This window comes from Malaya genurostris, chromosome 1, assembly GCF_030247185.1.
Source record: "Malaya genurostris strain Urasoe2022 chromosome 1, Malgen_1.1, whole genome shotgun sequence".
Classification (NCBI taxonomy): domain Eukaryota; kingdom Metazoa; phylum Arthropoda; class Insecta; order Diptera; family Culicidae; genus Malaya; species Malaya genurostris.
Window position 1 is genome coordinate 9,954,199 of NC_080570.1, and position 104,948 is coordinate 10,059,146.

Below are 104,948 nucleotides of genomic sequence, written 5' to 3' on the forward strand. Positions count from 1 at the left end.
CAGTCGGAACAATTATATTTATGGTTTGGTTGGACCATAATTTTGATTCAAATCAAACAGAGATCATTGTTTTTGTTGAAGGGAGAAATTGGTTTGAAACAATCATATTCTAGCTTGAAATGAATGTAAATCAAATTTAAAAAACTACTAACTGTTTTGTTATTTTAAACATGCTCATTTTCTCTGCGTGAACTTCATTCGAAATGCATAGTTTTTACATTCATTTTATAGTATAAATAAAATTAATACCAATTCTATGTATATCACATATAGTCACAGTTTATGTGATTTTGTATCAGAGTAAGAGCAAACCGTTCAACCGATTTCTCGGTATTTATACCAGGCCGTTGGCAAGGATAAGGCGCTCAAGCAAGTGCTATCGTAGCCAACATCTGGGGCATTTGGTGGGCAATCAGAGCGCTCAGAGTATGGTAAACGAACATTCGAGCATTTTAAATCGAGTAAAATCTTAATTTCCTTATCGTAGTGATGATATTCTGATCGATAATTTGTGGGGAAGTTCGGCAAAGGGTACTGAATAAACAAGTAGTTTGTAATATCCAATTTTTTGTGAGCCATTATTCTTCATTGTTTTGGTTTTTGCAGAATGATGCTGGCCACAGTTACCTGACGTCATAGTGACATCTATACATTACTGATCATACAGACAAAAACAGACCTGGCAAAGCTGCAAACCGTTGTGAACTCTATCGTCACACGAAAAAAAGGCCTAACTAACTGCAAGTGACAGTTTCTCATTGGTTACTTTCTTTTTTACGAATTATCGGATTGATTTTATATTTGGTGCTTAAATCTTCGTATAATTTTCATGTCGAAACTACAAACTTCCGAATAATATTGGATACTGGCATCGTAATAATCGAAAGAGAAGGTAAACAAAGAGAGGCTCTCATTTGCAGTTAGGTCTTTTTGTCGCATGGCGCCCTCAGGCGATTCCACATCGAATCTCGTAGATACAAGCATGGTGTAACAAATGTCAATTCCGTGCACAGCTAAAATAGCACTGCACACCCGTACGCTTGACCGTTGTTTTTTGACAAGAAGGTCAAGTTCCACGAAAGGAATGTAATACCTAAAACAAGACGAGACAGGTGGCTTTTCACTCTTATTTTGTTTGCTCTCCATGGGCCCTGCTGAATTATTAATGATAGTCGGAGCCAAGCCTGTAACGCGAGCTGCCTTTTCTTGTCTTAGTGTAATACTAAGACATTTCTTTTACGTCCCTTCTCTGAGACACCGCAGCAACCCTGCGAGGCTTCCACCGGTAATCTTTGAAAGTGGAGTCCATTAGGTTGTAAGCAAAACCTAACTGGCGTTCCGACCGTTGAAATTTTGCCATCAATCGACTTTATCTCTAGTGCGGTGCCGAAACCGAGATGAAAGACTGAGAAACTGATATTCAAAGTTTAGTAAAGGTATAACTGTGTTAAGCTTTTGTTGATCAAATAACGTTTCGTTTCGATAACTTAAATTTAAAAGCATCGCATTCGATTATGTATCAAACAACCTCCTGCAGTTGTTTCGAGATAATCTTCCCCTTATTCGAACCAGATAAGATTAAATCATACGACAGAGCCATTAAGTATCGCATCGGATGATTGGTCGAATTACCCATTATTGACGTGGTGTTTTGCACTAAGCAATAACGCATTCTTTCAAAAACTTAATCTTTTGATTCGGTAACCAAAAACGCAGTAAACTATAATTAATCAATAATTAATCCATAATTCGCCAAACTTTTCCTGAAACATGTAAACATTCAATCTATTCCTAAGACATGGGAAACTCGAACGGGTTGTTTGCGTAGTTCGTTTCCAATCTGTTCCAGGTATCCATGCGGGCCTGGTTTGGATTGGTACCAGGTACCAAGTCCTCGTTGATTTCCAAGTATGCCATGTTTCCATTTTGTACCGGAGGCCAGTTAATGTTCTGTAGGTCCGATTCAGAGGTTGGCGTTGGATTTCCGTGTTCAGCAAAGTTGGCCCACATTCGAACCATCCTGTTCCGAACTGCAAGTGCGGGATTTCCTGGCAAGATCGGTGTAACCGGGAAGTTTGTCATAGACCACATGTACGGTAGCTCATCGGCATGAACGGCACCAGGATAATCATTCAACCGTAATAATCGCTTTACATGGTTAAGAGCGCCGTCGAAACTAAACTGATAGTAGTATGTTGGAAAAGTATTGTGCTGAGCAGTCAATCGAACAGTTTTATCAATGGCGTAGATAAATTGCTGATCCGTGTGGAACTTCGTCCATTCCAGCATTATGTCTGGTCCCAGAGGCTTATCTTCCCAGTAGAATTGGCGAATACCCTGGCTGACGGCAGTAGACGCATCTGTACCAACGGGTATGTTCCAGAAATGTGGTACAAAGAATTGAGGATTTCTTGTGAATTCATTCCAGACGGTAGAGTCAATCGTGTGCTCGAGAACCATAAACAATGATTCGGCATCGTTGTAACCAATTATGATTGGAACCTTATTGAAGGTACCAGCCTTAAGTATATCAATGGGTCTCTGCGTTAAAAAGGTCTCTTCGGGAGAGTCGGCAGGTTCAGCTGTTGGAACAAACTCAAATGGTCTAAATCCACGTGGGATGGGAATGTCGGTCCATCCTTCTTGTAGTCTGACAAAATCTCCCTTGGGCGTAAGACGTAAACGACGTAGCAAATCTTCGTTATCATTAGTTGGATAACCGAAAGCATTGGCAACTCTAAGAGCCATTTCACGTGGATTGTACTGGAATCCCCATGGTACCAAGGCAGTTCCAGATTGAGCAATTGCACGATGGAACAATCCGGTGGCCTTCGAAGACAACACCAAATAGTGTACAGCAGCTCCACCGGCACTCTCCCCGAAGATGGTCACGTTGTTCGGGTCACCTCCGAAGGCAGCAATATTATCACGAACCCATCGAAGCGCTTCCACGCAATCCTTCATACCCCAATTGCCCTGTGCATGCGAATCTCCAGTACTGAAGAAACCCAGAATTCCTAGACGATAGTTGATGGTAACAATTACTACATTTTCCGTTACCAAATGATCAGGCCCGTAAACCCACGAGTCTCCGGAACCTCCAGTAAACGATCCACCATGAATCCATACCAGAACCGGTCGCGATCCTATGATGTTTTGTGTGTACACGTTCAGGAACAAACAGTCCTCGTTTCCAGCATATCCATCACCAAATGATGATCCCGAAGGACACGAAGCTCGATGTTCACTGCCATCTTTCACACCTTCCCAACCGCTGTGCTTCACTGGATTACGGAAACGTAGCTCACCTACCGGAGGCTCAGCATAAGGAATTCCCATAAATGAGAAGTAACTACAGAAAGCCCCGCAACTAGATGTTATACCCTGTATTTCTCCTCCGGTGGTTTTAATTATTGGGTTGTTCTGCAAGTGAGCATCGTCAGCATAAATCATGAATCTTAGAAAAAAAGTACTTACCGCATCACCGTTGGCGCCGATCACCGCCAACGCCAGCAGTAATATGAGTTCGTACATCCTGTAGAGCGATATAGGAACCACTGCAGAGCCAAATCCATATGCTTGTTTTTATATAGCGATCAATGAATTCCCGAAAGGGCACTTGATAACTGCTTCATTACCTCTCGCACCTGAAGAAGGCGATAAGATTTGGATTCGGGGTGGACATATTCGAAGAGATAGCGTTGCTAGAGTGCGTCACTGCGCTACACGGGACTTTCCAAAAACAACTTAGTTGCCTGGTAGTTCGGTCATGGTTATCCTTCTCAACGATTATGGCCATAAACGCACTTTAAAAAATGGGCGTGGCTTTGAAATGCACGAATGTGGCTCGCTCGGGGTGTCGGATTTGTTTATTTATTCACTGTTCGATCATAGAAGTTATTCGAATCTAAGTAGGCTGCAAGCTAGACGATTATCTTTCCCATCGCACTATGGTTCTCCCAATTTTACCTATATGACCGTGTCTGATTATTTATGGGCCCTTCAAATTGGTTTATTTTATTGCGAAGTAATCTTGGCCGACATGAATAACATCAATAAAACACCATGTCAATAATTAAGTTGTCTATCAATTATGATTGACGATAAACGCACGATCTTATGATTCAAAAGCCAATTGAAGATGTCCGCGTTGTTGAGCGATTTACCGAGTGATCGGTAAAATGCTTTGTCAATCGATTATACCGTGCGTAGAGCAACAAAACGATTAGTTGTCTATCGAACCAGAAAATAGAAACCAATATACAACAGCTTTAACCTCCTGCAATGTGGTTGTTTCAAACCAAGATTTTTCAGAATCAAACCACAAAGCGATCTTTTAACGAGATTCTGTTTTAAACAAATGTTGGTTAACAAAAAAACTTTGGTAGAATCTGGCAATGTTTTGACACCATCTTCTTCCAGCGGTAAAAGTTTGCAGCAGAACCGACCTATGAGACACGAGCTCTAAAGTTATGAGGAGGGGGTCTTTACGAGGTCCGAATTCAGAATGCATATCGATGAATTACGAATTGTATGTACTGAAGAGCTTTGAACAGTTTCCCGTAAAAGAATGTTACATGGTCACATCCCAACATGTCTTATTGGTTTTCGCTGATGAGACAGATATCAAAAGTTTCTGTTTTCGATAGTAGTTTGCAACAGAGGATAAAAAAAAACTCGAACAACGTTTTTAGGGGGCGCAAAGCGATCCTTGAGAGCATTTTTTTGTTCGTCCTATGGAGCCCTCCGGTAAAGTTCAGCCTTTTTGTTTTGCTCACTAAACCAACGATGGGTACGGCAAATCTTATATTGCCACAGGCGCAAAATTTCCGCGGTACGCCACTGCATCATATAGTAATATGAGCTACAAACTGAAATAAATAACGGGTACAGTAAAACAAAAACCAGTTCATATGGCTATTCACACTAACATGACCAACAAATTGGAACAGTTTCGAGCACATCTTAGAAGATATTCTACGATTCTCTATGGCGGTTTGAAATTTTGAAAACTTATCACGTTGTTATGTTTGAACCGGAAGTCGGAAGCGAGTTTGATTATACGAAAATCTGATACGAATTTGTGGACCTACTACTCTCATCACATTACTGATGAAAAAAATACTCTCGATACTCCAGAATCGGAAGTTGGAAGTGAATAAAAATCGGGATATTCTTTCGGTATCTGAAAGTTTCTCAGTTGAATCTAATGTCGTTTTCGTTTTTAAACTGCAATACACCGGTACAGTGCTACACCATGGCATGAATAAACGAACAAAAATGATGAAAACATAAACAGTAACCCTTGACTACAATAAACGATTCCATTGCACAGAGCTACACCGAACTTTTGATGAGTGCTACACCAGTGGTATCGGTGCAGAAAAAGTGTGGCACTGGTGTAGTGCAATTGGTAAAAACGAACGGTTTCAGTGCAGCTTTCGTTACACCGGTGTAGTGCAATTTAAAAACGAAAACGACATAAGATGGTAAAAGTCGATTGAGCCATCTTCAAAATAAGCTACTGACATTATTTTCACTTTTGTTGGTACATATAAACCCTTTAATTCTAGAACCGGAAATCGGACCAGATGTTCAGGAACTTTGTTTTGGACCATAAGGACTTTTGAGTCTAGGTTTGAGAAAATTGGTTCAGCCATCTTCGAGAAAATTGAGTGAATATATCAACCCGTTATATAAACGACGACACCAAAAAAGGAAAGGAGCATACATTGACTCCATAAACTATTTCCGAGAGTCGCATTTTCTGAATTTAGGGAGTAAATTTGGAAAATATTGCGAAAAATAATCACTACTGGTCGCTCATTTTTAACTGACAGTCACAAAAGCGCCCAAATTTCAATCAACAGTAGCTCAGACTAAAAACTTTAGAGCGCCACCTAGCATCTAGGAACCCTGTGCTCACGAACGTCACCTATCGGAAAAATGAAGCATGACGTTTTTGCTAACATCGAAAAGCAGCATGTAAACAAGTGAAAGGACAGGTTGATGGTAATTACACCCGAAATCCCACCATTACAACACATAATGTTGCCAAAAGGGTCAGCGTTTCCCAAAGTTACATCCAGATCTTCTGGACAATAGCTGGATTACATGTATAGAAGGTTCATGACTTCCCGAAACGCAAACTGTTGCCAAGACAACCGAACCAAAATATGATGTGTAATCAAAGACTGAACATTCGTCAAAGCAGACCATCGTAAATGCCAGAACAAAAGCTTTACACCGTTATAAAAAGGATTGTCCCTAGTAAATGCTCAACAACAAAAATATTTTTAGATGTTTTCATTACGGCATCATCATGTGTAAAATAACTTAAACCAAAACAAAATTTAGCTTACGACAAAAACTCATCGCACAGGAAGTCTTTATTCGGGGAAGTTTGTGCTTCCGGTAAGGATATGATCTACTCACTGTTTGCTTCCCCAGCAGACACACGCCGCAGTCTCTTTCTCACACAAAAAGGTGATTACCTGAATTCTTAAATGGTGTTCACTCTTAAAGAGAGATGAAAAAATGAACGATTAGGTACAAAACCCTAACTTAAAATTATGATTCCAGTTTTGATGTGATTGGATGATTAGTGAAACGGTTACTGTTTCGTTAGGTAAGGATCATGCACACGTACACACGCACTCATTCGGACGAGCGACAATAATCTTGGAGGTAAACTGAAAGTAGAGCACCTCTTCGGGTCGCACAAGGAGCAGCATTATCCTATCTTAATGATCTCTCTCCTGCAATGCTAGTTTATTTCAACTGAGCACATGCAGCTCAATCGTCCGAACCAGCCGCCCGCTTTGTCTTTCGCTGTCGAGGACTTTGTTTTGGGGATACTTTGCCACCCTTGGGAGAATTTTCTGTGGAAATATGTAAAATCATTGTTATGATTACATTGTCGAGTAACGCTGTTTCATGGCAATACTTACGAATCTTTTTAAGTGTTTCGGCCGGAATCCACTCGTAATCAACATCTTTAGTATTACTAGTTCCAGTTTCCACAGTTTTCCTGACAGCCGGTGAACGCTTGCGTTTTCCGTACGATCCGAGGAATTGCTGTCCCAAGACCAACAAAAGAACCACAACTGCCGCGAGGAACACGTACAAGAAAAAGGTCTCCCCGTCCAGACCCTCATCAACTTCGGTAATTGATATGGTCTCGTTGAACACAGCTTCAGAAAATTGATTTCCGCTAGCATCCCGATAATTCAAGGCGATGTTCAAACCGAATGGTCGCCCGGCAAATGATTCCGACGGTAAGAACGAGTATGAAACAGTAGCTTCATGTCCGGGTTTAACTTCGCGATTATAAACAATAGCAGAAAAGTTCTGGATGAAGTAATTGAAATCCATCGGATATCGGAAGGAAGCTTCAACGGTTTCCACGATGAAATCGTCGCTTCCCTTGTTAGAGAATCCAACCAGAAATTCCACCGGATACCCAGCTGGAAGGTCAAGCTGAGAACCAGCTCCGGAGTACAGTGGACGCGTGAACAGTAGGAACGTATCAGCATCCGGAGACTTGGTTGTTTCTGGCTCATCTTCAGCCTCGGGTTCATCCGTATGCGTTACCGAAGCATCATCCGATTCGACCTCAACATCCAGTTCATCTTCCAATTCATCCTCGGTAGCATCAGTAGCAAAAGCCATTAGTCGGGAACCTGCAATAACAGGGGGTGTTACGACATGCCACGTATAAGCGTAAGTTTAATCTTTTCTCAGTCTCTTCCTAACAAACAACCCACTTACCACTTTCTACGGTCAGAAGAACCGCTGGTAGAACCAGCAAAGCAAAGATGAACAGTTTCTTCATTATATAGGAACGTCACCGGTTAAACTAGAAAACGTAATTCAGGCTACTTTCACGATTTACTTTTTCTCTGCGTAAACTCTGCTTTGAATAGGAGCGCGACAAACGGAAAAGTGAACAGCGAGCAAGCTCGCTAGACTGTACGAGGCACTACGAATGAAGAAAAAGCTGAAAACGTCAGTTCACGTGGAACCAAGTTGACAAACGTTGGTTATCTCTTGACAGCTAGCACGATGACAAAACATTCGCCGAGGGGTGATCAAAGTGCATTGATTACTTATCTTGAATAATTATTCCATCATTGTTTTACAGAAGGGCGATTCTTTCTACGACAACATGTTGAAACAGAAAACAACTGATGTGAGTTCCCGTATGTAAAAGTACCATTAGATCAGCATAATAATGTATTCCATGTATGATCCAGAGCATATTCTTGAACTTTTGACGGTTTCTAGTATAGTTAATTTATGGTATTCAATCTTTTATATTAAGAAATTATCGTATTTTCCATAGCATAAAGCCATAAATCAAATAAACATAGATTTCCCAGTGTAATACTAATGTAGTAGAGAAACCCGTGACAGCAAAAGCACCGTCTGGTGGAGAATGGGTGCGTAAATGCTCCTAAAATGCATGCATAAAGTTTCCTGCGCATTTAACAAAACCACAGTAGCTAATGGAAAAAAGTACACCCGTTTCTCACTAGAGGTGCAGTTAGTGTCACCGTACAGTCGGAAATCTATGTTTATTTGATTTATGATAAAGCACAGTTTTGTAGCTTAACGTGTTTACCAGCAACTGGTCTTTTTGCCGAGATCAGCAAATTGATTATATCAACCTACCGGAACCTCAATAAATAGCTTTCAGATAACCGAAATTCGGTTGTTCACAAAAGTAGTCATTTTTCATCAGTACAAAACTGAGTGATGTAAAAAAGTGCATGTGCTCATTTGTGGAATAGGTTGCAACTAAAAAATTAATTCGAATATAGCGATATGTTTCATTATACTAGAAACAAATTTGTCCAATGTTTAGCGATTATTCGTAACAAAAATTACCCCAGAGAATCCTGACGAAATCTGATTGCCTGATTTTCGCGTTAATTTTTAAAAGCCAATAAGCCATCGTTCATTATCCAGTTTTGGAAGAAATTGCAAACGATTAATTTTAACACCAGACGAAAGAGTAAACTTTTCTCTATCGTTCAATATTATGATTTATTCTCATTGAGTATCAAGTCTTTCGGAATTTCTCTCCATAGTGAATATTGATAGGTGGCTTATTGGTCGTTATCCTATGTGTTCATTTTCGGTTTTGTTTGTGTTCATTGCGTTCACTCTAATTTGAATATGTGTTAATAGATATGTAAACAAACCTGTGGGGCTCGTTCTTTCTTTAAAAAATACAGTTTAACCTTTGAGTTGCTACTACTATTTTAATTAACAAATTTTGCTTATATACTACAAGTTAGAACAGACTTACGTCTAATGTTAATTCTTAATTTATTCCGCGCTTGCGCATAAGCCTGAATTTCGTGTTTCTTACCTCCCTAGGCTTGTGCGCATGCGTGGTTATGCTATAAGGAAGAGAGAGAACACAGGCATTCAACGACCCCTTATTTCCTTCTTTTCCTTACATTGCCCAGCTTGCGATCCCAACTATGACAAGTTAAATCCAGCTGTTTCTCCTCCCTTCAAGGAGGTCATTCACTTGTCTCGAGGCATGTGTTTTATGCTATTCCTTCCTTCTTCGAGGAGGTCATAGCCTTGCTCGAGATAAGTGCTTACATTATTTTATTTTAGCCCTTTAAACGACGACATCGGTCGTTGCTCTTATTTCTAACGGATTTTATGATTCGATGTCGTAACCCGGGAGCTCGACGATGCGGGAGATTTCATTTCTCGCTAGCTTAAATTTAGAATCCTAGTATGGGATTTAAATCTAGGCACGCTGGTGAAACTGTCAGCCACATTTCCAACCCCCGTAAATCCACCACATCGATTTACAAATACCGTGGCTGATATTAATCGTTTCTCGTTAATGTAGGATATAATGGTGCAGTTCTTCTTTCCTCTATTTGAACGCTTTCACATTCGCCTGAGTTATTTATTTCGTTCCTATCTGCCTCTTGTTGAGACCTTCGCAACGAGTTTCTATGAGACAAGAAAGTAGTCAGTGAATCCCAAAATGAAGCAATTAACTGCCACCCTAATCCATAAATATCGTACAATATACGCCCATGCATTATTGTGTCTACCACAAACTTCAATATTCTCCCTATCATGTAAATTCCTAAGAATGTAGAAGTTAAATTTCCCAGCCATGTCGTCCAAGATATTAATTTTTCCCAATATCTATTCAGAGCGTTCTCTATCACTCTTTCCGATACTAAGGCGTCAAAATTATATCCTTGTAGGTTTGGTTGTTGACTCGCTAAAATTTTATGAAGTACATTTGAAGCGATTCTTTTTTCTCCTTGATCATAAATCATATTACGCATCTTTTCAATGCTATCGGCATCATAAACTCCGCTTTGCATTAGGCTTGGTAGCGGCGTATACGTCCACGTCGTGACTATGTCAGTAGTTAATTTATTTGGCGACGTCGTTTCTCTCAAACGACCATCTGTAGTATACCATCTTCCGCCAAACATATACTTCGCAGGAAGGATTGGTGTACAATCTATTTCGGTTCCCCTCATTTGAAGGATTCTTGAAACTGGAGCTAAATACATTTCAGTCCCGTTATACTTTACTGGGATTTCCTGATAACATCGCTCCGCTGTTCTATGCGTGACATAGACAGGTTTGCATTCCAGAATGTGTAAAACCTCTCCTGCTACAACAGCTGTGTATCCAGATCGCTTCACTATCCCTGAAACGAACTCCGTTGGATTGAGCCGAGCTAGAGTCAGTTTTGTCTCCATTATTGTCTTGTCAACCTTGCACATTTCTGTCATAATTGTATTATAGATTTCCTCAAACTTTTGCCCAATGTAGCTCTCTACTAGCGTGATTTTTGAGTTAAAGTAAGTAAACAAGTCATAATTTTTTCCATTCGGACGTCTTTTGAATGGCGATTTGAATTCTGTTTCTTCTAGGATCAATATTCTCGGATGATCGGTTTTGTAACCATTGTATCCACATATACGAGTTGGATCTCTGGTTCTGACGGAAAATACATGTGAGTCTGAAATAGCGCTATACACGGCTTGCGTATTTCTTTTCTTACCAGCATCCACAGTTTTATTTACCATTCCTTGATAAATTACTTCGAATTCATCGTCTTCGCAACGTTTATCGCCGTTTATATCCCATGTCATATATCCTTGTTCCCCGTCTAAACATTTCCCTTGGGAGTATGTACAAACTATTCCGTTGCGTAGTGTTATCTGATCATTTTCATAATCCACAGAACTTGTATAGTCGTACAATGAAATTGCATACTCATAGTAAACCAATGCGTCTACCCAGGTGTAAAATGGTGTTCGGTAAATTCCACCCTTACACGAGCTTCCTTGTACATGACCGATTATTAGTACTTCTCCATGAGTCGTTCCGTTTCTCTTGACCTCGTTAATTCTAGTCTCTTGAGTCAAACGTACTGAATTCAGTAAGTGAGTTATTCTGCACTCTTCATTCGTGAATTCCTTAACCGAATGAGAATAGCCATATTGATAGTCCGACGTGTGAGAATGCATCCCACAATGTCGTATAGATCTTTTCAAGATGACTTTACATTGATACGCATGAGCAGATCCTTTTGCATTTTTTTGTAAAACTTGTATTGGAACTTCTATTGTCGTTAAATTATTTGTCGGTGGAAAACATGGTGCTACGTCCAGCAACGAATATGTAGTTATATTTATCTCCGGATTCGCACAATCGTATGCAATCAATCCAGCAGCAATGGTTCCAAATGCTTGACATATTATCATCATCAAAGCTAAGGCTGCCAAACAAATATTTTTCAATTTTGTATTCTGTCTTCGGGTTGGTCTTTTGTTACTAGACTCGATGGCAATTTTCTGTTGGTTGTTTCCTTCCATTTGTGAGACCTCCACTTCATCTTGAGTGTCGGTACTTATTTTTGGTTCACTAGACTTTACGTCTAGCACCGATAATTTAACTGTAGGTTTTACTACTGTTCCTTTTTGTGTTTTTATGACGGCGGACCTAATTATACCGTCTTTAGCGCGTCGTACTTCAACCACGAGACCCTTTATCCATTTTCCTTTTCTCTCTTCATCCGGAAAAATTACTATGTCTCCTAGCTTTAGAGAGGTCGATGACTCTTGCCATTTTGGTCTCCTAGCGAGGTTTGGTAAATATTCTCTTACCCATCGGCACCAATATTCTTTCGTAATTTGCTGCACTCTTTTCCATTGCTGTCGAGTAGCTTCTGCCTTTGAGACGTCGTTTAAATTTGGTTCGGCCTCCCCTGAGCATCCCAATAAAAAATGATTTGGCGTCAACGCTTCATCATCTTCTGATTCGATAGGAATATGCGTTAACGGTCGGCTGTTGATGATAAACTCAATTTCTATTAACACACTTCGTAATATATCTTCAGGCATAGTTGTTTGAAGTGAAGGCATTATACTTTTAACTTCTTTTATCATTCTTTCCCATACTCCACCAAAATGCGGAGCGGATGGCGGGTTGAAAAACCATTCTATTCCATCACCTGCCAGCCTTTCTTGAATCTTTTTTAATTCGTTATTTGCACCTATGAAATTGGTACCATTGTCGCTGTAAAGTTGTGAAATTTTTCCTCTTCTGTGTATTACATTTTTCAGACACACAAAAAAGGCGTCAGTGCTTAAGTTATTCGCTACTTCAATATGAACAGCACGTGTTGATAAACAAGTAAACAACGCACCCCATCTTTTTTCCGTTCTTCTTCCAATCGAAACTGTCATTGGACCGAAGTAATCAACTCCGGTGAAGGTAAACGGTTTTACGTTCGCATTCAGCCGACATATTGGTAATGATGCCATTCTGGGTAGATTAGGTCGAGCTCTTTCGTTCCTGCACCTTTGACATGCACCTTTTGTCCTTTTCATCGAGGCTCGAATGTCAACTACCCAGTACCTTTGTCTAACTGCAGCAATTGCTGCGTCCATTTTTTTGTGAAAAAATTTCTCGTGATAAAATTGTAATATCAAATAAGTTGCATGATGCTTCTTCGGTAATATAATAGGATATCTAGTACCGTACGGAAGCATAGTTGCATTTTCGATCCTGCTTTTCGACTTCATTAATCCATCTGTATCTAAGAATGGCGTTAAGTTTATTATTTTACTTGATTTATCTATCGGAAAGTCCGAGTGTAATTTTCTCATTTCATCCGGATACGCTTCCCACTGTGCCTTTCGTAGTATAATATTTTCTGCTCGATCTAAAACTTCTTTTGTAACGATCCGTTCGTAAGATTCATTTTTAATTTTTGATCTCAATATGTCGACATAAATCAGGATTCTTCCTACGGCTCGTTTAGCACGTTTCCAGTTCGAACACCAATCGATGTTTATAAATTCAAATTTCGTGAAATTAGTTTCTTTGACTAAGTTCACTACTTTTATATCTTCCTTGGTATTCAACTTGATCGGTCTAAGAGGCCACAATTTTTCATCTTCTTTCAAAAATGTTGGACCATTCTTCCATATGGATTCTCTTTCTGTTGATTTTGTAGCTTCATCGGCTGGATTATTCTTCGAGTTCACCCATCTCCATTGCGTCATCGATGTGCATTCTAGAATCTCGCTAATTCTTAGGCCGACAAACTGCTTGTATTCTCTGGGATCAGATTGAATCCAGGACAAGACTACCGTCGAGTCTGTCCAATATATTACCTTTTCTACCTTAAGTCGCAGACTCTTTAAAACGGTTTCAGTTAACCTAGTTCCTAAGACCGCGGCCTGTAGTTCCAGTCTGGGAATTGATAAGAGTTTAGTTGGCGCGACTCTGGCCTTCGCAGCTATTATGGTTACGTCGACTCGGTCATCAAATATTGTTCGCATATAAACAACCGCTGCAAATGCTCTATCCGAAGCGTCAACAAACGTATGTATCTCTCTTTTTACTCCTTCTGAGAGATAAGAATAACATCTTGGAAATTTGATTCCTTTTAGACTGTCAATTCGCTTTTCCTATTTGCTCCATTCCATATACATTGGTTCGGGGATTTTATCGTCCCAGCCGATCCCTAATTTCCATAAGTCTTGGATCAATATTCGGCTTTTAATTGTTACATTAGATATCAAACCTAATGGGTCATAAACGCTCATGCTGGCGGATAGTAATTGTCTCTTAGTAGGCCATTCAGGTAAGTCTGACATCTTTACTCGATATCTTATGGTGTCATCGACGACGTTCCAATAGACACCTAAAACCTTTTCATAAGATTGCTCGTCATCGCCTAGCACGATTTCTTCCTTATGCATAATTTTGTCCTCAGACAATGAGTTTTTCAAATCTTTGGAATTTGTTACAAAATTCCTTATATTAAAATGTCCGTGTGCGTGAATCTTTATTACATTTCCCACAGTTTCCTTAGCCTCATCTATTGAATCGAAACTGTCGAGATAATCATCCACATAGTGGTTTTCAATTATCGCAGTTACCGCCTTTGGATAATCGATTTGGAATTTAATGGCATTTTGGTTTTTAACGTATTGTGCACACGACGGTGAGCACGTTGCACCAAAAGTCATTACTTGCACGACGTACACACACATATCCTCTTCTTCTGCAAATCTATACAGAAAACGTTGAGAGTTTTGATCGTCCTTTTTAATTTTAACTTGGTGAAACATTTCCTGAATATCACCAGTGACCGCAAGTTTCCCTTCCCTGAATCTAATTAAAATACTTAATAAAGACGTAGTTGCGTCAGGCCCTGAAAGTAGTTTGGAATTCAAGGATTGTCCTTTTATAATTGCGGCTGCGTCAAACACTAGCCTCGGTTTTCGAGGAATTTTATTTGGATTTGTAACTGAAAAATGCGGTATGTAGAATGTTCGTCTTGAATCTTGCATTAACTCTTCTCGGTTTAATTTTCTTACGTATGCCTTTGATTCATACTCCAATATTTTATCATTATACCACCTTCGCAACTCAGGATTTTCACGCATCCTTTTCTCTTGTCCCTTTAGTCTGCTTAAGGCAACTTGATAACTATCTGGGAGCGACACGTTATCTTCTTTCCATAATAGTCCTATTTCATATTGACCATTTGTATAATTAATCGTGTCTTTCATAATTTGTAAAGCTCTTTCGTCTTGCTTAGACATGAGAGGCTTACTCGGTACCATAACGCCAAATTCTTCAGTCGAGAAATAACTACGCATCATTTCCTTCATGGATTTTTCTTCGGAAGTCTCGTCATTATTAATCATCATTAAAAAGTTATTTTGTTTTCGATCGTCCATTTGTGTCCCGTATATTACCCATCCAATTTTAGTTTTCTGAGCTATCGGCTCATTAAATCTTCCTGAACGAGTATCGATAGCACGCATGATATTAGAATGCGGTAATCCTATCAGAAGTTTTGGTTTCTCGTTTCCGTAATCACTAAATTCAACATCTGAGAGGTAAGGATAACTTTTTACCAGTTGCTTCTTCCGAATGGATTGCGTAGGCAGAGACATTTCCTTTAATGTTCGTACCTTTTCTAACAGATACGTCTTCCCCTTGTAGCCCTTAATTCGAACTGATATTTCCTCGCTACCTTTGTCTACTTGCTCTTCGCCATTTGTCCAAGACAACGTTAACGGTTTCTGTTTTCCGCTTATTCCAAGCTGTCTGGCAACTTCCTCTAAAATTAATGTTGTTGACGAACCTGGGTCTAAAAACGCTAGTACGTCAACCTGTTTATCATTATTTTTCAATGTTACTGGTATAATCTGATACAAAACCTTTCCCTTCTCCTCATGATAATGAACTTTTTCGGCCTCCTTCTCTTTTTTCTCAGAGACCAGGATTGAGTTCTCTGAATTTTGATGTATCAGTGTATGATGTTTACCTGTACATCCTTTTACCTCACACCTTTTCTTGAAAAGGCACGTTTTCAATCGATGATTGGCATAGTTGCAGCAATTGAAGCATGCTTTATGCTTTATGAGTATGGCTTTTCTTTCTTCTACATTTGACTTCAAGAACGTAGGGCATTCTGTTGTTTTGTGTTGTTTATTACAGGCAAAACAAGATACCTTTCTTTTGTTAGTATCGAAACTTTGATGCGTATAAACCTTATCTTTAGGTTTCATTTGTTTATCAGTTCTCAATTTCGACTCTGTTAGTTCCTGTGCAATTCTTTGTTGAGGCCTCAACCATTGGAGAAGATCCTCTAGTGTTGGAATTTCATAAGGATGTGCTTCTGATGCAGTATCCTTACGATCAATTTCCTTTCGAGCCCAGTCTTGTCTTAGATTAAATGGCAATTTGTCTAAGATTTCATCTATCAGGGCTTGATCTTGCATATATCCTAAAGAGTTCGTTATCTTTATGTTTGTAACGAGATTATCAATCGTCGTTACAAACTCTATGACACTTTTTGGAACTTCCATTCTAGGATTCTTCAGTTCCTTTACTTCGTTTCTGAAAAGTTTATATATTTTCTGTTGGTTACCAAAGTTTTCCTTTAAGGTAGCCATTATCTTTGGAACATTTTTGCTATCTAGCAATAGAGGTTCCACAATTTTTAATGCATCACCCTTAAGATGCTTCTGGAGACGAGTCAAATTTTCTAAGTTAGAAAACTCGCCTTCTTTTGTTGTCTCCTTAAACGTGTTCTCGAATTTGGACCAAACTTTAAATGATCCATCGAAATAGGGCAACTCCATCAGAGATTGCCTTGCAAACATCCTTACCATTTTTGCGGTCGCGTCTTCGGAACCGCCCTTGGACACACCTGGCTTGGATGATGATGCACCTTTCATGTTATTTGCTAGATCGGCAAAAAACTCTCTTTGGCATCGAAACATCTCTTCTGACTGTCTCAGGAGACCCTTGCTCGATTCTTCTGATGATCGTCTTAAATTGGCGACCTCACCTTCAAGCGCTTTTATTTGCGCCTTTATTATCGTACATTTTGGGCAAGCCCAAAACTCAGCCTTAGTTGGAATATGATCCAACCGCACACAGACGATATGAAACCATCTGTCGCAGTCGTCACAACAGACCATATTGTCTGCTGAGTCGGGGTTATCGCACAGCTGGCAATGTCCCTTTTTATTCTGTTTGTATTTAATCCCTCCCGACGCCATGTTCTCTCTCTTACCTTGTTTTCTTTTAACAATTAAGATGATCTAGTAGTGCGATGGCTTCCGTTTTCCGGCTGCTCGGCGACTGCTTCTGAATCCGGGTGTGCGATTTTAGTGCGCCTGTCTTAGGCCGCACTACACTTTATACGCTAACTTGCGTATTGACTTGGAACAAATGTTCGATTTTAGTGCGCCTGACTTAGGCCGCACTACACTTTATACGCTAATTTGCGTATTGACTTGGAACAAATGTTCGCCTTTTAGTGCGCCTGACTTAGGCCGCACTACACTTTATACGCTAATTTGCGTATTGACTTGGAACAAATGTTCGATTTTAGTGCGCCTGACTTAGGCCGCACTACACTTTATACGCTAACTTGCGTATTCACTTGGAACAAATGTTCGCTTTTTAGTGCGCCTGGCTTAGGCCGCACTACACTTTATACGCTAACTTGCGTATTCACTTGGAACAAATGTTCGCTTTTTAGTGCGCCTGACTTAGGCCGCACTACACTTTATACGCTAACTTGCGTATTGACTTGGAACAAATGTTCGCTTTTTAGTGCGCCTGACTTAGGCCGCACTACACTTTATACGCTAACTTGCGTATCACTTAGAACAAATGTTCGCTTTTTAGTGCGCCTGACTTAGGCCGCACTACACTTTATACGCTAACTTGCGTATCACTTAGAACGAATGTTCGATTTTTAGTGCGCCTGACTTAGGCCGCACTACACTTTATACGCTAACTTGCGTATCACTTAGAACAAATGTTCGCTTTTTAGTGCGCCTGACTTAGGCCGCACTACACTTTATACGCTAACTTGCGTATTCACTTGGAACAAATGTTCGCTTTTTAGTGCGCCTGACTTAGGCCGCACTACACTTTATACGCTAACTTGCGTATCACTTAGAACGAATGTTCGATTTTTAGTGCGCCTGACTTAGGCCGCACTACACTTTATACGCTAACTTGCGTATCACTTAGAACAAATGTTCGCTTTTTAGTGCGCCTGACTTAGGCCGCACTACACTTTATACGCTAACTTGCGTATTCACTTGGAACAAATGTTCGCTTTTTAGTGCGCCTGACTTAGGCCGCACTACACTTTATACGCTAACTTGCGTATTCACTTGGAACAAATGTTCGCTTTTTTAGTGCGCCTGACTTAGGCCGCACTACACTTTATACGCTAACTTGCGTATCACTTAGAACGAATGTTCGATTTTTAGTGCGCCTGACTTAGGCCGCACTACACTTTATACGCTAACTTGCGTATCACTTAGAACAAATGTTCGTTCACTTTTCAGGTCTTAGAAGACCTGGGTAGCACTTTAACTGGTAAACTCTTTTTTTGGCTTGTCCTCTCTGGATGAAGCCACCAAACAATGTGGGGCTCGTTCTTTCTTTAAAAAATACAGTTTAACCTTTGAGTTGCTACTACTATTTTAATTAACAAATTTTGCTTATATACTACAAGTTAGAACAGACTTACGTCTAATGTTAATTCTTAATTTATTCCGCGCTTGCGCATAAGCCTGAATTTCGTGTTTCTTACCTCCCTAGGCTTGTGCGCATGCGTGGTTATGCTATAAGGAAGAGAGAGAACACAGGCATTCAACGACCCCTTATTTCCTTCTTTTCCTTACATTGCCCAGCTTGCGATCCCAACTATGACAAGTTAAATCCAGCTGTTTCTCCTCCCTTCAAGGAGGTCATTCACTTGTCTCGAGGCATGTGTTTTATGCTATTCCTTCCTTCTTCGAGGAGGTCATAGCCTTGCTCGAGATAAGTGCTTACATTATTTTATTTTAGCCCTTTAAACGACGACATCGGTCGTTGCTCTTATTTCTAACGGATTTTATGATTCGATGTCGTAACCCGGGAGCTCGACGATGCGGGAGATTTCATTTCTCGCTAGCTTAAATTTAGAATCCTAGTATGGGATTTAAATCTAGGCACGCTGGTGAAACTGTCAGCCACAAAACCACTGATAGCTGTCAAAAGGATGAACTTGATTCATCGGCAGTTCATTGGTAGTTCATTCGAGTGGTCATCATGCAAAACCTACTTGCTCTGTGAATGAATCATGAAGTTTCACTGTTGTTGGTTTCGCTTTCATACATCTAGGTGATAGTGAAAATGTTTAGATCATCATAAATTTCAAAATATTTTCTTTGTACTCCCCTTTTATGCATTTTGATCAAATTGGAATATTTCGATCGAATGTAAAAAATCCATTTGAATAAGCAGTTCAGTCAAGTTTGTAATGATAACTTGAATTCGATCGAAATAGAGAATGCAATGTTTTTTTTATGATAATTGTTCTCAGATTTTGCACAGACCTATTTCTGGTTCGATCACAGATTATTTTAAAAAATGACCTGGCAACTCTGGTCATAATATCGTTTTTCATTGGATCCTCTCGCTTGGTGCCAGTGTTTTGCACTTAGATTAGAGCATTCATACGGTTTGCTCGCTTTCTGTCCGTAAAAGAAAATGGGTGCTGAATAGTAGCCCGCGAATTGCCCCGAAACTGCATTTTTGTGCGGTGCAAATCAATGAAAACTCTGTAAGAAAATAGGAACGTCCAACGTCTTTTAAATCAATAAGGACCGGTCAACGGTTCATTGTTCAGCTATTTTCAATGTGACGAGCCCCGTTGGACTAGTTTTACTGGAGAATTTTGGAAGTTACAAAGTACTCAAATTTTAAATGTTTCAAATGCTGGACTGCACGAAAAGTGCCCGAATTGAGACGAACACCCCACGAGTGAATTCAATAAAAAACGACATATGTTTCGTGCACGATTGGACAGATTATTTGGAAAGAGCTAGGCAAAACTGTTTCGGAGGAGTATGGATCGAAAAACGCGGGAGTTGTTCTTGCTTCGGGATTTACTATTCGAAAATTGAACCGACAAAGCATTAGCTACCGTAATTCAATTTACCCAAAAATGAGTATCAGCTCACATCTTGTGCTGCATAGAGATTAACTTACGTTTTACGTGTAATAAAATTTTTCCGTGTAGCAGCAATTGTCAAATTGACGTCGAAAGCAGCATTTTTATAAAAAGAATAACGAAACTTTTCTTCAACATTCTCTTTCTTCTCTGTACGCTGATGGTATTTCGGAAAGCATAAATAGACCCATATCCGGAAAATAATATATCCCCTGTGCGGCACATCCAAAGAGTTTGTATATTTTCGTGTGATATTGTACCTGTTCCGAAAGGCACGCAGCGACATGTCCGCAATATCTGCCACCGAGAAGCCGCAGATGCAGCAGATCGATTTGAATACTCTTAACCTGCAGCAATTGACACAGTTAAAAAATCAACTCGATCAGGTAAAAATGTGAGTTCTAGCGTGGGTGGATCACATTCGAATATTGGCCTATCTTTCAGGAATTGACACTGTTCCAAGAATCGCTGCAGACACTCAAAATGGCTCGAGTGAAATATTCTGGTTCGAAGGAAGCACTGGAACAGTTCAAACCAGACTGGAACGAAAAACAGATTTTAGTGCCCCTGACAGGGTAAGATCCGCTCGTAGAATATGAATTCGAGGTAAAAGCGATTGTTTGATATGATTTTTTTTTTCACTCAGGAGTATGTATGTCCCAGGCACAATCAAAGATGCGAACAATGTGATCATTGATATCGGGACAGGATATTATGTAGAAAATGTAAGCTTTCTTTTGGAAATGTTTCACTGAATTTTTAATAATGTTGTTTCTTCTAGGATTTGGAAAGTGCGAAAGATCTCTTCAAACGACGAGTGGACTTCGTTCAGAAGCAAATGGAAAAAATTGAGGTTCTAGGCATGGAAAAATCTAAAATTAGAGATGCAATTCGTGAAGTGATGGAAATTAAACTGCTCCAGCTTGAGAAAGAATTGCAGAAACAACGGGAGGGAACGGAATGAACTAGTTCTACATGCTATGATTCCGTGCAACTTAACACGCAACAGTTAACTGTATTTGGCTCCTAATCTATTCGATCATACGGAATTAAGCTTCAGAATGCATTCTCCAAAAACGTTGGTGAAAGACAGCCGATGGTCCTTTTATCCCATTCACATTTCGTCATTTCCCGTCTGAAAATACACTGAGCATTTATTAATACGAATAACAAAAAAAAACAATTTTCAATCCTATTTTTATTCATCCCCCACTAGTTAGAAAGGAAGTTCTACTAAGATGCAGAAAACAGAAACAATTCGAAGACAAACATAGCTGCATCGTAGTGCGAGAAGATCTACTGTCTAGGCACTGAGAGTTGCATTCAACTCTCCGGCGGCTAGCAGCTCTTTGATGATGTCTAGGCCACCAATTAGTTCTCCCTTGACGTAGACCTGAGGGTACGTCGGCCAATCAGAATACGTCTTCAACCCTTGCCGTACCTCTTCATCGGTTAGAATGTCAAATGTTTCATACGTAACACTACAGAGGAAGAATACGAAATTAAGTTGTTAGAAATTCAAATTAGTATCAGATAACGCAAACCTACTGACCCTGTTTCGTTGATGATTGCTATCAGCTGTTTGGAAAAGCCGCACCGGGGAACATTGCGGTCACCCTTCATGAAAATCATTACATTGCATTGGTTGATCAACGATTTCAACCGATCCTCCAGGGTTCCCTCGGTAATATCGGAGTTAGATGCACCGGAAAACTTTCGACACTTGGTTGTAAGAGCAGCAATATCTACACCATCAATTCGATCTACTGCGGTGCCTGCTCGGAAAAAGATCACCGTTGGAACTGCTTCTATCTGATGTTTCAAAGCCACTTCGGATAAATCTTCCGCGGGTACGTCTAAGAACTGAATTCCTCCATACACGGACTGCTTTGCCAATTCCGACATGACTGAAAGGATTTGTTTACACTGTTCCGCCCATTCTGCCGAGAATAACGCCACGGACACTGCTGACGACCTGTAAATCGTACTTACCATGAAGAAGCGCGCTAAACTCAAAAACTCAGAAAAACTTACCCGATCAGCTTGTTATATTGCTCAACACTGGTCACGGTAATCACGCTCATGCTGGTGGTACTACTAGTGGTTCCTATTTTCACGAACAATCTTTCTTCTAAATAAATTCAAAACTAATACTTGTCAGTCCCTTCGACCCGATAAGGAACGCATAAAAACCTGCTAGAAAATTCGAGGTAGATGAGAACACCAAACAAAAAATATCGAGTATCTCTGGTCGTCTGAACGATAGTTTTCCCAATATCGATGAAAGGTTAAAAAGCAGCAGCTGTCATAATTCGACACATTAAAAACTCATTTGACAGATATTGCGGATCACTTCCCCTGTGCTAAACCACTGACGAGATTAACACACGATGTATACACGCTTCTAAAAAGTTGCTCAGAATTCGAGTACTAATAAAGACATCATATTGTCTAGATATCCTATCACTACTATCACCCACTTGTACGCGGTGGACAGATTTATCCCCAGACGGCTGGCTATGTTTGCCAGACATTTTTGCCGGAATTCTGCCAGAATTCCGGCAAAAGTCTGGCAACAATGCAACAACCGTTTCCGGGGGAGAATTTCGCCTAGCGGTTATTAACGGTTCTGTTTCTGTCGTATTTTTGCCATATAAGATTGGCAGAACCGGTTTGAATCGGTTTTAAATTATTAACGTCTTGGTTAATTATGGAAAATGTTAACATTACTTTCTCACTACCAAACATACATATTTCAATCTCATTTACCTCGTCTCAAGATTTGGTTTTTGTATGTGCATGCGGGATTGTCGAATATCAAATGAAGCCGAATAAGAAAAAGAAAAAAAAGAAGGAAGAGAGAAATAAACAAGACACATACGGCGAGATAATGACGCAATTTCGTCTGACAGTTGCCAGAATTCCTCACAAGCGGGCACTATCACTTTTCACGAACAATTCCCAAGCAACATACTTTTTTGCGAGCATGGTCCTCAAGCGAGTCCACATTGAATCTCGTACAAAGATATATGTTAAATTCTTTCGAGCCAAAATAGCAGCACTGCGCACCCATTCAATTGACATGATATGTTCAATGTGGCACCGTGCGATGGCGTTACTGAACTGAAATCACATCTGGATCTAAGCTGAGAGGGTCTTGATTTCAAATGGAAACGTCAAAAATTGAGAAGTTACCATCAATGATAATGAGTAACGTGAAGTTTAACGTAAGAACTCGTTTTCTTAGTTACTATTCGAGAAATAAATCTAAAACTCTTAATAAACATTTGTCGCAACAGCCGTACTTTTATTTCGTTCTTTAAATTTTACTAGAAGCAGAAAATATCGGAAGAACTGTACGATGAAACAACGAAGAAATTACATGGTTATGATTATTAAAATGCCATTTAGTTTTCAAAGTACATATTTCTACTTGTTTCACAATGTTTGGAGATTGTCTAGCGTGTGTCGTTTATAAATTGATAGTCACATAGTCGACGAGCAAGTGTAAATAAAGTGTTATAACAATAAATACAAAGCTAACCATACCATATGAAATAAAATCACAGACGAATAGACAGGACACTCAAATTGGATTCTCAAATCATTTTAACGGTAATTTCGAATATTCCATTAAATGGGATGATACTCGCATATGTCATGATGGCGACACGTTACCCACAAAAACATCCAGTCTGTCATATAGACTGTGTTTATTTTTTTTAAATTTACCAACAGAGTTGGCATGCATAAAGAATTATCTGTAATGTACTGATTTGTATACGTCCATAATGATTTCATGCAGGATACAGATTTAATACATATTGCCAAAACTAAATACAGAATTGTGCCTACTTTTCATCCTACAACGCAAAACAAAATCGAATCCACGTTATGTTACGATATTTGATTTTGGCTCGCCGCCACTTAATTTCGTGTGAAAATTACTAACACAATTAAAAATAGCCTAGATGACTACAAGTTCTAATGACCTTTTTTGACATTCTGTGCGAAAAACTAACTAAAAAAATAAATATTACAGCTATGTAAATACCACAAACCAATAATCGGTTTCATGCACTTGAGAGGTAATTTTTTTTAACAACGTTGAGAAAAATAAATTGTTGCCTTCAAATATCGCAAAAAAAATTAAATACATTATCAACATAATCCCTTGATTCATAGCGACGATTCACTTTTAAATATTATACAAAGAGTGATGAAATCCCGCATCTCTGCAAGCAGCTGATCTGTGTTGACAAACGGTGGGGGGAACCAACTAGTAAAAAAACTTCGACGTAATACAACGGGTGTACCGATAGGTAATAGTTCGCGCAGTTCAATATAGATGAAACTAGTGCCCCACGAAAATTTATTTTTAGAAGAACTTACTCATAGTGTCATGTCTGTTAGTCTGTGCCAAAATTTTGGCAAACCCGTTTGCTGGTTTCGGGATTGTTGTTAATCATCTCACAACAATGAACGAAAATGTTAATTAAACAAAGAGAAACTGCCACATGCTCATGCGGTCTCACCGAATATTAACAAATATGAAGACGAACATTAGAGAAGGTCCCAAGTGCAAATGACAGTTTCTCTTTTGAGTATTACGGTCCAATCAGCAATCCTTCCATCTAACACTTCACATGGGATAATAGCAAAAACCATAAACTTTCGACTTTCTCTGTAGAAGTAATTCGAAATTACTGGAATATGCCGCAATACTCAACAGAGAAGGTAAACAAAGATAAACGATTATTCACACTTGGGACCTTATCTAATGTTTATCGAGATATATCATTGAAGCAAATTTGTTACCTTGGACAAATTTTTCTTTGCGTGTGTGGTATTTTTTTCAGTGGGCTGCCAATGCCGGAAACCGTCATCATCAATGATGTCGTTTGAAGTTTATATCGAAGTCTAACGTCAGCTGTCAAAATTACCGATTTCTGTTTGCTGTCAATGCTTGCTCTTTTCTAGTGTTTTCAGACTTGAACCCGCACGTGTGTTCCGTAGTTCAGCTGCAAAATCATGGATAAATCTGTCGTTTTGGCTCGTGTGATCAAGGTTCTCGGTCGCACCGGTTCCCAGGGTCAGTGTACTCAAGTGAAAGTCGAATTCATCAGCGAACAGAATCGTCAGATCATCCGCAACGTGAAAGGTCCGGTACGTGAGGGTGACATCTTGACGCTACTCGAGTCTGAACGTGAAGCCAGAAGATTGAGATAAACAGCGGAACATGTTCCGAATTATTTTAAGGTCAACTTTAGCTTGATTCCACATTGTTCCGTATGGTCAATATCGGTAATATGATACTTTTCTTGTGTATAGAATAGGCTGATAATCTGTTTTGTTTTGTTTATTTACAGGTTATATTTTCAATTCAAGGAAATATCGTCAAATAAATTAATGTGAAATCATTTAATGTTTCTTAGTTAATAACACGATGACAAATATCTTTCAGAATGCATATGCTAGCATGGATTTATTCTGAACGGTTTGAATTTAATAGAATTAGTCTAATTCTATTTTTCAACGGTAGACAAGTTGAAATACTGTTCAACAAGTTTTTGGCATTGATCAAGGTTTGATGGTTTTAATTTGTTTACTTTGGCATTAAATCGAGAGCCTTTACCGGTTCCTTTTCCGTCAAGTATTTTGCAAATATCTTCTCCCAGTAGAGATATTTCCTCTGGTTTTCCATAAAGTAACAACTGTCCTTTTCCGCTTTCGTCACCATTGGTAAGAAAGAAAAAGCAGTCCGTCAGTTTGATGTTTCTCAAAAATACATTGATGAAATCGGAGTCAGCTCCATCCGTCCGGTGAATGGCGTAGAACTTTGGTTTAGGATCTAAAGAATTTATCTTTTCTGCCTCATGAACAGCCAGTTCGGTAGAAAGTTTTTTCGACGATTTTTGAATTGATTTGACCGTAACTTGCAGTTTTTTGATGAGGTCTATATGAGAGGATGGGCCTCCATTGAGTAGGTTGTTGAATTGAATTTCCCTGTCGTAACATTCTGTTAGTTTTCGAACAATACGATTACCAACTAGAAAGTGGACTAGGCACTTATTCTTACTCTTCTCTACGTTTAAAAATTTCATCGCTTGAAGTTGAGCCAGATTTTTCACGTGTGTTCCGCAGCACATATTTTTCTCAATTCCATCGATTGTGACCACTCGCAGAGGGCCACTGACATCGTCTGGAAGTCCTCGGGTTCGTGTATTACCAGATTTAAGTTCTGGATCGTTTGGCTGATAAACATCGACGGTCACTGGCGTGCAAGCTACGATCAGTTGATTACAAATTTTTTCCACTTCTTCCAACTGTTCTCGGGTGACATCCTTCGCATCTAAATCGACGTATGAATCTTCCGTTCCTAACCACCAGGATCGGGTACTGTAACCAAGTTCTTTATCGAATATCGCAGTAATCAAATGTTGACCGGAATGCTGCTGCATATGATCGAATCGTCGTTCCCAATTGATCCTTTGGTGGACTCTATCTCCGGCCAGGAACGGTGCCTGCTCACCCTCCACGAAATGGATTGCATCTGGTCCTTTGCGGGTGACGGATTTCACTTCGTAATCATTAAGCCAGCCATGATCCGACGGTTGGCCACCACCTTCGGGAAAAAGTACCGTATCTTCACAGATTACGTTGAACCCGTGGTCGGTTTTTTCGCAGGTGATGACTGTGGTACTGAATTCCTTGAGAAAACTATCTTCTTGACACTTGAATACCATGGTGACTAAATTTTTGTGGTAAAAAGTGTCAAATATGTACTCTTGCCGAGCAGAACCTTTTACTCTTTATCTAGGGAGTGAATATGTCTATTTGAGCGTTATCGTTTGGGCAGAAATTTATCTTCCTGAAAGATTTGAGCAATTTGTAGGTTACTGTTTATGAGAAAAATATATTTAAATTTGTTTTTTTTTCGGCGAATAAATAGGAAAACAGTGCTTAATCCACCTAATGGTGTGGTAATAAATATCTCTTATTCAAACAATCTAATTGTAACATATCAGTTTCATTGATCAGCTGATTTTAAACACAAATTCACTCAGATTGTTTACGTTAGTTACCAAAAGCGTGATTCAACGCATATGTCGCATATACGACAACATTCCCGAAACCAAAAATGTTGCCTGTTACGTCATTTATACCATTATATCTCTAAAAACAAGAGTGACAACCAATTGATCTGCGAACTTAATTCACAACGGCTATCAAACAACCCTAAACTTGTGAAAATCGGTGGAGCCATCTCTGAGAAAATTGATCGAAAAAATGTGTTCTGTCGGTTAAGTTGCTTATACAATCATATCTCCCAAACAAGAAGTGACAACCAACTCTGCATAAAATTTTAAAAACGACGAATGTAACATTTCAGCTGAACCGAGAAAAGCGATGTTGAAAAATAATCGCACAAATTAAAATCCTATTTAAAAATGAGTAATTGAAACAACTTCATCTCTTCACTACATCGTCCAATTTGTATGCGTGCAACGTATCATAGTGACTAATTCACAATTTTCAACTACAAAGATAACTTTTAGGCAAAAACGACAGTTACGTCGTTTTGTAATTTGATCATGTACATTGGACAGTATTGGCCCGTTTACACTTCTGCTGGCTGCCAGCATGCTGGTGTCAGTGTACTGCCCTCTTAGGAAAAAACGTTCAACGGTGGTCCAATGATTGAACGTATTGGACCAACGAAGGACCACCGTTGAACGTTTTTTTCCTAAGTGGGCAGTACACTGACACCAGCATGCTGGCAGCCAGCAGAAGTGTAAACGCTACATATGATAGGTCGTTTTTTTCCTGGTTGACTTGACACACAAGTCGTTTTGCTTCTATTAGTTACGTCGTTTTGCGAAAGTCACAGTGTTCATTCGTCGTTTTGTTACTCGCACTTGTGTAAAAGCCAGTTTTGCTCGGAAACATTAGTAAGAGCTAGTTTTGCATGTCAAGTGACAAAACATGACAGTCGACTCATTTTTAGGCTGTGAACCATTTCGCGGTTAATTTTAACATTTGGTTAAAATCTAACACTCGAGCGGTTAATTTGATGTTGTCAAAAATAACCCTGCTCGAGAGCATGGTTATTTTTGACAGATCGATAGTTATTTTCTGACACTGAAAAAAATCTTGCAATGAAAATTCTAATATTAATTCTTTAGTTGAAATTATTTCCAGTGGAAAATAAAACCGAATAATTTTCAGTCCGTCAAATTTTGAAATGGGCCGCAGTTTTAGTTAAATTTAACTACTCGACACAAAATAACCACTCAAGTGTCAGATTTTAACCAAAAGTTAAAATTAACCACGAAATGGTTCACAGCCTTAGTGTGTTTTGATAACTTTCGCTTTTGTTTGACGAAGGATTCATAACGGTTTCTAGGATTGGAAACAAATCAGTTTTTTTTTTCAAATTAATCTGCGTATTTTTCAACAAGCTTAATAGCAAATCGATCCCATTAAATATCTCAAACTCTACAGCAAGTCTCATTTTTATAATATCACACTAGATCTGGTTTTTCGTGAAAAACTATTTTGTCGTGAGTCCGCGCATACACTTTTGTTCATGCTTTGGTATAGCATTAATGATTATTTTTCATTGATTTCGACATACGTCAAATGTGTTGACAGACTTTTTAGTGATTCTATAGTGAATCGAGAAACGGTGTTCGGGTAGTGCGTGTATTAGGACATTCCTAACAAAATGCAATAAAAATCTCGGTTTGTTTACTTTTGTTACTTAGGTCGTAATTAACATTTTATACAAAACTGATCTTATAGATTTGCAATTCAAAACTAACTTTCATGCGAAATTGAATTGAGCAAAAATTTGTTGGTTACGTCACTTATACAATTGCATCTCTGGAACCGGAAATGACAGTCAACTATTCTTCAAACTTATTTCACAGCCCAGAAGTACCTTTAAGTTTATTAAATCGGTTTAGTCATCTTCAAAAAAGAAAGCAGATTTCTTTAGCAATTCTATTACCTTTCTTTAGAGAATAACAAAACAGTAATTCTAGATCCTTTGATGAAAGTGTCAAATTGCCAAAACAGTAGTGAACTTTCTTATACTTATTTAGTTCAGTGTAAGACTGTCATTTACTCCGACGAACTGTTTATACTGTGGAATAATGTTCATCCATCCAAGTAAACGTTAGTTTTGTGTTTGATTGCTAAAATAAATTGTTAGACAGAATGTCCAAACGACGAAACCTGCTGGATTCAGCAGAAAAGCGTAAGTTTGTCTGATTTACTAGAAATCTTTTCGTAAATTGCGCTTTATACAAAAAAAAACAGGACGCTCGCTGCAAAATGTTGCTATGGCGCGGGGTCGGCTCAAGGGAGCTCTGCAGGACATCGTAACCCAGAGCGAAGACGACGACGACGATGGGAATGAGTCCGATGGACAGCATGAGATTCGATATTCAAAACGACTGAAAAGTTCCGCACCCGAATCAATTCCCATTCCACATCAATCATACATCATGAAACTGTTTGACCGAAGTGTAGATCTAGCCCGGTTTGATGAGTCTACGCCGTTGTACCCGATATGCCGTTCTTGGATGCAAAATCAGCCGCGACTGAATCCAAATCGGTTCCCTCGACAATCTTCGCCAATCAAACGTGAGCGTAATGCCGATATTGCTGACCAATACCGAAGCCAGGAGCTGAAGGAGATTCGAGCGATGCCAGCACCGGGTCCGTCTACAGATTCAAAAAGACGATGTCCATCGCCATTCGAGCATTCCTCTTCTCGAGTGGATATCGATCTTCATGCTGAACCGATTCCCAAAGCGATCCTTATGGCTGAACACAAACAGCGTTGGGCTCGAGTTCGCCAAAAGTGGCAGCAGCACGGACGGCAGATGGACCAACGATATACGGCGAGCTTTGAGTTGTTGGATGCGTTGTTGAAAACGCAGTTGTGAAGTGTGCTTGTGAGATCTAAGAAAATAAGATTTTATAAAACTGACAAATTTATATTGTATTGCATGAATAAATATAATTGTAAACACAAATTCTATTCCGTCTGTCCTAAAAAACTCATAGATGTAATAAGTCATAGCAAAAGGCATTTTTGGCAATGCAATCATTCGATTCCACTATTTGAGATCACTGTAGCAATTTTGAGCGAAATGGACAGAGTCAAACTAGAGCATTAGCAAATCCCAATTCAATCGTTCAGACGTTTACAGCAAAGGGCGTCAAAGACATTTAATTCCTACCAACACAAACTTAAACTTGCGCTTGGAAATGGAATAATAATGTTGATGGTTTCAATTTGGTCCGTGTAAACCCAATTAAACTTGTATCGGCAGTGGCTCGTCAAAGCAAGAGACCATGTAACGGACGACGTTTGTTAACGAGGGAAACACTTTCCAAGCCTAAGTGGTCTTATATGGCACCGAAGTGGCGAATTTCAGTTCTTGGTGCATTTTCAGAGCTCCATGGAAAAGCCGATCATCTTGAGCAGAATAAGATGAATTTCTCAAATAATTATTTTATTAAGTGATTGAGGTAGTATGTTTTTCAAACAAATAAATGATCAAATCTAAAATATACTGATCTCTTTTACTAAAGTTATAAACAAGGCTAACCTAACTGAAAACAAGGCACATTAGGACAAGCGCTCTTCGATGCGGACTCTTTGCTTAACACTAATATCACACAGCGGTAGTCGTTCTCTTGCCTGTCGAATTCCTTCTGCCGAGCAGTCGTTCACGCTGGACAGGTGAAGCCGGTTCACCGTAGGTAAAAGCTCCAGTAGCTTCAACAGGCAGGTATCATTAATCTGTTGAGAGTTAAAGTAAGTTAAAACGCAGTCAGATCAAAATCTATTTACCTACCGACGGAACGTCTATTGATAAACTCCGTATAAAAACTAGGTTCGATTCGTATGTACAGATGTAATCGGTTAGACCTCGAAATTGCAGCCTTAACTCTCTTAACTGTGAGAGGGAGGCAAAGTAAAAGAACAGATCCAAATCTAGGAGTTTTTCCTAAAATGACGAAAAGCGTAAAAAAATCACTCATATACTCACAGTTTCGATCTTACCGATTCGTGTAAAACCAATCGCTGAAGATAGAGCAGATTCGAGCAGATAGCACTGTAAAATTTAAACATTGTCGCCTCATTCATACCACAGCAAAGATGCAAAAGCTCGAGTATAGCAAGGGCTGGACACAATGTGGATGCGAAAGTGTTAAATTTTTTCGGATCCCTGATATGTACCGAATATAGGGAAAGCATTTGAAGCTTCTTGAAAGGACTGCAATGCCCCGGATCGGGAGCATGAATTATCGCATCCTCAATTCTAAGACGCTAGAACATAAAAAACACATTTAGCAGCTACGGAAACAAATCAACTTATCATTTTGAAAACCTTCAAACATCGCAGCTCGCTGAGATATCGGAAACATTCTTCGGACAGCTCCTCTATGCTGATACATAAACACTGCAGATTACTACAAAACGGTGCTATTCTTCCCAGCACATGCTCATTGGCGTTACATCGCAGGGTTACGTCTTTCAGTTTGGCACATCGCTGGAAGAACCCCGCCAACGAATCGAGCGAACGACTGTCATCGAAACTGGAATCGACCGAGTAAAAATTTACCTTCTCCAACAGCGGAAAATTCATTCCGCAAACACTGGCGAAATGGTCCTCGGTGAGAAACCAAACCTCCAGCTCTTTCAAACGAGCACAAAAATGCTGCAGAAATTGTTGCGGCCGCTTGGAATAATAGCTGATTTGTAGGTGTAAGCCGGTGATGTTCGGTGTCACCTCTCGGAAGTCGATTTCCGGCAGATCCAACAGATTGTTCTCCAAGTACAAATCACACAAATTGTTAAGCGGGGGAAAATTTATTTCGGCATCAGTTTGATGCTGAAATGTGCAGGCATCAACGTGAAGACGTTTCAGATTTGAACAGAATTTCAACATATTCGCAAGAAACTCAATTTCTACCGGTACAAAATTGTTCGGCAAAAGTTTCAGTGTATCCATTGTTGAAGAAAATTTCTCCAAAATTTGCAACAACAGTTTACATTTGGCATAATCGTAGCCGAAATAAAGAACCAGATGTCTGTACGGCCTCGAACTGCATAGTAGAATGCGATGAATCGTATCCTCTTCACCAGGTCGACGAAAGTCGACCACCAGTTGCAGTTCTGTCCAACGAAGAGCCAACCTGGACCACCGATGACAAACAGCTGCTGTGGTTTTGCGATCTTCCAGCTCGAGATGGGTGAAGATTTTTACCAGCATCTGCGTAAGAGTTACATATGATTTAGATACATACAAAACAGCTGATTTCGGAATGGTACTTCTTCCGGTAAATCTTCGATAGACGTCGTCATGATTTGTTTTCATTTGTTTGGATTGTTTTTAACCTTTTTATTTAACACCGTTAACCAAATATACATTCCACCAGAGATGCCAGATATCTTCACAGAAAATCTTTATTAGGTTTTTTATCGTGACGACACAAATGAACAAGTATTCATCCTTGACAGTTCAGCGGTACTGTTTACAAACAAGCTTAAACAAAAATCGAAGAGCACATCTAAAACAATCATCTTTACACTTTGCAACTAGTCACTTTTGTTTAATAAATATCAAAAACGAACCGTATTCAATCGTGAACAAATGTTTTTAAACTTTATTTAGGCGATACGGATCGTAAATGGTCTGATCCAATTTGTCAATAAACAAACAAAAGAAATTTCTGTTTACAAACAGTACTGCTGAACTGTCAAAATATGTTCATCCGATTGAGGTTAGCAGTGACGGTAAAAAACCTAATTAGGTTTTGCACGAACATGACATAACCTCACAAAAATGAACAGAATGAACTTTTTTTGACAGTCGACGTGTACTTGTTTACAGTTTAAAAGTTCATCAGAAGTTCTTCGTTCAAATGTAAAAATTGCAAGTCGCCTCACACTCAACAGATTCATACATATATCGCTCCTTGATGCTGGAAACACATACAGGGCAATCTTTTTAGTTATTTTCACTGTGGAATACGTTTTTAACAGGCACTTTTTCGTCATTTTTTCAATGTTTAACTTGCAGTCGCAAAACAAAACAAGTACACGGCAACTGTCAAAGATGAACTTGATTCATCGGCAGTTCATTTGTGTCGTCATCGTGCAAAACCTAATTGCCTTGTATTAGGTTTTGCACGAACATGACATAACCTCGCAAAAATGAACAGAATGAACTTTTTTTGACAGTCGACGTGTACTTGTTTACGGTTTAAAAGTTCATCAGAAGTTCATCGTTTGAATGTAAAAATTGCAAGTCGCCTCAAACCCAACAGATTCATACATATATCGCTCCTTGATGCTGGAAACACATACAGGTCAATCTTTTTAGTTATTTTCACGGTGGAATACGTTTTTAACAAGCACTTTTTCGTCATTTGTTCAATTTTTAACTTGCAGTCGCTAAACAAAACAAGTACACGGCAACTGTCAAAGATGAACTTGATTCATCGGCAGTTCATTTGTGTCGTCATCGTGCAAAACCTAATTTTGGCGCGAACGAATTTTGACATTTCAGCTGTTTTTCAAAAAAGGGCGATTCTAACATTGACAGCAAATGGAGAAAGCGATGAATGTTTCGACCTTCATTTAGCGGCCCTAACACGAGTCATTAAAATTACATTACTAAAAAATAATATCATTTAATAATTTAATAATAAACGTGCATGGTGAAGTAATGACGAGTTTTCTATGAAATTTGAAGTACATCATTACTTAGTCATCATTAAAAATGACAAAAATAATTCACGTGTAAGGGCCGCTTTTCAATTCCTATTGAGCAATTATCGTATATTCTCAGATCAATTTTTGATAAGGTGATGAACAGTTGATTTATCTTCAGAAGATATTTTTTCTACTTTTGTTATATATCCAAAGAATAAATCAACATAAAGAGTTATACCCTTTGTTTAATTCCTGTGTGAATAATGAAGTTATTTTTCGTGAAATTATCAGGTTTCCGCGACTAAGTCAAATCTGCGGGTAATTTTATCGTCTCATTTACTATTTCCAGTAGTAAAAGTTCGAAAACCATTTACAATAACGAAAATAAATAGTTTCGTCCTACCTTTCTGGCAATTGAAGTATCGCCCTGTTGGTTGGCATGGAACATGGAGGGCAAAACTTACGTAAACAAATAGAATGACAGTTTCACTCTTTACAATTCTTTGTATTACAAAGATTGAGATTTTTTGTAGAATCCCAATTTTTATGCAGAATTGTAGGATTGTGAAGCATTTATTCTCAATTGTGAAGCATTGATTCTTCTTTGAAAAACAACTGATTTCTCTCCCCTATTTCAATGACATCATATTATCAAGATATCCAGCTCTCACGCATTTCACGAACAAATCTCGGATGATTTTTCAGAAGGCCGTAAAAGAAAAGTGACAGTTTCTCTTTGTTTACTTTCTCTTCTATTAATTACCAAGCGGTACCACGATTATCACTCAACTCTTTGCATAAAATGATACCCGAAACTTTTGACTTTCAAACATAACTGTAAAGCCAGAAAAATCTTTAAATCACATTACAATAATCGAAAGAGAAACTATCAGCTCTTACGGCCTTCTGAAATATCAACCCAGAAATCAAAAGCAACATCCCACATTATCGAAATGACGGACTGAGTAATGAATTCTTACTCGACTACTCGATTTTTCAGTGCTCGAATCATATGTTTTATTGAGATTTCGTTCATTTTACGAATGTGTTTGTGTGAAAGTTAGGTGACTCACGCCAGCTAGATGAATGGATAGTGCTGAATAAGGTAGAACTTTTAGTTATATACATTTTTATTTAGAATTTATTTGGAATTCCACATGATTTCCACATGGAATTCCGAATGATTCGGAATTCATTCGGACCTGATAATGTGGGATACTTTGTTTACGAGCATGCCCAAGTAACCATATGCATTATATCACTGCACATTCACAACCCTTTTTTTACATTGTTGATGTATAATTACACTAATCCTACATACTTTAAAGCAATGTGCATTAAATTTGCATTCAAAACGTAACTGAGCATTATTTTACAACAACCTTCCGCCGTGCTATATATCGACATCCAATGCTATATTTTGGAGCAACGAAACTTAAATAATAACTATAAGAGTAATAATCCTATAAGAGTCTAATAAACGCCCTTTTCAGCTTTATAATAGCATGGTTAAAATATGTGTAACTCCGTTGCATTTAACAGACATGACAGTATGACTAAATTATTATGAAAATAATTTTTCGTGATGCACTAGTTCCAAAGATACACTCAAGATTACTAAGTACCATCATAAATCAAATAAACATAGATTTCCGACTGTACGGTGACACTAACAGCACCTCTAGTGAGAAACGGGTGTACTTTTTTCCATTAGCTACTGTGGTTTTGTTAAATGCGCAGGCAACTTTATGCATGCATTTAAGGAGCATTTACGCACCCATTCTCCACCAGACGGTGCTTTTGCTGTCACGGGTTGCTCAACTACATTAGTATTACACTGGAAAATCTATGTTTATTTGATTTATGGTCCATACAAGTCATTGAAAAAATGTTGGTCACAGATCGTGAACCGGTCAACCGTTCGTAAATATCCATCGCTTGACCCGCCAACCCATGAAGTTCAATGGTAACGATGGTATCTATGGAGAACTTATTTGGTATTTATAAATAAGAATAACTTTGGAAGTGAAAATCAGTTTCAGTGTAGGGAAAACTAATACCGTTTTCGTTTATTGATCAGAGCAGCTCGAGAGCTGACCCAGAGTCGCCAAAACAACTTTTGATGAGTTTGTTTTAGCAACCTGGGGTCGCTCCAGATCGGACTCCAATCGCGTAGTTTCGCTCTGAAATTTTTTTCTCGGGTGGCACACGACATCCATTCGAGTTTGTTTTTTTTTCTTCTTTTTTATATGAGTTGTTGTTTAGGGCGCGTACCACGTGTTCGTTTTACTCGGAGTCAGAGCCACCCGCGTGTAGGTTCTAAAACGAAAACGGTATAAGTGAAGTGACTTGTAACTGCAGTGAATGTGAAAGTGGAAGTGAGAACGGTAATAAGGGCCTGTATTCACAAATAAACGGTACAGTTTCATTCGAAACCCTTCGGCAAAGAAGCTCCTAAGGCACATTTACACCCCGATTCTGTATTTCGTTCGAATCGGGTACCAAATTTTGTCATAACTGTGAAGCCAGAAAAATCATTACATCACATCACAATAATCGAACGAGAAATCAGCTCTTACGGCCTTCTGAAATATCAACCCAGAAATCAAAAGCAACATCCCACATTATCGAAATGATGGAATAGCGGCCCTTACACGATCATTAAAATTGTCATTACTAAGTAATGACACTTCTGCTCAAACGCTCATCATTACTGCATTACTGTACATCATTACTTTTTAGCATTATTAATGATGAGTATTTGTAACTACTTAATGAAATATTAACAATTTAAATCTACACTTTGTCATTTTTGCGCGTATAGTTCTAAAGATATTCAGCACTTCCACAAAAAAATAAGAAGAAGAAATAATGTTGGTAATGATGGAAAATCCGGAATTCCATCATTACTGAACTCGTAGACCTTACACGATCATTAAAAGTGCCATTACTTTTTAGTAATGACACTTCTAATGATCGTGTAAGGGCCGCTAATGAGTAATGAATTCTACCAAATTTTGCATTCTGTAGCTCGATCGAGTTCGAGTTTTCCATACAAAAGCATCACTCGATTGAATTACATGAGGCAAAATTGTAAATTCGATTGATCGAAGTTCAAAATAGAGGTGAAAGTCGTTGTTAGCGAAACAAAAAAAAAAGGAAATGTGACACCAAATGAGCCACTCGGGGGAGTGGTTGGAAATCCAATGTATTCTCTTCGAAAGCCGAATCCGAAAGTGACATTTATTCAGGTATAAAATAACAATTTATAGTGCTGTTTGAAAATCATTTCTACAGATAAATACAAGAGTGTGTCAGCATCCAGAGAAATCTTTTATTTTTGTTTCTTGCGTAAATCTCTCTAAAAGTTAAAAAAATAAACCATTTTCCCTACTAACTACCTTCACTTTCATCAGCCCTCATTCTTCCAACTACGCGCTTCTCTGACCACTGGTCGGCTACGAACCAGAGGTCAAACCGTTGCCTAGATAATCCTACTCTCGAAAAAAATTTATTTCGTGTCCGAGAGAAAAAAAAACTACAGTCGTCCAGATCTCATTCTAACCTTTGTTCATGGCGCGTTTCACACGCCCTCATCAAAGCGCTTACAAACAAACAAAAATTGCCACTATTCTATGTATTGTAAATGTAGTATCCTAAACCGTTTGCGCACTAATCATGCGCCTATTTTTTTTTTGCTCACACACAGTTCTCACGCATTCATCCACCTATTTGCACTCACTTTACATCGCTTAACTAGTATTACATCTGCTAATTAGACATTAGGCGTAACTTTTTGCTTAACCACCGCTGCTTCAGGCACCCGTCAATCTCAACCAGACGCACCGAAAAATGAGTTTTCTGTTGTTTTCCTCGAATTCATGTGAGTTTAATTCAATAACCGATTAAACACAACCGTGAAAGCGGTGGCGCATTTGCCCCTGCCCCACTTCTGCTGTTGCTGCGCGTCTGCTTCTTTCGCGTCCACCCGAATGGCATGCCGTGTGTTGGTCCACCAAATCGCGTTCACCCCGTCCCCGGCTGTGGTTGGGGTTATTGGATTTTCCGCATCCGCAGGAACCCATCCGCGTCACCGTTGTTGTTGTTGGCGTTCGCGTTATCATCCCGGGCACCATCGACGAAACCGTTCAGGTTGCCATTGATATATGAGTTGGCGACGGCCGCTTTCGGAACGGATCCGTTCGTGTAGATCCCCCCGTTGGACATTAGCTTGTGCTGGTGCAGCAGCTCATCCTCATCCAGAACCGGCTGAAAAAAAAGACCAGAAACAAAAAAAAAAACAATAGTCAGTTCGGAATGGTGCAAAAATCTATACGAGATAGGTCGCTGCAACGCTAGTCGGTCGTTGATGGCATCAATTATCAGCGCCAGCGAGCCAACTAATTATCCAGCACCGGCAAGCAAGCAAACTGCGTAGAACACAATCGCCCGAGAACACGGCTCTCACCACCGGTTTACATTGGATCAGCAGAAAATCCTCGAACTTGAACGGCCAGTCAGTCGGACGTCGAATTAATGAAGTTGTTTGACTTGACGACGGGTGTTTAATTGTTTTTGCGCCAGTTTTGAAAGTCAGCAGAACGCTTCGGAAATCTTACGGGAAATGCTTCATAACTCACGGTAGTAGAAAACAATATGTTATCTCTCTGTCCTGTTTAGTGATTTGATTAAGTGGCCCGAAGACGGTAAACTCGAAACCTATTTGCATTTTGCTAATTCAGCAAAAAATTGTAGTTTAGTGCAACGGACATAAATCACAAAAAAAACTAAACGTGCAGCAAGTGCGTGACTTTCCGCAATTGATTAAAATTAAACCCGGCTGTTCAATAATAGAAAAACTACCACCGATCATAGCAGATGCGTTTTTTCTTGAGAAACAAGGTTTGAATGAAACAATTGCCGTACGAAATTATCGCATTATCAGAAATAGTGGGGTTCGGAACAATCGAGACAAAATGCGAAGTTAACCAATAAATGGCAAAATGCATCCACGAGAGAATGTAGAATTACTCTCACGATCCTAATACTTTTAATGGCTACATTGCCCACATGAACTCAACCAACGCAGAACCGAGAACTCCATGAACGAAGTCTTGTTTTTTCACGAAGTATTCGATTTAAATTCCAAATAAAGTAATCTTCCACAAAGAAACTTCTGAATAACGTGATTTGACTGCAAGAGCTTGAAATATACAATTTGTTATGAGGTGGTTTCAAGCTAACCGCCTCATGCCTGGAATTGATTACCAGTTCGAATTAACTTGACACGGTTGGAGGGAATCTGGAATCTTCAAGCTTCTCCTGATTCGGTGCGGTGCCGGCGTTGATATTCTACACATTGTAGTGACTTCGCACTAACATTTTCGCTACTATGTTTCGAATCGGATCTTAGTAGGACAGGAGTGTAAATACGCTCTCGAATGGGTCATAAATTCCACTTGCTGACTGGAAAGATAAGCTTTGTGTCTCTTGAAGGACTTCGATTCACGTGGATCACATCATCCAACAACCATAGCTAGTAGTTTCTATGCATGAAACAGGTAATTCTTGTTTGAGACTGCAGTGTTGTCGATGGTAGCGAATCGATGTTTAGTAGTTTACATTATATTGCACTAAAAAGATAAAAAAAATAATTCAGTACACATTTTTTTCGAGACCGTGGATTGAGGGCATTATAAATCCAATGAGTAGTAACAGATTGGTTTCGTCTATTGACAGTGTGTTTAGTATCTGTCAAGTTTTTCCTTCAGAATTTGTTATGGGTAAGATTCGAAAAATGACGCTCGAGCGCAGCGAAGCATGCTCCGTTATTTTAGTCAATTAGGCTGTTTTTTTCATGTCTTTTTGACATGCAGGGTGGTTTAATTGGCAAAGCAGGTTTCTTGCTTAGGAGCTAGCTACGGGTTCGAGTCCCGTCTCTGCGATAGCTTTTTCGTGGTTTTCATTACATGCTTGTATGCCCATGTCATTTTTTCCAATCTGTTTTTCTCGTTAGATACTGATCAAATTTAAAACTAGTTTAAAGTGGCTCTGCATTTCAACAAGACTAATACAAATCATTGAGATTTTCTTTTGTTTACTTTCTCTTCTACGAATAACTTGTTAATTTTCACGTTTACTTCCTAACTATTTGTGTAGAATAACACCTAAAATGATCATTTTGCTATCGTTGCAAGATACCTCACGAACAGTTGTATAATAACGCAGAAATATTCAGGAGAGAAAGTAAACAAAGAGTATCTGTCATAGGCTTTTAGGTTCGTTTGAAAAGTATCAGTGAACCGAAAGTCGCCATCTTGAATTTTGAGATGAACTGAAATATATTTTTCTTACATCTACACAACAAATCTCGGAACGGATTGCACTCTCAAAAACAGTTTGAAAATTACACCACATAAATGAAAGCATGCCGTAGTTTTGGGAGTGTAGACTTAATAGCACATCAATTAACATTTAAATCTGAACATTCTGTCTCTGCTTTGATGTCAAATTCAGATAAACGAGCTGTAAAATTATTTTGTTATATTTTCACATCTTTTGGGTTGAAAACTTCAATTGATTACGACGCTCCTTTTATTTGCATCTTTCTAGACGAAAATTTACAATTCTTCGTCCAAGGAAAACGTAATTTCTAATGTAAAATTTTAGGTAAAATTTCGGATGTAAAAATTCTGACGTACAAATTTCTAGCATAAATGATCTCCGACGTAGAAAATCATACGTAGAATTTTGTCGTGAATACGACTTACTTTACTTTGGGGCGCCTTTTCAAATTGTACCCTCTGAGAGAGTGATAAGTTTTTGATCATGAATATCTCTTGTTGTATCTAACGAATGAACATAAATTTTGCTACATGCTATCGGAAATATGATCACCATTTTATGATATAATATTCAGTTGTTTGACATAATCTCAAATAATTCAAAATTAAACTTATCTAAAATGTTTGATATAAACGAGTATTAAAGAGGATAATTCATAAGGCGCGTTTGCCTTTCTCGTATTTTTAATGCTCATAGCTCAGTGATCTGTGAAAGGATTTATATAATTAACTATATTGAAAAATATAGTGTTGAACTATTGAAAACCCTGCCTCATTTGACCCATGTCAACACCAGCCAATCAGAACGTGTTCTGAGGAAGAGAACAAAATATCTGCTGCTGTACAACAAATCGTTCGGGTAAAATGTTCCGAACAGTGCTTAATATCGTAGTGAGTTCCACAATTTGGTCCTTCTGAATGGCAGGAATAAGTCCCGTACAGCATCCTGATAGTTTCTTTCAATGAAATGCAAGTCCGAAATGAAATAATCGAAATTAAAATTCCATATGCTGTTATTTTTCTAGCCGTTAGGACCGCCCATTAATGAAAACGCTGCAGACGAAATCACGTAAAAAGAAACCTCTTAACAAAAATTGGATCAGTTTGGATTCTATCGCCACTGCGAGCAGATGTATTGTGTGTCGTTTGCAAAACTAGTTTCGCTTCCGACAAGAGCGATTACGTCACAGCTGCTACTCGTATGCATTGGTGAAAAAAACAACGAAAAGGGGACAACGGTGGAGAGCATCACACAAAATCAGCCGTTCCAATGGCTCTAAAAGTTTTCTAAAGAACTATTAGGATTTCTTCTTCGCAAATAAAGGTAAATATTCTCAGTTTAGTGCAAATCAAGAACAGTTTGATTAGATTTGTGCACTTTTTGCTTCAAGTGAAGCCTTCTTTGTTTTAGCGAAAAATGTGAAAAAGGGGAATGCTTGCATAATTCATACAATTGATCAACTGATTTATATTCGGAAGTGTTAAAGAACATGTCGGTTGTTTTCGTATTCAGTATCAGACTCTGACATTACCCACCCGCCTTTTTTTTACATAAAATTAGTGACAAAAAACTTCAGACGTCAAATTTGTGAAGAAAATTTTCAGACGTAAAAATGTCCGAAATAAATCATTAAAATCAAGGATGGCTTTATTGTATCAAAAAACGCTCTCTATCCACTCTTCACACGATTCAATCAGTGCCATCAAAGAGAGAGACGGATATCATCTCAGCAACAAAAAAACTGGCGCGGTTCATTTAACATAGAATGGGCACCAGTGCGAGAGCGAATTTCTCTCGATGCCCTGTCTGAGCATCACGGATTAGCACGCTGCTGTGGGGATTCTCTCTGAGCAACACACGGTCGCTTATTATCGTTTTGCGATCCGATTCTATACGGACAGTGGATAATTTTGCGATTCTCCTTCGGTAAATTCCACACAGCACCGATTATTGCCAGACTGTATACATTTTGTTAAAAATTTCAAATATCTGCAGACAGAGTTTCAAAAGTCTGTAAATGTAAAAAAAAAATCTGCAGTCAGCAAGCATGCCTCTCTATTTCTCTATTAAGTATGACACGCTTGCGAGCAAAAAAAGGTCGTGGCAATTTCTAAAGTCTGTAAATTTAGGCGAATATCTGCGAAAAGCTCAATTTTTAAAAGTCTGCAATAGTCTGAACAACAAAAAATGTCTGCAGCACTATACCCGAGATCTGCAGATTTACAGACAAATCTGCAGATCTGGCATCTCTGATTGACATGCACTTTCACTTATTCTCATTTTTTTTAATTTCATGAACTTAATTTTCATTTTTGCTAACTAAAATGATCGTTTTTCACTGGCTTATCAATAAATTTTGGAATGTCAGCGAACGACTTTCGTAATATTCCTTTTATTCCGTAATCAAAACGGAAATGAAAAATTCAAATTCAGAACAGCTCATAGAGTCATCGTCCTTCCGTTAAGCAGGGAGAATCATGAGCATTTGATTCTGTGAAAGATAGGAATTCGGTTTGAGTGGAAACATTATACAATGACAGCATGATTAAATGAGTATCAGTTAGTATCATGCAATCAACAATTCAACAAAGTTGGCAATCATGAAGCCTATTAAAGACCCCATTAGTGATAGTAACAAATTGGCAGTGCGCATCGGTTTCAACGAAAATCGCAGTAATTTCCCAACGGATAACACGGCGAAAGCACGGGACTAACATGTAATCTTGCTGAACAATTTGGGAAGCGCAATTTAGTCAGATTGAGATTACCTATTTGCAGTCGATATAAGCGTAGATCATTATATTGAAATAATAAAAACTGATGGTCTTTCTATTTTAAATTATTTTTCTGAGCACTGAACCATCAAATACTAAATCAAACAAATTCAGATTCTTAAGCACAAATTATGTTTCTATCACCATAATCATCATTTAAGGGTCTGGAGCGGTTTCTAGATTTTATTTACATTCAGAAATATGTACGCAGGAATTAAAATATATCAGAATGGCCAAAATACCTTCGTTACCCTACTTTTCACCGATTGACTTCACCTAACTTCGTGGTGTGCACATTAAATATTAAACTAAGTGCTAACTTAAGCATTAACCAACGGTTATAGTTAAACTAGTTAGAATCCTATGACAAAGATCGAATGACGAAAATTTGCCATCTCATCTTCTTGTCTAGAAGTTCTGCAATAATGGAAAACTTCTATTTTTCCCACAAATGGTGGAAAAGATTGGATTTGTTAGCAGAACTTTCAGTACCAATAATTCCATTAAAAGCTCCTATTCTGAAAAGTAGGGGTTGTCGCTAAATTTAAATCCATATAATTTTCAGTTAAAAATAACACGTGTTCAAATAATAAAATCAATTTTATTGGCAAAATAATGGTGACTTTGCAATTGACCTGTTATGAATTCCTGCTAAATCATTGGACTGAAGCATTGGACTTCGGAAGTCAACCAATTGAAAGTCACCTGAAAAATCTTCCTACCTTGAAACGTTTACGGTAAACATATTTCCTGAAGTCTACAACCGGCTAAAATGGATAAGTAGCTTACTACCCTATCGTCGACAAACGTAGACTTTTGTCAAACCTCTCCCTTTCCCTTTCAATTCTATATGCTTTCAAAATGACCCCTAAAAGGATTTTCAATGATACCAAACGCTTCGTTAGGTTTTGTCGGTAGATTATGATCTTTCTGACGGTGCGCTGTGAACCGAAGAACGTGTTACAAAAATAAAAACACTGATTCCATTAGTTTCGACAATCGCTCCGCGTTCAGTTTTTACCATATATGATTATTTTCAGGCAATTATTGAGTCTAACCCAGGATCGAATGATGACGAAGCCACTTTTGAAAGACGTCAATCCACCCCGATTTATGCTATTTGCGCAAATGCTTCAATTACTTGCGGTAATCGATTTTACCAAGAAAAAAAAAATCACAATCGCCGGTGATTTCAGTTCATAAACAACTTACCATGCATGCACCCGCCTGGTTATTGTTGACCAGGTCCCCGTTCGGCACCTTCCCGTTCTGATAGGCGAGATGATGGTGTCCGTTGATGTGTTGACTGATGCCGCCGTTGCTGGTGCCGTTGGGCGCGAGGGCATCGTACCGTTGCCGCTGTAGCTGTTGTTCGGCTGCCCGCTTCGCGATGGCCGTTTTCCGTTTGCTGTAGGCTTGCTTGTAGAAGTCCGAAAACAGGAAAAGGAACATGACACCGTGTAGACCGATCCACACCATGAAGCCCTTCGGGTAGTCACATTCGGTGAACAGCAGTTGGAACTGGTGCGTAAAGATGGCCACGAACTGTACCTGGAAAAAGGAAGTCAATTTGAGCCATCATTAGTTAGTCGGTCACAACACAGAAGGGGCGATTAGAATCTAATTAACTGTTATTAATATCCATTTTCATACGCCAACTGACTGAATGGCCTTAGCCGTTACCGTTGTCAGGAGACACAATTACATGTCGTCGGGTTGCTGCGATCTAATTTGCTTTATTGCTGCGTCGTACGCACCGAGAATATCAATAGGCGTAGGAGGAACTTTTTCGTGATTGACAGTAGCGTGGCGGTTGATCAATATGGTAATTCTCTGCACAGTAGCTGGCGTTTCCGTGCTGGGATATTTATTGTGCTGATAGTACAGTCGAGAAGTACAAGTGTAAGTACAAGATCAGCCAATACACGGTGTGACAGTTTAGTCGAATTTTCGGTTGATTTTTCAAAGGGCCATATGAGCAAGTGACAGTTCTCTCACTTTGTTTATTTTTTCTTTTGATTATAAAAGTTTTCGTAGATTTTAAGATTCTTTTCGGATGTCAAAAGTTTCGAGTATCATTTTATATAAAGAGTTGAGGAAACCGTTTAGTAATTAATAAAAGAGAATTTAAACAAAGAGAAACTGTCATCGCTGACCAACGCCAGATTCGGCCAGAACACCGCGTCTTCGTCCTTACGATATTTCCTGTTGAACGACGCAACTTCCGGTAGGCATTTTGTACTAAAAAATTCTCCGTTCAAAGGCCATTCCGGAACGAAAGAAGAAAGGCTTTGACATCCCCTTCACGCTGATTATCAGACACAGTAGCACCTTCTTGGGGAACTGTGGGGTGTGTGAAATGAACTTCACCTCGGAAATCACTTCCTTTGATAGGAAAATCGAATTGCCATCTTATTCAGCCGCTGCCACCGCGTCATTGCCTCCAGCTCCGAAACCAGTGGACGAGACTTTCGCTTCCTGCCATGTATGTTCTTGTTCGCCAGGTACTTTTTCACCGTTTGGCCAGTTGCACCTAAGCTTCTTGTCGCTCAAGGTCGTCGGCCGTCAGGAACCGGGCTATCTTTCGATACTCTAATTTTTGTCCCTTAGTGCCAAGACATTGTAGATGCCGGTACGGGCGTATCCGGCGTCCACAAAGAGCCGCACGATGTCCGTTTTCGAAGCGGCGGTTTTGTCTGCTGACTCATGGGTTACTATGATTGATGCTACATGGGTAGTTTCATCAGTGCGGGCTAAAGGTAAACCCATAAAAAATAGACAATTTTTGTCCATTTTTTAAAAAAAGCAAACGTTACCACAGAAGTTTTAATCCACCAAGTAGAGAAATAAATCTTTGATTTCAAAATTCAAAAAGCGCTTCAGAAGCGAAACGACATCTCATTCAAAACTTACCATCTGGAAAGCGGTGAGATACTTCTTCCACCAGATGTACTTCTGGTATTTTGGTCCTAGTGCTGCTACCATGTAGTAAAAATACATAACAATATGTACAAACGAGTTCAGCATGGCGAAGAATGTGCTGTGACCACCTGTAAGTAGAGAAAAAAAAAACGGTTATGAAAACATCCTCTGATCACAACACAATGGGTTAAGCTTCAATTATTTACGCTGCAAGGGGAAAGACAAACATCCATGAGTCTAATTAGCAGCCACCCAAATCGTTGCAAATCGTTGGCCTGCTGTTTAAACAGATAAAAAGAGCGTGAAAACTACTGCACACTTTTTGAAATTTGCATTCCATTTCGCGAGGGGTTACTGAACAACCGTTCAGTCTTAGGGAACAATGTCATGCAAAGTTGAGTTGTAATCTCCGATGTTTTGATTTTAAATATTAACGCCCATTTTAAAGGGGGATTTTTTTATTGGTATCTTTTTGGCAACACTGCGTTTGACAGATCACGCGTGTCTTGTATCTTGTGTCATTGTCAAACTTGTTCAGTTTGGTCTATAATTTAATCATGATTCGACTTACAACGTCTAACATTTGGTGAATGGGCACTGGCAAAGTTGGAGGAAGATCCACTTTTTTATCGAAGCTCATTTCTACGGATGAACTAATGGATACCCAGGAAACTTGCAAAGAAATCGGGAACCATGGAAAAAGGCAACAAACAAGAGTGTTTCTTATGTAAAAAAATCCAAGAAATTCGATGGAATGGTTTTTAATGGCCGCACGAATTGCCATCCCAAATGCCCAGCAGTTTTAAAGTTTTCTGTAGTATTTGTTCTCTAACTTGCAAAGAAATCGAGTGCGGTCTACTGAAATAGCTTGATTTTATGTAAAAATGTCTGGAGAATCGAATGGAAGAGTGTACACTGTTTTGGTGGCTATTTAACCCCATTTCCCCTGTTTGATGATATCTTATTGTAAATCGTCCTTAAATCTCGGTAAAACTTATGGAAGCTTACTAAATCTAGCTTATCCTATGTAAAAAAAAGTCAGTAGAATCGAATGGAAGAACCTACACTGGCCGCACGAAACGTTCTGGTGACTATTTTACCCCAATTCCTCTATTTCATGATATCTTATTGTAAATCGCCCTTAAATCTCGGTAAAATTTATTGGAAGTTTACTAAATCTAGCTTATCTTATGTAAAAAAGTCTGTAGAATCGAATGGAAGAACCTACACTGGCCGCACGAAAAGTTTTGATGACCGTTTTACCCCATGATATAAAGAAAAGGGGTAAAATAGTCATCAAAACATTTCGTGCGGCCAGTGTAGGTTCTTCCATTCGATTCTCCAGAGTTTTTTACATAAGATAAGCTAGATTTAGTAAACTTCCAATAAATTTTACCGAGATTTAAGGGCGATTTACAATAAGATATCATGAAATAGAGGAATTGGGGTAAAATAGTCACCAGAACGTTTCGTGTGGCCAGTGTAGGTTCTTCCATTCGATTCTACAGACTTCTTTACATGAAATTAGGCTATTCCAGAATACCGCACTCGCCTTCTTTTCAAGTTACAGAGCGAATGTTTTAGGAATGCCTAAAACTGCTGTACATTTGGGGTGAAACCAGCAGGATTGCTATTCGCGCGGCCATTGTAAACTATTCCATTGAATTCTTTGGACATTTTACATAAGAAACGCTTTAGTTTGTTGACCTATCTCAATTAGTTCATGAGTTACAGAATTCTTTGCGGATTTTCATAGATGCAATTTCTACTGTGCAATGCATCCCAAAAAAGTCACTGTTTGGTGGGGATTATGGCCGGTAGCATCATCGGGCCGTATTTCTTCAAAGGCGACGATGGGTGAAACGTTACTGTGAATGCCGAGAGCTACCGTGTGATTTTTTTTGTTCAAAATGTAAGAATTGGACATGCCTGACATGTGGTTTCAACAAGACGATGCCACATCCTACACGGCACGAGAGACCATGACCAAATGGACCAGTTCATCTCTCGCTTTGGGCCCGTCAATTGGCCGCCTAGATCGTATGATTGAAAGCAAGATCGGATCGATCAAGTGATTTGCGTGGTTAGCGATGACCGGCCAACAACAACATTGGAATCCCGTGTTACAGTGGATCTTACAACATTCCCTAAGACTCAGTCGGAGACACCCTTGATGGATCAAGAATCGAGTCGAGCATAATCCGGTCTTCGGGAGTTAAGTTGTTGGCTCATCATCAACAAAAAAAAATGCTCAAGCACCAAAGAGAACGCCTGCATTCTCCAGTGATCGACTGACTGGCGGCATCTGCCTCCCTCATCGCTGACATTTACTTTTTACGGTTTCATTGCAGTCAAATTATTATCAAACCGGGCGGTGTGTCGCATTCCTGGCCGTCTTCATCAGCCGATGATTATTACTTAAGAAGAGACACGCGGATGCCACACTTTTCCTTTCATCTGGCGGTAATCTCCCGTCAAGTCTCCACACGCACGGCCACGTTTACCATCGCCGCCGCCGCCAGTTCCCATTCCCGCTGCTTTGAGCTGAATGAAAGGTGATGACAATGATGGTGCGAAGCTGAGGACACAACAAAAAAGGAAAAAAAAGTAGAGAAAGGTCGTGTAAAGTGGCTCTTTCTTTCCCTCTGTTTTGTAGGTCTTGTCCTACATTGTGGCCGTTTATCTACGCGAGCCGCCGGTCAGCAGAGCGTCGCGACGGTGGCATTGCTGCTGGCACTCACATATGCTGATGAGGTGTGGCGCGGCCCTCCGCATCATGTCCGACGAATCCGTTAGTATGTTGTTGTAGGTGCTGTTGTTTTGGTTTCAGTTTCGCTATTATGTCACATCAACAAACCGGTTGTGTCAGAAGTGGCGAAAAATAACTACTCTCGTCTCAAGATGTAAAGTTGAAAAGGGCCAGCACCGGGTTACTTCGATGGCAGTACATGCGGCTAAAACATGCATGTTGTGTTTGGTCTTTCAGGTTGTCGTGCTAAGCTCTTCTAATTGAAGAAAAAAATGCCTTTTCCGGATCAGTTTGAATGATATCACTTGTCAGCGACTTCTGTTGTAATCATCAATCACCTCATACTAGCAGAGTGGTAGTAATTAGCAAAACCATCACAGCACCCGAGGAAGGTGTGAGAAAACGGATATCTTCACTCGCATTCATCATAATCATCATCATCATCTTCTGCATTAGATGGTCTCGGTGGCGGCAGACACAAATAAAAACTTCACATCGCAGTGTGGTGGTAGTGGTTGGACTGAACTTGACCCCATTGGCGATTGGATTAGTTTATTAATACATTCAAATGGAATGGTCAATAAATTTGGACAGAAATGTGGATCTTTTTGCGCATTTAGTCACATTGAAAAAGATAGCAGCCAATGTGATAAGACACGATACGAGCGGGTTCGAGTGGCAATCAATCCATTCGTACGCACATGGTGGTATTGATAGTACAGTGAAGTCTCTCTGGTTCGTTCGAGTGAGTGATCAGAATCAGGTTGATTTCTGGATCATTGCCGCCTCCGATTAAAGGGATTTCCCACTGTACAGGAGCAGTGCAACATCAATAAACAACAAAGACGGCCAACAGGTTTAATCACTGGAACTGGTCGAGAAATGGTCAAATGAGGCTTGGCAATAAACGACCGGTCGTACCGACAGTACCGAGAGTGCGCTACGCAAAAACCTGTGAGAGCCAATGAGATAATATTTGTCGGGTTGTGTAATCTGGGCGAATTGGTGGGTACCGGTTCACGAGTATATTCCGGTTATCTGGGTAATAATTTTCGATTTTAAGGGCCTTAGTAGTGCTGGACAACAGGTGAATTTGAACTGCTGACAAGTGCTCAAACTTACCCGGAGCAAACTTCATTCCCATCCACACCGAGAACGGCATGCACCCGTGATGGATGACGTGCAGAGTCGACACATGCTGGTACTTCTTTCGCAGGATGAAGAATATCGTGTCGAAGAATTCGGTGAACTTGGAGATGTAGTACCACCAGCACGTTCGCGCCATCTAGTTCCAGAGAAAGGGAGACAACAACCGTTCGTTAAAGGCGTTTGGTTTGGTTTGTTTTTGTGCGAAAAACAAAACTTACCCGCAAGGCAAGGGGATTGTCGGAATAGTCCACCGGTTGACACCTGAAGCTATAGTGGCCCCACCATCCACTTTGTAAATACTGGAAAAGAACATGAAAAAAAATTGTAAGAATTCTTTTTTAGAATTGATGCAAAAGTTTTTATTTGTTTTTATCATTTATTGGCGAATCGAATAGTTCAAGAGTTGATTTGATAGTTTCGGATCTCAGCAGCCGATTGACGACTGAAGTTTCAGCAATATTAAGATTTAGCAGTTAGTGTTCAAAAATAATCGCAGTAGGCGTGTGCGTGTCGATCACGAAAACATTTCGCTTCTGTCATGTTTTGCCTTTTGCTATAAAAAGAAACTGTAATTGGTGGTAAAATTGACTTTTATGTACGATTCAGACGATCCGGCTTCTTCCGTCACCGTCACCGGAACGTCAGCCTCCGTCAAAATTAGTCAAATGAGTTTTCCCTTTCTGCATTCACACGATCCAGCAGAGATCCGGAACGTCAACGTGCGTCAACGGCAAGCTCCGTCAACATTTCTCCGAAAGAATATATAACGGACTGTGATTATCGCGCACATGCACGATTCATATGATTACGGTATTGAGCTGACGTTTGTTATGTATGTATTCGGTGTCAAAATCCCACTCTTAAACGAAATATACCACATATAAGTATTTAAACTTATCAGTAGATTTGCAAAGTACGTTACGTTGTTGAGTGGAACTGATTGTTTTGTTTTTTCCTCTTTCTAGTGAATTTTGAAAATTATTTATTCGATTAAAAGATAGGAAAACAACATATCGATTGGCTTCAAAAGCTCTCAGGTTTTGTACTAGTGGAATAAAATTGTGCGAAACTAAGTTATTTAAATTCTGCGTGTAAGAAAATGACATGACGGACACGAATAGGAAACCGGATCGTGTGAATCAGAATGACGGTGACGTTCCGGTGACGGTGACAGAACAAGCCGGACCGTCTGAATCGTACTTTAATTGGCACCTCAGAAACTCCTAGCGTTATATAACATTCGACTCAGCTCAACGAAATCGGAAAGTCTCTTGGTGTGTGCGCGTGGGTATTTCTAATTTAAGCAGAACCATTGAGTGTCATTTTCAATCGATCGTTTGAGCAAGCTAGGTTCTCTTGTATAGGGGAAATAGAAACAGTCGTTCATGCGCCCCATTTATAAAAGTGGTAATCGACGTAATGTAACGAATTATCGCGGAATAACCAGCCTCTCATCGTCGTCGAAATTATTCGAGATAATTGTGTGCAGTGGTTTTCTGGATCGCACCTTCACATCGAGATGTTGATATTCACATCCCAGTACATAAATAGTATGGAAGCTGAAACACAAACGGATGATATCTGTACCGATCTCAACGCTTTTGACAAAATAGATCGTAAAATACTTCTTTGCAAATTATCTTGCCTTGAATTATCATCGCAACTCTTATCTTGATTTAACTCATACCTTTCCAATAGAAAATCACTCATGAAAATAGACCATCATCATCCAAGTTTTCGAATGAATCAGGTGTCCCACAAGGTAGTAATTTAAGACCCTTGCTATTCGTATTATTCTTCAACGATGTGGTGTTGCTTTTGGAAGCTGGATGTAAAGCAGTCTACGCAGATGATTTTAAACTGTATCTCTTTGTTCGAATTTGTAGATGATTGCCGGCGACTACAATGTCTGCAGGAAAACCCAACTCATCATAAATGTAGCCAAGTGTCAAGTTATCACATTCCATTGGAGTTTATCTCCGGTCATATTTGACTATAACATTCATGGTACAATTTTATCAAGAATGAATCAAGTGTGTGATCTTGGAGTACAGCTTGATGCTAAACTGACGTTCGATGTTCATCGGTCATCGATCATCGTTTCGAAAGTTGCACTTAAATTATGTTTCATCGTTATGATTACAAGATACTTTAAAGACCCACATCGCCTGAAGGCTTTGTATTGCCAATTTTCTGGGGTCTGGGGTCCGCATCAAGTATCGTGGAGCCTTAGAATTGAACGAGTGCAGAAAAGATTTGCTACCATTGAGTGCGTGATCAGATTCGAAGATCAAATGACGATCACTTCTGGTTCCGAAGATATAATGGCATAAGTGACGTAAACGACAAAACGCACTGTTTTGTCAATTTTCTCGGTGAACTTTTTTTACGAGCATCTAATTGTATGAATGTATTAATGAGGTTTCTCAAGTAGTAAACGAAAGGCTTTATCACACCACTATGTGTATTGGAAAGAAGGGTTTTGTATACAAAAATTGTATTTCTCTACGAATGCATTTCAACATATACAGTCTTTTGAGTATAATTGAAGCTGTGGCGAATAGTTTTCCGCAAAGTCACAAAACCAATTAATAATAAAGCAATCACAAATGTTTGAAACAAATAAATATTGATACAATTCCGTTTATGATTCGTTTCCCACGGAACAGAATTCAAAGATATTTCTCGTCTTTTAAATCTTCGCTTGTTTGTTTTTGGGCGCTTTTTCGCTCCCGTCGGCCCAAGATGTTGATTACGATCAAACTTGCTGATATTGTAATCATCTCAGAATCCAACGACACCTAATTTGTGAGAAGATTCTGTCTAGTTCAGTAACTATACTTCTATTTATCAATAATTACCCGATAGTCCATATATTGACGAATAACGTGAAAACTCAAACAAAATATTTGGAACTTGGAGTTTTCGAATAAAAATAATGCAAATACTCCAACAAAAAAAAACAACTGAAAAAATAATATTTAAAAATTAGAATTACGATTTACAAAAATAAATACCATTTTTGATTTGAATGAAACTTTGTCCCAAGATATGTAATTATGTTCTCTGCAAACTGTCCATACATTGCACAATGGACACTTTTAAGGGGAAATTTTTGTTCCAGCTAAAACTTTGCCTTGCTGAGTACTGATAGTTTTCGAAATTATCCGCAACTGAGTTTCATAGAACTCTTGGATGATGACGACTTTCAGACGTTGTAAGTGATAATGGATAACTTCATCAATAAAACCGCTTCTACGTTGTAACAGAGACAGCAATTCGTTTTTAACTGCCATAAGCATAAGCCAGTGAAACACTTCTTCGGAAGGTAGCATCGCAAGCAGCTTAGGGAAAATTTGTACATGTTGTGCTGTGGACAAAATTGCTCATTATTTCATATTCAGTACCATCCGATATGCTTTCATCGAATAAATAGAGAATATATAAAATTATTAAATGCGAATGGGAATGTTAATTCCTTTAATTTGACCTGTTGTGCAATGCACGAGGTGCAAATAAGGACGAGACGCCACTGAGAAATCAATTAAGACATTTTTCAATTTTTTTAATCACAAAATATGACTAATTTTATGAAAATTATTAGTAAAACACTTTTTTGCTGGATTTGTGATTTTTCGAAATTTGTCTTTTGAAAAAAATTGATGAAAAAATTGAAAAGACACTCCACAAATTTTAGCAAATATTCGTTCAAATTCGCGCGAAATGCGTTCTAACACTGAGATCGTTTTTTACGCGGGGAAAATCCGCCGCGTAAAAAACCGCGTAACCTCGGATATCCGCGTATCTTTGGGAACACGCGTAAAAATACTGCAAAACTCAAGAATTTTTTTCGACACCTAATGTCTTAGAAATGCACGAAACGTCAAGATCTGGTGTAATCTCAAAATCAAAATCGAAAATGTGTTGGAGTTAGATAGTTGACTTGAAAAAAATTCGGGATAGTACCAGATCTCGACGCTCATGCATTTTGAAGACAAATCAAGAAAATCGGATAACTTTGAAAATTCGCGTAAAAATCCGCGGAACTTCAAAACTCCGCGTAAAAAAACCGTATGGAAACGAGGTAAAAAAAGACCTCAGTGCATTGAGAACACAGCTAGGGATGACCGTGTCTTAGATCCGAATCCGATCCGTATCTGATAACCAAAAAAAAAACCTGTTTTAATCCACCTAGTGGTGTAATGATGCCTTTCTCATATCAATCATACTATCATATATAATACTGTGGTATTCATCAAAATAATTTTCTTCGAATCTTAAAAGAATAACCGAAATCGGTTATTACTGATACTGTACGGTACTGATAAAATTCGATTTAGAAAACTTTTTACGGTTTTCCGCCCTTTTCAGTGATGGTATAAAATTTTTAACACACTTTACCCTATATTTCCGGATCCGAATGTAATTCAGGAATTACGTATGGGACCACAGGACCTTTCATTAGAACCTAAGTTTGTGAAAATCGGTCGCACCATCTATGAGGAAAGTTAGAACACGTATTTTCGTTTTTTTGCTCATTTTACCCCATGACTCCGGAACCGCAAGTCGGATCCAAATAATATTCAGGAATTGTATGGGACCACAAGACCTTTCATTTGAATCTAAGTTTGTGAAACTCGGTTCAGCCACACACACACACAAAATTTGCGTACTCGTCGAACTGAGTCGAATGGTATATGACACTCGGCCCTCCGGGCCTTGGTTCAAAAGTCGGTTTTCACAGTGATTGCACAACCTTTCCATATGAGAAAGGCAACAAATCGAAAAAATACAAGGGATTGTTCGAACTATTGACGTTGGACTACCCAACTAAAAAATCTCTACTAAAATTTGTTTCGAATGTTTTAATAGTTGTTTTTTTTTGTTTTTCATATGAACATCATTATATCTATGCGAACTACTTTTTAGAAACCAATTCTTTGAGAACGATCTGAAAAGGGCACTTTCAGGGAACGCCCTAAAAAGGACAAAAACATCTGACGTGTACGTCAACTATGCTTAAGTTGAAAAATCGACCTTTGATTCCCAATCAGCGACTACCATGAGATATTGTAGTCTATCTATCTCTCCTTGATATTTCATTTTCAACCATTCCTTTAATAGAACGGAGTCATCGACGATTGGCTGATAGTGATAGAAAAACGACGGTAATTCAACCATGCAAAAACAAGCTCACCAATTGTAGCTCTATTTAAATGAAGGCATTGCATAAACACCTTCACCACCTAAGCATAGCAAAGTTGGCAGAAAGAAGAAGAAAAAACACGTTCGTCACGTGACGAGAATCAGCAAACCTGTATGAATTGATGTAATTTGATTACTTCATCGGTTTACGTTCAGTTCCCATTAGTCGAACTACACAATCAACCCTAAACTTGAGCGAATATGTTCCGCCTTTTTCCGATGTGATTAAGATTTGAATAAAGCATTTTCGGGCACGCGATCCTCCCTCTGGAAATTGATAGTAGGAACGATCAAGCGCACGAAACGGAAAATTCCCATTCTAATTGCCAAATTTACTTACCTCATAAAATATCCACGTACTGAACACGGTCTGGAATAGATTGTATACCACTAGAAAGTTCCTAAGATCCAACGGTTTTCGATTCTCCATTAATTTTGGCGCTAGCGATTTGCTAAAATATGCGTAAAATATGCACAGTGCGAGTGTGGGTAGCGGTGAGGACATCATCGGCCAATGTGCCACCCGCGGATCTGCAAGGAAAAATGAGAAGAGAGAAAAAAAACAAAACGATTAGATGATGACGATGCTGACGGTGATCACTTGGTGGAAAACCAAGGAAAAGTTTAACCCTGGGTACGATCCTCTCGGCCGTGCTCGGTAGCCGCAAGTTCACGATCATTAGGGAACCTCACCCCTTCCCATCCCCCAGTCCCACCGTCAAAAGTCATTAGTCACGAACAAATTGATTCGAATGGTGAGAAAAAGCAAAAGTCCGTCGCTGGAAGTTTGAATGGAATGTTGCGCCCCTCAGTTGGGAACTCCCTTTCCCCGCAATGATCGTCGATCGTTTACTTTTGTATGCTAATATCAGTATGTAGCGTAGAGTGCTGTACGAATTTGTATGCCATATTTTTTATTTCTCTTCTTCTTCTTCCTCCTCCAACTGCTACCGTGTGCCGACCCCGACCCACCATCGTTTTGCTTTAGTTGCTGTTAGTCTAATTAATAATTCAAAGTGACGATGATTGCGACGACGACGACGACGATCGACCGATCGACCGATCGTGAAATCAGTCAGCTGATGGAGGCCGGGAAACGATGTCGATATCGACATTCTGCCTTGGCTGGCTTCCCGTGAAGTTATGGTGCTTATCGAAAATGGCCAATCGATCGACGTGAGGAATGAAAGTCGATTTGCCTTGGCACACTGAGAAAACATATTTCCGTGTGGAAGCTAGATCTGGATTCTTTGTCCTAGCGATGGATAGAAAGAAGAAAGCTACCTGAGTTCGATTACCAACCCCGCTGATAGGGTCAAAAATTGTATTCTGGTCTGAGAGGCCAATCTCATCTAACAAACCCCAGTGTGATTTTTAACGAGAATCTGTTTCAGATGACTCTCTTGATCATGCCTTGTGGATTTCTAGTGGGAGAAATACAATCCCATCTTCAAAACAACTTTCAAAAAATGCCCTTCAGCGTTCCATGTAAAACCTCGTACAATAAAAAAAAACAAATAGCTCCTGGATCTTCACCATATTCAACGTTACTGCATCGAATCGAGTGCTGTTGAGATTTCAATCACTTTCACTACAATCGAATCGCAAAACATGGCTCTTCGAATAGAACTATTAACTTTTGTGATTGTGTGACAAGAAGACACATTGAAGTAGTACATTTGGAAATCAACAAGTGTTTTTCCTTTGATCCAGTTAATCTACCCTCGAAATCGGATTTTGTCACCAGCAAGATCAAGTGCAGTTTGTTCGACTTCGCCACAATCAGAGTGTTTACTGAGCTGTCATGGAACTCTGCTTCTATATAACAGATCGGCTGAAAAATTCGTATCGTTTCTATGAGAGGGCGCCACTAGAATTAAATCCATACAATTTTCAGTTAGTACCAACCTTCAAAAGATACGTGTATAAATTTGACAGCTGTCTGATTATTAGTTTGTGAGATATTGCATTTTGAGTGTAGCTACTTTTGTTATTATGAAAAAAATGGAAAAAAAGGAATTTCGTGTGTTGATGAAACACTACTTTTTGATGAAAAAAAGTGCCGCCGATACCAAAAAATGGCTTGTCACATGTCACAAGTCGATGAAAACCATGCTGAAATTGAACGAATTGGGCTTCGAATTGCTCCCTCATCCACCGTATTCTCCAGACTTGGCCCCCAGTGACTTTTTCCTGTTCTCAGACCTCTAGAGAATGCTCGCTGGTAAAAAATTTAGAAGCAATGAAGAGGTAATCGCTGAAACTGAGGCCTATTTTGAGGCAAAGGACAAATCGTACTACAAAAATGGTATCGAAAAGTTGGAAGATCGCTATAATCGCTGTATCGCCTCTGATGGCAATTATGTTGAATAATAAAAACGAATTTTGGCAAAAAGATGTGTGTTTCTATTAAACGATACGAACTTTTCAGCCGAACTGTTATATGAATATTTCTCTTAAATTTTTACTTATATTATGACCTTTCAGGAACCGCATAGGATACATTTTTATCGATCTGGCATCTAATGAATATTGATATTTGAAGCTTGACTAGTTTTTGATGAAAAAATAATCATAACATTTTACTGGTAGCTCATATGAAAAAGCTTAGTTGACCAAAATTATGCGCAATGATTAGCACAACAACTCTTCTGCAGACAACTTTTTCGTAGAACGTTTCACAAAAAAGTTAGAAAAAAAGGTAATTTTCAGGAGCCACCCTACTTTTATTCGGGAAAATTTATGTAACTCGATCAAATGAAAAGCTAAAGAGGTGCTTTTTATCAGCTAAATTGCTCAACATAAAATTTCCTACAACTTTATCGTACAACAAAATCATTTTTGAGTTCAAATATAAAGTTAGATTTCAGATTTCAATCTAAATGATGACCACCCTAGTAACATTTTTCATCACAAGGAGCGCCATTTGATTATAAACAACCTTTGTGAAGACACCAACTACAAAAAACTAATATTTAATAGTGAAAATATTTTTGTCACGCTAATTTCCCGTTTCGGATCATAGTGCAGGGCATTCTTGCAAAAGCAGCTGACAGTATTTTAAAACTAATCAAGAGGGGAACCAAACCAACAAACACAGTTTGAGTACATGAATTCAAAGACTTCCCGAATACTTGGATACGTTTTCCGCGTGCACTTCATTAATATACACTGTCTGAAGACATTGCACTGCACAGTTTACCCTTCAGTATTGAATCTATCTAGCACAAATTCGTTCACATCGCAGTTCGCCGTCTTTCTTGTAACAAAATCCTCAACGTCTTGAGTTATCAGGGCAGATTTAGCCTTATCAATTCAAACTCACTATGCGTTTGCCGAGTTACAGATCAATTTTGACTTCGATCGAACAATTATCTATTAAAATATATAAGAAAATAATTCAACAAACATTCGACTTACCACTTTTATTGTCCATTAGGTCTCTATACCAGTCGTACATCTCTGTAAATATGAATGCCATTGTTGAGTGTGTGCGTGGCCTGCAAACGAACGATAGAAATTACAACAATTAGAATTAACTAAGCAATCATGTTTAGCGAGAAGGAAAAAAATAAACAAAAGTGACAGCTGCGCGGTGTTAACCAACGCGCTCGGTAAAAAAAATTCTTCGTCCGCGTATGCAAACTGACATAACACCGATTACTATTACCCCAATCGAATCGAAACCCTAGAACTGGCATAACAACACCGGGGGAAAAATTATTACCCGATCGAAGCAAGCGCTTGGAACAGCAACACACCAATGCGGCACAGGTAGTTACGGGCACCTTTTGTCAAGACAGCACCACCTTCAGTCAAATCAATCGATCACACACAATGCACAACACTAAACACCGCAACAATCGAGACTAAAACCAGACCAGACACAGACACTCGATCGCCACCAGACCAGGTCCCCGGCTGATGGTCACGACGGGACAAGCAAACTACGAGCGGTGATCGGTCGCTTCCCCGGTCGGTCCTATTGACTTCTTCGATTGGCCTCGGTCCCGGCCCAGAGTGCCGTGCGGTTGACGACGATTGCGTTTCCGCATCGCTCCACATCGTAATACCTGTGATCGTAGGTGAGATGGCGTGGCACGTAATTCGTGGTCTTTCTTTTTTCTATTTTACTCCCTCTCCCCCTCTCTCTCTTTCTCTGTTCGTCTACCTGGCGCTGTGCCTTTGTTACTGCGTGCGTTACTGAGTAATCCTAAGTCGGCTGAACATAATTCGTGATCGGTTTCTTCACCGCTTTGCAACTTTTTCGGTTTGTCCCCAAATACGGGTCTAGACGTGTTTGTGGCCGCCGCAGACCAGGCAGCAGGGAAAACGCCATCATCATCAGCGAAGGTCATAGGCTTCAATGCGCACCGTATGAGGTGTGACCCTCAAATGAGCTGTGGCCGAAGAATTGGAAGGGTTTTCTTCCGAAACATGCCGATCGTCGGGTATTGACGGTCATGGCCGTTTAATTTGAAACGCACACCGGTGCTGATGAGATGCCGGAGGTACGGCGAGCCAGTAGGTGTCGGATGGGGCTTGTGTTGGGTCATACTCAAAATATGGCTCTAGTAAATCATCATGCGGAACGAATCCACCGTTTTTTTTCTTCTTTCGCGTTGCGTCGCGACCGACGATGACGCATTCATTTATGGGTCATGATCACCGGCGGAATCGAACCGGAGAGGAAACAGGTCTCGGCTCGGTGAGGTCCGTTTCGTCAGCCGGTTGCGGATGTTTATGCGTATGAGTGATAAGGTTTTGGGAAAGTTGTGTGAGGTATTTCTTTTTTTCAGCTCAAGGTTACCAATTAATCATTGTTGCGATTAGCATTAACAGGATTTCCGAGAGTTCAGTCAATGTTACAAAAAAACACTAAGAATAACAACGACTAGAAAATTTCGCCAAAAGAATCATTTCAGTGAAAAAAAGAACTAACCTGGCAGAAACACGTAGTAAGCTGTGCTTTTCATGGCGAGACGACGGCGATCAACTCAGCCGACATCGACTAGGTTTGTTATCCGAGAAGATTTTTTGAGTAATATTTCCGTTCAACTTTTTTCAATTATATAATTTCTCTTAACTCGGTACTTTTGTCATGCAATAACAAAGCTCCTGGTTCAGACAGAAATATTTTCGACTTTACTGATATTAGCAAAGAGATACGTCGCAATCGTTCAATTCTTATTGTTTCGTTCGAGAGTGTACAAAGAGGTGAAAATGAAGTGATCATCTCTAATTGTTTACAAGCGCCAGAGAAAGCTTTAGCATATCAAAGAAAGTCCCTATGAAAATTTCAAGCATAATCGAACATTGGCATGTGGTGCATACCGATGGTCAACATTTGTGCATTTTCAAAACTACCACCATATAGCGATTTAAATACATGAAATATTGAAAACCCAACTTTTCAACATTTTGGACTTGACATTCTTCATTAAATTCTGCACAGTTACTTTTGTGACTTTCCTGGTGGCTGCTGTCCAGTTTTTTTTTGAGCTCCTGCATGTACGATACTGTACGCTCCTTTCGAAAGTGCCGCTTGACAATTTCCCAATACCTACCAATTGGCCGAAGATCAGGGCAGTTCGGTGGGTTGATGTCCTTTTCCACGAATTGTACATTATTTTTTGACAACCACTGTAGAACGGAGTTGGCGTAGTGGGCTAAAGCCAAATCCGGCCAAAAGAGAGAAAGAGCCTTATGCTTTCTGTACAGTGGCAGCATTCTCTTCTTTAAACATTCTTCCTCGTACACCTTGGCGTTAACTGTACCCTTCGTGAAGAAAATCGACGACCACAAACCACAGGTACAAATTGCTTGCATGACCAACACCTTCTGCCCAAACTTTTCCATCGCCACTGTGGTGTCAGCGTCGTCCAGGTCCTGGTACACCGATTTCGTATAATATTGCGATCCGGGCAGCGCTCGAGAGTCTTCCTTGGCGTAGGTTTCGTCGTCGATCAGGATGCATCCGTATTTATTCTGTAGAATCCGGTTATACAGTTTTCGCGCTCTTGTTTTGGCCTGAACTTGCTGTACCAGGGACTTCGGCACCTTCTGTTTCTTGTACGTTTTCAGGGAGTTCCGAACTTTGATCCGTTGAATCATCCCGATGCTGGTGTTGAACTGCTTGGCCAAATCCCGCGTCGACGTCGATGGGAATTTCGTTGTACGTGACACCACTTTATGAGTACCAAGTGTGCAGAATTTTCTGTTGGGTATCCGAATCAATTCGACTCATCATTTAAACGATAAACCGTACCGAAACCAATCGATTACGCAGCTGTTATTGACATGTAAACAAACATGTCACCGCAAAACCCGCTGCAAAAAATGAAACCATTTCAGAGTAGTAACTGTTTGAATGTTGCTAACTACTTATCGATACACTCCTTAGGTCAAATATTTCGCCTGGGCGTCCTATTGCTGAAGTGTATTTAAACCCTTAATTGTGAACTTTTTTTCATGAAAACCGTTTGCAGCATTCCTTGCAATTTATGAATTAGCTTTATGCATATCATCCTTATATAATTTTACGTACGAATAACTTTTTGTGTTAAATAATAATTTTATTTTTATTATTAGTTTTTTATGCAGGAGCGTCTATAAAAGAAAGTATTCAGAAGTGTGCAATGTTCCAAGGGTCTAATTGAAACATTGAATGCAAACTCGAGTATTGGTAGGATTAGAAAATGTTAATTATTCATACAAAACTGAAGAACATAAACTAAATACGTGTCGATTGCTTGCCAATCGATGCCAGGGATCGAAAGTCTTTCTGTAATGTTCTCGAATCAATTTGATACAATCATTTCATTTGGGCGGGGCTGGCCAATGGAATGGTGATCTCAAAGCCTTGGTATTACATTCCTGTCGTGAAATTTGACCTTCTGTTTCAACAGACTTCGCAGCCGATTCAGAGCTCACAGAACTATTGCATGGCTGGTGCTACAATTCTACTGACACAACGAATCCTTCCAGGTCGAGGCTCGAACATACGACAACTGGTTTGTTAGACCAGTGCCCTATGCATTGAACCGTCCCGGGATCTCGGAACACGAATTGCTCTGTATACGAAATAGATCATCGGAATTCGATTGAGTCAACACCTCCCTGGAGTCCTGGACTAAAATTTTTTGCATGTATAAACAAAACAGATGGCAACATCTTTTTTCTGTAAACCGCTGCCAGACAGTGGGGCTTTGAACAAGTTAAGCACACACACATCGAATAAAACTACTGATTCAAATAAAAGTACTGATATTTCCATGAAAAATTTGCAGAATTTTATCCAAGTGCAAGTTCCAGTTAAAAAATTACAAATTTTCCGTAATGTATTTCAAACTGCCATATAAATCGAAGGTGCAAAAAAAATAGAAATTCTTTTAAATTGTACTCAAAGCTGTTTCAGTTTGTAGTTCATGTTAGATAGTTGAATGAACCAAATTATATATGAAATTACCAGTTTTCGGTTCTAGAAGTACCGGAAACAGTGGTCAAAATCTTTGAAATAGTCACTTCATTTACTCATACATGATTGAATCAATTTTCACTAACATAAGTTTAAATGTAGTATTCAATAGTAGTAGTAATACGAAAAATAAATCTGTTAGAAAACACTCTTTGAATTTGTTGTATTTTGATGAATCCGTCTGTAATATACAGGAGATAATGAATAATATGAGAAGGACACCTTTATACCACTAGGTGGATTTAAATGTTTTTTTTTTGCATCCACTACGGAACTCTGAAAAAAAATCACTCTCTCGGACTTCGAAATATTTTTTAAATGAGATATTTGTAGTAGTGAGTAAATTTTTGTACATTTTCAACTTGTGAAAATAATTTGTGACTAATTAAGGTATGTAAATTTATAGTTACCCTGAAGATGAAGGAATACACTTTCGAAACGTAAGCCATTAAAGAGAAATAAGTATTTTAATGACAAATGACCAAAACAGCCATCTTTTGGTTTTAAACAACAAAAGTGGTCGTACCCGTTCTTAGTGAGATTTTATTTTCAGACAATTGTTTTCAAAATGACATTCGCCATTAGAAAAAAAATCTGTTCCATTTTCTATGACGACTTTTCAAATTAAAAAAAAACTGAAACTTTTAGCACCTGACGGCTTCTGAGATTTCAATCAAATTTTGCACAATAGCTTTTTGACGTAGTAAATGTTTAGAAACTATCGCTTAAAGAAATTCGTTATCTGTTTTTGACAAATCATTAAAAGTCAATCGGAGGTTTGTTTTGTCCGTCACTGTTGCTACCACACATCAGCTGAGATCGTCGAAGTAGATGAGAACGCTGTTGTACAAAAACAAATATCAAATCAGTGTCCGACGACAAAGCAGAAAGTGAGAAATAAGACTTGTGACGCGGTGTGTGTTTGTTTTCTGTTAGATGAGTTTCCACAGAGATAGAGGACTATAATTGAATGTCGTGGCGACCAAGTCAAGTTAAGCATGCTTGGTGCTTCTAGTCAATTGGGTTATCTCTTCATGTGTTTTCATATGCAGGGTAGTTTAATTGATACAACATTTTCCCCGGTTAAGCGCTAGCTACGGGTTTCTGCGGTAACATTTTTGCTGTTTTCGTCATAGTTGCATTCGCACCAATTTAGCTCAAGAGGACGTCTTAACAGGACTAAAACAAATCATTACAGATCATCAGTGAATTTTTTTTTCTGTCTGGTCCAGGTGCATTATTATATCATGAGAAAAGTATCGAGTTGGAAAGATGGAATTAACAGAAAATGTTACTCGGAAGAGGTTCTTGGATAACAAACCCTTTTCCAATTAGCATTCTTTTGTACAAGAGCAAGAAGTTCAATTTGCATTGGACGATTAGGCGTTTCGATCTATCAAGGTGATCGGTCATCTTTGGTGTAAATTAAAAATCATTTTCACTATCTACCGCGTCAAAAAATCGCGTAACTTCGGAAATCCGCGTATAAAAAACCGCAAAATTGAAGAGCTGTTGTGTCCAAATGTTTTAGACATGCATGAAACGTCCCGATCCGGTGTAATCTAAAACAAAATTTTTCACCAACACCAGATCTCTTCGTTTCATGTATTTATGAGACAAAACAAGAAAACCGGATATTTTTGAAAAACTCGCGTTACTTCGGAAATCCAAATAAATAAATAAAGTCGATGTTGTATTCGTCCGACAGAAAAGGAAATTGAATTTTTTTCCTTCAAAACAGCAAATGCATTTTGATATAAAGAAGGTGCCAGAAGTACAGCTAAACAGAACAAACAGCTAAACCTACATAAAATTCAAACAACAGCAAGTATATTTTGCTAGTGATAACTTGAGTCGAGAATGAACATGGTATAAAAAACCGACGATTTCAGAAATCTCAAAATTTTTTCAGAATTCTTTTTTTCGAAATAATACTAGACAGGCGCGTAGCCAGAGAAAATTTTCGGGAGGGGTTTTAGAACATGGTGATAAATCAACACATGTACAATTTATATCACAATGTTTCCCATGGGTTATAATTTTTTGTTTCGGGGGGGGGGGGGGGGGGTTTGAGCCCCTAAACCCCCCCCCCCCCCCTGTATACGCGCCTGATACTAGATCTCATAGGTTTAAAAATTTAGCTCAATGAAATACATGTTTTAATGGCAAGAGAGAGGCATTATCGAACCACTAGGAGGATCGAGAACAGGTTTTTTTTTGTTTGTTGAATAATACATTTTTTGCCTGGGGTAAGCATAGGCATGGGACGTTCCTTTTGTACACGAATGGAGGTGACACAAAATTGATTTTTTTCTTTTCTTAGAAGTAGTCTACCGAATTTCATAACCGGATTACAAAATATAGTTTATTATCAGTTTTTTTCGCAGGAACAAAAACGCTTCCAAACAAGACTCGGTTAGTTGATTGGAGTTACTTAACAACTTCCTGGACGCTTGGTTTTACTATTCCGAAGTAGCAACTGCGCCGTTACGTTGAGAAGCCCCTCCCGAGATCCGAAATTGCAAAGTGAGCGCGAAAGTGCTTCGAGCCGATCGGTTGGTGCGAAGTGCATATACCTGCCGATAAGACGATGTTGAGTACGAACAGAAACGTAGCGTAAAACTCGAATACCAATGTAAGCAAGCACGGGGTATTACTGACTGCGTGCGGCGGAGATTCATCCGAAGTATGTATGGTTTATAATATGATGTGACATAATGGGAGTTAGTGGCGGTTTTTTTTTGTTTCGCGATGACCTCATGTCAAGTCAAACAACAGGACCAGTGATTAATTCTCGCGCACTCTTGGCATGAACCATTTAACTCTTTGACCATTCACATTCGTACAACTCATGCGAAAGACATCGATGCTCGAAGAGACGAACCTTTGTTCTTTGATTCTAGTCTATCATCACGTACTATTCGTCGTCATTGGTGCATTTTTTTGCAAATACAAATACAGTACATAAAATGTGGGGGCATGACTAAGCGCTATTGCAAACTAGCATTCTCTCGTCATATGTTGAAAACAGATGCGAATCAGTAGTGGAAGACAAAACAAAACAGACATGAATAGAATGCATGATGTGTCAAGATGCTGCGGGTGACCTACTTTGTCTTCGGTTGACACCGTCCGATCGTTGAATACGACCGATCGTCGAAAAACTCAAGATGAGATTGTGAAGTTCGCGCCCGTATCACGTATCACCTCCCAGGGTGTGTGATTTCACATCTGGACAGAATTGGTTGGCTATTGCTGACTATTCGGCACTGCTTTCTGGTTGTGCAAAAGCAGGCCCAACAAGGAAATACCGTACCGTCAATGGGGACTCGGTGAACCCCACTTGCCCCACCAATCTAAGAAAGCCGATCGAAGAAGAAAGTGATAACGATACAAAGTCCACCAACCGCGTGCTGCAACACCAACTACTGGGGGGTACTCCGATGGTAGATCGTGGTTTCGAGAAAAATAAAACTGGCCACATCAGTCGTGCGCTTTTGCTACAGTAGAAGGAGTTCTGAGCTAGAGAACTGGTTCTTTTTTCACATCATAACTAAAATCATGAAGAGTTTACATTGGCGAATACTCCTAAACCAGTTCCAATAGTTGTTTAAAAATGATTTTCATTTCAAATGAAACAGTGATAAAAGTTACAGTTTTGTTAGAAAATGTCGTTACAGTCATCATTAGCTTAGAGATTAAAGTTTTGGGTACACTCGGGCCAGACGAGGACACTTGGACAGATGTGATTCTTAGAAAGAGAGAGAGAGAGAGAGAGAGAGAGAGAGAGAGGGAGAAAGAGAGAGGGAGGGGGGGGGGTAACACAGTTCTTGGAATTGCAGACTTGTAGATAAATCGCTGTAATTATAGAACTTTGTGTAATGTGTTTTTCTTAAAACTACGTTTTGACATGAATACGTCTTACTTTATAGGACGCCTTTTCGAAATTCGCCCTGTGGAAGAATATTAACTGTACTTAACGCACCAACAGAACTCTTTCTCCATGACACCAGAAATTTAATCAACAATTTATGATTGAATTCTCAACAGTGTGAGTTAATCATAAATAACTCATAAGTTTAGTTATCTCAAACTTTTGGAACAATGAGCAAAACTCATCACGCTTGATTGCCTTTTCCTCACCCGGACGACGGTTTTGAGGTAGTCTCAGGAGAGGTGAGCTGTCACTTTTAACCAGTAGCAGCAAAAACAGACTTTCTGTGAAACGCTTAGTTTGCGCTCTAATTCGCTTGTGAAGCGTCATTTGGATTGGATTCTGGAACGGAATTCTACAACTGAATTTTGGTACTGAATCCAGAACCTGGGTTCTGATTCACCAGAACTTTGAAGTTATTTTTAGCGTTAGAATTTAGTTTCAGAATTTACTTCCAACATTCGGGAACTGGTTTCTTGGCTGGAGTTCGAAAATCGTATCCAGAATTTACATTCTGGAACAAAATTCAGAATTCTGCAACGGAATCCATATCTTGAATTCTCGATCTAGATTCAAAATTTTAGATCTGAACTACAAACCAGAATTTTGAAACTAACTACTGAAACTGAATTAAAATCTTGAGCTCAGATTAAGCATGCTAAAATTGAATCTGAAACTTGGGTTTTAGAATTAGATTTTGGAACTAAATTCAGTGGCTTAATTCAGGTTCGGAATTCAGGTTCATTATTCAGTTCTAGGAATCTGACCATTTTCACAGATTTTTCTATATTTTGCTAAAAAGATTCGGCGTCACAGGACACAGATTTTTTTTTCAAAATTCACAGATTTCTACATGTTTTCAACAATATTTCGCCAAACCGACGGATTTTAAGAACGTTTTTAATGGATTTTCAAAGATTTAAAACGAAAATATCAATCACAGATGATAAACAGATTTTTTCAATTTAAAACACAGATTTGCTCTAGAACTGAATTCTGATTTGGATTCCGAACAAGTATTTGGCAGCTGAATTCGGAGACAGTCCAAGGTTCCGAATTCAGTTCCAGTCATACTTTAGTATAGATTCAATGTTACAATCCTGGAAGCAAAGCAGATTATTGATATTCGGAGGTGTGAAAGAAGCATGTCAGTTTTGTTCCGATTCACGGCCTCCAGTTAGCACTCTGACATTACCCACCCGCCTTTTTTAAGATTGACGCGTGTGATAACTCAAAAGTTTTCCAACTAATTCTTATGGAATTTTGTATAAATCTTTTCAATATCATTATCTTTAATTTAAACATTGAAAATAGTTGACAATATCCACTTGATATTGACCCAAAAATAGTCGAAAAATAGGTACAATATCAAAATTTTGTTCGGAAGCTTGCTAATTTACAATTTTCATTTAATTTGTATTTTTCGAGGTTCAACTAGAAGACATAGGTTTTATGAACACAGCGAAAAATCTATTTTCGACTGTAGTTTTGTTCATTCAAGGGTTAGCCTAATTTTGTGCTTAGGGCACATAACCGTTTTTAATTTTGTTTACATTTCGTCTTCGACTCATCAGTGCATAGCAGTTCAAATTGAACTGTTTAATGCAGAACTCGGCAGTTCAATTTGAACCACTAAGCAAACGTAAAGCACCGATGTGCCATGTCTAAATTGACGTGCCGGACGAAAACGGATCTTCGACTTTAATTGGCCGATTCAGATTTGGTCAGCCTAATTTTGTAGTTCTGTTGTTTATTATTTTTCTAAAAATAGATGTATGAGAAACTCATGGGACTTATTTGAAACCACGATATACTCGTAAAACTGCTCACCAAAAAGTTAGAACAATAGAGGTGATTTTTTCTAGAGCCACCCTTGATGTAACTCGTAACTCGTGCTCAAAATAAAATTTCCTACAACTTTGCGAAACTAGAGAAAATATTTTTGTCTCGCTGATTTCCCATTTCGGATCACTGTGCATTGTCTTCACGGTTGTTTTGTCATGTTCAAACATTAAGCGATATTTATGCTCTGTGCGGTATTTTCAGTTGAAAAATCCTTTCGATGAAAGTACTCTTTCGGCGAAACAACCCATTCGGCGAAACAACCCATTCGGCGAAACGACTTTCAATGAAATGGCACATTCGATGAAACGGCTTTCGGCGAAATGTCCTTCGGTTAAATGGCATTCGGTAAAATTACTCGCTCCCGTCAATCATTGATCATATATCATCTGCCAAAATCGACTTCGAAGGATTGCGGTCAAAATTTTACTTATGAAATGATAACAGATCGACTGAAAAGTTCGTATCGTTTCTATGAGAGGGCGCCACTAGAATTAAATCCATACCATTTTCAGTTAGTACCAACCTTCAAAAGATACGTGTATAAATTTGACAGCTGTCTGATTATTAGTTTGTGAGATATTGCATTTTGAGTGAAGCTACTTTTGTGAAAAAAAAAATGGAAAAAAGGAATTTCGTGTGTTGATGAAACACTACTTTTTGATGAAAAAAAGTGCCGCCGATACCAAAAAATGGCTTGATGAGTGTTACCCAGACTCTGCACCGGGCGAAGCAACAATTCGTAAGTGGTTTGCAAAGTTTCGTACTGGTCATATGAGCACCGAAGACGATGAACGCAGTGGACGTCCAAAAGAGGTTGTTACCGATGAAAACGTGAAAAAAAATCCACAAAATGATTTTCAATGACCGTAAAGTGAAGTTGATCGAGATAGCTGACACCCTAAAGATATCAAAGGAACGTGTTGGACATATTATTCACGAATATTTGGATATGAAAAAGCTTTGTGCAAAATGGGTGCCGCGTGAGCTCACAATCGATCAAAAACAACAACGAATTGATGATTCTGAGCAGTGTTTGGAGCTGTTATATCGAAATAAAACCGATTTTTTTCGTCGATATATAACAATGGACGAAACATGGCTCCATCACTTCACTCCGGAGTCCAATCGACAGTCAGCTGAGTGGACTGCACGCGATAAACCAAACCCAAAGCGTGGAAAGACTCAACAATCGGCCGGTAAGGTTATGGTGTCTGTATTTTGGGATTAGCATGGTATAATTTTCATCGACTACCTTGAAAAGGGAAAAACCATCAACAGTGACTATTATATAGCGTTATTAGAGCGTTTGAAGGACGAAATTTAAAAAAAAAAAACGGCCTCATTTGAAGAAGAAAAAAGTTTTGTTTCATCAAGACAATGCACCGTGTCACAAGTCGATGAAAACCATGCTGAAATTGAACGAATTGGGCTTCGAATTGCTCCCTCATCCACCGTATTCTCCAGATTTGCCCCCCAGTGACTTTTTCCTGTTCTCAGACCTCAAGAGAATGCTCGCTGATAAAAAATTTAGAAGCAATGAAGAGGTAATCGCTGAAACTGAGGCCTATTTTGAGGCAAAGGACAAATCGTACTACAAAAATGGCATCGAAAAGTTGGAAGATCGCTATAATCGCTGTATCGCCTCTGATGGCAATTATGTTGAATAATAAAAACGAATTTTGGCAAAAAAATGTGTGTTTCTATGAAACGATACGAACTTTTCAGCCGAACTGTTTGTTGTTATCGAATCAAAACGATAAAATAAAAATTTTGTACGAATTGAGTGAAGCTTATAGCAATGGTAAAAAATCATATAAAAATTTTATCTTCGTTGAGAAAATCATCGATTCGAATTTTTCCCGAATTCGAATGAAAAATTCTGAAAATTACTAACTTTTTCGGGATGAATCAATTTTTTAATTAGGATACACCCCGATTATTCTGGATTATTCGAATGCATAATTATTTCATCTAGATCGTCCAAAAAATTTATCATGCATGAACATGGATTTCAAGAAAAGTGCGCTTGATATCATTTATTGTTCTGGGTAAAATCATTTTGTACTGTTTGTTACTCCAGTCACCTTTGAGATCTAGGTTCCTCCCATCTCTAGGGTAGCTCAATGGCAAAGCAGTTCCACATACTCAACAATGGACCTTATGTTTCCCCTAGTTTCAAAGTAATTCTAAAAAAAACACACACATACTGTTTCATAAACGAAGCTCCATGCTTTCATATCATCGTAGTTATCCATGTTCAACGTTAGTTTTTTCAGTATCTAACGAGGAAATAGATTGGAAAAAGACCAATGAATGCAAAAGATGAAACTAACTTCTCCTATCCGGAGAGATCGTTTTGCCTAGTGTAATGCTCTAGTGTAACGTAGCTCAGTACATAACCCAACCCTAACGACACCCTTCCAGCATAAGACCAATCCACACATTGCCTCAAAAAACTTATTCACCCTTAATTTCTGCTTCCAGACGCTGATTTGAGATTTTTTTTGGTCTCTTTCGCTGTCATTAGAGAAGATCACACTCCTAATCTTAGCTTAGATCTTAGCTGATGTGTAGTAGCAGCAGTGACGATTGGATTCAGTGGCGCTTTTTCTGTTTAATGATCCTGTGTGTTTCAAATGCACATTTCGCTGTTTCATTCGGCAGTCTTTTTTCAAACAGCAAAAAAAACGTTAAGACGCGCAGGGTGGCTCTTCGTATTAACAACACTAGAAATAATTCGGACTTGTAAATGTTCTCATCATTTGGCAATGCTTTCAATTGCTATCGGTTCTCATTTAAAGCTCGGTTTAAACGCATTGATTGAAATTGAAGCAGAGTTCTCTCCCGAGTGATAAGCTAGGGAACTTGACATTTTTGAGTACCATGATGGTGATTCAATTATCGCTTTGCAGGTAATAAAATTTTTCGCAAGACTCAATGAAAATTCAAAAGTAGTACAAGTTTTGAGCCGCTATAAAGTTGCTTTTTAATGATAGTTATACGCACTGTTGAATTGAATAAAAAACATTCGAGAACTAAATTCTGTTCTCTCGAACTGATAATAAATCAATTACATTTCGGAATCAGTCCAATTATAGAAAAAATAATAAGTGACAAGCATATTAAATTTTGAAAATCTCAGCTATATGGCACATTTCATCACCACCTGTTCGAGCAATCATTCAAAGCTAACCAAAACATGCATTATTAATTACGACTAACCTCGAAACAACTCGTCACACTAATCTCGACACATGGCGGAAATGTTTCCGACGTCTTGTTAAAAATAATTCCATACTTTGACAAACGGTTTACCGCAACTGGTTTGTAAAATTCGGTTGTTACCTACGCATTCCGAGGTCACTGAGCGATGACCAATAGAGCCGATAATTTGAAAAGTTCAAATTCCGTGTCTTGTTTACCTTTTGAGACGCTTTGGGAAAGGAACCTCTCGATTGTAAGACCGGGTCAAATGGAGAACCCGGAAATCACAGCCAAGCTAGTGATTCGGTTTTGATGATGGACCCCTCGTCACCAACAATCGAAAACAAAAATAGCAGAGTCTACCGACTGGGGTGGGTGTCTGTGTATGTGTGTTTTTGGTTCATGGTGTGAATTCGCATTCTGTTTCGGTCTGGTCCAGTCACAGTCCAAACATGCACTTACACTCACATACACACATGCGGTGAGAAACCTGTGGTCGTCTGAAGACGACATTGTAGGCGCGCGGTGTTGAACATTGCCAACAGGGAAGGAGGCAATATGATGTAACAGTGCAGGCTACTCGGTATGCGATGCCCGATTGCGAACGTGCGCGCGCTTGGTCCATATACCTATTTAATGTTGTGGCTGACTTGCTGAAGCCCCTGTCAATATGAAGTGAACGGAGGTGAAGAAGGAGCAGAAGGTGGCCCGGTCACCACCCGGTCGGTGTCAGAGGCGGGCCCCAGCAAACGGACGAACCTCGTCTCCACATTCGGATGGGTGAGGTGTTTCAGTGTTTCTGGTGATCGATGTGTTATTTATAGGTTGCAAAGTACATCAAGATATGCATCTAATTATGCCGGAATGGGTAATCATCTTCCGCGCCTCCCTTTCTATCATCTATCTCTTTCGTTTTCTCTCTTTCTCTTTCTCTTTCGTTTGGTGGTGATCATCAGAGATGAAATATAGACAACAAGATGTTTGTTGTAAAAGCGAACGCGTCGGCGAGTCTGGAATCCGTGAATGAATCGCGTTCGTTAGGGTAATTAAATCGAACGAGTTAAAAACATAAATTTTGTGATGAAAGAATAGCGGCATTTTTCGAGTGTTTTATTCATTTTCATAACCAGCAGCGATTGGAGCGAGTTGGAGCAGAATTTCGATCTCAACTCGATCGGACATTCGGAGCTACTTCGATTTTGGGCAGCGCATATTTTTCAATTAATGACTTACGGTGAATTTGCATCACACGGAATAATGTTCATCTGAAGAACAAGAATCCAGAGATTTTATATTTTAATTATGAAATATTTACTATTCCGCTACTTCATTTTTTAGTTGTATGATCGATCTCAACATTTTCAAAGAAATCAATTTCTCTTTAAAACAGTTCACAGCGCATCAATCTTCATTTTTTTCAATACATTGACTAGGACTCCTCATCAAAAGTAGGATAAATATTTTTGAGCGTAGGTTATGAAGGTCGTCATTATCTATTGGTCATTGGAAGCACCGATCACTGCAAGAAAATCACATCTGTGTATGTTTACTCTTTTCTCCGGGTTCACCCAAAGCTAGATGGAATGGCTTTCAGAGAAAATAACCTTAACTTCTCTTCAACACCCTTTTTGTGGGTATAACAATTATTCTGCCTCAGCTTTTCGAGTTTAGTGGATTAACATTTGTTTTGCCCATCTCATGCTGCTCATTGGCTTCAGCAAAGACTGTTTTTTGTACGATTTTGGATACTTTTTTCCAGCCTTATCCAAAAGTTGTAATGGATGAAACATGGGACGGACTGATAGTTTACAGGCCGTGATCTTACAAACCCGTGGTCGTGTGCTTGAGTACCGACCTAGAAGGGTTCCCAGTGTCAATAGGACCGATGCACTAGAAATACAACGCTTCTGTATGCTAAAAATCGGTTTGCACAGGTTGAAATTCGAAGAAAGTTCATGCAGAAATACATTCATCCATTGGAAAAATCAGTCTTGAGTCAAGTTGGTTTCTCTACCGTGGCAAAACAAATAGCTTTTCGTACTGAAAACGTGTGCAAAGTCGACCATGATTTTGACACTTTTTCTGTTGATTCCTGGTATTGCTCATTCAGTATCGTTTTTCCAGTAGAATAAAACACGCAAAAACTACAATCATGGGCACGAAACACGAAAAGTTTCTTTACTCAAACAAAAGAAATATCAATTCAATATTAAAAAAAAACTCGTTGGCATTCCTAACATAGAAAATCAGCAGTTTAGAATCTTCGTCCGTTGGCCTCCGTAATTGTGTTCGATTCCCGAATTAGAATTTATAATTGCAGTATGACAGAAACACTTGTCATGCTACTGTACTGCTCACTAAGAATGAACTGCGAAGATTTCGGAAACAAGTCGAGAGCCGTAACCTTCCACTTGAAATGCATGTAGTTTTCTTTTTTTAATATTCATCGCGTTTCCATTTTCAGCTTGTTAATCGTATGTAAAAATGCAAATGTCACGATACAGGTAGCATTACGGGGAGTAAAATTATCTGGCTCCTTAAAAAGGTGTATTTTGGTATGAACTTCGATTGTTTAATTTGCAGCAATCATCCACTTTGAATTTATCTCTTCAGATATAGCATTTCTGTACTGGAATTTTCTGTCAGTCACCTTCGACGTAGCGTACAATATTCTTCGCACAGCAACTGTATTGGGTAAACAATACGTGTTACAATTCTTAATGATTTCCTTTCTGTTCCGCGTGTTTCCAAAAATCCTTTGGTTGTTTTCGGTACTTCATCTAATTCAATTACAGATTTGCAGCATTCTTCGCAAATCACGTTGGGACAGCTCCAGAGATTCCATGTGAACGAATAAGTTAAGTTTACTCCATTTCACTACAACAATAAACATAACAATAAAGCTTATCACAGAACGAAAATAAAACACTTTAAGAAGGAACTACCTGTTGTAGCAATTGAAAAAAAATCCTGTTTACCCTTTCTGTCAGTTATTTATATCCAGGTCTAGCAAGGTTAGCATTTCGCGGTATTAAGGATTGAGGTTGTTAGATTTTTCTTCAAAACTAGGTCGAATCAGACTATTTTTGCAAAATTTATTTCTTAATTTACCTCGGTGCGGACTAGATTTTCACAGCCATAAGCCGATACCCATGAAATCTGAAAACAGGTAAATTTATTAGCTAGAGCTACAAATATTTCATCATCAAATATAAAGAATTCTTATGATCCGTTTTTACAACGCTTTATGTTGACAACCAATCAATTCGGGGAGATAAAAAATGAGACCGAACGTGTTTGCCTACGAATATTGGAGAATTAGCATTGCCGATCACAGCAGGTTAGGCAAAAGAAATAGTAAATGGTGTTATGGTAATTCAGTACTTTTATGGAACCACCTCTGGAATCGATCATTTTGTTTTTCGAAAAACAATAATCTTTAGGAATTTGATGAGCTATGAATGAGGATGTATTCCATCTTACTATTCTCGTTCAAGCAGTATGCTTTGATTGAATACATCAAACTCGATACTTTCATTAGGGTGGTTCAAAATACTGATGGAAGTTCAATTTCTGAATTGTCAGTTTCGTACTTTCAGGGATGTAATGATGACCACCCCATATGTACGTTCTTCGTCCATCTAGGAAACCTGTTCCGTTTCATTCATCCACACCAGCAGGACCGGTATTAGCACAGAAATTATTGATATGCTAATTGGGTTAGCAGCTCGACATTAGAAGCCTGCTGGCTCGATGCTAGCCAGCACGTAAACTTGCTTCAGTTCCGCCAAAAGTTTCTATACTTGGATGCTTCCGAGAAGGTCAAACGCAGCCAGCGCGAGTTGACAATGTCGTGAATGATAAGCAAATTTATGACTTTTGAAAACCTTGTTGAATCGATCCCGAGACTGACTGACACTCGCACCAAAAATATCAATCTACAAAACATGTTCGAAAGACTATTTTTTCAATGTCAATTGATGGGCCATTGAACTTGTGCTGGCGAAAAGGCTTAACCAGTTTTGGATTCGTAGCAAAAAAAATGTCAAACACGTGTTTGACACAACGTGACTGTCCGATAGGTGCCATAAAATTTTGAATCGTAAAATAACCTCTCTCGTTGGATCAGCAAACAGACAAATCCTGAAACGTTGAATGAAAGCGCCATCCATTGAGGATCGGCCACCCGTAGTTTGGAATAGGCCAAACCCAACCATGCTGGGAAACTGCAATCAAACCCGACGAGCTAACACGGATTGTTGTCCAGTTCAGATGTTGTTTACCTGCCTAAAGTAAACTCATCGCTGGTAAATAGCGAAAGTTGTTCATTCTACAGTATTCCGAGAAGAAAATCTTGACTGGAGGATGTTTGCCTTCTTGAAAAAGCGAGAATGATTCGCACTTTGTTGGCTTCTTACGCAAATGAATGATAATGTGTACCTCCTTCGGCAAATAAAACGTAGAACAGCAACCACAACAACTACAATCACTGCGGCACACAAAGCCAATAATAATTAGTCGAAGGAAAATCTATTCGAGCAATCACTTGGATGTAGTTTTTTTTCTCTTTCTAAGGAAAAAATCGCTATGCATTACACTCGAGTACCGAAGGTTGACTGGAGGGTAGAATGTGCGCACATTCATCCCAATGCGCCATTCTTGGAGTTTTTTTTTCGGATTGACGTACCTCAAGAGGGTCATCGTTTTAACGATCTCTTTGGTTATTGACTACTGTCATTGTGCAATAGATCCGGTTGGGATTTCATTAAAGTTACACGTTTTTTTGTGATGTCAATTCTGCTATTAACAATCGACAGAATGCATCTGCAAATTTGAAGCGAATAGTCTATATACTTATAAACTTTCAATTTCTCGGTACACATAACGAGTAACGAATCGAGGACTTCCGTTAAGTAAGTACTCCACAATAGTTTCGGGTGGGTTACGCTATGATTGTCTTGTGAACCCAATTCCGTACCAGCAGTACCAAACACGCTTGGGAACTGCGCTCGCGTTCATGTTTTTGGTCCGGAGTCAACATGCGCGTCACTCAGGGGCAAATATTTTGACGTGAAAACGTCTTACTTTAGCGCGGGACACCTTTTCAATATTTACCATCCGAGAAAGTAATGAGTTTTTGATCGTAATCATCTCCTGTTGTACCAAACGTCTCTCTCCTGCTTTCAGAAACGTGTTCAGTAATTTTTGAGAAAAAAAATTCAGTTCTGCGAGATAACCATTAATATCAAGAAAAAAAATCTGTGACGCGTTTCGACGTAAACCACCAGGAACACTCACACTGGGTAGGTAGATGCTTCAGAATGGATCCGCTATATGCAAGACTGTTATCATGGTATTACAAAAAAAATTCCATCAATTTCACTTATTCGGTTCTTTTTAGGACCAACAAATAAATTCCGAAGAATTGATGCCAAATTTTCTTCCATTCATTAGTGAAATAATCAATCAAGAAACAGTCCGAGATATGAGATTCCGATCAAAAGGCTTTCTGTGAAACATTTTATCGGCAAAAACTTCCTGTGAAAATAATTACCTCCTTTCGTGGCCCTTTTTTTTCGACGAAAACACTCCGTAAAACGCTGTTTGACGAAAAGGTTTTCTGTGAAACGCCTTACGATGAAAAGGCTTTCTATAAATCGCTTTTCGGCGAAAACGCATTGTGAAATGTCTTTCCATGAAATTTCAATTTTATTTCTGTGAAACGGTTTAGTTTTTTCAAGGTTTTATGTTTCAATTTTAATTTCAATTTTACTTCTGTGAAACGCATTCCATGAAAAAAAGTTTTTTTTTGGAAAATGCCTTTCGACAAAAAAGGCTTGTCATGTAAAAGGCTTTTGCGAAACGCTGTTGGACAAAAAGTTTTTTTTTTGTGAAGCGCTCTCACGAAAAAGTTTTTGATAAAGCTTTCTGTGAAACGCTTTTCGATGACAAATGTTTTTTTTTGTGAATTGCCTTTCGACGAAAAGACTTTACGTAAAACGCTGTTCGTGAAAAAGGTTCTTGCGAAGCGCTGTTTGACGAAAAGGCTTTCTGTGAAACACTTTTCGATGAAGAAGCTTTCTGAGAAACGTCTCGCGTTGAAAATAATTTCTTTGGAACGCCTTTCGGTGAAAGGTTTTGAATGAAACACTCCGATGAAAATGTTTTATTTGAAACACCTTTCAACATGCTGTTGGAATGTCTTTTAAAAAAAAGTTTCTCTGTGAACCGCCTTTCCGATAAAATGTTTTATATGGAACGCCTTTAAACGAGATTTTCTTGGAACGCCTTTCAAGAAGACTTTTTTGAGAAACGCCTTCCGACAAAAAGGGCTTACTGCGAAATGCCCTTTGGAGAAAAAGGTTTTTTGTAAAACGCCGTCCAAAAGGTTTTCTGTGGAACGCCGACGAAAAGACTTTCTGAAATGCCTGCCATGAGCATTGAAACACTTCGATGAAAATGTTTTATTTGAAACGCCTTTTAACGACTTTTTGTTGGAATGTCTTTTAAAAAAACGTTTCTCTGTGAACCGCCTTTTCGATGAAAATGTTTTATATGGAACGCCTTTAAACGAGATTTTCTTGGAACGCCCTTCAAGAAGACTTTTTTTGAGAAACGCCATCCGACAAAAAGGGCTTACTGCGAAATGCCTTTCGACAGAAAGGTTTTTTGTGAAACGCCGTCGAAAAGGTTTTCTGTGGAACGCCGACGAGAAGACTTTTTATGAAATGCCTGCCATTAGCAAGCTTTTTGCGAAACGCCTTTCGACAAAAAAACTTCGTGAAGCGTTATTCGACGAAAAGGCTTTCTGTGAAACGCTTTTCGATGAACACGCTTTCTGAGAAACGTCTCTCGTTGAAAATGTTTTCTCTGAAACGCTTTTCGGTGAAAGGTTTTGAATGAAACACTTCGATGAAAATGTTTTATTTGAAACGCCTTTCAACGACGACATTTTGTTGTTGATAAAAATGTTTTATATGGAACGCCTTTCAACGAGATTTCTTTGAGCGTCTTTCAAAGAAAACTTTTTGAGAAACGCCTTTCGACAGAAAAATTTTCTTTGAAACGTCAACCAAAAAGTTTCCTGTGAAAGGACGACTAAAAGGCTTTTGTGAAACACCTGTCATGAAACGAAGTTTTTGCGAAACGCCTTTTGACAAAAAGACTTTGTGAAGCGTTGTTTGACGAAAAGGCTGTCTGTGAAACGCTTTTCGATGAAAATCCTTTCTGTGAAACGCCTTTCGCTAGAAAGGCTTTCTGCGAAACGCATGAGAATGTTTTATTTGATACGCCTTTCAGTGAAATTCTCTTGGAACGCCCTTCAAAGAAATTTTTTGTGAAACACCTTTCGACGAAAAGGCTTTAGTGGAACATTTTTCGGCGAAAAAGTTTTAAGTGAAACATTTTTCGGCTAAAAGATTTCATGTGAAACGGCATTCATTGAAAACTTTTTTGTGAAATACCTTTTGACGGAAAGACTTTCCAAGAAAGGTTTTCTGTAAAACGCTTTTTGACAAATAGGCTTGTCGTGAATTGCTTTTAGGCGAAAAGGTTTTTTTATTAATCGTCTTTCCATGAAATGATTTTTTATGGGTAACGCCTTTCGACGAAAAGGCTTACCGAGAAACGTTTCTCGACGAAAAGGCTTTCTGCGAAAGGCCGTTTTCAGCGAAACACTTCTTGACAAAATTTTGTTTTTGTCAAAATGGTTGAAATGGTGGACCGAAACAGATGCTAAAAACAGTTGCGATGAAGCACTTTAGTGTAGTAATGCGAAAAAATGTTTTCAAATGAATATATTTGATTCGGCTCTAAGAAACAATACCGCTGAAAATTGTGTAATAATTCAAACGTCGAAGCTGTTCATATATCGAAACGGCTTTCGATGAAAAAGATCTCTATAAAATTACCTAGGAGCAGATGGTCCAGTTCCACAGCGAAATGTAGTAATCAATGTTGCTTTATTTTCATTAGATTTCCGCTTGAGCTAATAAACTTATAAAACCGATACACTGAAGAAAGATGTAAATAACATTCCGAAATACGTATCTGTATTATAACGTTTGATACTCTTTTGTGAAAATAGTGACTTTGTGAGAGTGTATTGACGTGACATAGTAGAATTAAATGGCACAACAACAGTACTATAAGTTTACTTTCATGTTTCTCTTATAAGTTTAAATATTACTGTGAAAGGCCTTTCGACGACAAGGCTTTCTGTGAAACATTTTTCGACGAAAAGGCTTTATGTGAATTGTCTTTGTACGGAAAGTTTTCTCTGAAAGGCCTTACGATGAAAGGACTTTCTGTGAAATACATTTCATAATGGTTTTTTGCGAAGCGTCTTTCGTTGAAGGGTTTTAGATAGAACTCATTTCGACGAAAAGGTTTTCTGTGGAGCGTCCTTCGGCGAAATGGCTTTCTGTGAAATGCTTTTCGACGAACAGGCTTCTCGTGAAACGCCTTTCAACGAAAAGGCTTTCTATGAAAGACCTTTCAACGAAAAGTCTTTCCATGAAAGACCTTTCAACGAAATGGCTTTTCATGAAAGACCTTTCAACGAAATGACTTTTCATGAAAGACCTTTAAACGAAAAGGCTTTTCGTGAAACGCCTCTCAATAAAAACAGTTCTGAGAAAAAAAACGCGATTTTTTTGCGAAACACCTTCAGATGAAAGGGGGTTTTGTTTGGAACGTTATTCAACGAGATTTTTTGAAATGCCTTTTAACTAAAAGCTATTTTCCGAATAAGCTTTTTTGAAAATCATCTTTTCATGAAAAGTTTTTTTTTGAAAAGGCTTTATGAAGAAAAGGCGTACTGCTTTGGATTCCGTTGAAAGGATTTTTTACTAAAACGGTTTCAGCAAAACACATTTGAACGATAAGAGTTTTTGCAACACTTTTCGTCTAAAGCATTTTTCGGCAGTTCCGAGAAAATAGTTTTCGTATAAAAGATTTTTGTGGACCGAAGAAAATGCTAACGGAACGGATTTCAGTCGAACACCAATCCTTCGACAAATTGGATCTTATTGGAGGACGTCTTTCTACTAAAATCCTTTTTTAAAAACATTTTATATCGAAAACCTTCTCGGCAGACAAACAAGCTCGTTGTCGGAAGCCTTTTCTACGTTAAGATTTTCAGTAAAAACAAAATGTTCGGCGGGACGCCTTGCAACGAAAGAGTTTTGGAAAAATGCTCAATATCGGAAAAATTTTCAACGAAAATAATTCTCATCTATTTCATTTGTGTTGCGTTTCGTCTTCGACCAGTGGTGTCTCATCATAAAATTTACTAGTTGTGCACTGCTTATGTGATAGGATATCAGATGTAAATGTTCATTGTAAGTGAAAACTAAAGATTGAGGAAAAAAGATTCGCTTGTGTTTTCCAATACAATGGAATAACGATATACTTTCGGATGGGGATTTTTTATTAAACTGATTTTGTATCATTGATACAATAGAAGAATTTGGTGCTTTGCTTGTCGAGATGATCTGTCAATAACCTCAATAATCGCTTTGACGTTGCAACTGAGACAGCAATTTGTTTTCAACTGCCATAAGCATAAACCACTGGAGCGTCCAGGAGACACTTACTTGTGCATACAAGTTCTCACAGACAGAGAGAACAACAAATTTCTGTATTTCATTCGAATCGGATTATTTCGATCGAATACGAAATTTTGCATTCTGTATCTCGATCGGGTTCAAGCATTCCATACGAAAGTATCACTCGATCGAATACAAAAATGCATTGTGATGTAAAAACATTCGATCCGATATAAATATAAATACAGAAAACTGGTGTTCATTTGATACCATTTGATCTGCTTTTATCGATTGAATAGAGATTGAATGTGGATAGGGATGCAGTTAATTCCTTCAATTTGATCGGTTGTGCAGTGCACGAGGTGCCCATAAGGACGAGACGCCACTGTCTTCGACTCATCAGCGCATTAACAGTTTATTTTGAACTGCTAATGCCACCGCGCAGTACAACATTCACTAAACGTTTGTTTACCCGTTTCATATGGTATCGATTGGAGTGATACTGTCATTTTACAATGTTAATCAATTATAGAAAAAAGAATCGCACAGAACTTACTCTCATTTGCTTTTCACTAAATGAATCATCTTTTGCTTACCTGTAAAGAAATAGAAAATGGAAATTTAGTTTTTGTTGAATAACATTTTGATGATATAGAATGATTGTCTCTATTGCTTAAGATATAAGCTCTATCAAAGTGTTACGAGCAATTAACATTCTCTTCGCCAAAACATACAATTTTCTGCAGGAAACTTTCTACCGACAATCAGGAATGTGAAAGGTTATGAATCATAACAACTTGATAAAAAAAACACGTGATTCGATTTCTTCGCAAATAAAAGAAGTAAGTATTATTCACGACAGTTTGTTTTTTCGCAAGACCAATTCTGCACCCAATTACGGCCCCCTTCAGAACCCGTTCCGCGATTTCAGTGTCGTTCGGTGAGCGCGTAGTCGGCGGTCTCCGTTGCGCAGTTCTTCGAAACCGGCAGATCCGGACGGAATGTTGCAACCCTAACTAAGAACTCTAATCTGCGCACCGCAGAGATTGCCGTAAAAAGCGCGAAAATGTTTCGTGGCTGTATAAACTTTCTAAACAGAAGCATATCCGAGGTGATTTCAGTATCTCTGGTTACTAAACCGGCGAAGCGGATCAAAAGCGCGTTCGATCTCGGCATGGAACGATCAATTAACCCAGATAACAACTGGCAACCAACCAACCAACCAACCAGCCACAGCAGGTTGGTCGGTTCTTACGCAAAAAGCTCTCCGATTGTGAGGTGAGTTCAGCGTGTTGCAGTCATGATGTGAGCACCCAGGTCAGAAAGCAACGCATGATTACTATGCAAATTAGTGTCCACAACCGTAGATACCCGACCCGAGACAGTCGAACAATGTCCAGATCCTACCTTCCGAAGTATCGCCGCCGCACTGTCGCTTCCCCCCTCTTCGGCTCAACATTTTGTCCAGAGGATCATTTTCAATTGCAATTAATTTGCTTTCTTTTCACCTTTTGCCACCGCAAACGGTCCGGAGCCACCCGTTTGACGATGTCTAAGGCAAAGGCAGGCAACGTAGCACCGAACAACACCCGAAATAGAAACAATTTGTCGAGTCAGTACATATTGGGTTAATTAAATACATAAACGATAGCGCCGAAAAAGAAGCAACAATCCGGTGAAAACAAACGTTCGGTGGTGTCTGGCCTCCGACGGTCACGGCGCGGTACGCTACAACAGTTCGGACAGGTCGGTAAAATCGATTATAAACGGTTATTTATGCTGGGTTATCACCCTTCCCGCTCTTGCCCACACAGTCTTAGTAGGCTGCGCACGTTTCTGACTCAATGGAATCCGACGAAACCTACCACAGTAGTAATCAGTATGAATTGTAGTGGAAAGAAGTTTGTGTGTGCGCGCGAACGAGAGAGAGAGAGAGAGAGAGATAGCGAGAGTCAGAAACATGCCTGATGACACTTTTTCATTGGTGCATCGCGCGTTCGAATACGGTAAACCACTTCCTGGTTCGTACAATAGTTGAAACCCTTGAATCGATACCTGTTGCCATGTTCGCCACGGTGAGTCGGAACTTGTTCCGTACAACGACACTGTAACATCCAGTTTAACTTCGCTTATGTGATGATTTCCACTACGATAGCAGCCCAAGTTCGATTTCGAATGGATCTAATCTCGACGGTCGCCCGAAAATAAATTACACTTCTCTTACACAACAACAACAACAACAGTGACAACACCCCACAGATCAGTGGGTCAGTGTCGGCACAATGTGAGATGCACTACAAAGATGAGGTGGACAAAAGTGACATTCCAAAGCCCCACCTACTGCGATGCGTAGGGTCTGGGTCTGTCGGTCTAACAGTATGCGCATATTTTTGCGTGTGGCGTCGTCCGCTACCCTGCTGTCAGTCTGCATGATGATGGCGGCGGCGAAACGGTGGCAGATCGGTGGAAGAGGCGTCTGAAAAAGGGCACCGTTTGATTATTTTTTTTTTTCAATTGACCGCTATCAGTGTCTGTGAACAGTTCGACTGATTAGCTAAGGTTTCCGCGAAACATACTCGAAATAGTGTTTGGGTTTTTCCAGTAACGAAAATAATTTGATTGAATTGACACATGTCACTCACAGAAAAAAATATTTTGTGAATTTACATTTATTTTCATGCACATATTTGGAGCAGGCAATTGAATGGAAATTTACATTACAAAACGAAGCGGTTTGTAAATATACAGTATTGTTCATTGAAAAACTAAATGAATTTCAATGTAATTTTACATCAATCATGGTTTTAAATCAGATTTTCGTTTCAACTGATGTCTATTTAATAGTACTATCGGTTTACATGTCGTGTAAGTTTCATCTTTTCTTTCTGTGCTGGTCAGTGCCAATCAGAGCACGTCATGGTGAAACGTCTGAAGCATTTTCTCTTACTAGGACTAAACGTTCGCGATATATCCAATTCGTCGTTCAGTAGGATTTGTGAGAAGTCATTTTGAAAAGTTACTAATGTCATCTCCCAGCATCGAAAGATGACATTTTGGAGCCGAGTAGTAATTCAAAATTAACATTAAACAAAAGCCATATAGTATAATTGAAAATTGTTTACTTTCCTCAGGCTGTTTGATTTGATTTCCAATTTTTTATTGTTATGTTCCGCCTCCGACTCAACAGTGCATTAGCAGTTTATGTTGAACTTCTAACACCACGTAAAAGTTCAACGTAAGCAGCTAGGCAAACTTAAAATTAGTGCTATTTGATTTTACATCTTTTGTACCGAAGCTTCATTTATTTACTGAAGTTTCGAGAGAAAATACAGGAAGCTTTGGTGCAAAGAGTGTAGATGGTTATAGCGGTCTGCTTAGCGGTTTATGTTGAACTGTTAGGTGGCGTTAGAAGTTGAACATAAACTTCTAATGCACTGCTGAGTCGGAGGCGAAACCTAAGAATGAGAAAATGGTATACACGGTGGGCAATTCGTTCGCGAACGGTTCTTTTGAAAGAGTGAATGAGCAATAGTCCACTTTTCGAGAACGGTAGTTCCTCAGTTAAAAGTCGTGGGACCTTTTTTTTGCTCGCTGACCCGAGAACGATATTTCTCTAATAAGAAAGCTGCATCAAAAATTCTGGGGACCTGTTTTTTTTTGTTCGCTTAAGCTAACAAAACTAAGTAAGAACTAATGGCTCTGGAGAACTAGTTATTTCAATAGAACTGTTTTGCCCATCTCTAATACATTGAGGTCTCTTTTCACGCGAGATGGACGTACCGCGTGAAAAAACATGTAGAAAACGCGTAACTTCGTAAATTCGCGTAAAAAACCACGTAACTTTAGAAATCCGCGTAAAAAACCGCAAAACTAAATTAAAAAAAAAATTGATGTCAAATGTCTTAGAAATTCCAACAACATAACATGAAACATTTTTTTGGAAAAATATCGACTTAAGGACTTAAAAAATTTTATGATTTCCGAAACCGAAATTTTATTTTGATGCCAAATGTCTTATAAAGGCATGAAACGTCAAGATCGGTGTAATCTAATTTTTTTAAATAAACGAAAAGTTTCTAAGTATTAGAGAGTTGACTTAAAAAAAATCGGTATAACACCAGATCTAAACGTTTCATGTATTTCTAAGACAAAACATGAAAAACTTGGAAAAAAACCAGTTCGCCAATCCCCCCTTAGATACACCACTGAGGACCTTATTACCGGTAATACTTCACGGTAAAAACCAAGTAAAGTGAGTGTTGGCATTTATTATAGAAGTCACTAAGAGAATGAAACAATCACCTTGATGAGTTTAAAAATATTGTTCACTGCATTGATCGCTTCATTTTGTGCTTGGTACTGGAAATAGGAAAATCAAGTGAAGTGATATGTGAGTGAATTGTTCGGTGTATTGCGATCTTTCTCCGCTGACTATGAGTGTGTTCGAAAATTCAAGACGCAATGCGCTGAGATTTTACCCGTCGAAAGAAAAGTGTGTTGAAAATTTTTTTCCAGTCGTACAGAATAGCGTACGTGTGTTGCACGTACGCTTGGAGTCACCCTATTCCTTCTTAGTTGGTCTTCGAGGTTGCCATGTAAATCGCTGATCTCTTACAAAAATGAATTGGCCAGATAGTGTCAAGCTGCTCACTACGGTAAAGCTTGCGAGTGAACATCTACAGTGCTGTTCGAAATAATAGCAGCGCAAAATTTGGTCGAGAATAAGTTTCCGTTAGAGTTTTGTATTCCATCCTTAATTTTGGATCACAACTATAGTCCCGCATAATTCACTGCATCCACGATGCATGAGATTCAGATAATGTAGCCTACTCCGCTGAAAGAGCAGATTTATACCCCGATTTTTGCACCACCGAGTTTAGCTGACAATAACAACTTGTTGAACATGAAAACGTTGAATACAACAGGAAAGATCATTCCACCATTTCATGCGTGTGTCTGATTATTAGGGTGCCAATAGAAAGGAGTCATCCTTAACCTCAACCTCCACCTCAAAAAAGTTCCTATGTCAAATTGGAGTTAAATCTGACATGAGTAAGTTATGCCGTCCGGCGGCCAACGTTTGGAAATGTTCAATCTTGAGAAATCACCAAAAATTCCGAAATTGAAGTCTCTTTCCAAGTCGATTAAAAAATTTATGACACCAAATCACGACGTCGAAATCGATTACGGAAATTTTTCAAGATCGACGAATTTTCAAACTTTGATCGCCGGCCGAAACCACTTACCCATACCGTATTAAGCTCAAATTTAGCAAATGGGCTTTTTTAGAAGTGCTTAAACTTTTGAGCACTACCGCTTTACGATTAGAGATGGCACCCTAATGAGCATCCTTCAGTCATTACCGAGGATTGTGCATGCGCACCAGAGAAACCAATTCCTTCTTATGTGACTTTCAGTCAGAATTCAATGTACTCATGGAAGTAGCTGATCATCTACGACAATCAGCTGACCTCATGTCAATATTTCCAAAAGAATACATCTATATCCAGAGACAACTCCGATCCCAATTGAGGTGACCATTCCTTCTTGCAAGTGCAACAGATCGCATATTCGATGCTTTCTTTCGAAGAATTTTTGAAGAAGTCCAAACAGCTTCTCGGCCGACTGTTTGAAAACTTCGAGCATTTTCACTGCATTTGAATTTTGCTTGAATATTTCCAAGCCATCGAATCCCGCTCTGAGTAGCATTCCAAAACGTTATTACCGGAATCGGTACTGTTTCCTAACCAGACACGTTTCACTCGAACCCATGCTAAAAACAGGCTTCATCCGAGGAATGCGCTCTGAATCAATCGCTATTCTTTATGCATCCGCACCAAATTTAGGCGTCCCTTGAACCGATTTGCGCTAAGCAGATGATTCGAGCATTTAGGACGATATTACTGCTAGAATTCATGTAAATTAAAGAAAACAAATTGGGATATTTTCAAATCTACTATCAAAAACCTCCTACCATTCTTGCAGAACAAACTGTGTTTTGTACATTTCTATCTCCTTCGCATCTTTCTTTCAAGCAAATTAATGGCAATTTCCGTGAAAAATTAGCTCCAGAAAACTTATAGTACAAAATATATTGCTTAAGCGACAGAAGATCACAAGAAATTTGTTGAAACAAATTTTTCTTCAAACGCAAAAATAAATTGCCTGACATAAAAAGACGGGTGATTAATATCAGAGATATAATTGGATGTCGTGAATACGAATGAAACTGACACGCTTTCTTCAAAGTACTGAACATTGAAAATAGTTCTAGTTAGTTGATTAATAGTGTCAATTGTGCAAGATGTCGCTTCTTCGGTTTCTTGGCTATAAAGGTGCACCTGTACCTACACAAAATTAAACAAGGAAAAGATGTATTGGGTTGCAGAACTGCATACGTTCCGAATTGTTGAATTTCCAAGAATGCGAAACTACTGTATCGTACTCAATTCGTTTGAAGCGAACATGGTCGAAAAAACTTCAAAAACGTCAACTTCGACATGAGCACGTAATTTTCCATCATGACAACGCTCGGTCGCATGTTGAGGTTTTGTGATTTGAAAATAACGAATGGAAAATCTTAAAAAAAAATTCCTTGTTATTGCTTTCTGGTTGAATAACAGAGTCTAATGTTAGACTCGTGAGAATTGGATTACTGTGAGGCATCTCAGTAAATAAATAAAAAATCAAAGATAATCTCTTCACCACAAACCGAAACAAGCCCAGCTACAACGATGAAACCAAAACTCGTTCATTGAATTGGCCTTAACACTGAACTCTTTCGATCGAAAGCTGAGCTCAATGTCATTCTTCGCACTTCCGAATCCGCTAGATTCGTACATCGAATTCTACCTGTCCGCCACCTGCCTTCGCCATCAAATTTCGTCTACCGACCTGGGGTCGGAAAGTTTATTACCATTCAGTGAACCTGTCGAATTCCGACTTCGAACTGTCTATTATAGATGAAACAGGTTTCCGACGGTGGTGTCTACGATGACGACGACGGCGGCGGCTGACGATTTGAAGTTCGACCGGTCTGCGCGGGGAAACAGGATTTTCGGAATCCCTTTCGCGAGTCCGGATAGAACTACGCACTTGTTTCGGTGTCGTTGGCGTGCGGATCAACATTCTTACCAGGGCCATCGTCGTCACCCGGCCGAGAGCGGGTGGCACATTTGGATTCGATTAGTCGGTCTGTTTGTCTGTCCGTACGTGCGGTCGCACTGATCTCAGGGGACCCTCGGTTTACCATTGCCTGCCTGATGCAACCGACGGTCAATGTCACGAAACATTTTGCCTCGCACCGAACTCGCCAGTCATGCTTGAGTTTCCATTTTTGCTTTTGGTTTCTCGCTGGTCGTAAAATGGGTTTTCCACAAAACGAGGAATCATCGCTGTGCGGTTTTGCCTCATTGAAAGTTATATTTTAACTGCCCAATTTTATACGATGGATTTTTCGAGGAGTTGATTTGATTGGTGAATTTTTATTACAGCCTGAATCTGAATTAGTCCCATCTAGCAATTTACATCTACTTTTGAAAAATCCAGATTCAGTTCCTTGTAGGAATTGGTGTTTTGAAGTTGTTTTATATTTGATTGTTTCTAACGAGCTAAACAAACGAATCAAGAATTCAATTCCAGTTGAACTATTATGAAATTTACATCTTTCAATCGAAACTGACTTCCTTAAAATTGGTTCAGTAATCTCTGAGAAGCATTGTGACAGATATATCAGAACTACCTTCAATATTTGAGGATAATTAAACAAATCCACCTGGTAAACAGTTTCAGAGATTCATTTCTTTTTTTGCCATCATGAGTAATATCGCCATCAAACCGAAACTCTGTAATCGGAGCTCAGATCCGAATAGAAATTAATAGCAGGCTTTTGGTAGCATTATACCTTTCATATCAATTGAAGTTTTCCAAAATCTGAACTCGTCGTCTCTGACGAATCGATTTGAGTTCTTCAATAAACGTAACTCTAGAACCGGTACTCCGACTCGGAATGAATTCTTTTACAAATCAATGTGAGTTCCATTTTGAAGTGTTAGCTCATATCCGAATATGAATAACGAAAAGGGATGTTGAAGAATTCTTTCCATTATCAAATATACCTATCCTAAACTCTGATAAAAAAGATGATCTGGATAAAACCCTTAAAACATTCCATTTCATATGCTTAATCTTGATTAATCTTGATTACTGGACAATTTCAATTATGTAATCTTCTGGCCTGTGGAGTGCGTGTAAGTGTCTCTGCTTACGTGTCTGTCGACTTACTTTGGACGTGAGTATATTTCAATTTACTAAGAGGCGTTGTGTTTGGTAAAGAAAACTTGATGAACACATAGTTTGTTATACGGATGGTTCTCTGTGAGATGGCGATACCGGTGCTGGTGTCTACTGTCGCGAAATGTGACCAGTGCAATCACATTCGCTTGGTGAATACAGTACTGTGTTACAAGTAGACTTGATTCTATGAGGGGCACTTCAACAGAGAATCTGTGATAAACGAATTGATAACAGATTCCGACAGTTAGGCTGTTTTCAGGGCACTCAAATTGAAGACCTCAGCATTTCAAGTGCAAACAAGACCTATATTTTGGATTCATCGTTATGAGCTTCAGTATATCGTTATTAATTTTGATTTCTGCGGTTCAGCTCCAGTGTTGAACAATTTGATATTATAATACTACGTGTGCAGCTCTGCGATCGAGCAATGTTTACTGCCTTTCGCCCCACCTTATTCAAATGTGTTTTAAGTTATGTTTGATTTGAATAAATTGTAGTACACAGTCAATCAACTAATTAGAGCGACTATCGATATTCGAAAATGTGAAGTGTGAGTTTTATTAGTATTCACACTATCCAGTTATGCCACTGGTATTACCCACCCGTCTTTTAACTATTCGATAATATTTATAATAAGGAGGTGTATGAGGGCACATATCGGACTATTATAATGCTACCCACATACCGATGCTATTAGATATATGTTTATCAATACATGATAAGAATATCAGTGAGTATTAAAAAGAAAAAAAACTCATGACGCGTGTTGGCTTTTTCGTGCTCGGACGAAAATTTGTTGGTGACCACGAAAGCGGAATTTAAATTAGAATTCAGATCCAGAAACCAGGCCCATGTCCAGTATTCAGATCCAGACACAGAAACTAGGTTCAGTGTTCAGGTCTAGAATTTAGTTTTAGAATCTAGGATCAGAATCGAGATTCAAGTCCAAAATCCACGTCCCTAACTTGAGTCCAGAATCCTGGTTCAGAGCTCAGATCTAGAATTCTGGTTCATAATTCGGATCAAAAACCTAGGATTATAATTGAGGTCCAAAATCCAGGTACCGAATTTGGATCCAAATCCAGATTCCGTGTCCACAATTCTGGTTCAGAATTCAGATCCAAAATCAAGGTCCGGGTTTAGAATACATATGAAGAATCTAGTTACAAAATCCAGATCAAGTTCAGGTCCAAGATTGTGGTGTCGAACTCAGGTTTAGTTTCAAGATCAAGATCCAGCATTCAAGTCTAAGAATCTAGGCTCAGAATTCAGGTTCGAAATTCCGTTTCAAAACCAGGATCTAAATTCAATTTTAGAATCTAGGACCAAAATCGAGGTCCAGAATTCAGGTGTAGAGCTCAAATCTAGAATTCTGGTTCAGAATTTAGATCCGGAATTTTGTATTGAAATCTAGATCCAGAATTCAAGGAATTTCCTTCCAGAATCCAAGTCTGAAATTCTGATGTAGAAAACAAGTCCAGAACTTCGATCCAGGCACATAAACTAGATTCAGAACTCATGTTCGAAACCCCGGTCCAGATCCAGAATTAAGTTTTAGAACCTAAGATCAGATTTAAAGTTCAGGTACAAAATCCAGGTTCCGGACTCGGTTCTAGAATACAAGATTGGAACATCGAACTCAGAATTCTGGCTCAGAAATCAGATCCAGAATCTTGGATTGAAACCCAAGTAGCAAACATTGTTCTAGTACTGAATTTATTAACTCTTCTCGCAACGATTATGCGATTGGAAAAGCGCACTTTTCTTGTATGATGTGCAACAAGTTTCTTGTTTCATATGTTTCACAACAGTAATATTTGCTAAATGGAAACCGGAATTGAAACTGCTCAAATGATCTTGTCGTACAGTCAGTTGAAAAACCGGTTGTGGAACTTTATCCATTCAGGTTTTTGAGTTGGTTTCACAAGAAGTAATATGAGTGAATTTTACATCCCTTACAAAAACGTGTTGAATCAACTGTCTAACATATCTAACAAAAATAACCCATCTGAGGCAATTGTGAAACATACCAAATTTAACAAGTTTTAATTGCTACTTGGGAATCGATATCCAGAATTCAGGTTCAGATCCAAAACGTGCATATCTAGAATACAGATGAAAAATTTAGTTCCAGAATCCAGGACTTAAATTCAGTTTCAGAATCCAGATCCAAGATTCTGGTGTCGAATTCAGGTTTAGTTTCAAAATCAAAATTCTGAATTCGTATTTAGGTCCAAAATCTACGTTCGTATTTAGGTCCAAATTTTTGTTAAGCTCCGAAATTTCAGTCCGAAATCCAAGTTCAAGTCTTAAATTTAGCTCCAGAATCGAGATCCAGGTCCCGAACTCGAGTACAGAATCCAGGTTTAGAGCTCAGATCCAGGAGTTGAGACCCGGAATCTAGAATTGAAATCGAGATCCAGAATTCAGGCCAAGACCAAAAATCAAGATCCAGGTCTAGAATACAGATGGAAGAATCTAGTTCCAGAACTCAGATCCTAGAGTTCAGGTTTAGATTCCAAGTCAAGATCCAAAATTTAGAGTTCGTGTCCAGATTCTAATTTAGGAATTCATATCCGAAATACCGGTGCAAAATCGTCTGGATCCAGGTTCAGGTTCTAATCTAGAATCTAGAATTACAATCAATGTCAGGTCAAAAGTCCTGAACTCGGATCCAGAACCCAAGTTTAGAACTCAGATCCAGAGATCAGAATTGAGAATCTAGGATTCAAATAGAGATTAAGAATTCAGGTCCAACTCCAAAATCCAAGTCCAGGTCAAGAATACAGACCAAGAATCAAGTTCCATAACCTAAATTCAGTTCCAGAATCCAGATCGAGTTCCAGAATTAAGGTGCAAGATTCTGGTGTCGAATTCAGGCTCAGTTTCAAAATCAAGATCTAAAATCTAGGGTTTTGAATTCAGCTCCAGAATTTAGGATCACAATCGAAATTTAGAAGATTTAGAACTAAGATCAAGAATTCTAATTAAGAATCCAGATCCAGAAAATAGGATTGGAATCGAGATCCAGAATTCAAGTTCAAATCTTAATTTTAGCTTCAGAATCGAGGTTCAGGTTCTGAACTCCAGTCCAGAATCTAGGTTTAGAGCTCAGATCCAAAGTTCTGTTTCAGAAATTAGATCCGGAATTCAGGTCCAGACCCAAAATCAAGGTCAAGCTTGAAAATACAGACTAAAAATCCAGTTTCAAGATTCTGGTGTCGAATTTAGGATTAGTTTCAAAATCAAGGTCAAGAATTCAGTTTCGGACTGACATTGCTGACAGAACAAAATTTCATATTACTCAATTTATTATATGTTAAATTTTCACAAAACCACTTGGGAAGTGCGAAAAAAAGGCTACACACAAATTGTTTTTGAAACATAGAACAGGGTATGAACCACAAATAACAAATTCATGAAGAATTTGAATATCTCAAAATTCACACAATTACAGGTGTTGAAACTGTTTGATTTTAATAACATAAAATTTATTTAAGAAAAAAAACTGTATGAAATTTTTTATTAAAATCTTTAAAATTCAATTGAAAACGATCGACATTTGTGATAGTCGGATAGTGTCAGAACTGGGCTATAAGGCGGTTGTGGAAGAGTTTCTCATCCATCATTATGCAAGTAGATTTTCATCGAAGCCTGGATCATATTTTGGCAGTAATTAAAAAAGGTATAAAAGAGTTCCTGCCGTTGTTTTGGAATGTCGAAACATTGCCACATTGTCACTAGCCACTTTTTCCCATCTTTCTGGCAATTCGCCGATACTTTTTTTAAATGGATCCATTGTTCATCGTCAGTAGCAATTGTATGCTTTTTTGGCGCCGTTGGAATAAAGCTTGCTTCAAATAGAATTGGAACAAAGACAATTGCCTGTATTTCAGTTATTTATTATTGTATTCAAGATCTTTTTTTATACAAATGTAGCGTTTTCTTCATACTTTTAAGAAAAAATACGGATAAAATTATTCGTCACGGTTTTGAAGGAATTCTCGAATTTTTCCTGTAACACGGCTCAGTAGGCGGCGCACACCTTCTTCGTCCATCGTTTTAGCTATCTTATTCCACCAGGTCGTCATCTGATTGATGTCTTTGACAACGTTTCCCTTTGCCTTGAGTCTCCTCTTCATGATTGCCCAGTATTTCTCAATAGGGCGGAACTGGGGGCAGTTGAGTGGGTTAAGGTTTTTCGGAACAAACTGGACCACTTTCTCTGCATACCATTCTTAAACGGCTTTGCTGTAATGACAGCTTGCCAAATCTGGCCAAAACATTACAGGATGGTCGTGGGATCGAATGAACGGCAAAATTCGTTTTTGGAGACACTCTTTTTGGTATAGTTCCGATGTCATTGTCTTATTTGTAACGAAAACTTTCGTTTTTTTTGCCGCAGCTGCAAATGCCCGGCCAAATCATAAATTTTCTTGCAAATTTCTCGGCAAAAACAAATTTAAATTTGGCTGGAACATCCCCCCGAGCCGTTGCCAAATAAAATTTTTGACCTGGGATTTAACCGAAGTCAGCCTTGACACAGGTTTCATCGTCCATCAGAAGACACCCGTTGAACTTGGTCAGCACCTGGTCATATAGTTTCCGAGCACGAATTTTGGCCACACTATTCTGTTTCATTGTCCGATTTGGCTGTTTGCTAGGTCGATACGACTTGATTCCTTCCCGGAGTCGAGTTCTCCTCACGGTACTATGGGCAGCACCGAATTTTCTGACCAAATTTTTTTTAATCGTCTTCAAAATCTTACCACGCAATTTCCGGTCGACAGTTCCACTCCGACGATTGGCTTGCGGCTTCCGAATCGTCGTCAATGTTTTCTTATACCGTTTGATAACGCGCCATACGGTATTTCTGGGCAATTTCAGCTGTTTAGCTAGCCTAGATGCAGACCACAATGGATTTTCCAAATAACTGTGCACAATTTTTTTTCCTTCTTTCGGCTTCCATGTTGATTGTTTACAAAGTACAGTCGATTTGCGGAATGTCAAAAATCATACGTGAAGCTGACAAAATTCCCGACACGTGGGCGCCAAGAGCTTCCAAATCCGTCCACCAGGAGCGCCACAATATGAGCAAAAGTTTGTTCCAATTCTAAATGAAGCAAGCTTTAGTTCGCACATGAAGAAACGGCCTTCGACATCCCTTGGCTTCAATTAATTTCTGACACAATTCTTGCATCTGGAATGGATGCACTCTTTGAACATTTCAATCTCCAGAATGTTGTTGACAGATGCCCAAGGTTTATATTTTTTCTTAGCCCTTCTAATCGGATACTATGACGCAGGGGTACATTCTAAACAACACTTACAACATATCATTGCAAATAGATGAGTTGCAATTTGATTGATTAATAATCGACGATGGACAACAAGCAAGAAGCCATCACTTTTTTTTTTGAGACATAGTTGAAGGATAATTATTTCTTGTAGAATGATTCTACAAAAAAAAAGTGTTTAGTGCATGATTCTTCCGGATCGTCAAGAACACCGGAGAAATCCAGCACCATCATTCGTCAATTATTCGAGTATAATACGCTTAACCGGCGATCGATTATTGAAGCTATTAATTATCGTACCAGCATTCCTCAAGGATGAACCACAGCCACCGCGATGCCGAAACGAATGCTGTCCGACCGGCTGCTGCTGGAGATCTCAGACGGAATCAGCTGCTGGTAGTCCTTGAACCATTGCACGGAGAAGTATCGGTACTGGTCGCCACCGGAGTCTTTAGAGCCGCTATTGTTCCGAACGGTTGACCGTGGATGAAGAGGGGTTAAGTGTTCCGAATGTTTTGGTGGGAAGGCAAACGAAAACAAGCGTTTTATTTTCTATCAAAGACGGTATACTTCGTTATCAATGAAGTGATATCAAAAAAAAAAACCTATCGACACTTGAGCAGATTAATCGGCTTAACGAGGATTGTAGCCTGTCGGCTGATTCGGCAGTAAATTATGTGTTACTGGTTCGTAATTCGCTACCCGTGGGAACCGTTGAATCACCAGTGCATTACTCACTGCTGTTATCAGGTCAAATGAATTTGTAACCAGTATTTTTGTTGTTGTTGAAGTGACTTGTTCTTTTCCAGTACTCTTTGTTCTTCTTGAAGCAGATGTTTATGATTTCTTCGTTCAGCATCAGTAGGCGGGCATTTCGACGTGAATTGAAGACGTGCTCTTTTTGCATTTTTCTTAAGAGTTGATATCGACCCCGTTCATATCAGTTCGAACAATTTACACGTACCACATTGATGATGTAATCTTTTCCTTCAGTATCGAAATTTCCAAATCTAATGCAACTCTGAATTTCATTCCGTTCGTGAATTTCGCTTCAAAATTCTTGGTTGTGCCAAAATAGCTGTAGAAAAAAAGCACTTGAGAACATCAATCCGATGGTCAGTTTTCGGTGCAACAAGTGGCCGACATCCAGTTACAAGCAGCAGCAGCCGAGCAGTCAGAACAGAGTTGCTCGTAAATGGGCGACACACGCCGCCGATCAGCAGACGGGAGACTCATGCAACAATATCCGTAACGCATCCCCTAGCAACCGATGAACAAAACATTCCTGGCTGGTTGCTTGCTATGTTTTGACACTTCAGGGTCGAGTAAATCGTTCGCCACCGGTCTGACAGCTAGTGACACCCGCTCGCGTGCTCTTCCGCTTTCCGAAACATTTGCTGAAGACGCTCGACGACGACTGGAGACACACCAGATCGATGCTTACAACCACAAATGAACCGCATGAATGCAAATTCATAAGACCATGAATATAATATTTTCGCTCACAGTTCTAAGAACACAGTTTTTTTTTCGCTGTTTATGGATCTGTCACTTCGCTGGAACTGCGGAGGAATTCATTCATGTTTGTCGAGCCGTCTTTTTAACCACCACCAGGAATAGGTGCGGTCAAACCTGAGCGCCAAATCGGGGTCGTTTGTCTAATTAAAAAACTTACTTGCTTTCTCAAGGAAGAAGCTGGCAGTGTCGAAGCACAATCACAGAATTTACAACCAGAAAAATACAGACTTTTCACTTCCGTGTTTCGAAATTTTCTGACTGAATGTGGTTGGATTTTCCACCAGCCCAACCAACTATGGACCGAAAGTGAAGAGCGAGAGAAAAAAACTGCACAAGAAACAAGTCATGAGTCAGTATGTCGAACATATCTCTGCGTGCCATGGGATATCATACAGTGACATAATTTCGCCAATACAAGCACTGCGCCAGATACGCGGAGCGCAACGAAGCACGTGTTTCTCCTCATCGTGTCGTCGATGTCGTCGTCTTCGTAACGGGAGAGTTGACTGATGTGAGCGTGAGGAGCATGTATGGGAGTTTCGATTGGCTATCGTACGTAGAGATGGGCAATTCGCTCCTGAGCTGTTCCAGTGAATCGAATCATTGAAGTGAGCTGACAGCTCACAGCTCTTTTCAAAAGAACCGCAGCTCATCAGCTCACTCATTTGCTACCCAGTTCACTGCATTATGACGAAGAGAACACGCTACGAGCTGATCGGATCTTCGGCTCTTTAAGAGATTCAATTTAGTCGACATCAATTAAAGATAAACTAATTCGCATTGCATTCATTGCATCATTGCAAATCAATGATTCAATTTCGATCATGCATTTGAAAGAAAACCAGTGCATAAGAAAAACGGCGCACAAAATGAACCTTAAGTTCAAACTAAAAGAGCTGATGAGCTGATACATCGAATCGATTCACTTTAGTGAGCTGATCGGTTCGGAGCTGTTCACCAAAATGAGCTGTTTTGCACGCCTCTAATCGTACGATGCTCCCCCGCAGGATAGATAGGAAACAAGGTTGACGTTTGAGTCCCAACCAGCGAAGAGGTTAGAAAAATTCTGAACCAGCATAATGACAGCCAGAACAGTGTGGCCAGTGATTGGGATTTGTGTTAAGGTTTGACGCAAAACCATATTCTCATCAGAACAAACATTACTCTTTATTTTTCAGGGTTTTAGATCGATTTATCTGTTCGTGGTTTTTCATTTTCTGGCAGAAAACAAAGAGCAAAACCACTCAACAACGTGATTTCATTGCGAGATATTAAGCTGAGTAAACCGCATTTACCCTTGAGTGAATAAAACTGAACCATTTAATAAATATACCCCACAATTAGGTAGTTGTTCTGTACCGAAGCACATGAAAACCGCATCAAAACCTATTAACACAAAATGAACTTGATGAACGAAATCGGTATGGGTTGAAAAGTACTTAATATCAAGTAATTACCAAGCATGCCGTACATGAGAAAAGCCTCGAATAACTTTCAAATAACAGTTTACAAACTAGCTGAGCAAACCAGATGGCGCTATCAGTCACGTACCCAGAGGAGAGGCCCGAGTGCCTCGCAAAATGAAATCCTGGGTACGGGCCTGGGTGCTATCATTGTCAAATCCATTTGCGTCATTAACCATATGGAGAGGTTGGAACGTTCTACATTCATCGTCCTACAACCTACAAAATCAAAATTTCAAGAATGAGATTCAAGATCAGATTTGAAAATTCCGCTACCTCTTCAAGTTATTTGACTGTTTGAAAAGTTTTCAACACTCATCACCTTGTGAGATTCAGGAAACGAATGTCGGATCCGAATGTCGGATCCGAATGAAATTCAGGAATTCCTTATGGGACCATAAGACCATACCATAGCAGTTACGAGAGAGGATTTTCGCAGATGAATTTAATGAAGACGCGTTGGATTTCAAGACTAAACATCTTCCACCGTATGAGGTATATGAACTCATGGTTAATTAAAAATCATCAGTCTGCCATGGACCCAAACAGTAAAACTCATAATTGCCAAAGATTTATGAGCAAAATTTGATTAAAATTTGAAAGCTGCTTTAAAATGTATTACGTGTATCATAAAAAAAAGTTACTATTTTATAGCAATAAAAGCTAAATAAAAGTTTAGCTATTAATTTGTACTAAAACATTGTTTTTGAACAATGAAAAATTTCATTGTTCTTCAATAATTTTTCCTTAAAACATAGTGGAGGGGATACAAAAAATTGTGCATTAGCGGGCCCCTTAGCGCGAAGTAGCAAAGAATCCCTGGTTATCTAATCGTAAATTGAAATTGTGTGAGAAAGCCGAGGCCGTAAAGATATCAGAAGGCAAGGTGTCTACAATTATGCATGGACATTTGACCATTGGAACACTGGAATGTGGGTTTACTAACGGTCGACAAAAAAACACCATATTGATGATGCAGAGCAGTGTTTGGCCATGTTTACAAGTAATAAATCAGACTTTTTGCGCCGATATGTGACAATGGATGAAACATGGATCCATCACTTCACCCGGTATCAAAACAATCATCATCAGAATGAACAGCAACCGGTGAACCACGTTCCAAGTATTCAAAGGCACAACAGTCAACTGGGAAGGTTATGGATTCAGTATATCGGGAGTGTTTCTTCATCGACTATCTTTGGAAAGGAAAAATAATAAATAGCGAATACTACAAAGTGTTGTTAGATAGTTGGAATGCAAAAATCAAGGAAGTACGACCTCATATGTCAAAGAAAGAACCACTGTTTCACCAAGACAATGCACTGATTCGCCATGGTCAATGGTAACGATGGTTAAATTGAACGAATTACACTTCAAATTGCTTACTCATTTACCGTATAGTTCCGATCTTTCACTGACCCTGAAAAATGCTCACCGGTAAGAAATTCAACTCAAAAGAAGAAGCAATTGCTGAATGTGGCATATTTTTAGGCAAAAGGCAAATCCTTCTACAGGCTCGGAATCGAGAATTTAGAGAAGCATTGCAGTTATTGTATTGCGCTTGAAGGAAATTTTCGGAAACATTCAATTTTTTTTTTAAAAAGTGTTTTTCTTTTAGTTATTCACACGACTTATTGGATGATTTGTTACATTAAGGAATGTTTACACAAACGACTTCGACCATGTTTTGAAACCACCAGGATCCAACTGTTATATGTTCAGATCTAGCGTCTTGCCATTACGCGAAATCAATTAGTAAAAATGTTACTTTCGTTCCAAAAGAATACCCACCAAACTGCTCGCAAATCGACCAATTTAAAAAAAATCGTTTTAGGGACTTCTAACTTCTTCTTCAGAAGAAAACTTAGCACAATGCATTGCGATTTTTTTAATGGTTCTGGAGAAAATTGATTTGAAGAATTTATTCAAGATGTTTACAACTGTTGAAAACTTTAACCATCATTTGTTTATTTAGACCAGAGCCAAAATTCTGGAATTCAAGAGCTAAATTCGGAACCAGTTCAATCGATTCATGAACTAAGATCTAGAATTACTAGAACTGAACAAATTTATTGAATTCAGATTCCGAATTTAATTCTATACCTCAATTCAGAACTTTTATACCAAAACAGAATTCTGTTCCAAAATCTAGTTCCAGCATGCAAGTTCTGAGTTCTAAAATTGAATTGCAAAAATGAATTCTGAAACTGAATTCCGGTATTAAATTCTAGTTCAGAAGTCAGTTCAAAAACTCAAATTTGAAACTCAGGACTAAAACTTAGTTCGAGAAATCAAATCTGAAACTCATATCATATGAAGTTGAATTCCTCAATCAAAACTCTGGATTCGGAATCCGAACATCAATTATGGAGCTGAATTCTGTTCAAAAATTAGTCAAGAAACCAGTTCCAGAGAAACCAGAATCAGGATTCAGTTTCAGTCTTTGGTTTAAATTCTGAACCTTTATTCTGGAGCTGAATTATGAAACTAAATTCTGAACTTGAAATTAGGTTCAGAATTCAGGTAAATCAGAACCCACGTTCTAAATTCAGATCCAAAGTTTTTAATTTTTGAGAATTATGGTTATCTCGCACTGTTGAAAATTGTATCATATATTGCTGATCCTATTTCCGATGGCGTGGAGAAAGAATTACGTTGTGTTTAGTACAACTCGAAATATTCACGATTACGTTCTACCTATTCTTCGACACGTCAAAACACCACATAAAACACATTTTGGAGGAAGGCTTAGTGGGTTGTAAAAACGACAAATCTTGTCCATATGTGTGCGTGTGTTATGACAAATTCAAAATCAACAAAAACACGTCTGTAAAGACAATACGCTTTGACGCATTTTATACAAACTGGCAACTTGTATAGCGTTTTAGCTTCGCGTTTGTTTAGTGGTTTATATTGAGCTGCTAAGTGGCATAGTGGTTCAGATTAAACAGTTATGCACCGACAAGTCGAAGACAAAACGGAAAAGGTTTAGAAACGAGATTTTGTACATTAATTTTATTGAAAAAAAAAAATTGTCGCAAAGAACGCGACTTCTTCGACACCTTCCCTGGTTTAAGAAACGGAATCTCAATCCAGTATGGGTGATCATGAGAAAATATAAATTGTTGGCATTCCGCCCAACATCACTGTCTGGCAAGATAGCTGTCAAAAATTCTAACCAACGCACACAGACGACCATTTTGAAGCTGTTTCGCCAAAGATATCAAGCAAGCGAAAAACCGGCTCAATACATGCACATCCAAGTGTTCCCTTGGCACCCCAAACCAACCCGCTACACAAACCCAACCAGCTGACGAACATTCGGCCATCATTGGTTACCGCCTATTGAAACTTTATTATAAATAGAAAATACACTTCACGCTGTCGCGATGTTCACATTTTTCTCCAAACAGCATTACACCAGCGAGAATGTTGCAACAATATTTATCATCATCTTTTCGACTCGAAAACAAATACATACCAGACAAGTGCTGCTTTGCTCCGAAAGTATGCGAAGGATTCGTGTGCTGCTTTTATCCGAAGTGTGACGATTACGACCCGATCAGCCGACGACGAACACTCAAACGTCAAACATTAGCCGCAAAATAAGAAAGAAAAAAAATCACGATTCACTATCACACATGTGTGTGTCTTCTTTTGAAACCAGGAAAAGAAACCAATGGGCGGCCGAATGAATAACAAGAAAAAACAATAAAAAAAAAAACAAGCTGACACCGAAATGCGCTAGAAAGATTTTTTAAACTTTTTTATTGCCACCAGCAAGCAACAAACAGTACTGTTCACTCGCCGAAAACACGAAGCGCCAGCTGTCGGCAGCGGACCGAAATCGAAGGTAACCACGAATCTAACACCACGCCGCCGCGTTCAACAAGCGAAACTGCCGAAATGAAGGAAAAATTTGCGTGAGTAAACGGGAAAAGTGCGCACACACGCACGTCTTTTTCTCTTTCTTTATTTTTTGAATTGCAGAAAGCACCGCACCACTACAAACGACGAATTAACACTGAAAATCACGTCCCGCTCGCGCTCCCGAAAAAAACCAACACCCGGCGAATGTGTACGCGTTGTGCGCGATGGCCAGTAAAGGACCTTTCACGGACTAAATGAACGTATGCGCTAACTAGCAGGTCCTTTCACGGGCACAAGAAAAAAAAGCACGAAATGCGAATGTCGAAATTTAATGGAAATTTTATCGTTGTTTGTTTGCTTCAATCAGTGAAAGATGCAATGCATTCGGGCATTTTAGCATTGCATCGTCAACTGGGATGGAGCGAAATAGTGCTGTTGCTGCTGCCGGACACAAAACGTACCAAAAATCTTAACCGGAAAATAAACACCGCACTGCACAACCGACGGTTACGAGAGCACAACATGAACTGCTGCCGAGAGCAGACATCATGAACGGTAAATATTAACATATGCCATATGCCAGACACATCGTGTGTTGGTCATGTAGGGTGAAACAACAGCATGTCTGGCTGTAGATAAGAGACAGAGCGACCGTGGAAAACGAGAGTGAGCGAAACGGTTTTATGGGTGCAGTCTGGCAGTCTGGGAGAAGGAGACGCTCCTTTTGGAAGCGAATCGATTGGTTTGACTTGTTCTGTTTGTTCACGTTTGAAGCTGACTGACTATCTTTTTGCTGGAGTCTTTGGTACATATGGACGTCATATCGTGTACCCGCTGCGAAATGTACGGCGATGCCGTTCAGTACACTGTACCATTAATAAGCGTCGTTGGTTATTTATTTAAACTGTTTCGAGTGGAAGTCAGAAACAATACCAAAACACAGTTGCATAACTAATTTTCCATAATGAAAAAATATAATAATTCAACAAGTACATTTGCTCGCTATAAATTTGATATTTTTGAGAGAGAAACAGATCGTGAAATAAATTATTATATCAGTTGTTGCGAATGATGAGTATTTTAAGACTCTTGCACTAAAAACTTTTTTCTCGCTCATAAATATTTGCAAAAAATTTTCATATCTCACATCTGTAATATGAACAGAATATTTGGAAGTTTCTCAGCCACTAACAACTACGTAGAAAGCGTACTGCATTGTTTACTTCTACTCCGAGTTTACTTTTATTGCTGATATCTATTTATACTATTGAATAAACTAAAAACACAGAGAATAGACATCCAAGCTAGTACAAACTTTTTCGAAAAAGCTGTGTAAAGCATACAAGTAAAAATCCGTTAAAAATCACCGTTGCGCACGACTTTGCACTGTATGAAAGCTCGAACGCAAGAGCTATAAGGCATTACAGGGCTGCTCAAAGCTCTTCTACAGGAGAATTGCTGCTTGGTGATAGCTATTTAAAACAACCGTTAAATTTCTTACACAAATTGAAATCTCTACTTGGATGTCTGTTTTCTGTGGTAGAGCTGTGTGAACTTTCTCACTGTATAACAGTACGCGTGGATCTTTTGGCAATTTGAAAGTACAGAATAAGTTCCGCGTGAATTTTCTTGCTGCATAGAAAGTGAACAATTTATTCTAGAAGTAGTTTAGAAGTTTGTTCGGTTGCATCGCTCGAATCAGAATCAGAACAAATTGGCTCAAATGGCACGTTCCCCTTGATATTTGGAGATTTGTGCCTTAGCTGCTTAGAATTCTATCCATGAACTTCGTAAGCTGCTTAAGCGAAATAAGCCACTTTCATCCGAACTTTTGATTAATTGGGTCTCTTGTCGTCTTCGCTTGTGAAACTTGTATTTGACCCTGGCTAGTTCTTTCAAAACAACAATTTTCACGAAACGGAGTCTGGTTCGCATCTAGTAACGGAGATTTTAGCGTACCCGGTACAAGAATCAGAAACTTGAATTTCAGTTCAATGGCTACTGCAACTAGGTTCAAAACTGACATCGAACAAACATTTAGACAGCAATTAGAGTGGAAACCGAGTGAGGATTGGTATGAAGCGAAAACGACATTGCATACCAGAACTTTTATCGCCCACAAGATTGTATGCGAGAGCAGAACATGCGCATTTGTGGTTGAAATTCTGATGGAATAGAAAAATGTGACTTGGGCTAATTTCAGTGCGCAAAAAAAGGTCCCACTACTACAATTCGTCATTTTTGCACAAGACAAAACCGAAAAAACGGTATTTATCTTTAAGAATAATCGGTACATATCGATACATATTTGTATTACTGGATAGAGAACAAATATCGGTATACCTGGCAACACTGTAGTCAATATTATTTTGAAGGATAAGTGTCATACCCAAACGCGTCAGATCTTGATTGTTAGATGTCGTGTAGAAGCGAGCGAAACAATGACAACTATTCAATAAGTATCGTTCCAAAGTCATCGCATTTGCCTTCGTGTGACTTCTGGTTATTCTTCAAAATAAAAAGACCTCTTCGGGTAACGAGTTTCCAGACAATGGAAAAAAAAGAGCCGAACCAAAGAAGGTGCTCAATGCCATACCACAAAAGGACTATTTGACATGCTTCGAGGACTGAAAAAAGACGAGTGACGTGAATACGAGCAAAACTGAGCAAGTCTCGTCAGTGCCATCTCCGCCTAGCAGTTCAATTTCAACCGCTAAGTAGATGCAAAGCTTACACTACTTATGTAACACTTTTTGAATACTGCATCCTTTCTGACGTCTCGGGTGTAAACGCACAAACCAAAAAACCCCTTAATGTTCAAAACTGACGTGTTTTTCTTCACACTTCCAGATATCAATAGTCATTCGTATTAGTTGATTGATTGCGTGAACTTATTTTCAGAATCCTGGTTCCAAATTTGATTTTAGAACTGAATACTGAGTTCCAAACCTGAATTAAGATACCGACTTCAGCTCCAAAACCTAATGCCAGAAATCAAGTTACGAATTCAATTCCAGCATGCTTGATCTGAATTCTTAAAATGAACTCAAAAGCTGAATTTAGCAACTAAATTCTGAAACCGAATTCAGGAATTAAACTCGGGTTTCGAAATTGGTTTCGAACTTCTTGTTCGGAGTTCAGATCTAAGGTTTTGTTCCAAAATCCAGATCTAGGATTCATATCATGAATTCTGTTTCAGAATTCTGTTCCAAAATGAGAAAAGAATTCCGAACTTCAAATAAGACACTAAATTTAATTCCGAAATCTAGTCAAGAAACCAGTTCCAAAAATCTTGTTGCAGAGTCTAGAATAAGGATTCAACTCCAGAGTCTTAGTTCAAACTTTTAAACCTGTATTCTGGAACTAAATTCTCAAAGTAAGTTCTGAACCTAAAACTGAGTTCAAAATTCAGGTGTATCTGAATCTGAATGTTCTGAATTCAGTTCCAAAACTCAGTTTTAGAATTCAGTTCCAGAATTCAATCCAAATGAGGCTTTGTAAGCGAATGAGAGCGCAACGTGAGGCTTCATACCTCGCAGAAGGTAGACGAATA

The 104,948-nt window shown here is 39.0% G+C and overlaps 9 protein-coding genes across 9 annotated transcripts; 3 read left to right on the forward strand and 6 right to left on the reverse strand.

Moving 5' to 3' along the window:
* Positions 1 to 1,687: 1,687 nt before the first annotated feature.
* Positions 1,688 to 3,602, reverse strand: LOC131432026 (esterase E4-like). Its single transcript, XM_058598070.1, has 2 exons — positions 3,478 to 3,602; positions 1,688 to 3,423 (listed from the first exon to the last, which is right to left on the reverse strand). Exons 1-2 carry the CDS (start codon positions 3,532 to 3,534, stop codon positions 1,792 to 1,794), a joined length of 1,689 nt encoding a protein of 562 aa, XP_058454053.1. The 5' UTR covers positions 3,535 to 3,602; the 3' UTR covers positions 1,688 to 1,791.
* A 2,689-nt stretch (positions 3,603 to 6,291) lies between these two features.
* On the reverse strand, positions 6,292 to 8,015 carry LOC131432035 (translocon-associated protein subunit alpha-like). The gene is made up of 3 exons (XM_058598080.1): positions 7,771 to 8,015; positions 6,951 to 7,682; positions 6,292 to 6,881 (listed from the first exon to the last, which is right to left on the reverse strand). The coding sequence occupies exons 1-3, from the start codon at positions 7,832 to 7,834 to the stop codon at positions 6,796 to 6,798; spliced, it is 882 nt and encodes a 293-aa protein (XP_058454063.1). The 5' UTR covers positions 7,835 to 8,015; the 3' UTR covers positions 6,292 to 6,795.
* Positions 8,016 to 20,127: 12,112 nt separating this feature from the next.
* Positions 20,128 to 21,243, forward strand: LOC131432054 (probable prefoldin subunit 5). The gene is made up of 4 exons (XM_058598103.1): positions 20,128 to 20,445; positions 20,504 to 20,634; positions 20,706 to 20,784; positions 20,841 to 21,243. Exons 1-4 carry the CDS (start codon positions 20,344 to 20,346, stop codon positions 21,021 to 21,023), a joined length of 495 nt encoding a protein of 164 aa, XP_058454086.1. The 5' UTR covers positions 20,128 to 20,343; the 3' UTR covers positions 21,024 to 21,243.
* LOC131432046 (glutaredoxin 3-like) lies at positions 21,241 to 22,353 on the reverse strand. The gene is made up of 4 exons (XM_058598090.1): positions 22,253 to 22,353; positions 22,094 to 22,190; positions 21,612 to 22,034; positions 21,241 to 21,540 (listed from the first exon to the last, which is right to left on the reverse strand). Exons 2-4 carry the CDS (start codon positions 22,141 to 22,143, stop codon positions 21,363 to 21,365), a joined length of 651 nt encoding a protein of 216 aa, XP_058454073.1. The 5' UTR covers positions 22,144 to 22,190; positions 22,253 to 22,353; the 3' UTR covers positions 21,241 to 21,362.
* Positions 22,354 to 25,021: 2,668 nt separating this feature from the next.
* LOC131432072 (small ribosomal subunit protein eS28) lies at positions 25,022 to 25,479 on the forward strand. Its single transcript, XM_058598126.1, has 2 exons — positions 25,022 to 25,363; positions 25,429 to 25,479. Exon 1 carries the CDS (start codon positions 25,091 to 25,093, stop codon positions 25,286 to 25,288), a length of 198 nt encoding a protein of 65 aa, XP_058454109.1. The 5' UTR covers positions 25,022 to 25,090; the 3' UTR covers positions 25,289 to 25,363; positions 25,429 to 25,479.
* On the reverse strand, positions 25,446 to 27,019 carry LOC131432063 (alanyl-tRNA editing protein Aarsd1-like). The gene has a single exon (XM_058598115.1). It carries the CDS (start codon positions 26,803 to 26,805, stop codon positions 25,585 to 25,587), a length of 1,221 nt encoding a protein of 406 aa, XP_058454098.1. The 5' UTR covers positions 26,806 to 27,019; the 3' UTR covers positions 25,446 to 25,584.
* A 2,166-nt stretch (positions 27,020 to 29,185) lies between these two features.
* Positions 29,186 to 30,551, forward strand: LOC131429677 (protein lin-37 homolog). The gene is made up of 2 exons (XM_058594011.1): positions 29,186 to 29,321; positions 29,384 to 30,551. Exons 1-2 carry the CDS (start codon positions 29,282 to 29,284, stop codon positions 30,013 to 30,015), a joined length of 672 nt encoding a protein of 223 aa, XP_058449994.1. The 5' UTR covers positions 29,186 to 29,281; the 3' UTR covers positions 30,016 to 30,551.
* A 61-nt stretch (positions 30,552 to 30,612) lies between these two features.
* Positions 30,613 to 32,887, reverse strand: LOC131432080 (uncharacterized). The gene is made up of 5 exons (XM_058598140.1): positions 32,415 to 32,887; positions 31,471 to 32,355; positions 31,143 to 31,409; positions 30,934 to 31,086; positions 30,613 to 30,878 (listed from the first exon to the last, which is right to left on the reverse strand). Exons 1-5 carry the CDS (start codon positions 32,445 to 32,447, stop codon positions 30,705 to 30,707), a joined length of 1,512 nt encoding a protein of 503 aa, XP_058454123.1. The 5' UTR covers positions 32,448 to 32,887; the 3' UTR covers positions 30,613 to 30,704.
* A 4,124-nt stretch (positions 32,888 to 37,011) lies between these two features.
* On the reverse strand, positions 37,012 to 101,896 carry LOC131432085 (elongation of very long chain fatty acids protein 7-like). Its single transcript, XM_058598153.1, has 8 exons — positions 101,007 to 101,896; positions 58,365 to 58,444; positions 55,285 to 55,475; positions 49,958 to 50,038; positions 49,713 to 49,875; positions 45,833 to 45,969; positions 44,132 to 44,470; positions 37,012 to 38,069 (listed from the first exon to the last, which is right to left on the reverse strand). The coding sequence occupies exons 2-8, from the start codon at positions 58,423 to 58,425 to the stop codon at positions 37,854 to 37,856; spliced, it is 1,188 nt and encodes a 395-aa protein (XP_058454136.1). The 5' UTR covers positions 58,426 to 58,444; positions 101,007 to 101,896; the 3' UTR covers positions 37,012 to 37,853.
* Between the last annotated feature and the right edge of the window lie 3,052 nt (positions 101,897 to 104,948).

Coding starts and splice junctions, on each gene's coding strand:
- LOC131432026 (XM_058598070.1), bottom strand. CDS start 3,534: ATGTACGAACTCATATTACTGCTGGCGTTGGCGGTGATCGGCGCCAAC. Junction 3,424..3,477: donor TCGGCGCCAACGGTGATGCG/GTAAGTACTTTT, acceptor GCTCACTTGCAG/AACAACCCAATAATTAAAAC.
- LOC131432035 (XM_058598080.1), bottom strand. CDS start 7,834: ATGAAGAAACTGTTCATCTTTGCTTTGCTGGTTCTACCAGCGGTTCTT. Junction 7,683..7,770: donor TCTTCTGACCGTAGAAAGTG/GTAAGTGGGTTG, acceptor CTGTTATTGCAG/GTTCCCGACTAATGGCTTTT. Junction 6,882..6,950: donor CGAAACACTTAAAAAGATTC/GTAAGTATTGCC, acceptor ATATTTCCACAG/AAAATTCTCCCAAGGGTGGC.
- LOC131432054 (XM_058598103.1), top strand. CDS start 20,344: ATGTCCGCAATATCTGCCACCGAGAAGCCGCAGATGCAGCAGATCGAT. Junction 20,446..20,503: donor TAAAAAATCAACTCGATCAG/GTAAAAATGTGA, acceptor CCTATCTTTCAG/GAATTGACACTGTTCCAAGA. Junction 20,785..20,840: donor CAGGATATTATGTAGAAAAT/GTAAGCTTTCTT, acceptor TGTTTCTTCTAG/GATTTGGAAAGTGCGAAAGA.
- LOC131432046 (XM_058598090.1), bottom strand. CDS start 22,143: ATGAGCGTGATTACCGTGACCAGTGTTGAGCAATATAACAAGCTGATC. Junction 22,035..22,093: donor CAATATAACAAGCTGATCGG/GTAAGTTTTTCT, acceptor TACGATTTACAG/GTCGTCAGCAGTGTCCGTGG. Junction 21,541..21,611: donor GCAATCATCAACGAAACAGG/GTCAGTAGGTTT, acceptor CTTCCTCTGTAG/TGTTACGTATGAAACATTTG.
- LOC131432072 (XM_058598126.1), top strand. CDS start 25,091: ATGGATAAATCTGTCGTTTTGGCTCGTGTGATCAAGGTTCTCGGTCGC.
- LOC131432063 (XM_058598115.1), bottom strand. CDS start 26,805: ATGGTATTCAAGTGTCAAGAAGATAGTTTTCTCAAGGAATTCAGTACC.
- LOC131429677 (XM_058594011.1), top strand. CDS start 29,282: ATGTCCAAACGACGAAACCTGCTGGATTCAGCAGAAAAGC. Junction 29,322..29,383: donor GCTGGATTCAGCAGAAAAGC/GTAAGTTTGTCT, acceptor AAAAAAAAACAG/GACGCTCGCTGCAAAATGTT.
- LOC131432080 (XM_058598140.1), bottom strand. CDS start 32,447: ATGACGACGTCTATCGAAGATTTACCGGAAGAA. Junction 31,410..31,470: donor GCGAGCTGCGATGTTTGAAG/GTTTTCAAAATG, acceptor TTTATGTTCTAG/CGTCTTAGAATTGAGGATGC. Junction 30,879..30,933: donor TATCAATAGACGTTCCGTCG/GTAGGTAAATAG, acceptor AACTCTCAACAG/ATTAATGATACCTGCCTGTT.
- LOC131432085 (XM_058598153.1), bottom strand. CDS start 58,425: ATGGCATTCATATTTACAGAGATGTACGACTGGTATAGAGACCTAATG. Junction 50,039..55,284: donor GTACGTGGATATTTTATGAG/GTAAGTAAATTT, acceptor GTTCTTTTCCAG/TATTTACAAAGTGGATGGTG. Junction 45,970..49,712: donor GGGAATGAAGTTTGCTCCGG/GTAAGTTTGAGC, acceptor CTCTACTTACAG/GTGGTCACAGCACATTCTTC.